Source organism: Thermobia domestica, chromosome 4, assembly GCF_964235325.1.
Source record: "Thermobia domestica chromosome 4, izTheDome1.hap1.1, whole genome shotgun sequence".
Classification (NCBI taxonomy): Eukaryota; Metazoa; Arthropoda; class Insecta; order Zygentoma; family Lepismatidae; genus Thermobia; species Thermobia domestica.
The window spans coordinates 319,060,815-319,179,363 of record NC_137457.1 but is presented as its reverse complement, the minus strand read 5'-3'; the positions used below and the strand labels follow the sequence as shown (position 1 = coordinate 319,179,363).

The following is a 118,549-nucleotide window of genomic DNA, read 5'->3' as shown; positions in this document are numbered from 1 at the left end:
TTATAAAACACTTACCTAGGTTATTATTAAATATAGCTTATATTTCAGTAGCTGCATATTTTTGGTACTAGCGCTGATTTTGTTCAAAGCATTTGCATAAAACCTATCCCTCTATTTTGCAGTTGCTTAAAAAAGTATGTTCTTAAATATTAGTATTCATCCTTTTGTTTATTTATTTTTGCAGTATTTTGAAGAACAAGATGCCTAAGTCGCAACATTATAGCAGTCTTAATAATAAAGTTAGTGCATTAAGCAATAGACGGAAAGGATAGATCGATATAATTGACAAATCATTTATTTCTGGCAAGTTTCATTATTATATTCATTCATTCATTCATTGTTTATTCATCCATGTCGTACATTATTGGTCAGAGACCAGTACATAGGACTTGTCAAATAATAATAAGACATTTCAATATAATTGATTTACATTATTTTACAAACTATCACCCAAGTATTCATTAATATGATAATACATTTTGTTACACAAAAAAATAAATAGTTCACTTTTGAAATTTCGTATGTTTTTGATATCCTTCAAATAACTTGGGAGCTTATTAAACAACTTAGCGGACATAGGAAGAACACTTCTTTTGGTGCACGCATAATTTTGGTATGCTGTGAATGTGTTATTCTTTTGTCGTGTGTTGTATGAATGTACATCGTCATCATGAAGAAAACTACTTTCATTTCTCTTTACATATATGATACTTTTGTATATGTACAGACAAGGCACAGTTAAAATTTTATTTGACTGAAAGGCCCTTTTGTATGAGGACCTTGGTGATAGATTAAAAATATATCTTATTGCCTTTTTCTGTAGACGAAAAGTAGTAACACTGGAATAGGAGGCTCCCCAGAAAATTATTCCGTAATTTAACAAGGATTGAAACTTACCATTGTACAATAACAGCAAAGTTTCTTTTGAAACTGAACCACGTAGTCTATAAATGACAAAACAGATACGGCTTAATTTGCTGTTTAGCTCAGTAATATGTGCATCCCATGTAAGCCTATTGCTTATTGTTACACCTAAAAATTTAGTGGACTTTGAATAGTCTACATCAGTTGAATTTATCACAATGGGTGGTACTGTTCGAGGTGTACATGAGTAATGAAAATTTAATGCTTTTGTTTTCTTTGCATTTATCAGCAGTTGATTCTGAGATGTCCATTTTATCAAACGCTCCACAGTTTGTTTTAATTTACTTTCTAGTTCAACTGTATTGTCCGCTGGTACAAGGACATTTACATCGTCAGCATATAGTACAATATATTGGGGATACATATATTGAACAAGATCATTTACGTAAAATAAAAAAAGAATTGGCCCAAGAATTGAGCCTTGAGGAACACCAGCAGAGATAGTAGCAGTTCTGGATGAAAATGTGACTTGCTTATTGTTAATTATTTTTTGTATTTTTACTACTTGTTTTCTTTTGTCAGGTACGAGCGAAACCATTCATGTACTACACCCCTAATACCATATTTCTGGAGTTTTGCCAGTAGAAGAGAATGTTGAACACTGTCGAATGCCTTGGAGAAATCAACAAATAAACCTACTGCATATTTTCCCTTATCAAGTACTGTAGAAACCTCTTTAATAAAGTTAAACAAAGCTGTATCAATTGATTTGTTTTTTTGGAAACCATGTTGAGAAGACGAGATTAGGTTATGGCAGGATATAAAATTTCTCAAGCGCGATGTAGGTAGAATACAGGATTTTTAACAATCATGTCCAGAACGAATCGTTTCATTCCCGTTTCGCCTAAAGACCCTCCAGCACTTCGTAGAAAATATTTGAAATTATCTAATTCCCGTTCTGCCTGATCTTTGTCGACAGGGAATTTTATGCGAGAAGAATTTTTTAAGGGAAATACAGCATCAAAATGCTTGACTCCTAACGTGTTTTTATACAGATCGGAACTCACGCAGGTATATAATAGCTGTAGTAAAGAGGACAAGGACAAAACCCAAAAATTCTGACTAGGCAGTCAAGATCCAAGGAAAATTTTGACGAGGCAGATAAAATGTAAGGGACAGAATCATAGGAGTATATATTTGATGTACTAGTGCGCCCGTGTGTGATTATTCTTTCCCCTTCAATTGTCATATTTGTGAAATGTTATCTCTAGTTTTTCGATTTACTAAAATAACATTTCTTTTCTTTCAAAATGCTGAGAACCCAATAAAAAGTAAAGATGTTATAATAAAAGGGCAGATTGGTTTTACTTGAGTCATGCAGTTCCAAAGCTGCTCTTGTCGATTTATATAAAATCCTAGAAAACTGACAAAAGCTGTAGGATCGAACCGTTTTGTAGAACTGGAAATATTTCAGAATGTTCAAGGTTTCCACATGAACACACTGAACTATTCCCAGTTCTACAAAATATGCAGATCATAAATTTTCTTCTAAGTTTTCTGGTATTTGCTGTAAATGGACAAGAGCCTTTTGAAACTGGACTTCTGAATTACTTTCACACACTCATACGAAAAGTTTTAGGTTATACAATTTATTATATATTTAATACATTTGAAATACGTTCAGCACATTACTGTAACACAGGAGCGTCATTTTAGATTTTGCTTGAGGGGGGGGGGCAAGATCCCTTGATTTAAGTAAAATTTCTCGTTTTTCACTGATTTACTACTATTCTTTTCATAAAATCTAAATAAATCTCAAACTCAGGTGGGCAATTGCTCCTTCCTGCCCCTCCTAAATGACGCCCCTGCTGTAACAGCATTCTTTTTAATTACGAAAAGTAACTGTGATCTTTGATTTTTGAAAACGAAAAAAAAAATGTTCATCTTATTAGGTAGCATATATAGTGCAGTCAAAATAAGGTTTGTGGTAGACATTCAGTATAGAAAGATGGGACTTTCTAGAATTTGCTCGTGATTTGTTCCTCATTAAACTACAGAAAATCCCAGAAAATCCAGTTGAGAGTTCTCCGCCATTTTGAATAAATAGTCTGCCATATTGGATTTCTCACATGCACTTAGTTTATGCCACATAAATTCTAAACTAATTAACGTAAAAGGATCGTTCTCTCTTTATTATACTTATAATATTATAAACAATGTAACAAGTTATTGTCACTTTTCCCCGAACTTTATATTTTTGCATAATTGTTTTGCGTAACTAACTCCCCATTTTTGCATAACTTTAGGATAAAGTGAAAAATTGAAATCTGTATTAGGGAACATATTCTTTTCATTGCCTCATACAACTTAACAGAGTAGAAATATTAAAAAAGTGCTCGAACAAAAGTTGTTGGAAATTTCATAAGCTTTAAAATGATGTATATATTGTCACTATATACAATGTCAGAGATACGCAATGAAACTTCAAACGTCATCGGACTGCTCACAATTTCTGTAGAAGCATATGAATGAATCATTTAACATGAAGAAAAAGAGAGACTATTTAGTGATTTGAGACGGCTTTTCATTGCAATTTCCGGTGAGTATCAACAGGTTTGGAAGTCCGACTAGTTTAATAAAGAGTTCGTAAACAGTGGCGTTAGCAGGGGATGTTCAAGAACCCTGAAAGTAGACTTTCGCACTATCTTTTTGTATGTAAGCCTATGTGTCCATTGAAATTAGAGTTTGAGACAAACTTTTCAAAAAGAAGATAAAATCTATTGAAATATGTTTGATTAATGTTGTTATCCCGCAAAAAAAAAAAAAAAAAAAAAAAAAACTGGTTGCAGGTTTTCCACCTTTTTGATACAATAGCGCTGGTCCAGTGCAATTACGACAAAAATCGATCAAACTTAAAGATTAAAAGAAAAAATAAACCTGTTAGAAAATGTTATATATATTGATATTATATTAAAACAGTCCCAAAACTCTAGTTGCTGGTTTCCCGGCATTTTAAATCAGCAGTACGACACCTTGAGATTACCCCAGCACGTAGTTTTTGCCTTATCTCTCTTAAGCCAATAAACGTAAAAGTATCATTCTTTCTTTATTATACTTCTAATATTATAGGATATATAATAAGTGATCACTTTGTCCGCGTTGGCGTTACCAAAAGTTCAGTGTACGTTAAAGTGTTATCTATTAGTGCTTGAAAATATGAATTTAGGAAAAAATAAAAATGGTGATTTAAACAAGGGATTAATTATTAAAAATGAAGAAAAATATACTTACCGGAACTATTTGAGATGCATTTTGTATCCGATTTATAGCATATACGTCATATCCTGTTTCATGATTTTCACTATTTTAATGTACGTACTAGTTTTTACCTATAATTGTGCTTAGATTTTTCTGCGCATCTATTAAACTTCTAAACTTAAAAGTGTTGTAGTTATAAAAAGGAAGACAGTATACACTGATCACCAGTTGAATTATATACACCTACCTAATAGCGTGTAACACCACCTTTGGCTTTGTTAACGGAAGCTAACCGCCGCGGGATGGACTTCACGAGGTGCCTGAAGTGTTGTTGTGGAATTTCAATCCATATCTGCTGCAAAGTCTCCCACAGAGCTTGCAGGTTAGTTGGAGGAAGGTCTATAGCCGAAGGCGTCATTTCATGGCGTCTCAAATGTGTTAAATCGGATTGAGGTCCAATGACCGTGTTGCCAGTTCAGAGAAGTGCTCATAAAACCAGTTTGCTGCTATCCTAGAGCGGTGGGCCGGCATAATATCCTGCTGCAAGATGATGTCACCACCTGGATGTACCAGCCGTGCAAATGACATGGCATGGTCGTCCAGAATATCGTGGTATCGTTTACCTCTGAGGGATTGTGTTACAACACGTGTTAGGGAACACATTTCAGTAAACATAAACATGCCCCAGATCAGAATACCACCACTACCGGACCGCACAGTTCCCTGCTGTCACGATGGATCCATTTCCTGTTGCGGTTGGCGACGCATCCTGACCGGTCCATCGGCATTTACCAATGTGAAACTGTGCAGGCAACCTTTTCCCACATTTCCACGGTCCAGAGGCAGTGTTCCTTTGCCCATGCTAGAAGTTGTTTCCTGTGTTATGCTGTTAAAAGGGATACTCGCGTGGGTCGATGGCTTCTGTACCCCATGGCAAGCAGGTGGTTGAGAATTGTGCGGCTGCTGACGCGGCGTTGTTGTCTTGCATTGATCCACTCCGCGATTTGACGCATGTGGCCCGTCTATCGGCTGTTACGATGTAGGCCACTTGGCGCCTACTCTGGTCGTCGACACGTACCTGACAGCGGCAGTTTGCCCGTGTGGGTGCGGTTTTACCGGAAGCCAGGTACTTACGATGTCCCTTGACACAGTTGCCTTTGAATATACGAGTGTCGCAGCCGCCTCCAAAATCGAACCACCCACTCTTCTGTTCCGTATGATTTGACCACGGTCAGGTGCACTCAGGTCCTTCGTCTTGCCCATTACACACTGCACTGACAGATACCGAGAGAGGAAGTACATTACAGAAGTACCTTCGCGATGCATTTCATTCACATGCACTAGTGTAGCATCTGCAGGGCGGTTTCTGCAACTGTCCTGCTGTCTAATTCAACTGATGATTAGTGTATATGACACCGTAACAAGCCTTACGATGATAAATGAACTTAAACGATAGTTCTAAATATACCAGTGTACTTTGAGACTTACTTTTCTCGATGTCACCTTGCAGTTGAATGACCATAGTTTTCGTTAACGTCATTCTCCAAGAAGTTGGTTTTCATCATCACTTCCTTCATCTGTACCTTCAACTACAGTAGTGTTATTAATACATCCGTATCCATTACTCTGCCCACAAAATGATGTACAATCTAGCTCTCTCTCTTTTTTTTTTTTTTTTTTTTTTTGCACCCACAATTGTTCCCACAATTCTCCTTTCAGTGGATGCTATACATTTTAACAAATCTTCTGGAATAAATTGCTCAAATGCTACAGAAAGAGAGCAATCACTACAAATTGTCCAGCCCCATTCAGTTGGAGTCGTCTCTTGATTTTTCCACTGCTGAACTTGATAGAACACATGGAGACTATGCTACTTTGCAGCAGCTGTTCTTGGAAATAGTACTGCTAAGTTGAAAGTGTCACTAATGCGTTGTTTGGATACACTCTTTTTGTACATGCAGAATCTTGTGCAATCCAGATTTTCTTCCTCTGTATATCTATATAACGCTAAGAACATTTTTTCCTCAGCAGCTGCCACATCATAAGCAGATGATGTTGGGTTGTTCAAAACATCAATTTGTCATGTAGTTCCTCATTTTATCCCAGTATTTTGTACGTAACTTTTGTTCCCTTTACTATGTAGAGCAGAAGTTTTATGAGAACCATTGAAGGCATGCAGAAATAAAATGCAATTCACCATATCTCCCAGCGTCTTCCGAAGTTTGGTACTGTTCTATATCTTATGTGTTGGCTTAGAGCCAGGAATAAACACACAAGTCTCAGCTGTTGCGAGTGCTACCATCAGAACCAAAATATCTGAGTCTTCTCCCACTGTTACTGACGACCCAGATTTTGTAAGATTTGTTGCGATTAACACAACTAATGTGTTTGCATCTCCAGGTGATTGATGTACGGTACAACCAGATCTCTCGAGACACTTCGTCAGAAGTGATATCAATTCGGATTTGTTCTTTGTGTTAGAAAGAAATTCCTGTTGAGATAAACAAATAACGTGGATGTTATCCTCAAGGATTAAGCGTATTCATGGTTTCTTTGTTTATGTCCAGTGTTTTATATCCTTTACGCTAGGTCCACTATCATAACCATCAAATATAATACATTATTTACCATAGTGTTTTGTGACAAACTTCACATATTGCTCATATAATAGGCCGCAAAAATTATGAAAACCAACAACTAGAGTTTTGGGACTGTTTTAACATAATATCAATATATATAACATTTTATAACAGGTTTACTCTTTTTTAAAAAATATCTTTAAGTTAGATCAATTTTTGTCGTAATTGCACTGGACCAGGTCTATTTATTCAAAAAGACGGAAAACCCGCAACTTAATTTTTTTTTTTTTGCGAAATAACAAATCAGTCAAACATATTTCAATAGATTTTATCTTCTTTATGAAAAGTTTATCTCAAACACTAAATTCAATGGACACATAGGCTTACATACAAAAAATATAGTGCGAAATTCTATTTTTAGGGTTATTGTACACCCCTTGCCAACGCTACTGTTTACGAACTATTTATTAAACTTGTCGGACTTCCAAACCTGTTGATACTTACCGGAAATTGCAATGAAAAACCGTCTCAAATCACTAAATAGTCTCTCTTTTTCTTCATGTTAAATGATTCATTCATGTTTCTAAAGAAATTGTGAGCAATCCGATGACGTTTGAAGCTTCATTGCGCATCCCTGACATTGTATATAGTGACAATGTATACATCATTTTAAATCTTATGAAAATTCCAACAACTTTTCTTCGAGCACTTCTTTTATATTTCTACTCTGTTAAGTTGTATGAGGCAATGAAGAGAATATGTAACCTAACACATATCTCAATTTTCCAATTTATCCTAAAGTTATGCCAAAATAGTTATTAGGAGAAAAGTGATAATAACTTGTTATCTTGTCTATAATATTAAAAGCATAATAAAGAAAGAATGATTCTTGTATGCTAATTAGTTTTGAAGTTATGTGACATAAACTAAGTGCATGTGAGAAATCCACCATGACAGACTATTTATTCAAAATGGCAGAAAACCCAACTGGATTTTCTGGAGGCTAATGAGAAAGAACTAACGAACAAATAACAGAAGGTTCCATCTTTTTATTCTAAATGTCTAGGTTTGACCCATTTTTGATGTAATTTGACTGGACTATATAGCAGTCTTAATAATAAAGTTAGTACATAGAAACAATACGCGAGAAGGATAGATCGATATAATTGAAAAATCATTTATTTCTGGCACGTTTTATTATTATAATGTAGGTAGAATATAGGATTTTTGACAATCATATCCAGAACAAATCGATTCATTCCCGTTCTGCCTAAAGACCGTCCAGCACTTTGTAGAAAATATTTGAAATTATCTTATCTTTAGGCAGAACGGGAATTTCCATTCTGCCTAATTCCCGTTCTGCCTGATCTTTGTCGACAGGGAATTTTATGCGAGAAGGAATTTTTAAGGGAAATACAGCACCAAAATGCTTGACTCCTAACGTGTTTTTATACAGATTGGAACTCATGTAGGTATATAATAGCTGTAGTAAAGAGGACGTCCATTTCAGTCTTCGTAAACATGCCCCAGATGAGAATACCACCACTACCGGCCTGCACAATTCCTTGCTGTCATGATGGATCCATTTCCTTCTGCGGTTAGCGACGCACACTTACCGGTTCATCGGCATGTAGCAATGTGAAACTATTCAGTCAACCTTTTTCCACATTTGCACGATACAGAGGCAGTATTCCTTTGCTGACAACCCCACCATGACCTGTCACAAACCCGTGCTGAGGATAGGACCCCCACTGTTCCGCACCGGAAGCACGTAATGTGGCAACCGGTTTGCACTGGTGGGAGGATAGGTTCGGGTGGAGGTTGGAAACAGGCTTCTATATCGACTGTCGAGATCCCTGGGTCTGCTAATTTATTGAGCTGTATAGGACAACAAGCTATCGGCAGAAGTAAGGCTTGCCGTCCTCTGAAATGGGCGACTAATTCGTGTCATTGGATCCCGGAGAGTACGTGTGACTTCGTCACGTCCTCAGTGAGGTAGGTAGTCTTTGACTGCCGCCCCTACCGGCGGAGGTGAGGCTTTGGCTATCCTCCGAAATGGGCAACTAGGCCGTGCCCTTGGGTTCGGGAAATAAGGCTACGTGGTACCCCAACACGTATGAAAGAGTAAGTAGTTGCTGTGTCCAAAGTGGCCAGATCTAATGCCCTACTGGGAGGGCGAGTTGCTTCCCTCAAAGAACGTGTTGTGCGTGCTCTTGGGTCTAGGATGGGATACCTAGTAATCATTACAGGACTTATAAGTGCTTGTTCTAAGTTTTGCTGAACGTTGTGGAATGCGGCACCTGGTCTGCTCGAGTTACACAGAGTTATTGCTTAGTCCGGGTTATTAAAATTTTACGGTCGATTGGTCTCTCCATTATGATTAATGGGGTTAGCCACAACCTAGGAGAAAATTTCTTGCAAAGCAAGCATCCTACAGTTTGTCTCGACCAGATTAGAAGGCAAATCATTTTGACTCAGTTGAATGCTCTCAATCTGAGTCTTTTCATCACTCAGAGTCGCATCTACGTACCGCCCAGTCTCGTTGTCCTTGCGTAATGCATGGCTTTCGTTGAAATTTGTTTCGCACACTCCCAAATTTTGCACAAAGATTCTCGAAATTTCTGTGCCTCATTCTTTTGTTCTAATGGGGAATTCTTACAAGTAGCTGAACTAAAATATGGTGTACCTCAGGGCTCTGTTTTAGGAACTTTAATTTTCATTCTTATGATAAATGATCTACCATTAAGTATTGAAGCTGATTTTATCCTGTACGCCGATAATACAAATTTTCTGAACGTAGCTAATAACTTGACTGACCTACACGAGCAAGGTAGGGTTACACTGGTGCAAGACACAGAATGGTTTGGAAATAATGTTTTTCTATTAAATAAAAATAAGACTAAACAGATAAGATTTACACTTAAAGATTACACTAATATTAGTATGAACAACATAAAATTTCTTGGCATTATATTAGATAGTAAGTTGTCCTGGGAACCACATAACAACATATGTGTCGTAAATTATCAAGAACAATATGGTTGTTGCGATCCTTATCAACTACAGTGCCTAACAGTTATCTACAAACTGCATATTTTGCATTTTTCCAAAGCATAATCACATATGGTTTAATATTTTTGGGTAACAGCAGTTGTATGAATGATGTGTAACTATTACAAAAGAAGGCTGTTAGAATAATTAGTGGTATATCCTTCAATGAACATTGTAAGCCACTATTTGTTCAACTAAAGATAATGACAGTAATTAATCTTTACATTTATCTAGTGCTGATCTACACAAAACAGAATGTTTCATCTATATTATATAGACAAGATGTTCATACCTATAGTACAAGATCGAGCAAACTAATTGATACACCGTATGGTAGATTATCTAAAATTAAAGAGAGTTATATTATTGCTGGTATAAAATTTATGGATATGTTACCGAGTTATATGCATTATTTGCGTATTGAGACGTTTAAAGCTAAGGTGTATAAAGGTATGGGGGCTTTGCCGTTTTATAATATTAATGTATTTTTTGAAGCGCAAAAATTTGTTTGTCCACTGGTGATATTTTTGAATGTGAAATTTATTGTACGGTAGATACTAGCAAATCTAGTTTCTATATACAACAAACAATGAATATCCATAGTCTCTAAACGGCACATAGGTGCTATTAAAAACTGACCAAAAAGCACATAAATTAAAACAACCACATAAATAAACCTAACCAAATATTTCAAACATAAGTGGACAGAGGTTAACTAAAGAGTATCCTAAATACACAAATAGTAACGTAATTATCGGAAAACTCATATAGGCTATAGCGTGGTAAATCCTGCCTTGTACAAACAAAATAAACAATTGAATTACGATTCATGTAAAGACTAAAGGAAATAATTGTATTAATATTTAGACGAGTTTAGGGATAATACTTTACTATGGAAAACATACACACAAATAAAATAAAGTAAATATCTACAACACATGCAAACTTCTATACCTGCAAACAGCAGAATACGCAACCGCGAGCGCAGGAAACTTGATTTAATATTACAGCGAATAACAAGATAATGCTCATAGTAAACCTGCAGTAACCTGTACTGAATACAAAAGAAAACTCCATTGCCGAGTGTATACTAATATTTCTGCATTCGAAAAAAATGATAATTAGGATGCAAACTTCACGATCCATAAAGAAGGTCCATACCTTTTCTTCAGTAAAAATTTTAAGTGCAATGCGTCAAAGATACCGTGCGATGCACCCTTATAATGGAACAAAGAATCATACGCGCACAAATGCGGGCATCAAAACTAATTCGTCGCCCACGTGATTCCATCAACTACTTGCATCACTAAACAAGAAAATAACACGGATATTAGGTCTCATAATCTTTACAAGTGGTCGTTCAACGTACGAGGCCGTTCAACTAGCACATTACCAGGTAACAAGAGGAGCGTCCGTGTCTTTTACCTGCAAAATATCTGAATGATGAAATCTAGGGATGTAAATAGAAACGAAACACTTCTTTCAACATTCAAGAATATATGGGCCAATTATACATTATACAAAAGTTTAAAAAATGATTTTCTGTATAAGGAAATAAATAGTATTCAGCTACTTAGCAATTGCAATGTCTGCAGAGCTGTTAGTTCTCTTCCACTTTACCAGACATTATAATGGCTTCGTATAAGAGTTCAACACTTCTGTCACTTTAAAACAATACACTCTGAACTTGAATTCACAGGGAACGCCAATCCTCACGAAACTGCTAATCTTCCATGGGCCGCCTCCTCCGCTGTTATCAGCCGGAATCGTAACCAAGACGACGAAGAAGAAGGGGAGACATGCTTGCGCTGCATTTTATAGCCGGTGAATAGCACCTAGATAAGAGTGTTGCCAGATCCCTAATCGAGAACGTGTGGTACCAGCTTCTTCCACAAGCTGTCGAAAGCTGGAAACATGAACTATCATACCCCTCAATTGGTGAAAATAAATACATAAATTCTAGCTTTGATATGACTTTAAAGTAGGTATCAATTATTAAAATAAACAAAATTCATTTTCATATAAAAGTTGAGCAGAGTGATAAAATATAGCCTGTCATAATATGGTTGCTTGCGTAAAGTGTTTCTAATATGTCAGCCCTTCACAACACCTTAATATGTCACTAAAGCTGCATAAGATGTCGTCGTCGCTGGTAGTTTGTGTCAAAAATGTTACACACACATTCTCCGAATAAACTTGATGATTGTGGTTTTGTTCTGAGACGGTTTGAACATAAGCCCACCCCCCTTTTCCTTTTCTCTATTAAAGGTAAGAGGTTGAGACATTTGGGAACACCGACAATCACGTTGTCATGACGAAAAATCGAAAGCTCTAGAGGACACAAAACATGTACTCCCATGCGCAAAAAAAAAATTGCGCGTATACTGTAACTCACGATTTTTCTCAATTATTTCATTTTCCTTATGTTTATGGGTAAAATTCAGTTATTAGTATGTGGAGATAATAGAAAGCAATCCATCTAAGGAGATATTTCCAAAAAATATAATAAAATAATAAAAATATAAGCAAAAAAACAAAATTATGTTCGGTTTTGTGTATACTGGCAATAATGTTTTCGAGGGAATTTTTGGAGTAGCACAGCACGATTGTAGAGGGAATTACAGAATTGGTAACAGAACAGGGGGACAGTTGAATCAAGGAACAGGAAACTGGATTAAAATATTGCATTTATTGGCTTAAATCTAGGGTGTAAATTGTCTGCCAAATATAAATTAGTTTCTGTGACCAAGATGTTGTACGGAAATATATAAACAAAGAGAAAAACTGTTGTCTTAAGTTTGGAAGTGACATGCTCTATAGCCATGAGCATTTATTTCTTAAGAAAAAGATAAGCAACAAAAGGAAGTCTGTGTGGTCAAGTGGGTAGAGTGACGGATTAGTAAATCTTATACTGTTTTGACCCCAGATCGAATCCCATCCGGTCCTGTTCAATTTTTTTTCTTTACAAAACATTGTAGAAAGTGTATAATTTTTATGTTAATAAGAACCGAAACAATATAATAATGAAATAACTTTGTTTTACTGATGACGTATTTATTCAGAATTAGCTTACTATTTATTACTAATAGCGATTGTTTTTAGTTTATGGTATGGTATGCTTAATCATTCCCTCTCCTTTTTTTTACACAGCAGAAGTAACTTCAAACTTCAACTCACTGCGAGTGTGTCTGTAAAAAACAAAACAAGCGCGACCTGCAGCTTTACACACAGCGTGACGAACACAATCACAGCCATAGCTCGTTGTCTGTTCTAGTGTTTCTGTGTGTGTGTGTCCCTTTTTAGAGTATTGACTCCCTCTCTCTCCTTTTGTTTCATATCAACAAGTGCAACAAATGCAAGTCTGTGTAAAAAAAGATCAAGAATGCTTTCTTTAAACAAAACTAAATTTTACAGCTCTCTTTGTGAATAACACGAATGCTTCCGACGAATTATACAGTAGCGTGAAAAACTTATAATAAAATGATATAACATGTATAAGCTTCTTTTTCTAGCGTGACAACACATTAAACATAACAAATTAAATTTTTGGGATTACAAATTATCACATTACGTGTCGGTGTAGGCCTATTCGTTTTCACATTCGAGCGACGAAAGAAGAAAGTGTGGTTATAGTTATAAAAACCGAATACCAGATTTCAATGAATTCAAGTTACATGGCTCCTACATATCGAAAAAATGATTTTTCGATGTCTGTCCATCTATTCGTCTCTCGGTTTGTCACGCTTTTACACGCACTCAAATAGAGGCCATACTATTCAACGTATCTGGACCGAATTCTAGACATAACGTTTTAATAACATACTATCTTTCGAATTTTATGTCCTTCGACATCTAAAAGTAAGGGTAATTTATTGAAGGATTAAAATTTAAAACAATGCAATTTTCTCAAGTAAAAAAAAGCTGTGACGATTTTATTTACTTTTTATAAATATATATTTTATTAACGAATCTCCACCGCATATGAATAATTTTTCTGAAAAAATATATATGGTGTAATTTACTGTATGGTATGCGTTCTTTTTGCAGAATTTTCTCAACCACATTTCATAAATAAACGTATCATTAATAACCTAACAAACAACACGTTCGAAGGAGTAGCTTAATCTTAGGGTGAGCTTTACCCCGATAGTTTTCCCATTAACTCCTCAGGCAATTTTGTTCATATTTCATAAAGAAATGTTTCATTAATAAACTAACATACAGCATAATTCGTTTATTCCGATAACATACAGAAGAAGTGGTTTTCTCAAGGGTTGAATTTTCTTGGACAATTTTCTCAGTAATAACTGCTCAAATTTGTTCTAATTTCAGTAAAATATTTTCTGTAAAAATCTTACAATATGGTATAACTCGCTTGTTCCGAAAAGAAAAATCCAAAAGAGATACTTTGACAGTGAATTTTTTCCCGACGATTTGCTTAAAAATTATTCGATATACTGTCAAAATTACAGATAGAAGAGTTTACCTTTGGGGGTAAGCTTTTCCCGATGACCTTCCTAAAAAACACTCAGGAGATGTTTGTTGTTCATATTTTATAAAAACATGTGACATAAATAACCTAGCTATATGGTATAATTCCCTCATCCGGAAAAACTAGAAATGGTATATTACTTTTGACAGTAAGTTTTACCCTGCGATTTTCTCAAGAACGACTCAGGCGATTGTGTTCGTATTTCATAAATAAATGTTTTACGAAAACACTAACAATATAGCATGGCTCGTTTGTCCTGAAAAGATCCACAAGGGATAATTTATTCTTGGGGGTGACTTTTTTCATGATTTTCTCAGAAATTACTCAGACGCTTTTACTTATAGTTCACATACAATTATATCCTTAATAATTCTAATATATGGATCAAGTTATTTCTAACGAAAATATGACCAATGGGTACTTTGCTTTTGGGCCTGAAGTTTCTTCTAGCAAAGTTTTCCAAAACATTATTTTTTAGCAATTTCCCAAATAAAAGTTTCAATAATAGTTACAGCCTAACATAAGACAGTGTAAAAAATTCGAGCGAGAAAGTACAGTGCGTTTGCTCCATATCCTTTCTTAAATATATTTTTTAATGTTACACCTAATCACAATTTTCCGAACAAAATCGAAACTTTTTTTTAAATGTGCCTTGTTGTGGTCAAATGGTTCAAGTGCATTGGTTCTGGATTTGATTTCCAGTGAGAGCTAGTGTATTTTCATCCAAGAGATGTGACACGTCGGTGCAAAGAAAAAAGTGTTTAAATAAGCCTAACCAAGCTAATCAACAAAAGAAATAATACAATTTACGAAATTATCGTAAAAATGTTGTTAATATTATGTAGGTGCGACTGAAATGTCGAAACGATTATTGTCAATTCCGAAGGCCTTTGTTTTCGTCCGGCGGGAGCTCATGTGGTTCGGATTCTACGTTAATCAGTAGGCCCACGTCTCATATAACCTCGCTGCTGAAAGGGACGTTAAACTCAAAATCACATCACACATCTTTGTTTTCGCCTTTGTTTTAAATGTCTCTGTTCATGAGCTCCTTAGTGGCTAAGCGGTTAGCGTACGCGCCTTTGGCATGGAAGACCCGGCTTCGATTCCCGGCGAGAGCTCACGTGCTTCGGAGTCCACGTTAATCAGTAGGCCGACGTCTCATATAGCTTCGTTGCTGAGCGAGACGTTAAACTCAAAATCAATGTCTTTGTGTATGGTTTTGCATATACGTGGCATGGACATTAAATTTTGATTTCTACGCCATATGTATCTAATTACATACACAGCTATAGAACGAACACAACGAACTTGGAATATCTACATTGTTTGCGTATGGAAAATAATCACGCTCTACTGCACAGGAGAGCCGTGTGTATGGAATTCCATACACATTGCAATCAACGTAATAAGAAATGTATAATAATAAGAATTAATAATAATAATAATAATAATAATAATAATAATAATAATAATAATAAATAACAGAAGCTCGACAAATATTCTTGCAAATAATAGGAAAAAGTTTGCGTCACACAGTTCACTTTGCTGGACACACTAGTGTGTCCGATTGTGGCACACTGGAATATAGGGTATGTTTTTTTTTTTTTTCAACTATTCCAATTGCTTCAATTGAAATGGATCTATAATAATAAGAGAGTGAATTTAGTCTTCTTACCCTTCGATTTAGAAATAAGGTTCGCGAGAATTTCATAAAAGAATAATATACTCAGAATTGTATATAGTAGTTTGTTTTATTCGAAATTACATACTTCCTACAACTGTTTTTTGATTGAAATGATTTGAAATGAAATTTTTAAGTTTTACGTCCCACGATTATGCCGGATAGGCTAAAGGAGACAGTGATGATAAGAAATGAATGAAATGATCGAGTGAAGAAAGGGGGATAAAACGAGAGAACCTCGAGAAAACCCACGCACAGTGTTTGTCCAGCACAAGGTTCACTTGGCGCGAGCATAGATCGAACCAAGGACTCCATGCACCAGAGGTGAAAGCTCTACCACTGAAACACCGTGGGCTCTGAAATTACTTAAAGGGGAAAGGGACTACTTTATGAAAACTTGATGACGAACACATTTGTTAAAAAAAAATACCAGCTTTTCGTGAAATATTGCTTATAGACAGGGGTGGATTAAGGCTTTTGGGGACCTAGAACCGACTGTTTTAAGGGGGCCCTATGTTAAAAATAGTTCCAGTGCATAAATTTTCTTTTCTGCCTTCCACAGCCTCATAGGCATATGGAACTACCGAGAACTATGCTGTAATATTTGAATGTGCTCCAAGTTTAGAATAATTAGTTTAGTTTAATTCATTATTAACAATTAAATAATTGCATTCATTATTAACAGGTAAATGCTGCTGATAGAAAGTCTTAAATCTAGCGATACCGCGAGCGTAACGAGCGGGGAAAACAAATAGAATCGGTCTGAAGCCTATAATATAATAAGTTGATTACTATATTTTAGTATTAAACAGAGGGATTTTAAAGGGCCCCCTGAGCTTGGGGCCCCGAAGCCTGGGCTCCATTGGCTCCGCCCTTAATCCGCTAATGCCTATAGATTATAAATTAAAGGGGACGGGCCGGGTCCGTTCTAAAAATTCCGGCCCGTGCAGACCTCTAGCCCCTGTGTATATGCTATCTTTGAAAATACAGTAGAGTTTCGCTTATCCGACATGAAACAGGCAGGCAGAACGCCGGATAATATGGATGTATTAAGGAAAGACCTATTAAAAGTCAAACTATGATATAATTTTACATATTACGCATCTAATTATCATGTTTTGCAAGAAACAAATACAATGCATTGACTCAGTGACGTATCCAGCGTGAGGTCCCTTACCAAACCTCAAGCACTTTTTAATAAACCTACTTTTTCCATTTTGAGGTTCTTTTATGTCAGATTACTTTGAGTCAGTGTCCAAACTGTGGACAATGCGTTGTTGTTATAATTCTAACAAGTAACACTCCGATTTTGATAAAATTTGGCAGGTAGATACTACACATAAAATAAACAAATAAGTGCTTCTTTATTTTTTGCTGAAAAACGGTTTTAGGGGGCAAAAGCCCTCACCCAAAATTTTGAAAGTTGACGCCCGAAAGGCAAAAACAAGTGGACCAAAGTGAACGAAATTGTGAACAGATATTCCGGACATAAAATTAGGAAATACGTGATTTGTATTTTCCTGGAAAAAACGATTAGGTGGGGCACAGACCCCTTCAAACCTTTGATCATGAAATATCAAAAGTGCTACTAACAGTATGCCAGAAGTGCCTAAATTTACACGAAGAATTGGAACAAAACTTTGTGTTAGTACAATAAGCAAAAAATAAACAAATACGGCTTTCTTATTTCCTGTGAAAAAACGGTTTTAGGGGACAAAAGGTCCCACCCAGAATTTTGAAATTGGACGCAAGAAAGACAAGAAGAAATGGACCAAACTGAATGAAATTGTTCACAAATGTTGTAGAGGTAAGATGAGGGAATACGTGCTTCGTATTTTCCTGAAAAGAAAAAAAAACTGTTGAGTGGACCGAGGCGTTGAGTGTCGGAAGGAGAGGACCGAAGCGAATGAAATTGTCTGTAGATATTGGATATGAAAAATAAAGCCTCTCGTGTTTCACAAGCGTCTCCATCAGATTTCTTCAAATTTGGCAGATCAACAACAAGCACAAACAGTTAGCGTATTTTGTAGTATATCACAAGGCAACTTTAACCCTTATAATGTTTTTCCGCATAACAAAAACACGTGCCGATTAATTTCCTGTTTGTTGTTGATGTGCCAAAATTGATAGGGACATCTTAAAAACACGAAAGTCCTTATTTTACATACAGTCTATACAATATCTACACACAATTCCATTTGCTTCGGTCCATTCCTTCCTGCACTTTTACGGTAATATTTACTTTTTTTTTGGAGGGGCTCTAGGCCCCAACACTGTTTTGTCGTACAAATTAAAACGCATTTCTTTATTGTTTTGCAAATTGTTCCTATACGAAGTTTCGTTGCAATTCTCCATACTCTTTAGGAACTTCTGACGTATACTTATTTGCACTTTTAATTTCGTAATCAAAAGCTTAGAAGGTCCGTTCCCCACTCAACCGCTTTTTTCCAGGAAAATACGAAACACAATTACCTCAATTTACGTCTAGAATATCTATGCACGATTTCAAAATTTCGGGTGGGGAATTCTGCCCCCTAAAACAATTTTTTCGCAGAAAATAAACCCGTATTCGTTTGTTTTTTGCGTATTGTCCCTACACAATGTGTCGTTCAAATTCTTCATGTCCTTTAAGCACTTCTGACATACTATTATTAGCACTTTTGATATTTCACGATCAAAGATTTGGAGGGGTCTGTGTCCCACCCAAACGTTTTTCTTTTTCTTTTTTTTTTCAGGAAAATACGGAACCCGTATTCCCTCATTTTTCGTCTGCAATATCTTTGCATAATTTCATTCATTTCGGTTCACTTCTTCTTGCCTTTCGGGCGTCAACTTTCAACATTTTGGATGGGGTCCTTTTGTCCCCTAAAACCATTTTTCCGCAGAAAATAAAAGAACAGGTATTCGTTTAGTTTTTGCGTATTGTCCATACACAAAGTGTCGTTGGAATTCTTCGTCCTTTAAACACATCCGACATATTGTTACTAGCACTTTTGATATTTCATGATCAAAGGTTTGGAGGGGTCTGTGCCCCACCTAACCGTTTTTCCAGGAAAATACAAAACACATATTCCTTCATTTTACGTCTGCCATATCTGTGCACAATTTCGTTCACTTTGGTCCACTTTTTTTATCTTTCGGGCATTAACTTTCAAAATTTTGGGTGAGGGCTTTTGCCCCCTAAAACCGTTTTTCCGCAGAAAATTAAAAAAACATGTATTCGTTTATTTTATGTGTAGTATCTGCCTGTCAAATTTTATCAAAATCGGAGTGTTACACTTGGGAAGTGTTACTTGTAAGAATATACCGTAATGCCATTGATACCAGGTGTAATTAAAGAACACTTTTAAATGGGATTACAATTTCGTTTCCGTTCTGTTTATAACATTACTGTATTAGAACAATACACCCATTGCCATTTGCTATTTTTGTTATTTTTGTTATGTGATATACGTAGCAGACAGTTTTCCTTACATGTCTCTAGAAAATATCTTTTTGATTTCGTTTGTGTTAGAATGCAGTTTTTCCGGTTCATAAATAAAAAGTAAGAAATGTTTAAGAGAAAGACAGAACTGTTGCATTATTATTATTATTATTATTATTATTATTATTATTATTATTATTATTATTATTATTATTATTATTATTATTATTATTATTATTATTATTGAAACATTAGAATTACGTGCTTACGAGCTTTCGTGTCGGGCCCCCTCCGAAAAGTAAAGCTGGATATGTGCTTGCAGTGAATGATAGACGTATGAGTCAAGGTATAGACGGGCGTGCTAGGCGATCGAGTCCGGAGCATCAAAAACAGACTAAGACCACAACTTGCAGTTTTTCTTGCCGATTGATGCTGCTTTTTACCTGCTATGATATGTCGGATAATAATGTGAAATAAACGAAGGTCAAGACCATGGCGTATTGGTGTTTCATGCACGTAGGCCTGTAAAATATTTGTGCCGGAAACATCTTTCACCCACTAGCTAAATTTGTGGGTATGATCGCACATCTTGCCTTATAAAGAATGTATATAGCATGCAAAAAACCTAAAGCCCAAATTCAATGATTTTCTATAGTTTTCTTTTTTAATAACGGGAAACTTGTTTATTTCATCACGATAAATCACGTTTGATACTAAGATGTCTGTTTCTGTCTATATATATTTTTTATACTTTGTTGGAGACAAATTTGTTTTTTTGTTTTTTTTTCAAGAAAATAGAATGATAAAAGAAGCTATATAACAGCATAAACTGAAACCAATGGTTATTACTAATAGTACACTAATTCTAAATAAATACGTCATGAGAGGAAACAAAAAGTTATTTCTTTATTGTATTGTTTCAGTTTTTATTAACATACAAATTATGCACTTCTATAATGTTTCGTAAAAAAAAACTTGAACAGGATCGGATGAGATTCGATCTGGGGTCAAAACAGTATAAGAATTACTAATCTGTCACTCTACTCACTTGACCACACAGACTTTCTTTTGTTGCTTATCTTTTTCTTAAGAAATAAATGCTCATGGCTATAGAGCATGTCACTTCCAAACTTAAGACAACAGTTTTTCTCTTTGTTTATATATTTCCGTACAACATCTTGGTCACAGAAACTAATTTATATTTGGCAGACAATTTACACCCTAGATTTAAGCCAATAAATGCAATATTTTAATCCAGTTTCCTGTTCCTTGATTCAACTGTCCCCCTGTTCTGTTACCAATTCTGTAATTCCCTCTACAATCGTGCTGTGCTACTCCAAAAATTCCCTCGAAAACATTATTGCCAGTATACACAAAACCGAACATAATTTTGTTTTTTTGCTTATATTTTTATTATTTTATTATATTTTTTTGGAAATATCTCCTTAGATGAATTGCTTTCTATTATCTCCACACACTAATAACTGAATTTTACCCATAAACATAAGGAAAATGAAATAATTGAGAAAAATCGTGAGTTACAGTACGCGCATTTTTTTTTCTGCGCATGGGAGTACCTCCAAGGTTGAGTACTTCAAGCATTGACCACCGGCGACCTCACTTGAGGCATAATTGTCCAACGTGAAATTCCCAATTCAGCTGATTAAAGTAAGAAGACGGATTTTGTATGAAAATAATGTTTGTGTAGACGGACTTACAACGCATCATTCTGTAGAAAGGATTAACTGACAGGTTTTTCAATATCAAATATTGGGTTTAATAATCCAATCAAGTGTATACAAGATGCTTCTGAAAAGCTTCAGGCAACATAAAATTTAGTTCTTTACAAAAAAAAAAACTCTTGAGGAAAAAAAAGTTTTTTTCGTAAACAACAGCGACTGAAATCGAACTCGACACCTTCTGGGGCACACCTCTCATCACACAACACAAACTTTCATCTGAACCACCTCCTTAATGTTGAATTTTGCTTTCCATTTTCCTCTTTTAACTTACACAGTGCGAAAAGTGCGGCTGAGGTTCATCTTTCAGCTTGGAATGTCACATTTCGACATCTGTTATCGATGATGGTTCACACTTGGACACGGCTGTAGGTGGTAACTCACATAATGCTCTTCGCGGTTGAATATGCTGATCATTCATGTTCATATGCTGAGCTTGACTTTCTTGGTCCTTACTGATTGAAACGCTTAGATCGGAAACAACTGGGCTTGTATAAACTCACTACCTTCTATAATAGATTTGACTTCATCTTTCAAAATCTGTTAAGAAATTATTGGGCATTGAAGCTCGTAATTTTGCAGCAAGTGGATGAACATACTCATGATGATGACGAATCTTGGTTATATAAACTCGGCCGCAAGTTTATTGTATATTTAAAATAATTTCCCTCTTTAACTTGAAGTGAAGACGCATCGCAAATTAAAGATTTTGACGTATTGCAGTGTTGAGTAACGCTTTTTTTTTTGTCTTTTCCTTTATGACCTACGAGATTTTGCATGATACAATCTCCATCTGCGATAGTTAGTAAATCAAACGCGGGCTTAATTTCACTTTGTGCGGCATAGATTTTAATATGGTGACCTGTAGCTATACAGTTTTATCTGTAATACTCTTTTAAATGTTTTAAGTTAATCCGTTACAAGCTGACTACATATTTTTGTGCACGTGGCTTGCAAACAGACGTATACTAAGGAATATTTTTATTTTTCAAATTTCTGTAGTGCTCAATAACATGACCAAAAGTAAATACAATCATACCAGAGCCGAAAGAGTGCATTCTTGAATTTAGGATTTCAGATAGTTCACACTTTTCCCGATTTCTTAGTACAATTTTTAGCAATCGGAAAATTTCTGAAAAAATGATAATTTTGAAAGTTTAAACAAAAATGTGATAATTATTACTTATATATGTGAGAAGCAGGAGAAAACTAATCGAATCACATAAAAGAATAGGAAATAAATACTGAAGTAGTTATATAAGTTGAAATAGTCTAAACTAGTACTGAAAGACAAACTACGGGACGTAATATTTGACTAGCTAGAGATCAACGGAGAGATCCATAATTGTGCTGTTCGGAAAGAGTAAGTTTTCTGTGCAAATATTTTAAATGAATCGCATAAAATATTTACCTTCACATAAGTTTGCAAAAGTACGTCCTATGTACATGATACATTAGGAATCAACTAGTAAGAAGAATTCCTAGTCTCTAAGAGTATAGCCTGAATACCGTAAGAAAGTGGCAATTTATAAAGCATCCAGCAAAATTAGCATAAACCCAAAACCAAGTGGGTAAGTCAAATGTGAAAGCAGTATCATAAGCGTTTATTCCAGAATAATCGACAAGCCAAGACTGTTTGCTGTGTAGAAAAATACTGTCAGCATATATGGTTCAAAACATACAGGTAAATATACTTCTATTTAAAACAGAGCTTTAAAGGAAACAATAAGAATTCTCGAAGTCACATACTTTAGAAACCACTGCTTAAATAACATTATTGTGCAATTCTTAGCGGAGGTAGTAGAATTACTCCCTTAATCAATTCGATCCGCACAAATAATTCAACTTAAGCATCCCTGTTAGGAAGTCTATACAGTGAGATTTCTCAGAAAATCTGTTCACAAATTATTATAACAGAGCTTCCTCACCTGTATGTCCTAACACGTATCCAGGTAAAAGTGATCGTTGGCTGAACCCTTTCCAACATTCGTCACAGGTGAGAGTATTTCACCTGTATGCAATAGCTTCTGTTCAAACGAACTCTATTTTTCACTAACCCTTTTTCCACATTGATTAAATGAATCAAGTTTTCTACCTGCATGTACTAACATATGTCTAACCAAATCTGATTTTTCACCAAATCCCTTCTCACATACGTCACAAAAGTAATATTTTTCACCAGTATGTACTAACATGTGTCTAACTAAATGAGATTTTTGACTAAATCCTTTCCCACATATGCCACAAAAATAATGTTTCTCACCCGTATGTACTAACATATGTCTAACTAAATGTAATTTTTGTTTAAATCCTTTCCCACATATGTCACAAAAATAATGTTTCTCACCATTGTGCACTAGCATGTGGTTAACCAACCTACATTTTCCAATAAACCTGCTACCACATTCCTTACAACTATAAATATTTTCACCTGTATGTCTTAATATGTGACTATTCAAATTAGATCTTTGAGTAAATTCGATCCCACATTGATTACAAGAGTAGGGTTTCTGACACTTATGTACTAACTTACGTTCAGCCAACATAGATTTATCTGTAAATTCTCTTTCACATTCAATACATGTATGATGTTTTTCTCCTGTATGTGTTAAAATGTGTCTAGCCAAATTTGATCTATCACTAAATTCCTTCTTACATTCATTACAAATATAGGGTTTCTCACCCGTATGTAGTAACGTATGTCTAGCCAAATCTGATTTCTGATTAAATCCTTTCTCACATACATCACAAAAATAATGTTTTTTACCTGTGTGACGTAACATATGTCTAGTCAGCTCTGATACATGACTAAAGCCTTTTCCACATATGTCACAAAATTGATGTTTCTCACCTGTATGCACTAACCTGTGCCATAGCAATTGTGATCTAAAAATGAATCCCTTACCACATTCGTTACATGTATGAGATTTTTCACTCATATGTCTTAAGATGTGTCTAGCTAAACTAGATTTTTCACTAAACCCCTTCCCACATTCATTACATTTATGAGGTTCCTGATATGTATGTGCTAATATGTGTCGAACTAGAACTGATCTTCGACTAAATTGTTTCCTACATTCGTCACAGAAATAAGGTTTCTTACCATTATATACGAACAACTGCCTTGTCAAGTTTGATATTGGACTAGCTTCCTTCTCACATTCCTCAATTATGTTAGTTTTTTCAAATGTATGTCCTAACATGTGGAACTTCAAACTTGATAGAAGTTTAAATCCCTTCTGACAAATCTGACAAGTATGAAGTTCCTCATCATTACGTGTATGTACGTCAGTCGACATCTGTGATCTTTCCACTAATCCATTGCGAGATGTATCGGAAGCAAACACATTCTCAACTGGACGAGAATACATTGGCTTTCGTGAAGTAAGGGTATTCCGTTTTGTACAAAAGGTATTTCGGTGGCTCCTGAAACAAATTTATTTAACAATAAAATGTAAATTGAAATAAACAAAATATTCGAAAGAAGAATATAAATGCATCTATGTAACTTAAGGCAAAATAGCCTTGTTTAAGGGTACAGTCATTATCCCAACTTAGAAGTAAGTCACTTATACGTTATGTATTTTGAAATACACTGAAGGATGGAACTATAAAATTATTAGGCAAAATATTCAGTAATGTCATAATTAATACAAATTCCCATATAATTTCTGTTCTGGAAATAGAGAAAACCATTTAGTGATATTTATTTTTACCTTTTGTCTACATTACAATACAAACATGTCAATTTCAGACTGTTTTAAATTTTATATATATATATATATATATATATATATATATATATATATATATATATATATATAGATAGATAGATAGATAGATAGATAGATATAGAATGTTTGAAAAGAACAACACCGACAACGTTTGGAGGATGATTCCTGACACCAAGAAAAGACAAAAAGTATAGGCCAACCTGGTTGCATAAAATGCTTCCTTTCGGAGTTATAGGTTGCAGAAAACTTGAAAAAAATGAACTTTAAAGATCCATAGCTCCAAAACTATGGGGTCTACCGTAGTCGGGTCGAGACTTTACTAAGGAACTAATATGCGCTCTATCCAACAATAAATGCTTCAGAATCCTACAGTACTTCCGCAACAATTTTTATAGAGGTAGTTAGTGAGTACTTCAGATTGTATGCCAGTAACCAAACTTCCTGTACAAGAATTGTTGCGTGAGTAGCTTAGTAAACATTGTGTAATAAAGTAAACGAAATAAAGGAAAAATGGAACGCAAATGCAGACTTCGATATTTCAAATTCAATTCCATGAATTTGCTACGTTTACTTAAAAAATAATTAAAACGTCTCTCGTATTTCAGAAAAAATGTATTGCAGAAATTTTGAAATTTCAACAATCTACGAAAACTTGAAGGGTTGAATGCAACAACCAGGTAGCTCCACTTTTTTTTAAAATTTGAGATTTTCACGTCCCAGTAGGAAAACATCACTCTACATTGTGTGCAAGAATCATGTGGATTCAATTATTATATTCAGTGTTGTAATGTAAAGGAGGTACTTACACACAATGTTCATTGTGAAGTTAGAGCAAGAAATAGGCAGCTCTTGATTAAAATCTAAAAGTGGACTTACCTGGTTCTTGCATCGAATCCTTCATTTGGAGTTGAATTTAAGAAATGGATTGAAAGGAAAATAATAACTAAAATTCTATACATATAACCAGTAACGTAGCGTGAAGTTTTGAAATGGGTAGGCTCAAATTAGATTCGTAGCTAGAGGGTGGGTAGGAGGGGCCCAATTTCCTGAAATTTGCAATTTTTCTTTTATGTATATATGAGTAAAGCGAATTTAAGTTACCCCCCAAAAAATTATCCCGCCCTTATTTAAACGACCACGTCTTAGTGTTCTGACTACGCTGTAATGCTTGAAAGAAAAATGCTAAGCAATATATTTTTCATGCAATATATTTTTCATACAATGCAAGAAAAAGTATAAGAGTGGTTCTGCTTCATATTTCCCTTACACATACGGTTTCCTTACATATGCGATACTCGCATATCACACATACACTGTATTACTGTTTCAAAGAAACAAATAAAAACGGATAACTATAGGCCGATCTTAAGTGTAACTTCCCCAAATCATAGACAAACTTAAGCACTTCACCCACAACAACACATATCAGCATACTAATAGAAAACAGTGGAGCAGTAGTGCACAGTCGATGATTTCTTTTACAGAAAAAGTTTTTTTTAGATTGAAAGTATAAAGAAAGAAAAAAATATACCTCATTTGAGGTCTCCTTCAGTATCAATCTTCGAAAAACTTGCGGATAGCAACGCAACTCAAAAAATACAAACAATTATAACTGCTCTGTCAATTATCGAAAACTAAAATGTAAATTTTACGCTGTGATAACGCGAACCAGTACGCAATAAGGTCCCTGATGTATTAATACTATTCATAATAACATAACATTTTTATTCTCTCTTTTTTTATTTGGACAATACTAGTTACTGAATGTGAGCTTCTAAATTTTTCATATTCTCTGTTCTATACGCTTCTTAGTTATAGCATGTAGGGCCACTTTGGGGCCCCGCATTTCGGAAATTTCTCCGTATGGGCCCAAATGCCAAAATACGTGTATCCTACTTTGGTCTCCCGTAACACATATCCAGACCTCAGCCAAATCGGTTGTTTACACTTGGGACAGTTTCGTCGTTTTTATGCGACAGGGAATTTAAAGAGAAATTCCATCAGAAAAGTAATTTACAAGAGTTCTATAGGAATTTCCCTTGATGTCGATTTCCGCGACTGCATAGAAATGCTGCCAATATTATGTCAATGTTTGGTTCTACGTATGTGTGTGAGCAATTATTTTCAAAAATGCGACTGACGAAATCAAACCAGAGAAGTTCGTTGTCCATCACCTCGTCGGAATGTTTGTTACGTCTAAGCTGTGTGCAAACAATATCACCTCGTATAGAGATACTTACGAAGAAATTGTGCGGTACATCTGCCTCAGAGAACAAGGCTTGAAGTAAAACACTTGCTAGTTACTAGTGTTTTAGTGTATTTTCTATTTTCTGTGTTTCTAACTTCATACATTCGATCTCTTTTTGCGTTTTCGTGTTTTGTTGGTTTGAATTTTGATTTGCTACTGTCAGACATTTGTCTCTTGTGGCGTTAAGATACTTGAGTACGCTTCGGCAAATGTGATTGCATTTTTCGAACTTTTGGGAATGTGCAACAAGTGTTTTTCTTTTGGGACCATGTCTACGATCTCGGATTTCTGTGGTAAGTTCTAAAAGCTATTACAATGTTTATATTTTGTAGCTACGGAAATCTAATAAGTATAGACTATTTGCATGATTTCTAATTTGAGAATAATATATGAGAATAATGCATGAGAATAATATATTTTCGAATAAAATCTACTCAAATAATCTGATTTTTCGAATTGTTCCTCATCTCTGTTTCTTTGCCTACATTAGAATCCAGGTGCAATTTACGGCAGAACTCAAGCAGGTATTTTGCATATTTCGAACACGATTATCTTATTATTATTATTATTATTATTATTATTATTATTATTATTATTATTATTATTATTATTATTATTATTATTATTATTATTTTCAACCTCCCGTCGTTCTGTTAACAATCTAGCAACGAAAGGCGTTTACAACTTTGCAAGCGTGAAACGAGTGACAAGTTACAGACCGAGTGCCAATGTAATACAACGTCACGAATTGTGTAAGCAAGCTAAAAAGGTCTGAAACAATTCGTTTCCGATTTTTGCAGTCGTTTTTACGTCTGTAAGCCTACATGTTTAATATTAGTTTCTTTCTTTCTTTCTTCCTAGTTCATTTGTTAGTTACTTCAACGCTAACTGTAACCTCTATCATGCGTCTTCCTCGACCAAAAAACGTACCAATTTTATTTCCTGTAGTGTTTTCGCGTCACTGCTTTCGAAATGGGGAGGGGAAGAGCATACCTGCACATTTCACGCTTGCGTCTGCTCAATGCTTCAACTTCGTGCGAATTTCTACCCAGGCTTGGCCGTAGGTTTTTTGCCATCATGTGTGGTTGGCAACACTTATCGGATGCAGTGGAAGAGGCGAAGCTACCAGCACCTGTGATCACCTGTTCTTGTCTCCGCTTGTGCTCGCTCACGTTTCGCCTCCGGGAGTCAATTCATGGACAGGCCTGGTGTATAATAATTCTTCCCACAAAATCCACAATTGTTTTCACCCATACCTTCGGTTGTTTTTGAGGAGACAGTTTGAAACAAACTGCGTTTCGTGATACTTAATCTTTTAGCAACGCCTGACCTTAGGGATGTGGGTTTGCGAGAAGCAACAGCAGGAAAAGATAGTAACTGTTTAACTGAGTGCTCTGAAGGCGATTGAGACGTGTTTTTGGATGAGTCTGACGACACAGAAGACGAATTGTTTGCACCTGCTGGCGGATCATGTTCACTCGACAAAAGAAATTCATGTTCCGGAATTTGTTGCGGATCAAATGGGGATATAACAAATGATGTAACCATTCAGTAGTGTAGAATTTCTTAGCAGCTTATGATAAACATTTTGTAATTTAGTTGTGTTGGTAGATCCTAAGATAATTTTATAGTTTTTTCTGGTGATCTCTCGGAGTCCATTTATGGCAAAAGCGAATAGACGCTAGAAATAAGCAATAGACTTCACGTACTATTTCACACTCATAAAGTGAAAAGCGAGAGAAGAGAGGGTGTTCTGAATCCCCTTAGTTCGTTAATTAGTGTCCTGATTCACCTTAACGTAATAAAAGTGTCCGAATTCACCCTTCCCGAAACGTCCGGATTCTCCCGTTTTGAGCACTGTAAACTTGTTCACGCGTTGAGCAGGCACGTGCAAAGTAATAGAATTCTTCCAATATGCAACGAGTCAAGTAAGGTCTTCGCTTCGATATATGCCTTACTTAACCATCTACTGACAACCACTTCTGTGTAAAACCTTAACATATCCCACTGAAAAGTTACATCAGGTTAAAAACGTGCACGAACTGACCTTTTCCTTCTTCTTTCTCCCACCGTCGAAACTACGTATAACACTGTTTGCACTTCCTACTAAGCACTGAACTGTAGGAAGGTACGGTGCTTCAAATAGGTATCACAAGAAGTCTCCATATTACATATGCGAAGATCAGTATTATCATAAGCTTAGGATGTCCGGATTCAGCGACTGTCCGGAATCATCCCATCTTAATATATATATAAAGTATTCTTTAGCTGTCTATTCGAAATAATTTTACGTAAGTTGAAACTTAGTTAAAAATAAATGTTAAAAAGCGATTCATGTGTAATATTTATTTCAAAGATAGCTTTTTTTCTAAATTTTTGCTGCGGTTGACGTTTTGGCAAGCCCAGCAGTAGTAGGGGTCCCGTTATATCGAGCCGAGTCAGCAAAAATTTTCTCGATTCTGATTGGCTGAGAGAGGTCACGTGACGTTAGGCCCCGCCCACGCGGGAAATTCAAATTTTCAGGTCACGTGGTATGACGTCATGAGTCACCCTGTGGGGAAATCCCTCACTAATTTGTTCCCTTTTACGGGTAAGATGTGTGATTCTGATTGGTTGACAGCTGTCACGTGATTTTAGACCCTGCGATATTTGAAATTCGTTCCCTTTTACGGGTAAGATGAATCCTGTACCTTGAATTTGATTGGTTGATAGCGGTCACATGATCTTAGACCCTGGGTTTTGAAATTTGGGTATCCTCTTTGATGAGTACTTTGGTACTACGATACATGATCTTAGACCCGCTACACGCTGAACAGGTCACATGGTATGACGTCATGTTTTACCCTTGCGGGGAAATCCATTACTAATTCGTTTCCTTTTACGGGTAAGATGAGTGCTTTGGTACCACGATGATAGAGATCACGTGATTTTAGGTCCTAGGATTTTTGAAATTAGGGTGTCCTTTCTGATGTATACTTTGGTATCTCGATTCTGATTGGTTGATAGAGGTCACGTGATCTTAAGCCCTGGGATTTTTAAAATTCGTTCCCTTTTTTTTACGAGTAAGATGAGTGTTTTGGTACCTCGATGCTGATTGGCCGACAGAGGTCACATGATCTTAGACCCGCCACACACCCCATGAGTGAAATATAGAGCGATATGTCGGTGATCCTGGATTTTAGAATTTTGTTCCCTTTTATGGTTATCCTTAAAGTTCCCATGGAGGGCTCAACCTCCTCCTTAAATAACCCTTTTTTTTTGGTATCATGATATTGTACTGAAGTTTACATTAAATATTATCGTTCTCTCTTTGACAGATAAGATGATTACCAGCTTTTTTTACCTTGATGGAGATCCTGTCCTTGAATTAGTAGCCTATGTCTCTGGAAGTAACAATGGTGAAAGAGAGGTGTTGCTTGTAGATTTCTTATAACACATTGTTGTGAGTTTAAGCGATTTATTGCTCAGTAAGCGCTTCATTAATGGAAACAGTGTTGCCAGATTTTTTCTACCTAAACTGCTCCGATTCTTTTCGAAACGATTCCGCAGAGTACAAGAAATTTTAAACTAAAAAATTTTTCGAACTAAAAAAAAATTTTGTAACTAAAAAATTTTCAAACAAAAAATTTTCGAACTAAAAAATTTTGAAACAAAAAAGTTTCAAACAAAAAATTTTCGAACTAAAAATTTTGAAACAAAAAAGTTTCAAACAAAAAATTTTCGAACCCAAAAAAAAATTTCGAACTAAAAAAAATTGAAACAAAATTTTGTCGAACTAAAACATTTTTAAAAACAAAAGTTTCGAACTAAAGATGTAAATCACATCTAAAAATTTTCAAATCAAACTTTTTATCGAACTAAACTTTTAAAATTTTCGAACTAGAAATTTAAACCAAGTTTAAGAAAAAATCCTAAGAAATGTTTCTCCAGGAATCGAACTCAGGTCTTTCAAACCAAAGATGTGTATGCTAACCGCTTAAATGAATTCGGTTTTAATCGATCTTGGTGGGTTTCGAACCATGGTCCTTGAAAAGGATACACATATACTTTAAGAAAATAAATCTGACAGTGTAACACTTCTCAAATCAAACTTTTTTTATCGAACTAAACTTTTAAAATTTTCGAACTAGAAATTTAAACCAAGTTTTAGAAAAATCCTAAGAAATGTTTCTCCAGGAATCGAACTCAGGTCTTTCAAACCAAAGATGTGAATCCTAACCGCTTAGCTATGAATGAATTCGGATTTAATCGTGCTTGGTGGGTTTCGAACCATGGTTCTTGAAAAGGATACACATACACTTTAAGAAAATAAATATGACAGTGTAACGTGGATTAAAATAAAATGCTGATAGACTTCTTTGTGTGACGACATAGAAGTACATATGATTGAAAAAATGCAAACGTCAGCGGATCGCATTACTTTAGTTTTACTACGAACGTGTCAGCATGATTCATGCAAAAAAAAGCAAACATTGACATTCTCGTATGGAATATGAGGAAAATGAAATGTCGTCACAGTTACGACAAGTAGTGACATGATCCTGACAGAAAGCATTTTGGGATCAGAACTGTGATACTAGATGTTGTAACTATTGAGAAACTTGAATGACGTCACGATCGATTGTTACACATCGTTTTGGTTCGTGATTCATGACGAAAAGCAGCGAGCGTTTTGATTGGTTCGTTGTGATGTCATTTTATAAATTTCCTCGTTTCTGATTGGCTGACGGTGACGTCGTTTTCACAGCGACCTAAATAAAAATCTAAATTTCATTTTTCAAATCCTACATCGCTCTCAACTATCGTGTGAAGAAGATCTGTTCTTGAAAAGTGTCTTCATTTAAGAAGCTTTACTACACCGACTTTTTGTTCATTGAATTTGAGGTAAGTTCAGTGAGTCACCCAAGATTCCAAAATCATTTTTATTTTATATTTGTGGGCGGATCACGAATACACTGTTTTACTTTTAGTACGAAATATTTAGACTATGAAGAAATTAGTGGAATGGGAAAGTGGAAGTACGAATCAGGAACCCCCACACATTAAAACTAAGCACGATAAATGATATGGTTTAGCGTCCCTTCAGCGAGCACCCGTCGGGAATTGAACCATGGCCAGAAAAATGTGTGCGCTTAGTTTTGAAAAGAATGCATTACAAAATTTCAGAAACTATGTCTGAGAATAATATGGTTCGATTCCCTTTAAAAGCATTAGCGGCCCCTTCAGCTTAACGTGATATTCGAGCAACCGCCCGGGATTGAACATGGGCCAGAGGCGTGTACGTCAACCATTTAGCTTAGTTTTGAAAAGAATGTATGATAACGCATGAGAATATTAAATTTCAGAAAAGACTTGACAGCGATCCGATGTGGGAAAGCAAACCCACCGAGGCTTGAACCAGGACCTTCCACGTCCGAACCATGTACGCTAACCGCTTAGTCACAATAATAATAATAAAAAAAAATACGCTATACAGATTTTGTTTCGACAATTACGTATGTGTATCGTTAATGTTCGATGAGTCTCTTCAACTTGCAAACGCATCATTTAAAGGTCGTTGTGAGTGGGAAAAAAAATGCTTACGCGTGCTTTATCACATCTCAGTACTGTTGAAACATTCATTCATGCATTCTTTTTATCACTATAGAATGGTAGGTCAGTTACATGCTGATGTAATGGTTTCGAGTTTGACAACAATAAAACACTCATTTCAGTAACATAATTATTTAAAAAAACTTTGATTTCTAGTACACGTGCTTTCATAATGAGATTCTGAACGTCACCGCCAGGGAATCAAACTCAGGACCTTTACATGAATTGCTTAGTTAAGAATTTATCATGAATGTTATGATTTCCCGGGCTAAGCGGTTAGCATACGTACCTTTGGCGTGGGAGACCCGGGTTCGATTCCCGGCGGGAGCTCATGTGGTTCGGATTCCACGTTAATCAGTAGGTCCACGTCTCATATAGCCTCGCTGCTGAAAGGGACGCTAAACTAAAAATCAAAAAATCAACTCAAATTCACGCTGCTCAATTCCTTTTTTCCCATTACATATTTGTTTTTACCGTACCTGTTTGTTTGTTTTCATTTTTTAATCATGGTCCAATCGGGTTTTACTGTTCGCAATGAAATCACTCGTCAGTATAGACGATTTATGTACGTTTATGTATTATGAGGTGTGCACGTCAACCATTTAGCTTAGTTTTGAAAAGAATGTATGATAACGCGTGAGAATATTAAATTACAGAATAGGCTTGACATGCCCCGACGTGGAAAGCAAACCCACCGAGGCTTGAACCAGGGACTTCCACGTCCGAACCATGTACGCTAACCGCTTAGTCACAATAATAATAATAAAAAAAAAATACACTATACAGATTTTGTTTCGACAATTACGTATGTGTTACGCTAATGCTTGATGAATCTCTTCAACTTGCAAACGCATCATTTAAAGGTCGTTGTGAGTAGAAAAAATGCTTACGCGTACTTTGTCACATCTCAGCACTGATGAAACATTCATTCATTTCATGCATTCTTTTTATCACTATAGAATGATAGGTCAGTTACATGCTGATGTAATGCTCTCGAGTTTGACAGCAATAAAACACTCATTTCAGTAACATAATTATTTTTTAAAAAAACTTTGATTTCTAGTACATGTGCTTTCATAATGAGATTCTGAACGGCACCGACAGGGAATCAAACTCAGGACCTTTACATGAATTGCTTAGTTAAGAATTTATCATGAATGTTATCAGGTGATTAAGATTTTTCTTTCTTCTTTTCTTTTGTAGTAAATTCACGCTGCTCAATTCCTTTTTTTCCCACATTACATATTTGTTTTACCGTAATTGTACCTGTTTGTTTGTTTTCTCCTTTTATTAACATGGCCGAATCGGGTTTTACTGTTCGCAATGAAATCACGCGTCATTATAGACGATTTAACATTGAGGGCAGAATGCTCGAAATTCAATTCAACGCACCGCCCGTAGGAACCGATATCATACAGTATGTACACAACAGTTTCCAAGCAATGCTAGACCATTTGTTAGCCAATGTCGACGATGAGGCGATGGTTGGTTTATCGGTAATATCGCCACGGAATACGAATAAACCGTTTTGGGTGAGTTTTCGCCAAGCACGAAACTTGACACTGGAAACGATGTGGGCCTCGTTCGAAAGAGTGTTACAAAGTAACAATGCATTTCTCCTGCACGAACCATTCACGGTTCATTTTCATCGTGTGGATATTCCACGTGGCTACGGATATGGAGATCGTTTAGCACAAGGAATACTACAAAACGAAGAATTGTTACGTTGCAAGCGAGGGATTGTACGTGTAAAAAATCAAGATTCAAGGTGCCTGGCGTACGCCCTTGTTATTGCTATTGGCCTGAAAAAATACAAGAATGTAGATGTGAAACGACATAAGCAGTATCAAGATCAATCAAAATGTGTTGTGGACGATGAAGTGAATGCGTTATGTTCAAATGCAGGAGTCACTTTGGATCATGGTGCCAGTGTAAATGAAATTCGACAATTCCAGGCATACCTCAAAGAATATAAAATTACAGTGTATACTAGTTTCACAGGCCGTGACATCATGTACGAGGGACCGAACGACGAAAATCGCACTCCCATAAATTTAATTTGTTTGGCTGGCCATTTTGACATCATCCAATCTTTAACTGCTTGTTTTGCAACCAAGTTCTACTGTGAAGCGTGCCATAAAAAATACAGTGAGCGTAACAGACATGTGAAAAATTGTCCTGTAACATGCTCCAAATGTCTACAGAGACCTCTATGCGACAAGAATCAAACGCTGATATTATGCAACGACTGCAATCGTCAATTTTATGGCGAACAATGTTTTAACAATCATCGTAATATTGTATATCATCGTGGGGAACCTATATGCAAAATGGTGCAGCAATGTACTAGATGTTACAGAGTATATTCTTTTGTACGAAGTGGACAACGACTTCATGATTGCAATGAGATCTTTTGCAATGTTTGTAAGAAGATTGTTCCAGGATCCCATCAATGTTTTATGCTTCCTGATCGACAATGTTTGAAACCTGGTGTTCCTTCACTCATGCACGCAAAGAAAGCCTTGTTGATATTCTATGATATAGAATCTATGCAGGACACGAATATTGGCGATAATACGTATGTACACATTCCAAATTTATTGGTTGCAGAACAAGTATGTTATGCATGTGTTGAAAACAATAATATCCAGCAGTCTTGCAGTACGTGTGGTCAGCGCCAGCATATTTTCCAAGGAGAGGATCCAGTTTATGATTTTCTCCAGTACTTGCGGGAACGGCGTCCCAATATAAATAGGATTTTCTGTGTCGCGCACAACGCTAAGGGCTACGATGGACATTTTATCCTAAAGACCATGGTAGAACAATGCCAATGGAGACCTGACGTCATATTAAATGGAACCAAGATACTGAGTTTAACCTTGAATAATCTGACGTTCATTGACTCGTTGAACTTCTTGCCTATGGCATTAAGTAAATTGTCAAAAGCGTTCAATTTACCCGCAACCAAAGGCTACTTCCCGCATTTCTTCAACACCAAGGAGAATCAATCGTATATTGGACCACTTCCAGAAACGAAGTATTATGGTGCAGATGAAATGGCCGTCGAAGACAGAAACAAGTTCATGCAGTGGTACAACGATCATCGTAATGACACGTTTGATTTCCAGAAAGAAATTCTCAAGTATTGTATTCAAGATGTCAATGTACTGCGACAAGCATGCGTTTCGTTTATGACGTCATTTGAAACAGAAACCAAAGTGAATCCCTTCTTGGAGACGATCACGATTGCCAGTGCTTCCAATCTAGTATTTCGCCGGAATTTCCTTAAACCCAACACCATAGGAATTCTACCGGCACATGGCTATCGATGGAGAAGTACCCAATCGATCGCTGCAATGCAATGGCTGGCCTACATTGAAAAAACCGAAGAAAAACAAATCTTACATGCGGCCCGACAAAAAGAAGTGTTTATTGCGGGATTCCATGTTGATGGTTACTACCAAGATCCTGAGACGTTAGAGGAGCACGTCTACGAGCATGCCGGCTGCTTTTACCACGGGTGTAAAGTATGTTTTACTACAGGCCGTAATCAGCCCATCTACAGCAATCCAGAAGACACCATGGAATTCCGTTATGAACGAACACAACGCAAAAATGCAAGACTGCGTGAATTGGGGTATATTGTACATGAAATGTGGGAGTGCGAATTTAATCAGTTCTTAAAACAAAATCCTGCAATGGCGACGTATCTGAAGAATCACCCGTACATGAACCGCAGACCATTAAATCCAAGAGATAGCTTTTTTGGAGGAAGGACCAATTGCGTGAAATTGTACCACCAAGTCGACGAAAAAGCGGGGGAAGTAATAAAATATTACGATATTGTCTCGCTTTATCCTTATGTAAATAAGTGTGGTAAATACCCTGTAGGCCATCCACGAATTTATCTACAGGGTGATGAAAATATACCACCAATAAATAAAGTCAATGGTCTAATCAAAATGACGATATTACCAAGTCGCCATCTTTATCATGGTCTCCTGCCTTACCGATGTAACAAGAAACTACTCTTTCCACTGTGTGCTGCGTGTGCCGAAGAAATGAACCCAGACCCTACAGCAACGTGTACGCACAACGACCAGGAGCGATGCCTCACTGGAACATGGGTATCATATGAAATCCAGAAAGCAGTAGAATTAGGATATCAACCAGTGGAAATTTTTGAAATTTGGGATTATGACATTGAACAATATGATCCCATCACGAAAACAGGTGGCTTGTTCACGGAATATATCAATACGTTTTTAAAATCAAAAATGGAAGCGTCTGGCTGGCCCAGTTCCTGTGTGACCGAAGAAGACAAATCAAAATTCATACAAACCGTCCTGGAGCGTGAAGGTATTGCATTGGATCCGTCCAAAATTGAAAATAATCCTACACGAAGAAGTTTATCTAAGCTTTGTCTTAATGCTCTTTGGGGAAAACTTTCGCAAAGATCAAACTTTAGCCAGACCACAATTATTGATCGGCCGGAAGAATTTTATGAAAAACTCACTTCCCCCGACATTAAACTCCATCAAATTGTACCCATCAATGATACGATGTTGTATGCGTTCTGGGAGTACAATGAACATGTGCCTGTTCAAAACCGAAACACCAATGTCGTGTTAGGTGCATTTACAACATGTCAGGCACGTCTGGAACTGTACAAGTACCTGGAAATGTTGCAGGAACGTGTTTTATATTTCGACACGGATTCTGTGATATTTACGGAGAAGCCCGGGGAGCCAACCATTGAACCTTCAACGTACTTGGGATGCTTATCGGACGAGATGGAGTCTTACGGACCACGAGCATACATCAAGACATTTGTCAGTGGAGGACCAAAAAATTACAGCCTAGAAATATACAATCCGGATACCAACGTCACCAGTTACATATGCAAAATTAGAGGATTTACATTAAATTACAATGCAGGACAACAATTAAATTTCAACATGCTAAAAGAAATGATTACAAATCAATGCCGTGGACAAGTCACCATCACTATCCCCCATAAGATATGCAGGAACAAAGACCATACCATCGTCACACGCAAAGAAGAAAAAATGTACAGTATCCAGTACACAAAACGTCGATTTAAAGAATTCAATTCTTATGATACGGTTCCGTACGGGTACGTTAAAAAACAGAAGATGGAACTGGAAAAAGAAGATGAAGAAGAAAAAACTGTAAATACCCAATAAGGCCGCCATTTCTTTTCCTTTTCCTTTTCTTCTTTCCCTTCCTTAACCACAAAGCAGCAACACCAAGAAGAAAATGAAGTACCCACAAGAGTTCATAAACCATCAACACAACCATCAGTGGAAGAAAATGCAGTCATCTCGTACCGAAGGAGGAACCTTGACCATAAAGGAGCAACACCAAGAAAAATGCAGTACCCAGAAGAGTTCATAAACATCCATCGGTGAAAAAAAAAATGCAGTGATCCTGTACCCGAGGAGGAAGATGAGCCTAAACAGATCCATCATTTACGAGTAAGTTTTATTTCTCTCTTATCAATATTGACTCATTTTTATTGTTTCAGAAAAAAAAGAAATTCTTAAATTAATCCATCGTTTCTTCTTTTTCTTTCCAGGATACGGCTACAAGATTCGAAGATGATGACGCGTCCAATATATTCATTAACTAGATCCTGTATTTATTATGTTAATAAACATGTATAGGAAGACCACATACCTTTCGTTAAATACAACAAGTTGAAAAAAAAATATGTTTTATTATTTCTTGAAACCCTGAACACTTGTTTTCAAATAAATGGTAATCTTGAAAATTTAAGGTGGAAAATATATCCAAGATTTGGTTTACATGATTTTGTTCGAAAAAATAATTAAAGAATTTTTAGTGTCCAAAATTTGATTTTTTAATTTAGTTCGAAAAATTTTTAATTTGAAAATTTTCAAATGTGGTTTACATCTTTAGTTCGAAACTTGTTTTTAAAATTGGTTCGAATTTTTTTTAAAATTTTTAGTTCGAAAAATTTTGATTTTAAAATTTAGTTCGAAAGTTTTCAGTTTAAAATATTTTTCGAAAAATTTTTAATTTTTTTAGTTCGAATTTTTTTTGGGGTTCGAAAATTTTTTGTTTGAAACTTTTTTGTTTCAAAATTTTTTAGTTCGAAAATTTTTTTTGGGTTCGAAAATTTTTTGTTTGAAAATTTTTGTTTAAAATTTTTTTAGTTCGAAAAATTTTTAGTTTAAAATTTCTTGCACTCTGCGGAATCGTTTCGAAAAGAATCGGAGCAGTTTAGGTAGAAAAAAAATCTGGCAACACTGTTTCCATTAATGAAGCGCTTACTGAGCAATAAATCGCTTAAACTCACAACAATGTGTTATAAGAAATCTACAAGCGACACCTCTCTTTCACCATTGTTACTTCCAGAGACATAGGCTACTAATTCAAGGACAGGATCTCCATCAAGGTAAAAAAAGCTGGTAATCATCTTATCTGTCAAAGAGAGAACGATAATATTTAATGTAAACTTCAGTACAATATCATGATACCAAAAAAAAAGGGTTATTTAAGGAGGAGGTTGAGCCCTCCATGGGAACTTTAAGGATAACCATAAAAGGGAACAAAATTCTAAAATCCAGGATCACCGACATATCGCTCTATATTTCACTCATGGGGTGTGTGGCGGGTCTAAGATCATGTGACCTCTGTCGGCCAATCAGCATCGAGGTACCAAAACACTCATCTTACTCGTAAAAAAAAGGGAACGAATTTTAAAAATCCCAGGGCTTAAGATCACGTGACCTCTATCAACCAATCAGAATCGAGATACCAAAGTATACATCAGAAAGGACACCCTAATTTCAAAAATCCTAGGACCTAAAATTACGTGATCTCTATCATCGTGGTACCAAAGCACTCATCTTACCCGTAAAAGGAAACGAATTAGTAATGGATTTCCCCGCAAGGGTAAAACATGACGTCATACCATGTGACCTGTTCAGCGTGTAGCGGGTCTAAGATCATGTATCGTAGTACCAAAGTACTCATCAAAGAGGATACCCAAATTTCAAAACCCAGGGTCTAAGATCATGTGACCGCTATCAACCAATCAAATTCAAGGTACAGGATTCATCTTACCCGTAAAAGGGAACGAATTTCAAATATCGCAGGGTCTAAAATCACGTGACAGCTGTCAACCAATCAGAATCACACATCTTACCCGTAAAAGGGAACAAATTTCAAAAATCCCGGTCATAAAAGAGAATGAGGGATTTCCCCACAGGGTGACTCATGACGTCATACCACGTGACCTGAAAATTTGAATTTCCCGCGTGGGCGGGGCCTAACGTCACGTGACCTCTCTCAGCCAATCAGAATCGAGAAAATTTTTGCTGACTCGGCTCGATATAACGGGACCCCTACTACTCCAGCACTACGTAATGTCCTCTTACTTATTCAACTTTCTGAGATTAAATTAGCATTATTAAATAAACTAAAAGAACACAGAATATTAGAAGTGCTAAACATATATGAAACGTAACTCTGAAAAAGTGAACATACGTGAACATACCTAAGTTTCTGACTATTGTTACTTATTTCTTGACAACCAATTGCTTGAACGTTTTCTTCGCTCTCATTGTCAATAATGCAAGGCATGTGATTATTTAACTTTTCTGTAGTACCTGTAAAATTACCATGTTTTGCCATAAAATTATTGTTGCCATTTATGTGTAAATTAGGCATTGATATACGCTTGATCAAACAGATTGGTTTTGCAGTTAGCTTCCAATCTCTTATTGCATCATGTTCATTGCCTTCTGAAGCGAATTTCAAATTAGGTCTTCTCTCCTAGCATGGAGAGCTTAATGTCATATTCTTCTTTCTTTCCATTTTCTGTTTCTTGTTTACACTTAAAATATAACATAGAAGATATTGAAAGAGGATCCTCAAGTTCCAAATTATTATCGTCCATATTATATAGCTTAAAATTGTGATCTTCCTTTCGTTGATCTTCTGTCTTCATTTCAATTGAAACAACGTTGCAGTAATCAAGGGCCATTTAGTTAACATAAAAAATGATTATATTGAACATCTGAGTAATCGGCAATTCTGAAAGCACAAAAGATATAAATAATTAATTAACATAAATCCTTATATTCAACGAAACAAGATATAACAGAAACGAAACTAAGATACATCCTCCAAATTACCTTTCGTTATTTAGAATATTACACAAAGGAGCTCGTAAGGCCTAATTCTAAACAGTGCTAACAGTGGCGTATTTACGATTTTGTTTCGGGAGGGCTTTGCTAACTTTCGGGGAGGGGACTTTGCCTGAAAATGTGAAAATTCTGCAAGATATTTCATATACTTTACTATAGAAAGTAAGATTTCGGGGAGGGTTGAGTTGAGTTGATTTTAGTTTAGCGTCCCTTTCAGCAGCGAGGCTGTATGAGACGTGGACCTACTGATTAACGTGGAACCCGAATCACATGAGCTCCCGCCGGGAATCGAACCCGGGTCTCCCACGCCAAAGGCGCGTGCGCTAACTACTTAGCCACGGAGGAGCTCGATTTCGGGGAGGGCTTAAACCCGGAAGTCACCCCACTAAATACGCCACTGAGTCCTAAACTCACATTATTGATATAAAGGACTTCACGATGGAAGATACTGAAGCAAGTATAACTGAATATAGATACAACGAAAGGGACGCAAAACCTAAAAATAATTTTGAAAATTTATCCCATTCTAATACCGAAAGATTCAAAAAGGTTCGCATATCGAAGAAACACATTAATTTAAAATGTACTGATGTAATATCATCCATCCATTGCATAATGACAATGTATCAGTATTAAGAAAGATGTAACCTATCAAGTGGTTATTTGACACTTGAGCAACGTTTTCATTTTCCAAGATTAAAGAACTTTCCATTGTCAGATATGTCGTGACCATGTGCGGAGTTATGGAGGCGGGCATGGGGGAGGCATTGCCCCCAAACTTTTTGACAAAAAAAATTAATAAAAATATCACATATAAGATAATGTCACATATAAATGTCACCTATCAAGACCTGCCAAAATTTGCGAGACTACGATTACTTTGACAGGAATTTCGATTCTTAAAAACAGAACACGCCGAAAATGACTTGTATAAATACAGGTCCGAGACCAACCAAAATGTCTTCAACGCAGCAGACAATTCCTAATTCCGCCCACGGTTGTGACCTATTCTTATGTGCGAAATGAGCTTACGCAGAAATACCCGAATGCGCCAGCGCCATAACACTGGACGAAAAGGGAGGTTAATCACCAATATTGGGCACGCAGTTATGTCACAAACAGGAAGTGATCATTGAGATTGGCTGCGTTAACTGGGGCTAACTAGCAGTAACTGGCAACCTTGTATAGTTCGCCATCAAAATCTTAGAGGGCTGTCAATACAATCAGAGAGGTGGTACGAAAATGTTCAGTTAGCGATGAACTTAAGTCTTTGTGCATATTATGTTTGCAATATGCAGGAACTAAGAGAATCGGACACAGAAAAAAAATTAGCGTAATAAACATGGTTTCATTTATTAAATAAGTACCATGATTTTTTTTTTTTGAAATTTATTTATTTATTTTCTTCAATGAAGAAATGAGGTTCCTCTTAGTTGCAACGTAGAGTTAAACGGCAGTATTCATTCGTCCGAATGACTATACGAGGGTCACTACGAAATGTTTTGATATGTGAAATAACTTAATACTTAAAATCAATTTAACACTTTCATTTTCTCAAAGTATTTACCATTACATTGTACACACTTTTGCATCCTCGAAAACCACTTTTGGAAGCAGTGTTGCCCGTCTTTTTCTTCAAATGTTGAAAGTTTATTCTCGTAAGCCACTACAGCTTCTTCAGAGCTGCAAAATCTCTTCCCACGCATGTGATCTTTGATCCTGGGGAACAGAAAAAATCACACGGGGCCAGGTCAGGGCTATGTGGCGGATGAGTCATAAGTTTGACCTCCGTAGATTCTAAAAACTGAATTGTGATGTTGGCCGTGTGTGCGGACGCGTTGTCATGATGAAGCAGGATCCCACGCAATCCAGTTCTTGGACGCCCTTTCCGAAGCTTCTGGAACACTTTTGTTAGGCAAACAGTGGTGTACCACTGAGCAGTAACAGTCCTTTGTTCTGCAGGTGGAACAGTTGCAACATGGCCACATTTGGAGAAGAAAGTTACGATCATCTTCTTCCCCACACTTCGCGGTCACTTCACTTTCGTGGGTGGATTTTCGTCTGGAAAGATCCAAACTGTAGACTGGCGTTTATTTTCAGGGTTAAATTGATAGATCCAAGTCTCATCACCAGTAACAATGTCAGAGACGCGTCGAGAATTGCCTCCATCAAATCTTGCAAGCATTTCTTCACACCATTCCACATGCATGCGCCTCTGCTGTTCAGTCAAAGTGTGAGGAACCCAACGAGATGAAACCTTCCTGAGCCGAAGAGGATCGTGAAGAATTTTTGCTACTGCTGGCGATCCAATGTTCACTATAGATTCAATGTCCTTGAAAGTTGTTCGAGGATTTTCTCGAATTATTTGTTTCACAGCGGCAATGTTTTCATCAGACACATCTGTTGCCGGACGTCCAGCTCTTTCTTCATCTTTAAGTGATGTCCGGTCTTTTCTGAATTCACCAAACCACCGAAAAATTGTAGCACGGGAAGGAGCAAGGTCCGCAAATGCACCCTGCAAACGGTCAAGGCTTTGTGTCTCGTTCAAACCACTTTTGAAATCGTAAAGGGTAATTGCCCGAAAATGTTCCGTTTCGAGCTCCATTCTAGACAGCCGAATACTGCTCACATCAACAAACAAGTGAAGGCGATACGGCCACGCCGATAAGCGAGGCGAATTGAAACTTGCTTCGCTTCTTCGTTCTGGATACCACTACCGAACGCAATTATTGGAATTCAAATACTGTGCCACAACAATGAGTATCTCAAAACTTTCGTAGTGACCCTCGTATTTGTTACATGGAATATATCTGGGCCTTCTTTTCTATGTAAAATTAGAGTGTTATATTCTACGTATATCGCATCATCGAATCAGGAGCGGGTCCAGGAGAAACTTTTGAAGGGGGGCGGTGGGTTGTAATACTGCTACTTAGAGCTACTTTTAAGATCTCCAAACTCTGGGATGGGTCTTATTTTTATATATACAATAAGAAAGTTTCCTCTTCTGGGAGGAGGCGATGCCCCTGCATCGAATAGTGGTAATCGTTTTCTTTGAACGCATTACAGATATTATTTTGTGTCTTGAAGATGTTGAATGATTTTATTGGGGATTACAAGACGATGCCACATGTCAACTAATGAAAAAATTAAGTCCTTACGCTAATTTTTCTGTAACGGAAACAGGTAATGGTACATTCACGGACATCGTTAGTGCTTCATTAGTGTAGGTGTTACAAATAAAAACCTTCTGGGGAGCAACGCTTAGGCAGCTCCAGCTACTTCTAGCATTAACGAAAAAGTTAGTGTCATTCGTTAGAGCATTCTTAGTGCTTCTTAGTGCACCGTCATCTAACGTTAATGCTTCACTGGTGTACGTGCTACAAGTAAAATACCTTTGGGGGCCAGGGTGCACTTTGCTCCCACTTTTAGCACTAACGAAAAATTAGTGTCATTTGTTAGTGCACCATTAGTGCTTCTAGAAAACACTCATAGTTTTGTTAATGCTTCACTATTAGTGTAGATATGGCCAATTACATGTCACGAAACTCCCATAAGAAATTCAAAGGAATTTTCCATTGAGTCAAATTTCCACCAAAATCAAAAGCACTAATGATTTCTTCTACTGCAAATCGTTAGTGCATCGTGAGCGCTTCTTAGTACACCAGCACCTAACGTTAGTACTTTATTAGTATAGGTGTTACCAACAAAAGACCTTTGAGGACCAGCGTCAACATGGAGTCCCCACTTCAAGCATTAACAAAAAATATTGCCATTTGTTAGTGCATCGTTAGTGCTTCTAGAAAACACTAATAGTTTCGTTAGTGCTTTACTATTAGCGTAGTTATGATCAATTACATGTCACGAATTTCCCGTAAGAAATACAAAGGAAATTTTCAATTGCATCAAATTTTCGCCAATCTCTTCTAGTAAAAACGTTAGTGCATCGTTAGTACTTCTTAGTGCACCAACCCTTAATGTCAGTGCTTCATTAGTGTAGGTACTACAAGTAAAATATCTTCGGGCTCAGCGTGAACTTATCCCCCACTTCAAGCACTAACAAAAAAATAAGTGTCATTCGTTAGTGCATCGTAAGTGCTTCTAGAAACACTAACCGTTTCTGTGGAATTTGATGTTTCTGAAGTTAGCCCCCTCGAAAAATCTTGAATAAGTTCCAAAATACTGTAACATTGATGTTAGTGTTTAGTGCGTTTAAGTGCACTAACGATTCTCTAACGATTGCCGTTAACCTCATGTTTCTACGTCAATTTGTATGGAATTTGTCATTTCTGAAGTTGCCCCCCTCGAAAAATCTTGAATAATTTCCAAATTATGATAACACTGATGTTAGTGTTTAGTGCGTTTAAATGCACTACGATTCTCTAACGATTGTCGTTAACCTCATGTTTCTACATCAATTTGTGTGGAATTTGATATTTCTGTAGTTGGCTCTCAAAAAATCTTGAATATATCCCAAAATATGATAACATTAACATTAGTGCTTAGTGCGTTTTAGTGCACTAATGATGCACTACCGATGAGATAAATTTGGTGAAAATCTGTCTGCATGAAGACGGGTAACGGATCAGACCGGTAGCCAGCCTAAAAATGTTGTGGGGGCCCGGCTGAAGTTAGGGGGTACCCGATCCAACCATATTATAGTTGATCATATTATAGTTCATTTGCAAGCCTACCATGAAAATTTTAGGGGGTCAGCAAAATTTAAGGGGGGCCCGGTACCCCCTAGAGAATCCTGGATACGGGAATGTAACGCATCTGTCTTCGAATCCTGCTTGCGTAAGGATACGAAAGGGAGGAAAATTGTAGGAAATAGGTTGTTTCCAATCTAAAATGCTGTAATTTTTCTAATCACACCAGCCGCTTAGTCTCCACTCCAGAAAAGATCAATACGTTAAATAATAACAACAATATTAATAATAATAATGATAATAATAATAATAATAATAATAATAATAATAATAATAATAATAATAATAATAATAATAATAATAATAATAATAATAATAATAATAATAATAATAATGTTTCAGTTAAGCAGGATGTCTGAACGAACCGTAAGAGCACATAAAAATGAAACGGATTCAGCAGGATGTTTGAACGGAACGTAAGGACAGGCAAAAATGAAACGGATTCAGCAGTGTGTTTGAACCGAACATAAGAGCACGTAAAAGTGAAACGGATTCAGCAGGATGTTCGAACGGAACGTAAGGGCATGCGAAAATGAAACAGGTTCAGCAGGGTGTTCGAACGGAACGTAAGGACACGAAAAAATGAAACGGATTCAGCAGTGTGTTCTTCGAACGGAACATAAGAGCACGTAAAAGTGAAACGGATTCAGCAGGATGTTCGAACGGAACATACGCACACGCAAAAGTGAAACGGGTTCAGCAGAATGTTCGAACGGAACGTAAAGGCGCTCAGAAATGAAACGGGAACGTGCGCATTGTGAAATCAGAGATCCTAGTACATCTCAGATATCTTTCCCAATAATGTAGTAAGGTTGGTGTGGTGAAGGCTAGAAATAACAGCCTGATCAATTAACAATGTTGTTTCCTCATTTAACATAGGGTACCTTACAAGTGCGGAATCTAAATGGATTTTGTGATTAGAAAAAATTTGCTATTTTAGACTAAAAGAACATATTTTCACTTACTTTGCTCGCTTTTTATTTATTTTTTTTCGTATTTTACTCGTAACGGAAATGGCAAATCCAGAACTTTTACTTTTCAAATTCAGAAAGTAAAATTATAAAATTCTGGAATTTATAAAAAAAAATCCCGGAATTCAAAAAGAAAAAAATGAAATGAAATCGTTTAGTTTTACATCCAACGTTTATGCCTGTCAGGCTAAAACAGACGATAATGATTAGAAATGAATGAAATGATGCAATGAAGAGAGTGGGAGGAAACGGAAGAACCCCGAGAAAACCAACGAGCACGGTGCTTGTCCACCACAAAGTCCACAAGCTGGGATCGAACCAGGGACCCCAAGCACCGGAGGTGGATTCTCTACCACTGCGTCCTCTACTACTGCACGCTCTACTACGTCAATTCGATGTGACGTACTACCTACGGTGTTCATATACACCACATTCTACCAAACTGTGGTGTCAAATTTTATATGTAAGTCAAATTGTAATATCATTAACTTTGTGGGCGCCATTTCGGGTTGTGATCACATGTCTTCGGTCACGTTCGGAACTTCTTGGCCTCAAATGTAGTAAAGCATGTCATTGTCTTTCATTTGGTGCCAAAATTATATAAATCCTTCGACTCTAGCCGGAGTTAAGCACATTTAAAACCAACGACTACTAAATGTGAACGAAGTCAAGTGATCAAAACACAAAATGGCGTGTAAAAATTAGGGATATCACAATTTGTTGTGACATACTACCTAAGGTGTTTATGTATAACCCATTCTACCAAACTGTGGTATCAAACCTTAGATGTAGTGTGGGTTGTGCCACTTTCGCTTTTGGAAGCCTTTCAGATATATTGCTCCTTGACTAAATGTATGTACTATTTGTTGTCTATGTTAGTTATATTAAATAATATATACACGTTCCTCTGCAGGTTTTGTAACCTTATTTTCCGATCATCCCTCGTACAGACATTACTTTCGTATTGCAGATGTAATATTCATTCCATATTATTTAGAACACACAAACTAATTCTTATTAGATACAAACTAAGTGTTATTTATAAGATAGAAACTAATTATTAGCTAATTAGTACTTAATGCATTAGCAATGCATGCATTAAATCTGTAACAGCTTTTTGTTTCAAAATACGGGTATTGTCTTCAGTCGATAACCTTCAAATGGAACCAAGGTGACTAACATAGACAGTTTTCACACTGCACTACTATAAATCTTGTTGCTTCTGGATTATTTATTAATAATGTACCTCAGTTACCAAGGAAGAAAGTTATCTTCACTTAGAGAAAACGATTTCCCTTCCCGAGCTTCTCATCGAAATTCATCAGTGGGATCTGATCTCGTAAATTATGGATAATTACTATTCATGTACTGTCTATATTGCGGTACAGTAGGCAATTTTGGTTCAACCAAGTGGAAATATTTATCCACTGTTCTGTGAGCAGAGAAGTTAAGATACATTTATCATCTATTGTTTGAACAATGATAATGAATCCTTATTCAAGAGATATTTCGACCTCAAGTGCACGGATTAACAAACAAAATAGGTATTTAAGATAACATATTGAAGGAATTATTTTCGTTCAATTTCACAAGATTTGAGCATTAATTTACAGTAACAAAAACCACTAAATCTATTTTAAGCAATTGAACTGATACAGGAAATAAAATAAATCGTGAATCATTCAGCATGATCTAGTTCAGTTGAATCATTCAGCATGACCTAATTTAGGTGAATTATTCAGCATGATCTAATTCAGGTGAATCATTCAGCATGATCGAATTCAAATGAATTATTCAGTATGATCAAATTCAGATGAATCATTCAGCATGATCAAATTCAGATGAATCATTCAACATGATCTAATTGAGGCGAATCATTCAGCATTATGTAAAAAATGAAATGTAATGAAATCTTTGATTTTTACGTTCCACGTTCATGTCGGCTAGGCTAAAGGAGACGGTGATGATAAGAAATCAATGAAATGATGGAATGAGGAAAGTGGGACGAAATTGGAGAACCCCGAGGAAACACACACGCATGGTGTTTGTCTAACACAAAGTTCACTTGGCGGGGACTGGTATCTAACCAGGGGCCCGAAGCACCAGAGGTGAACGCTCTACCACTGAGCTATCGCGGCCCACTCAGCATGCTGTATTTCAGGTGAATCATTTAGCATGATTTCATTCAGATGAATCATTTAGCATGATCTAATTCTGCTGAACGACTTGTCTTCAGAAGTACGTGAGTTAATTTCTCCAAACGAACTACATAAATACCTGTGGTTATCGTGATTATTGCAGCCACAAAAACTGCCATAATAATGAAATGCTCAGTTACTACAAAGTTTGGAAAGTGAGCTGCACATATCAACGAATGATGGAATGGGCTATAAACTTAGTAGCCAGGTTAGTAGCCAGTAACCTGTAGCATCATTTAAGCTTTTGCCAGAGGTGCGGAACAAGTCTGTTTACTAACAGGAGTTTAACATTCTTTTATTAGTGTATTGATATATAATTTATTAAATCATATGTTTTTCAATCTCAATGGAGGTTATTGTTCCCAGCTCTCCTCAAATTACGCACCTGCCCGTAACTCAGAAGCAGTCAGACCCGGTAATTTGCAATAATCCAGACTTTGAAGTAATTCTGCCTAACTCTAACAGACCTGGTAAGTAGTAATAACCGGAATGAGCAGAAATTCTAACTCTAACGGACCCGAGATCGCGCCAAGTGAACTTTGTGGTGGACAAACACCGTGTGCGTGGGTTTTCTCGGCGTTCTCCTGTTTGCTCCTACTTTATTTATTCCACCATTTTATTCATTTCTCATCATCATCAACTTATTTAGCCTACCGACGTAATCGTGGGACAAAAAACTCAAAGTTTTCATGTCATTTCTAACAGACCCGGTAACTTGTAATAACTCGGGTTGAGCGGTAACTCTAGCAGTCCCGTTAAGTTGTAATAACTCGGGCCGAGCAGTAACTCTAACTCGAACAGACCCGGTTAATTGTAATAACCCAGACTGAGCAGTAGTCCTGTCTAACTCGAACAGACCCGTTACCACGTTTCGTAACTTGCTCCAAAAGCTAGAGCAGACAATTGTAAGTCCTATACTGATTATCACAAATTGAAACGCAAATTTTGAGTTGCGTTTATACAGACTCTAATGGAATGAAATCGCTCAGAGATTATGAAACTTGCTCGGGTTTGTTAACGTAAATAGAACCTGTATTTATCTCTTCTTATAAAATCTATCTGACTTTATTGCTAATTGTTTGGATGTGTGTCAAAGCACTACATTAAAAATTAATTACCTAGGTACACAAAGGCTATTAGAGTATAGATCAGAAATGATGGTTAGCAAAAAACTAAAAATTAACACAGATCAGTGATCCCACAATAACTGTCGAAACTAAGGATGTAGTGTTTTGGTTAACACAGTTCTGGTGTTACCGATTTGGCACCAATATGGTGTTGAATGGTGTGAAAGCACGAGAGAGACGTGTCTCCGTGCACTATCCGTCACCTATTTTTGCCTCTGGGTACGCCAGAACACCACAATGTGTGTCAACCACGGATTAAAAGGAGAGGTTCTTCCTTCTTTCTCAGCATGGGCTTGGGGCCGGCCATATGACGAGAGGTGTATTACGCTATGTTTAATTTACTTATGTTTTAAATCTAAAAGAAATCAATGAATTTATCTTGCCACATGATCCGTATTGTTATAAATTAAAATATAAAAATAATTATAAGTAATAATAAGTTGTAATGATTAGAATAAAATGGAATATTTAGCTTAAAAACTCACCAAATATCTTTTAAAAAACGTTGATTACTTTTATATCTGTTAAAAGTGTTCTATGTAACACTCAAGGCAAAGTATCACTAATCTTATCAAGAGGACTGTTGCCTGGTAACGCCTATATAGCTGAACTGATAAGATAGAAGTTAATTGCTTATCAGGAATTCTATTGGTTATTGTTTAATTTCGTTCTGGACGTGATAAATGTTAAAATATCCGTTATTCAAATTACAATAGCAATACAAATTATATTACAATATAATAATAATAATAATAATAATAATAATAATAATAATAATAATAATAATAATAATATAAAACGTAACAAAAATAAACGATTTTTCTATTATGTCGATCTTTCGTTTCCGTGTTATTAAATGCATTAACTTTATTATTAAGACTAGCCTTTGGCAATTCAGCAATGTTGATAATGATATGTATGCGTTTCCAATGTAAATAACTCTCACCACTACACTCATGTGAACCCAGTTCTCATTCTTGAGATCTGAACATTTGAGATTAAGAAATAAACGTTTATACCTTGTGAGAGATCATGGGGATTATGGAAAGTCGTTTTGACGTATGATTAGCGTCATACTAAAGATCTCACTTCAGTAAGAAAGATGTTAGTCGAACTCTTTAGTATGGCACTAATAACACGTCAAAAGGATTCTGCGTGAGGTGACATCCCTGTGGCTCTAAGAATTTCTAAAAGGAAAGATAGCTAAACAAAAATTTACTGTTCCTGGATATAACTGGGTAGGGTTTACTGTTATGTCTGAGTATATGAAATGGTTCTGCGAACTCAAAATATTTTAAAAACCGGTTCTAGTGGACTGGTTGAATAGCACCATTGGCTATTGAGATGCCTTAATGAAGAATATTGGTGGACGTTTAACGTTAATTGTTAGCAAATTTATTACTTGAAACAAATATCTTAATATTTTTAAAGATCAATCACAGCAGCAATATTTAACATCATTATACATAATTTAAAACACTTTACTATTATCAATTTCGTGATAAACAAATATTACAAACGTTATATTCTCACAACGTAGGTATTAATGCTGGACTGTTACAAATTTTTAATAAATTAATAACTGTTGTTGTTATGTTTAATTGAATTGAAATATTAATTTATTAGATACAAAAATATTGTGAAAATTGAAAATTTGTCAATACGTGCTTCTCTATCACAGTAATATATTTTTTTAAAACAAGATGTAAAACTAGCTGCGCTTTCAAGCATTATAAGAGACAAGGTTTATATACAGTATGTGCCCTTTCATAACAGAGGAAACAGGATATTATATTGTCAAACCACAAGGCTATCTGCCTCAAAAACATTTATCAAAACTGAGCAAAAAACTGCTAAATAGTATTAAGAGTATAAAGATGAATATTCGTATTACGGAAAGCAACTCTTGAAACAGATGCACTTATACAAGTAGTTTGTATGTTCTTATATTATCCTTCAATACTATTATTTTAATAAATCCAACATAGAGGTGTGTCATCACAATAAAAATCATTAAAAAATGGCAGGAAGGACCACGTAGGTTTTCATCCATCTCAAAGGGCTTTTATGATTGCTTAATGGACAGATTTAAACAATTACAGAGGCAAATTCTAATAACAATGGATCAATCCTGACAGCAGTGATCTCACACGAATTGAGAGCTTCAAGAGTGAGTAATGGAAGCCTCACCACAAGCAACAAAGTTACCTCGAATACAAATAAGTACATTTCGTACCGATAAACAACAAACACATGCAGTAGTGTCCCGATTATCCGAGCTAAAATGGACCTTATCTAACTCGGATAAGCAAAAACTCGGTTAACACGGACGGATACATAGAAAATTTCGTTCATCCTTTATTATTATTGTTTATTGATTATTTCTCTTTTACATACGGTACATTACATATAATTATACATACCTACATAGATACATACATAAAGAATTAACACTAATATAGTAAATGAAATGCAGTTTGATATTGATACGTATGAAAGTAAAACCAATTACAAAACACAATGCAAATAAGGTACTGTTTAGAATAAACATTAAAAAGCTTTCATAGTCTTCTGCTTCATTAAGGTGTTTCGTTTTTGGTCCTTATATTGCACAGGCGTAGTAATATCATAATGTCTGCTGGTGCCGTGTTACCTTGCTATTCGACGTAGAACAGTGCCTTCTCAAACTGAAACTCAAGACGTGCAACAATTAAATCTCTTTCGTGTAATTGTGGCAACGTCGGTCGGAGTCGTTTTCTTTACGTCAGATTTCTTTGCTTTCTTGCTGAAACAAAAGTCTGGAAACTGCTTATTGTTGTAATCGGATTAGTTTTTAAATTTTGGTTTTTGTTTGGATTAAGCTCGGATAACACGGAACCCCTGTTAATCCAAACTCGGATAATAAGGACTCCACTGTAGTTCGATGTAAACGTTTTCTTCGAGGCTCGAAAAACGCTTTTAGACCATTTGTTTTTAGGATTCTTACAAAACGAAAATAAAAATTGTGTTTCTAATGCTCTCACATAACGCGTTATCAGGCTTCAGAAAACGCCAATAGCTTTAAAAATAGATCATGTATTCGACCTCAGGTACTTACATGTAGCTAACAGGAAGATGAATTGTACTTTTAGCAACACCATTGAGACAATTAAAGCTTGAAGTTCATCACCCCTATTTTCAAATAATTCTCAGGCTACAAAAAGATGGAATTTACTCTTGTGTGGAAGAACTGTTGGATTCCGTCAAGACAGTGTTTCCATTATACATTAAATACTATCATGAAACTATAAGTACCAATTCTAATCGATGAAACTTGTAGACAAATTACCACAATTAGTCTTTCTGTTTTAATTGTTCTTCGAAAAGTTTAAATTAATCGAATTGGCAACATTTATTTTAACCGTAAATTTTAATATCAAAAAGATATGACAAGGTTTCAAACCTAAATGTAAACACTTTAACGCACATTCGAACGGTTAGTTCCAGAATTCGTTTGCTATTAAAACTGAACCAGGTATTTTAAAAGTCATTTCGCGACAGTAGGTATGAATTCTTAGGGTGGTCCTTATTCTTCAACCTTGGATTTTCTTTTTCGTATATCAATTCAAGTAAACAAAAATGGGCTGAATTGAAAAATATTAAATAGTGCCTCAAGCGATCTAAATTTTTAATTCATTTGCAGTATAACACTATAGGTCAAGAACTTCAATATATCCATGTGAATTGGGAACTGCTTGACGGAGTGAAACTATATCTTGGAAAGGGGTAACAGGAGTTGAACCAGATCTACTACTTTGTAATAGCTTCATGGCATCCAGGGCCACGGTAGCTCAGTGGTAGATCGCTCACCTCTGGTGCATTTTGTCCTTGGTTCGATCCTAGCTCGCGCCAAGTGAGCTTTATGGTGGACAAGTACCATGTGCGTGGGTTTTCCCGTTTCCTCCCACTTTCTTCATTCCACCATATCATTCGTTTCTTATCATTACCGTCTCCTTTAGTATAGCCGGCATAACCGTTGGACGTAAAACTTAGGGATTGAATCATTAGAGATATATGAAAAGAAATCTCAGATTAGTGTTTGTGGTAAAATCTACTTCAAAACAATATGTTACATGATCCCCTTCCTTATTAGAAAATTTAGACCTGAATTCAAGAAGGCAGACTTCACGATGACCGCCATGAAGGTATTACACAGTAGTTGATGGATTTCTATATGCAATACCAGTATCTAAGATATGGAGTCACTTCCTCCAACCATTTCCAACTTAAGAAGGTTCTATTATATGCCTTTGACTCATATTATATACTCTAAATGTGTTAAAATTTTAGGTCAGTTGCGGCGCCATTTAAAATTTTACAATTAAGCTAATTTTACTCACGCGCTACTTTGGAGATTAAATGAAACCTGGAAGTCGAAAAAAAGCAGCCTAATATGTCGTATTACATAATAATTAGTACTTATTTAGGAAATCCATACAAGCATACTTTGGACAGGACGACCACAAATCCAATTGTACTCTCGGGGTATTTTTAGACAAATCCACTTAGTAGAGCAACAGAATATTAGGGAGTAATTGGCGGGAGGTATTTCAAGTTACTAAGTCTTAAAATTCCTTAAAGAATTGCTTGTTTGCTTGTTCTTCAAGCATAATGGTTAACTCATCAGGACGGTACGCAGAAAATCCCGGGTTCGAGTTGTGGTCCAGTCGTGCACTTTTCCACTCTGTGTACAACTGAATTCACACCTGTAGGAGAGTTTATATCTTAAACATTGATCGTTGCCTCCAGTCGTTTATATAACAGTACAACTGTCAAAGGTGTTCTGAATAACATTTGATTGTCCAAAGTTGTAATATAAACCATGTGGTCTGGGTGAAAGAACACTGACTTCAAGAGTGAGAGACTGTATGGCTGCTCCGGGAACTTACTAGGTAGCGTAGTTGTTAACGCATCGTTACTATACACCGGAGATCTCGGGTTTGTGTCCTGGTACAGTTATGCACTTTTTCACCTTTTGTGTATCATTGAGTAGTAATAGTCACTAAGTGAAAGGATGAAGTGCATGTTTATAAACAGTAACTAAGAATTCTCACAGGTTAACAGATTGAAAATTACAAAATCTGTGGACGGTTTCAAACTACTCCTCAACTCTTCTTCAATGTATCTGTCGAAACATACAAGTATTTCCCAAGAACTTTTCATTACCCATATTAGGATGAAAATGAATTCTTAGTATCGAGCTACATATTTAGGAAATGGTAAATGAACATGATCTCTGCTATCAGTAAAAGTTTAGCTATTTTAATTTGTTCCGAGTATTGAAAGTACGAAATCACATAATACATATTTATGCTAAGAAGTTTGTCTTACGTAACTTAAATTAACATCAAAGAAGAGGAGTCTCATGCCACACTACCATAAATGAACCTTTTGTGTCTTTCTTATCCCTTTAAATTGTTCCTGATGGTATTGTAAGGCAGCAAGCACTATTGTTCTTTCCCCTATTTCAATGAACTTTGTCTCGAGACGTTGGTATTTTACAGAGATAATTCCTACGTTTTCTCTGCGAGGAAGGACGTGGTTTTATCTGAGGCCATGTGAGCTTATGATAGATAACACCGTGTACGTGTTTTATTAGAGATTTTCCATTTCCTCCCTTATTCTTATAATAAAAATTCATTTATATTCACTCGCTCTCCTTAATCACCAATCTCCTTTAGCGTAAGGGGCAGAACCATGTTTCTTAAAACTTAAATGTTTCTTTGTATTTTTCACATCTTTTTTTGTATTAGTGCATATTCTGCAGACTTACCTTTACCTTCTTCCATATTTTTGCATGCTAAAGAATATTCTTAAGTTTATTCTCTGTATTCCTACAGAGAAATAAAATATATTCTTTCCAAGTCCAGAAAATCACATGCCCTGTTTCTCTGCTGATTTTTCAATCACTTTAATTTCCACCTTTTTAAAACGGAAAATTTCAAGATTCCTTAATTTTCCCATTATATTTGAATAATGTTTAATATGTTATATCCAAATAATAGAATAAACGCATTATTTAGCATGTATAAACCTTTTTTTATTTCAGAGATTGAGGAGCTCTTTCTGCAGTGGAAATTGTGAAAAATGGCGTCCTCACCGCGAGGTCGTAAGTATAATTATGTACCGTTTCTATATACGACACCAAAATTGAATCGAATATATTGTGTTTTTAATTTGACAGGTCTGTTCTTACAATTATTGTTATCTTTTGCCACTCCGATTAATATAGTTTCAATTGTTTTTGAGTCGCTTCTTTTTATTTTCAGTGAAGGAACAGTTTAAGATTGAGTAACATATTTTTTTTTTTATCAATACATTTTACCAAAATGGCCAGCAATATCGTGTGATATTGTACACTGTGTTATTTCCTCATGAGGGTTTGTGAAAGTTTGTGATATGACAAATCTACGCCAGCACACATCACATTCTTTTCGAGGTGAACCTAGAAATTATAAGCTCGATTGACGGTATTGGGACAAACATCTCCAGAAAGGTTTTCAACTTGTTTGTCGAGTATATAAATACGTACATAATCAGTAGGAGTGTATATATGCTTTACTTTGTACTTGTTGCGTAAATGGGAGATATTACGAATTACATGTATAAAGTATAACCGTTATCATGAAAACCTTATTAAAAATTTCAAATTCTGTATCCTATACTCGGGTACATAAGGTCCATTAACACTTTAACGTTAAGCCTATCCCAGTATTTACAATTCCAAATAATGTTCCTAACGACTAAAGTGGTTTATAACTAACTAACTGACTAACTCTATGTCCTATGGAACCCAGAGATTCAATGCTGCGTTCACAAAAGCTCTCGACTAAATTGTATCCTTAGCTAGCTGGATCCAGTTTCTATATTGTATTCTTATTTCTGCGAGATTCATCTTAATATTGCCTCCCAGTTACGCCTATGTTTTCCTAATGGTCCTCTTCCAATTGGTCTTCCAGTTAAGACTTCGAAAGCGTTCTACTTTCTTACATTTTGCCTACTTGACCTACCCACCTGAACCTCCTACACTTGATGACCCTAACAATGTTTTGTAAACGGTATAAATTATGCAGTTCCTTGTTATGAAGTTCCCGCTATTCCCCATTCCCGTTTCTCTTGGGTTCGAACATTCGTCTTAGGATCTTGTTTTCAAACACTTCCAGTCCACGTTCTCCCCTCAAAGTAAGCGACCATGTTTCGCAACTATATAGCACAACAGGCATGATCATCCTTTTATATATTTTAAGCTTCAAATTCCTGGACAGAATTTGCTTTGAATAATACCATGAATTCCCTGCTTTTATTCAATATTTCTTCTTCAATATGGTTCTCGTCTGTTAATATTGATCCTAGTATTCATTGAAAGTATCCATTTTATCGAAGGTATTATTTGATATTTTAATACATCCATAATTTGCCTTTGCCATATTACGATCCCGACGAATTTGCTATGTAGTTAGTTTTCTCTGCATTTACTTCTAAACCAATATCCCTGCAAGTGTTTAATAAGACCTGCGCATTTTTTTCTATTGTTCTCCTGTTATCCCCTTAATTTACATTATCAGCAGTCGCCATAATCTGGTGAATACCATTCAACTCTAGGCCATGGTTGCTATCTTTGGTTTTCCTTATAGCGTATTCCAGGACGAAGTTGAATAATACTGGCTCCTTGTTTTAAGATATATTTCGACGTGAAGGCTCGTTTTCAACAATTTTCCTACTCATACTTTACTTTACATTAAAACATATCTTAATTAATCTAATTAGCTTTGTCGGTATTCCAAATTCTGTAAGAATGTTGTACAATGTTTCTCTTCTAACCGAATCGTAAGCAATAAGTAGTTGATGTACCGGGGTATTGTATTCCCTCTTCTTTTCGAGTATATAAATATTTGGTCGATAGTTGATTGATTTCGTCTAAATCCACACCAATAGTTCCCAATAATTTCATTTGGGTTTGGCAGTGGCGTTTTTAGGATTTGGTTTCGGGGGGACTATGTACAACATGTTAACAAATACATATATTTTTCCGTACAAATGGTAAGAAGGATTATTGCTGTACCTGGATTTTCGGGGAAGGGAGACTTGGGTCAGATAGTTAGCCTCCTAAATACGTCATGGGGGTATGGGGTCAATTTAACTAATAGAATTAAAGTATTTTTATATGATTTATTTTATAATGTGTCTTTAAACACGAGTCAAATGAAAGTCGCTTTTCAAATTTAAGTCGGTGGAAAAAGAATTGCTTTTAGGCTCCAACTTTAATATATATATATAAAAAAAAGAAGAATGAGGTGAAAAGAAAGAAACTTTCGAACATAAGCAGCAAAATATATTAACAGATATGAGTACTTCAAGTGTTGGTTTACCTTCTGTTCTATGATGTTCTAACAAATGTAATATTACTCTGTCGTAAAGTACTGACATTGTAAAGAGATGTGATCTTACTTTGTTCTTTGAGATATTCAACCCTTGTAGAGTCGAAAACCGCTTTCTATTATCAACTTCCTATGAAAAACATGGAAAGGATGATATACACATTTCTAGAAAATACCATTTTCTTTGTTTTAACCTACTAGTTTTGGTTGTCTTTTGGTAAAAGTTACTCTTTGGTTCTTTTTCTCCGACGAAGGTAACCGGGCAAGGACATAGCATGATGACACTTGAATTGATAGCGCAACAATTAACAAATCCCGTAAAGCATATGTTCAACCATTGTTGTGTATTTGTGGTTATGATATTGCTCCTACTTACATTTCCTCTTTTTAATTGATCTACATTAAAAATATAAATTACGTATCAAATTTGCGTCTTAAAATCATCATATTTTTCTGTATGATATTTGTGTTTTGACCGTCAACCAAATTACAATATGCAATAGATATATTATTCTTTAATTTCCACCCCTGTCTCTGGCATAAAAGCAGAAAAATGAGTGAAACCTAAGAGAATTCCTATGAATCTAGGATAAATTCTTTGGACTTAGTCACTGGAGGGCAGTCTTAGTTTTTGTGAACAGAAGTGTACCATTAAAAGAAGAAACTAAACTGTAAAATTATTAATCTAAAATGGTTTATACGTATTATAATAACTTCCTCTTGCATTGATCTAGGGTTACCGTTGGTAAACCTGGTATCCCATAATATATGCCCCTGAAATACGTCAGGATTTCTAGAAAACGTCATTGTAACAGTCAAAAATAGCTGTTCCTTTTGTATCAGTTAGTTTCAATTGCCCTATACATAATTTACAATTTTGTATAGTTCTGAGTAAAACTGAATTTATACATCCAACATGTTTTTTGTCAATAACCTTGGAACGATATTGATGCAACTTTGTTTGATGTAAACTTAATCTAATTCTCTATGTATTCCACTGGTTCAATTAATTCGGAAGTTAGTGACATAGAGTCTACAGGTTGTAGCAGGGTCGCCCACAGGGGGGATGTATGGCGCAAGCTGCGCCATTGAGAAAAATTTTGGGGGGGATTTTACTCTACTTTCGAACTAGCAATTTTACTGTCGGAATAGCATTAAAATACGATTTTGAGAAGCTAATTTTCAAAAATTTTCCGGGGGGAACCCCCGCAGTGACGACGCCAGAGGGGGGCAAGGGGGCAAGTGCCCCCCTAGTAGCTACTTCTGCTCCCCTGACTGCCACCTAGACTGCCCCCCCCAGACTCCTACAATCTTTAAACATTCTACATGTAGTGTTTCATATCAGTATCATAACCAATCTAATTGTCAAATTGTATTCTACTTTCCATTTATTTACTACGTGGCAGATTAGTCCTCAAGCTTTCTTCTTTGAGCGTATGGGTATGCACATATATTTCTGTTTTTTAATTTAGCGCCTTTTGAGGTAAATTTTAGTTATACTTCTTTCTTATGATTTAATTATTGTGCCTAGCGAACAATAGTAGATTTTGTCGACTTGTTTTATTCTCATTGGATCAACTTCGATTGGAAACAAAAGAGAGGTAAAACCAGTTACGTAACTTGTTTGTATTTATCCAGGTTTGAAGTTTTCAGTTTCGTATTTTGTTTTATTTAAAGGTTCTATACTTGTTTTTTCTGAAACATTATTCTCGGCTTTCAATATTCAGAGGATGTGCTTATAACAGCTTCGTTTGCAACTACCACGGCTTAATTTTTTGAAGGGGATAAAAAGAGTTGTGTTTTCCCTTCCTGCAAATGATGATAATAAATTTATGAAATTAAATTGATTCCCAATAAAACGTATTGTCAGAGTCTGATCTTTCGTTAGTAATTGGTATATACTAGTGCTCCCTTACTTATTTTGTTTCAAAGTACTGGCGTGACGTCTACCATATTAACTAGGAACTGTTGAAAAATTCGTAGCCCAACCCAGAAGGAGTGCACGTGGAATGGTGAAGTTTTACTTCTTCTACACTTCCCCCGGAGTCAATATACTACCTTGTACAGTGCTCCAGTTTTTGCAGAAAAGTTTTAAAATCTGAAGATTTCCTCGCACCACTGTTCGTAACACTATCCCTATCAGATCTAAAATGGCGTCCTTTCAAGTGTTATTTAAGTTTGGGAAATAAGTACACGTAATAGTTAGACGGAGCTAAATCTGCGGAATAAGAATTATCTAGACATTGAAATCCTAGATTATGCAATGTCAGTTGTGTTCGCAGGGGCTTGATGGACAGTTGTATTCTCCTGAAGGAACAGAATTCCTTTCTTTCCATTTTCTGCGGCGTTGAACTTTGAATTTTTCTTTCAGTTTTGTAAGTAATGTAGAAATTCCTTATTAAATATCTGACCATTGCGGAGGTAGTCTATGAGTACGACTCCATACTTATCCCAGAAGAATATTACAAACAGTTTCTCAACCTACTTCTGTGTCTTGAACTTCTTGGGACGAGGGAGAAATGAGTGCTACTACTCCATTAACTGTTGTTTCGTTTCAGGATCATAGCGACACAACCATATTTCGTTCATGGTTACTATTCGTGAGCGAAATTGATCAGCATTACGGTCAAATTGGAAGAAGACTTCTCTTAATGCCGTCACTCTTTTATTCTCCTGATAGATTTTTTGGAAACCCATTATGCCGAGAACTTGCGCATACAGAAACCATTCTGAATTATGCTACGGACGAGTTCCAAAGAAATACTAAGAATCTCTGACACAAGGTTTGCTGAGAAGGTAAAAACTGAGAAAGCGGGGTGCAGTCAGACCTCAGACTATAATAAGTATATCGTGAGTTTACTATACATTTTAAAAACTATATAAATAATAGCTTAAATTATTTTTGTCACTTAAAAACTGGGGTGTCCTAGGCCCTCCGGCCCCGGGCTGTATCCACCACTGGCTGAAATGCTGCAATTTTCAAGAATAATGTCACAAATTGCATCCATGATTTTGGGAAGAGTCATTGCTTTTAATCATCCTGGATGTAAAGCATAATTTGTTGAGAAATTGTCACGTTTATACTAAATCACTTACTTTTTCACCACTGTATATAACGGAGGAGAGTCCCGTGGTGTTTCACTGATTTCCTAATTAATTTACTTCGATGACTTTCCTTGATGCAACAAAAATGTTATAACATTTAGGATCTGGATGTTCGTGAAATTCGCTGTTTGGGCACACAATCACTTCAGAGGCCTGAGAAACAATAAGAATTTCATTATTAATATGAAAATTTGTATTTGTACATACAGAGATATGTTTGTTTTTCTAAACTACGGTTTCATTTTGTACCTAGTACCTACACCCCTTCTGGATTGGACTACGACATTTTCAGCAATTCCTTGTAAATTCTCTCTCTCTCTCTCTCTCTCTCTATATATATATATATATATATATATAAAGAGAGAGAGAGATACGTAGCATATAGCACCACACGAATGTGTTACTTGTAGCATACGCGAAAGTAATTCAATTTATGTTTACGCTGCAAAAGTTTCATTGAAAAATACTTCATGTGCAGACGTTACTTATTTGTTAGTTACAAATTTTACTTGAAATAAGTTTAATTAATAATCATATTAGGTAGGTCTAATATGAAAACAGCAACGAAATACACAATGTAATGTAAAATAAGTCAGACATAATAAATATGTCATTTTTGGTATGGCAAATAGCCGCCCCCTCGAAAATGTATCTGCCCCTCCTTTGCCCCCCTAAGAACTTAAAGCTGGCGTCGTCACTGAACCCCCGTACCCCTGCTTCGATACTCGATGAATGAAGTACCGCGCAAGTAGCAGTATGAAAGGAAAGGTTGGTTCGTTTTAAGAGAGAAGGGCCGCCCACAGGAGGGATGATTGGTGCAAGTTGTGCCATGGAGAAAAAAATTGAGGGGAATAAAAAAATTGGGGAAGAATTGTAATCTAATGTCGAATAAGTAATTTTGCTCTCGTCAGAATAACATTGGAACACGATGCGATTTTTTTTTTAAGTCTCGAGAATGAATACCCCTACCCCCTGCTTAGAAACTCTATGAATGAAGTACCGCGCAAGTTGCTATATGAAAGGATGGGCTGGTCAGTTTATCGCTTTGTGGATACATCTGGATCAGTCTGGATCAGTGGGTGAAGAAAGGATTCATTAGGCCTTACAGGTGTTTGTTGAATATGTCTGGTTTTCCATACCTAACAATATTATACCAGATACTTCTGTCATTACCAGCAACGAGTTGCTCAGCAAAGAGGATTATGAGTAAAGTAAAGATTGTAAAAAATAGACTAAGAAGCAGCATGGGAGATGTATGGCTCTCCGACATGCTTGTCCTTTCTTCCGAAAAAGACATTTTAGAATGCATTCCCAACAGCGATATTATAGACAAATTTGCTTTGTCGAGTGAGCAAAGAAAAAAATTATTACTCTATAAAGGACATCAAGGGTAGTTTAATGTCACCACCACGACCAGTAATAATTTAATCCGACAAAATCATTCCTGTAAAAAAAAAAAAAAAAAAAAAAGTATGAGCGGCCTTAAAAAGAAGTGAAATCACAAAAATGAGCGCCAAGTTCTGGTGAACAACAGTTACAAGCACTCAAGGAATCACTTTCAAATTTAGATTTGAAACTTGCCTATGTTCGGTTGAAAATTATAAAGTAGTTTGACATAATTGTGAGCTAGTGGTAACCATACAGACAACAGCCAAGTTGCAAATCTAAATTTGAAGTGAGCCAGTGAGTGTTTGTAACTGTTGTCCACCAGAACTTGGCGCCTATTTTTAAGGCTACTCATACTTGGCTCTTTTACAGGAATGTTTTTTTTTTTTTTTTTTTTATGGATATCACTTCTTTTTGTAGGCTAATTTAGAGGATAACATTTTCTTTTGGTATCAAACTCAATAACTTGTAACTTGCGTCTTACTTTTCATGTAAAAGGGAATTATATCAATATTTTGTAAAGAAAAAGTACTACTAATTGTAAAAAAAGAATACCTGTGCCATACACAGTGTGTAGAAGTTTTTATACCCTTCAAATGAAATATTTGAGTTTTACGTCCCACGCTTATGCCGATTAGGCTAAAGGAGACGGTGATGATGAGAGATGAGTGAAAAGGTGGAATGAAGAAAGTGGGAGGAAACGGGAGAACCCCGAGAAAACCCACGAGCACGGTGTTTGTCCACCACAAAGTTCACTTGGCGGGGGCTGGGATCGAACCCGGGACCCCAAGCACCAGAGGTGAACGCTCTACCACTGAGCCACCGCGCCCCCTGTTTTTATACCCTTCAATATCCTTATAGAACATACTTAGTATTGTACACTACCAAGACTACTAATAAAAGTAATGCCATTTTTATAATCACTACTGCCCCTACTACTACTACAAGCATTCTATAATACTACTACAGGAAATAAAAGCAACAAAAAAATAACAATTACTAGTACTATAAAAACTACTGCTACACTGGGCAATTGTTTTTAGAGGACTTGAGTTTTGAGGAGGGAAGAGATTATTAGTTTTGGGGGGAGTGCGCCATCAGCTTTGGGGGGGATGGGCACCCCTGGGTTGTAGGGTGGTTTACTCACGACTGTACCACGTTTCTGGAGACGTATTAGAGAAATGGTGGTGTACTATTCTTGATACATTTAAAATAAAAACATAACGACTAATTTTATCTTTCTTTTCAGCTGGTAATAGTCCACCACCAACACACCGAAGACATTCTCCAGAACTTCCAGCCGGTTACCGACCACCTATTTAACCAGGGATCATCGGCACCACCTCCAGGGAGAGTAATGTTCGAACTGACAGGTACGTATTACATACATATGCATGTATGTACATTGTACACGCCAACTAGTTCAATTGACTCTTTATTGAATTGAGTTTATAAAGGCAATTAGAATGATATTGTTGATCTAGTTTTAAATATTCTGTGCCCTAGTCTAAATACTAGCTCATACCTTTGGTGTAAGAAGTCCTGGGTTTGAGCTCAGGTAAGAAAGGATCGAACACCCAACGGTGGTTTAGCTCTTTCCTTAAACTGTAAACTTGGTAATATAGCCCCAGGCCCGTATCCCCGGGGGGGGGCAAGAGGGGGCCGGGCCCCCCTAAGTTTTGGCTGGCCCCCATAAAATTTCACGGTAGGCTTGCAAATGAACTATAATATGGTGATGAAGTATAATATGGTTGGGTCGCCCCCCCCCCCTAAATTTTGGGGCTGGCTACGGGCCTGTATAGTCCCTAATTTTAGAGGTAAAGTTTCTAATATAGCTCCTATTCTTTATTTTCTGATAATTGATTTTTTAAAATTTCTTGAACGAGACTTTATACTAATTTTAACTATAACATTTCATATACCAAATATTAAAATTCAAAACAGTCTAAACAGGTTAAAAAAAGTGGTTTTAAAAATTGAAATCAAGTCATATTGTAGTGGGAAAAAAAATATAGAATTGTATTGGTAATACCGTATAAGCCCCTTCTAGAAATAAATAAAATAACTATTTTAGAAATATGCATGATAAGTTTATTTATACAAGTAATATTTTATTCATAACAAACCATTAAAAATATTATAATGGGAAAACCATCAAAAAGTTCATTACAGAGCCATTGAAAATTCATTGTACCAATGAAGGGAAAGATACATTAAAATATATTGAAAGTGTCACTATGAACTATTTTTTTAAATCAGTTTTCTGTGTAATGAATATTTTCAAATATTACAAATGTAAACATTCTTCGAGCTTCCAGTGCAGTTGTTGTGTGCCCACATTTCGCAGATAACACATAGCTCCAATATTTCGCCTCAGTTATTTCCCAAACATAAGACTGTCTGATCGACATTTTAGCCTATATTCTATCTGCATAGTAATTCTTTTAATATACTTAGCTTGCAGGATATCAATCATATTGTTGGCTGCCTCTTTAATAAAGCAATTTGCTCTAGAAAACGAGCTCGTAGCAAGTTTCAAAACAGATAAAAAAATTCCTATGATGAGTTATGAAGTTATCAAATTCTACCACCAAATCTCTCTTCCGTGATGAGTGATTATTCCCATACCTTTGCAACAGTATGTTACGATCTTTTAGCAAATTCAACGTTGAAGTGCGCGTAATTGTGATAGGAATTATTATAAAATGATATTTATATCTTAGTCTCTTAAGGCTAGGGACATGATATGTGTGTCGGTGATTTTTGATATCTGACCTAGATAAGAACAAAAACGGAGTTAGTTTGGTTCTTTAAGATATCAATACCGTATGTGGCGTTCTCATCAGGACGAATGAAAAATTTTGTCGACAGTAATACGTGAGGGGTATTTGGTAATATGAAATAATGTCTATAAAAGTTTCGCCAATTTCTTAATTGTTATGTCACATGTCGAACGTAAGCGGAGAACTGGCTTGGCCAACAGCAGAAAGGCTTACCATTACTGATGTATTTGCGCTCTGACCAGCTGCGCGAAGAAGCCTCTGTCATGATTCAGAGACCTTCCTGTTGCATACGAAGGCAAATTCAAAAACTCACACTCAAATTTAAACACAGCAAAGACCAAAACACTTCTAATTTGTACTTGGTGATAGAATTCAAGGAGCATGATATTTTATATATTTTCTCCTAATTTTCATACAAAAAAAACGTGTTAATTTTTATAGCTTGAATAAAGATCCTTTGTTACCGTTATCTCCTCATTAATTTTGTAAAGTTAATTGTGTTACATTGTTTGAACTTTTGGACCTCTCAGTATTGATAATGCAGAAACTGTTTATTACGTTTGTTTGTTTTATTTTGCAGGCGGAGGTTGGATGCCTCCTCCGCATGTAATCCCCAATTGTCCATCGGGATGGGAATACCTTACAACGATTGATCATTTCCTAATTCATCAGGAAGTAAACATTATAGAAGGTATTTTTAATCTCTTGTTTACACGAACATTTAAAACTACTGGAATGTGAAAGTAAAGCTCCATACTGGGCCTATTTCACCATTGAACTTCGCAACTTTTCACTTTGCGCTTTGCAATTTGCAATAAGATTTATGTTCGACGAAAAAATATTTCTGCAAAGCGAAAAGTGAAAAGCGCAAAGACAAAAGTTGCAAAGAATTTGCATAAATATCTGACTTTTGTTCCATCATCATCTTAAAACTGAAAAGTGTAAAGGAAGAGTTTGCAAGTTGTGTCGTATTTTGCAAAGAGAAGTTTCGCTTTGCCTGAATGATTGACTAAGAGCCATTGTCGTTTGAAAATGTTTCAGAGGTTATTATGTTCATCAAGTGATGAATCAAGTGAGGATGCGACTCCTAAGAAAGTGTATAAAAGCACAACCAACTTCCATGGCATGAATTTACTTCAGTATAAGAATTCTGTCGTATGACACGTGAGCGAGTAAAATTCGTATTGGAGCACATTGGGGAACATAAACGAAGTAGCACTATAATTACTCACAGGCAGATGCACACTTGGCAAACACACAAGGGAAAACACTCTTCAGGTGTATAGCACAGGACAAATGTACCAAAACTCATATTGAGATAACATATTCCTATTTTTAATTAACTGATTTATATTGTGTATATTTTACTATACAACAATAATTGTCGCTGAGACCCAACTAAATTCATAATTTATTAGGTTTGTTGGAAGACACAATACCAACTACGGAAGTGTAAATAAATAGTCTTATATAAAATGCATTCAGTAAACATACCCTTTTTAAGTTATTCTGCAGTTGTTCATAATAAACTAACTTGTGCGTCATGAAAGCGATTGCGAAATACCTACTTGCAGAAACATTTGCTTAAGAACAAATATGACTCAAATAACATTTATGAAACCGGTACTTCAGCATTTCATGGTAAGAATTATCACTAACTTGTTAAATACTAGAAGGACTCAGTCTAAATGAAATAATAGGAACACACTTACTTCACTGGAACACATGAATTAACTCAATTAATAATTACTAGTTTACAACAGAAACGTTACTTATTCATTACTCAAGGATTTTAACATTTTTGTCTTGTATGTCGTTCATAGAAAGTCTAGTCATACTCTAGAATAAAATTCCCAGTATGCACTGTAATTTGTGACTCTACATATTGTTCTTCACCTTTCAATTACAATCATATCTCGGAACTCTTTCTGTTCATGAATGGAAATTTTTCAAGGACTTTGCAACTTTCCAGTTGCAGAACATCAAATTGCAAAGTTCTTCAAAAATACCGGCAATAGTGGAACTCAAACACTCTTCACTTTAGAAATTTTGCAAAGTGGAAAGTTGCAAAGTTCAACAGTGAAATAGGCCTTTGGTGTCTCATTTCGTTCTACTTTGCGCCAAAGTAATATGCGTTTCAGTTATCGATACTAATATAACCGTTACAATGGTTTCCAGATTTTGCATTGCGTAGCAGTCTGCTTAATGGCAGTAGCGTATACTGGTTTGATGACTTACGACTCGCTCGGGAGAGTAATACTTCGGGAAGTACGTCTTTTCGCACGCTATCTTAGCAGCTGTTTTAAGTTGGCCCCAAAAATTTATATCAAGGTGGAACAAAACGAGCACTGCGGGGATTCTAACCCGTTCCTACTCCTCCTACTACTAGTTGTACTAGTACTACTTATCTGCACAAAAGTAAGTAAACCACTTTTTTGAGTATTATTTTCATCTTATTTTAATGAAAAATGTGTAATGAAATTTTTTTGAAAAATAAGAACTTTCCTTGGGCTGGGTTTGAACCCACGCCAAAAGCAATTTCAGTTACTAGCACGTAGCGCTAGCACACAGCCAGAAGGACCGACAGCAGCAGACCTTCGATTTCTGCTATATGAATGGTACGTGGCATGAAATGGATAACCCCAACCAATTAGAAACGTGTATTTCGTTCCTACTTCCGGGAGCATTACTCTTCCGAGCTAGTCCTAATGACTTGGGCTACCACTAACCTTTATAACATTTGTACACTATTATTATTATTATTGTAGTTCAGTTTCCACGTTATTGTACTGTCTTCAAAATAAAAAAAACGTTGCAACACACTTTCCTTTTAGTAAGTAGATAAATACGATTTTCTCTCCACTAGCAAGACATATATTAACTTATTAGTACTACGGAACAACGATCGCACATTTCTACCTATTCTCTTCCTTGAAGTAACCATATATTTTGCTTTGGACAGGGGTAATCCTAAACACCAGAGAAAATGGAAGCTAAAAGAGTAATAAAGAACACTGAAATAAGCAATTATCCAACAATGAATTCTCAGTCTGTAAAAGGCTTGACAACGAAACGCAAATAATGAAACACACATTTATAACGGTTATACAAACTATCGCAAAATTCTGTAAAACACAAAAGTTTTGTTGCGTTGGCGCAAGCCGCTAATGAACAAGGCTCAAAAGATGTCCTAGACAATTCCCAGAGATTTCCAAAATGCCTCGTCATTCCTCGTGTAATTTCCCTTTACTCTTCGCTCACGCCATAGAAACCGATTTCTCCAGAGGAAACTGCTGTTACCTGGCAGCCCGTTCGTACACTGTGGGCGGAGATGGAGTGAAGGGAAATGTGACATAACGATTTTTGCTATTATACCTAGAGAGCGGCAACTTCTGCGTTGTCGTGTCGAAACTCTCTAATGACAGCGAGACAGACTGCATGCGAGGAAAATACTTGATCGTTCTCAGTACGTAGATTTATCAGAAACTTGTATCATTGAAAGAAAATACTAAAGCTTAAATTTATCAATATAATTTAGTTTATATTAGAATAACTTTATTTTGAAATATCCCAGGGCTACCACCGGTAGGCCCGTTAGCTCACAAAATACGCTACTGCTTAATGACCCCTGCCTCAGGACCCATAGATCCTGGTCCGGGATCAGTGACCTACTTGTACCTAGGATCACACCCTCTAAATTTGGCAGGGGTACATTGACACATCCTAAATTTCGGGAGGAATACCTTGGACTAACCCCTTTAAATTTTGAAATTTGGTAAGTTTTGAAATTTAGTATGGTAGCAAAGGACTGGAATATGTACCTCTGTAAGTTTCGGAAGTCCATGTGATTCCGATCTATTGTAGAAAATTGCCAGAAATGAAAATTTCTAAGGTTTTTAACCTATATTATCCTTTTGGGTAGTACAGTCAATAAGTAAATTAAGCCGAAAAAATCATAAGCTGAAAGTTCGCATATACCTTTGGTAAGGTGTATATAACAACATACTAAAAGTCCTGAAATATCCGGTTACGCGCTTGGCCGCCAAAGTGTGCTTTTTCTAAATAATAACTGGTTCTGACTTCAATAGCTATAATTCACGTTGTATTTGTACTATTGCTGTTATTTTTACTTCATTCGAATAAAAAGGGCTACGCTTACACATCAGGTATTACGCTTACTAGTTTGCTTCACATGCGGGAAGTAACGGAGGAATTTTCTTTTAAACATTCTCAAAATTTCCCTTCCTCCAATTAGTTTTCTTATATATTAGCCCAGAAAAAAATCATAACAAGCTGAAATTTTGCACATACACTTTGAGAAGGTGTTCATACCATCATACTAAACGTTCTGAAATATCTTTTGCCGGGTTTGGGCGCCATATTGGAAAATGGCCGCCAAGCCGTGTTTTTTTTAAAGGTATTAACTTGTTCTCACTTTAATAGCTATAACTCACGTTATATCTGCACTATAGATATTATTTTTATTTAATCCGAATAACAAAGGATTAGGTTTGCAGACCATGCATCACACTTACCACTTTACTGCACATGTAGGAAGTAAGGGAGAGATTTCTTTTTAAAAATCACCAAAATTCCCCTTGATCCGATTAGTTTTCTTATACATTAACCCAGAAAAAAAAAAACATAATAACCTGAAATTTTACAGATACCTTGGAAAAGGTGTATATAACAAATATTAAAAGTCCTGAAATATCCGGTGACGGGTTTGGCGTCCATATTGGAAAATGGCTGCCAAACCGTTGTTTTAAAGGCAATAACTGGTTCTCACTTCAATAGCTATAACTCACGTTGAATTTGCACTATTGATTTTATTTTTACTTCACTTGAATAACAAAGAACCAGCGGCGTAGCGTAACGGAACGCCAGTATTCCCGGCATCCCCTGTTAATAAGAAAAAGTATGTATTTCATTATATATAAATTGTTTGCTTGTAATTATCACAATTATTTCCACTGCATTCTTCTGGAAGCGCTCTCTCGCCTTACTTTCACAAGCAGAACCTACGCATGCGCGTCACTCAGATGCACATTTTCTGTCTTTCCTCTTGTCGTATGCGATGTTCCGTGGGCTTCCAGGAATATTGCAAGCATCAGGGTTTTCGTTTGCTTTCTGTCGACTGCGAATGCCCAACTACTTGCTTTCTCACACCTCTTCATCACTTGCAACTCTACATTTTGCTTTAGATATAAACTGGTGTATTCTCAAATATTTCCAAAACTCTATATATTTTGGACTAATCTATAGTTTTTGTACAGAACGTACGAGCGCTAACATCAAGGAGATAGAACAAAACAGAAATGGTTAGTTCAATGCCTTTTTGAAGCATGTAGGTTATGTAAATAATAGTATAAAAATAGTTATGCTTTAATCGTAGGTAATGCATCGTAATTGTAATCGTAATTAAAAGCAAACTATTAATCTTCATCATAAATACGTAGTATGTCCAGTGGTGTAGCCAGAAACTCTTTGAGGGTGCTCACACACACAAGCATATATATATAAACCATTCTATAGAATCACGGTCACCGACCTGGTAGGCCAAGAGAGCCAGCACTCCCTGCCCCTCGCAAAGATTGCTTGGCCCTTCAGTTACTGGCAGAAATCACGGGTGGATGAGGGGAATATGCTCCCTCCAATCATGGAACAGGGGGGACTGTCTCCCACAATAATCCGATTTGAAATTGTCATGATTTGTATCCGTATTTCATTCATTCATTTCTCATAATCACCGTCTCCTTTAGCCTAACCGGCATAACCGTGGGACGTAAAACTCAAAGATTTCATTTCATTTTCATAAATTTTAATGTGGATCATTGTGGATGCGTAAGTAGGAACATACCAATTATAAATATGCATCTATTCTGATTTCAGAATGTATTCACGGCACTGATTTGTAATACTAATATGTACCACTACTTCATCTACATGGCCTGATATACAACAGGTTTACCTCAGAAATCAGATTCATCTACCGTAATATCAGTCTCATCTTTCCACACCTTGCAGAATAAGGCTCAAATCTGCCCGACTCCCAATGTTGAAGACAACTCTGCACCCCTGAACCACCACAGCATTGTTTTTCAACTTCATAAATATTTTGAACTCAGCTAATATCTATCTATCTATCTATCTATATATATATATATATATATATATATATATATATATATATATATATATATATATTATGGGAACGATCTTACTCGTCCCCCGATTGCTGAAGACACATTTACGCCACTGACTTCAGTATCTGGATATCTGACAACGAAATACATACGGTAACATGGGGGAAATAAAACGAAGATGAAAACAAATATGATTTTAAACCATTAAAAAACTGTCATTGAACACCAACTCAGTGTTTAATCTTTGATTTTCCTTTAATCTTCTTCCCTGTTATTGAACCTGATAAGTCTGTTATATTCAATGTGGTGAATGATTAAGTTTTTGACTCCCGAGAAATAATGCCCAGCTCTAACCATCTTCAGAGAAACGATGCAATAACCTACTCTCAGGGACGCAAGACAAAGACGACATACATAACAGCACAGGCCAAGTATATTACTTTACATTATTCAGTTATAAAACTTGGACATATTAATGATTTCCGTTACGCACCCTTCTCTGATAAGAGCGTGAAACACTACGTATGGAAAAAGAATTATTTTGATAAATGAAAACGTAATTTTCTCTACGATACTGTAAAGTGATACGAAATATGTATCTTGGTAAACATAAAGCTAAGTATTCCGTGTTAACTGATTCATTTGTTCTGGTGGTTCATTTCGGATATAATACTTTCAAACACTGAAGATATGAGAAACATGGCTACAGCTTAGGCTGAGCTCTCTACCAACTAACTTACTAACTTAATGGCATATAACCCGGAGGTTCAATGTTGCGTTCACTGATTTCTATCTTTAGCCAATTGGATCCAGTTTCTACTTTGTATTCCTATCACTGTGAGATCCATCTTAATATTGTCCTCCCATCTGTGCCAAAATCTTCCGATTAGACGTTCTCCTATTGCTCTTCCACTCAAGACTTTGAAAGCGTTTCTACTTTCTTCCATTCTAGCTACATAGCTGCCCACCTACGTCTAGACTTGACGACCTAACAATATTGGGTAAACCGTATAAATTATGTAGTTCCTCGTTATGAAGTTTTCCCCATTCCCGTTCCTCTTGGGTCCGAATATTCGTCTCAGGATCTTGTTCTTAGATACTTTCAGTCTATGTTCTTCGCTCAGAGTAAGTGACCATGTTTCGCAACCATACAGAACAACAGGCATGATTATCGTTTTATTTATTTTAACCTTCAAATTTCTCGACAATTCGCGACAAGAGATTTTGAACCGAATAATAACACGAATTTCCTGCTTTTAGTCGACATTTAATTTCTTCGTGAATAAAATTTTCGTCTGTTAATATTGATCCTAGATATTTGAAAGTATCCACTTTATCAAAAGTATTATTTAATATTTTAACGGAACCATAATTTGCCATATTACGGTCCCGACGCACTTCCATATATTTAGTTTTCTCTGCATTTACTTCTAAACCCATCTCCCTGCAAGCGTGTAATAAGACCTGTGCATTTCTTTCTATTGTTCTCCTATCATCCCCGGTTAAATTTACATCATCAGAATATGCCATAACCTGGTGAATACCGTTCAACTGTAGGCCCTGGTTACAATCTTTGATTTTCCTTATAGCGTATTCCAGCATAAAGTTGAATATTAATGGCGGCAACGCATCTCCTTGTTTCAGGCCATTTTCTACGTGAAAGCTCGTGGACATAAATTCTCCTACCCGGATTTTACTTTCGGATTCATTTAAACCCATCGTAATTAATCCAATTAGCTTTCTCAGTATTCCAAGTTGTGTAAGAATGTTGTATAATGTTTCTTTCCTAACCGAGACGTACGCCTTTCAAAAATCAATATATAATCGATGTACCGGGGTATTGTATTCCTAATTTCTCGAGTATGTGGCGAACGGTAAATATTTGATCAATAGTTGATCGATTTCGTCTAAATCCGCACTGATAATCTTCAATAATTTCATCTGCATATGGGGTCAATCTTGCTAATAGAAGATTTTATAGAATTTTGACAGAAGAGAAATGCCTCGATAATTATTACAGTCAGTTTTGTCGTCTTTATTGGGAATTGGAACAATCATTGATTCCTTCCACTCTTGTGACAATTTTTCCTTGTTCCAGATAAGGAAAATGAGTTTATGTATCTTGTTCCACAATTTTTCGCCTCCAGTTAAAATTAACTCAGCCGGAATTTCATCTATACCCGGAATTTGTGTTTCTTTAATTTCTTTATAGCGGTTTCTACTTCTATTCAGTTGAGTTCTGGAATATACGGTTCTGCGGTGTGTATCTACTTTTCTCCACGGAAATTAGTTTTCGGTACGTGTTCAGCAAATCGTCAAAGAAATCTTTCTATGTATTTTAGATGTTATTCGTATCAGTGAGAACTATACCGTCAGATTTCTTTAATATATAAGCACGAGGTTGATAGCTTTTCTTAAAATCGCTGATCCCCTTATACAGGTCCCGAATATTTTTATTTTTATTGTTATCTTCAAGTTCCTTAATCTTGATTTTGAAAACATCGCGTTTCTTTGTTCTAAAAATTTGGAAAGTTTCTCGCCTGATATCTGCGAAATTTTGTGTAGTTATTTTGTTGGCAGTGTAATTTTGTCTGTTTTCTCTTCTTTGCTAGTTTAATGCTTTCCTGGTCGAACCATGGTTTGTTCCTACGTATTTCAGCGTGACCCAATTTTTTTATTGCTGAAGTTTTAATGCTATCTCTAATTTCAATCCAAGTATTCTCAACACTATTGCACTCCGAATCTTCTAAAACCGAGAATCTATTCGAAACTTCAATCTGCTATTTCTTTCTTACCTGGCTCTCTTCCAATTTGTTTCAAATAAATCTCTCCGTTTTCGGACGTTGAATATTACCTTTATTCAGCGATAATCTCTCGTATTATCGCTACTACCAGGTAGTGATCAGTGTCACAATTAGCCCCTCTAAACGACCGGACACTAGTTATTCTAGATTGCCTTCTTCTATGTACTAAAACGTGATCAATTTGATTATGAGTTTTACCGTCTGGTAATGTCCAAGTGTATTTATGAACGACGCGATGTGGGAATTCCTTTTTTATTTCCTTCCCCGTAAAAGAACGTAAAGTTTCTAGAATTCACAGATCCATTTCCTTCCCGTCTAACTTCCTGAACTCCTACTAGGTCCATCCTGTATTTCTCTAACTCACTCGTTACGGATTTTAACGCGCCTGGCCTATAAATACTTCTAATATATGTTCCAAATCTCATGTCCATTTTCTTTTGCTGAGGTCGTGCCAAGTTATCAGTCCTTGTCCGAGGCTTTTTTGAATGTTTCTGAACAAGTGCCTTTTTTTTACAGGATGAGGTTGTTAGCCTTACCCGCAACTTTGCAACATCCAAAAACCTAATCGTGAAAAGTACAAAATTCCCAAATCGCGTCGTTCATAAATACACTTGGACATTACCAGACGGAAAAACATAATCAAATTGATCACGTTTTAGTAGATAGAAGAAGGCAATCTAGAATAACTAATGTGTGGTCGTTTAGAAGGGCTGATTGTGACACTGATCACTACCTGGTAGTAGCGATAATACGAGAGAGATTATCGCTGAATAAAGGTAATATTCAACGTCCGAAAACGGAGAGATTTATTTGAAACTAATTGGAAGAGAGCCAGGTAAGAAAGAAATAGCAGATTGAAGTTTCGAATAGATTCTCGGTTTTAGAAAATTCAGAGTGCAATAGTGTTGAGAATACTTGGATTGAAATTAGAGATAGCATTAAAATTTTAGCAATAGAAAAATTGGGTCACGCGGAAATACGTAGGAACAAACCATGGTTCGACCAGGAAAGCATTAAACTAGCAAAGAAGAGAAAACAGACAAAATTACACTGCCAACAAAATAACTTCACAAAATTTCGCAGATATCAGGCGAGAAACTTTCCAAATTTTTAGAACAAAGAAACGCGATGTTTTCAAAATCAAGATTAAGGAACTTGAAGATAACAATAAAAATAAAAATATTCGGGACCTGTATAAGGGGATCAGCGATTTTAAGAAAGGCTATCGACCTCGTGCTTATATATTAAAGAAATCTGACGGTACAGTTCTCACTGATACGAATAACATCTGAAATACATAGAAAGATTTCTTTGACGATTTGCTGAACACGAAACCGAAAACTAATTTGTGTGGAGAAAAGTAGGTACACACCGCAGAACCGTATATTCCAGAACTCAACTGAGTAGAAGTAGAAACCGCTATAAAGAAATTAAAGAAACACAAATTCCGGGTGTAGATGAAATTCCGGCTGAGTTAATTTTAACTGGAGGCGAAAAATTGTGGAACAAGATACATAAACTCATTTTCCTTATCTGGAACAAGGAAAAATTGTCGCAAGAGTGGAAGGAATCAATGATTGTTCCAATTCGCAACAAAGACGACAAAACTGACTGTAATAATTATCGAGGCATTTCTCTTCTGTCAAAATTCTATAAAATCCTTTCAAATATTCTATTAGCAAAATTGACCCCACATGCAGATGAAATTATTGAAGATTATCAGTGCGGATTTAGACGAAATCGATCAACTATTGATCAAACATTTACAGTTCGCCACATACTCGAAAAACTAGGAATATAATACCCCGGTACATCGATTATATATTGATTTTTGAAAGGTGTACGTCTCGGTTAGGAGAGAAACATTATACAACATTCCTACACAACTTGGAATACTGAGAAAGCTAATTGGATTAATTACGATGGGTTTAAATGAATCCGAAAGTAAAATCCGGGTAGGAGAATTTATGTCCACGAGCTTTCACGTAGAAAATGGCCTGAAACAAGGAGATGCGTTGCCGCCATTAATATTTAACTTTATGCTGGAATACGCTATAAGGAAAATCAAAGATTGTAACCAGGGCCTACAGTTGAACGGTATTCACCAGGTTATGGCATATTCTGATGATGTAAATTTAACCGGGGATGATAGGAGAACAATAGAAAGAAATGCACAGGTCTTATTACACGCTTGCAGGGAGATGGGTTTAGAAGTAAATGCAGAGAAAACTAAATATATGGAAGTGCGTCGGGACCGTAATATGGCAAATTATGGTTCCGTTAAAATATTAAATAATACTTTTGATAAAGTGGATACTTTCAAATATCTAGGATCAATATTAACAGACGAAAATTTTATTCACGAAGAAATTAAATGTCGACTAAAAGCAGGAAATTCGTGTTATTATTCGGTTCAAAATCTCTTGTCGCGAATTGTCGAGAAATTTGAAGGTTCAAATAAAACGATAATCATGCCTGTTGTTCTGTATGGTTGCGAAACATGGTCACTTACTCTGAGGGAAGAACATAGACTGAAAGTATCTAAGAACAAGATCCTGAGACAAATATTCGGACCCAAGAGGAACGGGAATGGGGGAAACTTCATAACGAGGAACTACATAATTTATACGGTTTACGCAACATTGTTAGGGTCGTCAAGTCTAGACTTAGGTGGGCAGGTAAGACTTAGGTGGACAGGTATGTAGCTAGAATGGAAGAAAGTAGAAACGCTTTCAAAGTCTTGACTGGAAGACCAATAGGAAAACCAAAATCGGAAGATTTTGGCACAGATGGGAGGACAATATTAAGATGGATCTCGCAGAGATAGGAATACAAAGTAGAAACTGGATCCAATTGGCTAAAGATAGAAGTCAGTGGGGAGCTTTTGTGAACGCAACATTGAATCTCCGGGTTATATGCCATTAAGTTAGTAAGTTAGTTGGTAGAGAGCTCAGCCTAAGCTGTAGGCATATGTTTCTCATATCTTCAGTGTTTGAAAGTATTATATCCGAAATGAACCACCAGAACAAATGAATCAGTTAACACGGAATACTTAGCTTTATGTTTACAAAGATACATATTTCGTATCACTTTGCAGTATCGTAGAGAAAATTACGTTTTCATTTATCAAAATAATTCTTTTGCCATACTTTTTTTTTGTGCTTCGTTTTTATTTCCAAAGTATTCAACGCCACTGAGAAATGAAGCCCGAGCACTAAATTCCAACAACTGTAAACGAAATATCTTCTCAAATCGTGGAAAAAAGGCATACCTATTATTAATGTTCTCTTTTAAGTGAACTTTTTTAAAAATTGCATATCAGAAATAAAGAGTAATATTTGAAGGACTTTTAGAATTAAGATTTCTGAGCTTCTATGGAACATGTTTGCCTGTCACGTATGAAGGATAACATTCCCTCGGCGAGCAACCTGTCCGGGAAAAAGGAAAGAAAGAAGCCGTTCTACATCTGTTAAAATTATTTTTTGAAAGAAAAAAGCAGTTTCCACCTTCACTGGTAAGAAACTTGTTTGTGACGAAGAAAGAACTAGTTTTCATACCAAAACTATCATAAATAACCAAAAGGAAAAAGTGATGGCTGCTGTTCGAGATTTGAGTTCTTGTATTTGACAACAATCAAGCAATTCAAGATGCGATATGTTTGACCATTTGCTTCAGCAGTGTTCATGTTTCCTCAAGCTAATACGACCTAAACTTAATTTGTGAATGTAGTAATTAAATACATCAGGTTAGTAAATTTAACTACGATCATCATGAAATCTACTTATTTTAAATAACATAGTTACGGAATACTTATAACGAAACTTACTTCAATCGCACTAAAGAAATAAGATAGTTTTCTAAATATAGTTTGATAATTAAATGTCTTCAAGAGGAAATTAAATTATTTCCTATTTCTATGAATTACTGGGTTTTCTGAACTTCTTCCAAACATTTTGCATCAGTTTCACCTGTATCCATTGATACACGGATCTTTAAAACTATATCCTAAGGTATGTCTTGACTAGTGATGGGCAGTGGGAATATTCTCGTGTTTCTCCCCTGGCATATAAATTTCCGTGAAGGAATTTATTTGCATTTGTTTACTTTCTTTTCCAAATTATAAGAACCATATGACTATTTTTTTTACATATATTCTCATTTACTTCAATTTTTTAAATTAATTTGGAGATTAAAACAATTGAATTTTTGTTGACTGTAGTTTATGTAACTAATTAATATGATTTTTTTCATTTCCATTTCCATTTGCACTAGGAAGTAACAAAGTACTAATGTATAAATGTACAGACGAATTTTGTACAGACGAAGTACTCCGAACCACCATCAATAATAGGTTTCGGTTTGCCTGCTGTCTCATTCGAATTTCGCTCTCTGAGAAAGAATAAGATATTAAATAAAGAAATCTCTGTAGTCGTAAATACATATACTCTTAAAATGTAATGTTTACACATCAAAATTAGGGTTGCTACTGGGGATGTTTCGTTAGTAACGGCGTTTATAGACTTGCGTTAATTAGGATTTGTTTGCCTCCTTTATCATGTGTATTAATATACCAAGATTTGTGTCCGAATTTTTGTAACACCGTGTATATTGCTCGAGATAACCTATCTTAAATTAGAGATTTAGTACTACAAAGTAATACACTAACAAAGCATAGTGTATCTAACATCAACATTCTATATATATGTAATCCCACAAACTGGCAGCCTTACGAAATTTTCAACAGACTATGTATGTTTTCAGGAAGTCACCAAACTAATTTGTTTATAACGTTTAAAAATTCAATAATTCTAGTAGTAGGGTCAAGTTTAGAAAACCCACTTACATATAAATTTACTGTTAGCGGTGTAAAGGACTTCCTATTGCCAGTGTTTTTCGTATATATGTACTAAATAAAATATATTGTAAGTAAATATACACTCATACATAGGCCGTGTCCAAAAGATACAAGTGCACATTTGAAGTACGCTTATTTCCGGAAGTGACGTCACCTAGTGTGCGTCAAAAGGTCCAAGTTCACAAGTGTGCGAGTGCGTAGTGTGCGAGGATGTACACTACGTTAGTATACTTGTGTGCTTAATATGGCGATTTCTCGTAGAATGACCTAATAAAATTTTAATAGGCATATTCTTAATATTTTTGTTTAAGTAAATATATTTGTGGACTGATTTTATAATAATTTACTTGATAAACATACAAGTTAGTGGTTTTACAAGTCGAATATAAAAATATTACGCAAATAACAAATGTATTTACGTTATGTTCTTTGAGTATGCAATAGAATTTAAAATAGTATAGGGAAAACAAACAAATAGTTTCTTTAATAATGCTATAAAGACATTTGTGCTTAAATATTACATGGTTTATGTAGCTTAATTGAAATAGTTGCACTATCGGTAATGCGGCTATTTGCACGTAAATTACAAATTTTAATGGTGTATGAATATATTAAGTTCTAGCATAGTATACATAGATTATTCATTTCTCTATAGCTACAGCTACAGCCGCAGCCGCAAATGTTAATTCATAGACACATAAGCCTAATTTTATAGTTTTGATTCTAAACGAATTCCTTTCAACGATACCATATTTACTTGCACTTGAGAGAGACTGTAATATACCAATTACCGTACATTGTGTATTTTTGACAGGTACCGAAAAGTGAAATACAGATCAAAAATTCCTTTCTCCACATTTATCAAAGATTTCACAAATTACTCCTGGTAAGTCTTTACTATGGCCATTTCATTTTTTTTTATTCTTCGATTTAGCGATTTGATCTCTCGGTTCCGGTTTTAAGAACTTGCCTCTTCACCCATATACTGTATATAAGGTAGTAGCTAGGTTGGTTCCTTTTTGTACCAAAGTATAATATTTAATTCACATAATATTGACGAGCGAGTGTTAGCGAGTGAAGGCTGGTTGGAACCCCGCAGAGCACTTTCTTTTCCGTCTTCGTTACGAATCGGTTCATTGAACGATTCATTGAAAGAAATGTCCAAAGTAAAGACTTGCCTTCCTCTTAATTCATATAATCCCATTACTGTACCCAGTATTAAAAGATTATGAACAAATAATTTCGTCCGTATAGTTGAACAATGAGAGCCATTACATTACATACTGTATTTTTTCATAAAACCGTCTCTTAGTTTTCATAAAATTCTTATTATATTTTTAGTAGTTTATTTTACGTTTATATTTGGAGCAGGGGATTTGTTTCGTTACTGAATAACCATTTTCGCAGTGGGAAGCATGTAGGAGAGTATATTTCAAGAGAGATGTAGGGCGCCGAAAGCGTAGTAAAATGCACGTAAATGTTGAAGTGTATACAATATACAGAACTCCATTCAAGCAGGCTTATAAGATAGTAATCTCACTTTTTTTTTTTGTTATTTTTACCATACTACTTTAATTAGGGTTATCCGCCCTGAGTATGCATTATCCTTATAAATTGGTATTTCATAGCGACATAATAGCTTTTTCCTGTAATTTTGGTCCTCATGTTGTTCAACTTTACCATTTCTTTCCTTGTCATCCTTCTATGTGTTAACTTTTGCTGTAGATTAAGAATACGGAGACACTATTTCGATGATTTCCAGGTAAAATCAATAAATTCACAGAGAAAGAATAACATCTAAGGAACTTCAATATTAGCGCAATATGGTAGAAAGAGTTCAATCAGTATGCCTGAACTGAAAGAATACAGAAGAACTACAACAATTATACTGTCATTGTTGTGTAATCTACCGTACAGGAAGCAATTATACTCAGTATCAACCCTCTCCCAAAGTAGTTTTGTGCCACATTATTGTAAATACCGCTCCCCTCGGTGTCCTAACGCTCTTGTACGTTGCCTATTTTCAGTTGCAATAAAATTCCTAAACTAATTCGCAAAAGTGTCTTCAGCGCCCTAATCACCAGTGCTACTCTTCTTTCGGGAGATTATTAAATATTCCCTCCGCAAGCATGCCTAATAAAGTAGAATATCGCCAATAGTTTAGTGTTTTTTATGCTGTTACGAGTTTATTGTGCACATAAGACAACGCACACATATATTATATATGTATTGCATTTATGCTCCGCTCTTGTTAATCTGCGCGTGAAATACCCAAAATGACAAATATTTGCAGGCATGGCAAAGCTGAAGCTGTTGGCATACATGAAAAAAACTCTTAAATCATTGTATGGTTACCCCATATAGTCAATCTGTACGGTTTATTTATCTTTAATATAACTGGAAAGTCATTCATTTAAAGAAAAAACGCATGCTAATTTTTTCTAGTACGCGAAATTCTCCCTTCTTTTGTCATCAATGTTCCATATTCCACCACAACGAGGCGCTGTAACCAAGTGCTGATCAAAAGCTAATTTTACGAAGTGTACACTATTTAGTGTGCACTCCATTTGTAGACTTCGAGTGTGCATCCTCGAAGTGTGTACTATGCACTTTTGGACACGGCCATAGTCTCTAAACAGAACAAAATAACCTATAAAATAACATTAACACCGTTCAGAATATACATTTTAAAGAATTCTCTGGAGACAACAGTAATAAGTATACTATGATAAAAACGAATTTTGGTTTGAAATCACAATATAATAATAGAATGCAACTTTTTTTTGTGTTTGTACATAAATTCCCGGAATATCCCATTTTTGGGAATATTCCCAGGGAATATTCTCGGAAAATATTTTCCCGGGAATTTACTCATTACTAGCCTTCACTCGCTTTTTGGTAATAGTCTCACCTCGAACTGGTGACGAGCAAATTCTCCTTCGGTGTATACGGACTTGGGTTTGATTCCCGGTGAGAAAGCCTAGGAAAATTTGAAGGATGCTAAACTACAACAAATTTCAGTTGTGCAGTTGATGGATTGATTGATTTGGAGTTTTACGTCCCGTTCAGCAGCGAGGCTATATGAGACGTGGACCTACTGATTAACGTGGAATCCGAACCACATGAGCTCCCGCCGGGAATCGAACCCGGGTCCCCCACGCCAAAGATTCAGTTGTGCAGTATTTCGAATGTATTAATAATTTAAGTACTCTGCCTCCTTTAATTGAGTGCTTCGTCTTGGGCTCTAGCAAAATTATTTTTTCGTCTTTTTACCTGCAAAGGTGGAATTACAAAATATTAGATAAGATTTTTTTTCTACGCATATTGCCAGGATTGCTGTCACCTGTATAAGTATATACAGACTTTCCAAAATGAGACTTTCGATTTAAAATATTATCACAAATCCAAGAGTATTGTCTGTTAGCTGCATTACTTGATTCGTAGATTTTCATGTTATTCGCCTATGATATAAATAATTGGAAGTAAAACACATTCATTCGTTTAGTTTAAAAGAGTGCCAATTGGGATGTTAATTCTATTGGACAGAAATGTGAATATTCTTGTTTCCAGACTAAAACGAGCTCAAACAAAATTGTGGAAGAATGAATTTAGACAAGTTGCGTGTAAATGATGGATTGGTCCAGGTAAGTTTAAAGGTTAATTACAAACAAACACAATTCGATGTTCTAATAAAAATAAGAACAGCAAATGTCAGTATGGTAAACATCACTAAGCCTTTATCTTCCACTGTTAACTTGAACACAGTTACCTAGTTGGTTTTTTTAAGTTCTATTGTAGTTGTGATTGGAATAGGAACTTCTATGAGTAAATCATAATCAGATAATAATATCGAAGAATAAAGGAAGAATGTATTATAGCAACAAATGTTGAAGTCACCGAATAGAACTATTTATAATTAACCAATCCTAATACATCACACTCAATTATAGCTAATATTGTACTAATGAAATGATTTTTACATTAATATCGTAATGAAATTGTAAATCTGATCTGAGATCAGACTCGTTAACAATACTCACGTTGTTTTGACAGTTCAAACAAAAATTTTTGACTTAAAATATTAGAGAAAATCTTACTCTGTTGTTAGTGCACCGCAGCGCAATTCTTCTACATCTCTTGTTACAAAATATATTTGGAAACATTACACACTTTGAAAAGTCCAAAATAAAACAAGGCAGGAAACTGAAATGCACATTATGAGAAAAGAGTTCCACAGTAAGTGAAGCAAAAGTATAGAATAAAAAATCTAAGTAAATAGATTTCCACACAAAATAACTAAAAAACCCAAACTCTGCTCTAACGGAAAACTTACACTGGGAGATTATGAAAGACAACACACGCAACAGAAAAAACGTAACACCGAATTGCGTAAATTTGAAATTAAATCTTTGAGTTTTACGTCCCATGTTATGTCGGTTGGGCTAAAGGAGAAATGAAGAAAGATGAAACGGGAGAACCCCAAGAAAACCCACGAGCACGTTGTTTGTTCACCACAGAGTCCACACGGCTCGAGCTGGGATCGAACCAGGGACCCGAAGCACCGAAGGTGAACGCTCTACCAGTGAGCCACCGCGCCCCCATATGCGTAAATTTGATTGTATGTGGAAACTTTAGCTTCTAATACAATGTTCGCCGATATTAGTAAAGCATTACATACACTCCATGAAATATAAACTAAGAAAGTATTGTACATACACATTTTGGCCATTAGAAGTTTCAAAATCCTACATAAAATTATTATGATGCTTTAAACGGCATGGAAATATAGATTCCTGATAACAAAAGAAAAGAGCGTTTGAAAGATATACCGACCTAATTACGTGCAGGACTACCCACTATAAAAAAACTAAACACAAAAGATTTCTGCACCAACAGTACTACACAAAATTAGGTCAGAATTAAAACTCAAAATATTAACCTACTCTATGCATAATACCCAAAATGGATAGATTGATATGTGTATTTTGAAGTGCTGTTTCGCAACCTATCAGTATTCTCGTCGAAAAAGGTTGTGTGCAACTCTTAATTTTTACGTACAAATTTCAGGACAATATTCAGAGTACGACTTAAATGAGCTGTGGAAAATTCATCGACCTTTAAATATATCTTAACTATTCACCTCCACAGTTGTAAATACGGCTATTCGTATAGGAAATTTCATGAATAACTTGCGATACGTGAACCTATTTTTTTATTTATTTATTATTTTTTTTACATTTGCATGTAAATCGTAGCTAATTCTGTAGAAAGTTACATAGCAACATAATGGGCATCATTGTAAAGATTGCGTAGAAATCTCGCGGCTTTCTATGGTGGAGAAAAAGCCTAGAATCACCCTTAGCAGATGTTTTATATTTCACCTGCATACTTTCTTCTCTATGTGATACTTTAGACCTCCCTTATACATAAACCCCTTTTTACATTTGTCACAGTAGTAAAATTTCTCACCTGTATGTGTGAGTAAGTGTTCTGTCAAGGTATATTTCCGTATGAACCCCTTTCCACACACACGACAATAATGATGTTTCTCACCAGTATGAATCATCAAGTGTTTACTTAAAGTATCTTTAAAGCCGAAACCTTTATTGCATTTTTCACAGTAATATAGCTTCTCACCAGTGTGAACGAACATGTGTCTACTTAAAGCAGTTCTATTGGTGAAAGCCTTACCACATTCCTGGCAAGAATAACGCTTCTCACTTTTGTGAAGCAGTAAGTGCCTATTAAATTCATATTTAACTCGGAACCCCTTGTTACATTCCTGGCAACAGAAAGGTTTCTCACGATTATGATTTAATATGTGAGAACTCAAAGTACATTTATAATCAAATCTTTTTCCACACTCGTGACAACAATAAAGTTTTCCATTTGTATGAGTATACGAGTGACTTGTTAAATCTACTTTATATCTGAAAGTTTTATCACACTCCAAACAACGAAAAACTTTCTCACGAGTATGACACATCCTGTGATTTGATAAATTAGATTTGGAAGAAAATATTTTTCGTCGCTCTTTCCGAGGATTAAATTTATCATTTGAATGAACAACTACGTGTCTACTTGAATTATTAATATTACTAAAATCTTTGAGAAATTTCAGGCACTGGTGTTTCGAAATACATGTATTTTCCCAATCTTTTGGATGAGGTCTCTCTCCTGGATGATCTGGAATGTCCACCTTCGCAACAGATTCATCCAAATACTGGGAATTGCACAGAACACTAGAATTTTCTCTTACGAGATATAACTTTTTAGTATGCGTTCTGCCATCTTCGCAGCTATAATTTCTATTTAGACGACGACGCTTCATATTGTGCCTTGTCACTCTAGAGTTATCGTCAAGAGCCCTGGGACAAGCATTGGAAGATAAAGTGGTAGCCCTAAAAAAACACATTTCAAACCATTAGATAATCTCACAAGACATTTCAAATAAAAGCAATTATTCAATTTAAACAACATATTTAACCTTCCTCCCTATGTTTCGTTGTAAAACGTTATCTCCAGAATTCCTACTAATGTACTCTAGAGATTGATTATAATTCCTGAAGTTTAAACTCATAAAAAATGTTATCCCTGAAATGCGAAATCCTGACAGACAGTCATTCAAATTGCACAACTTGTGTCTTAAATCGTTCAGTGATGCGCTGGGCCTTTACTTAACATCAAAAAGAAACAATGTTTGCTATTCTTTCGGTTTAAGGTATTTAAAAGGTATGTACTACAGACTCTTACTAATTACGAATGTAATGTTTCTGGATGACATACAATACTTATATAGAAAATGACAGGAACTTAAAACTTAATACCAAGTTGATGATTTTGCATAGTGATGGGTATGTTCCTGGGAAGATATTTTTCGGGAATATTCCCGGGAAGATTCCCAAAATGGAAATTTTTCCTGGAATTTATCTACAATCACAAGAAAATTGCATTTTGGTACTATATTATGATTTCGAAGTTAAATTCGTCATTTTTTTATCACAGTGTATTATCACAGTTGTCTCCAGAGGATTGTATAAAATATAAATTCTCAACGGTACTATCTTTATTAATATTTTATTATATTTAGATAATACGCATAAATGTATATTTACTTACAATATGTTATATGAAAGTAAATATGTGGAAAAAAAGGTATAGTAAGTCCACATATTTTTACACCGTTAAACAGTTTAAATTTACAAGTAACTGGATTTTCTAAAATTGACTCTACTACTGATATTATAAACAAATTAAAATTTTAAATGTTATAAACAAATTAGATTGGGTAACTGCCCTAAGATACATGTCTTACCAGTTTACCAACATTTGCGCATACATATTTATGTTAACAAAATTTGGAAGATACTGATTTATTTTTATAATTTAGCACGTAATATTGCCACACACGACCTTTCTTCCATTTCTCGAAATTTCTTGCCTTAATTCACATGTAAGAGAAGTCGGAGTACCTCTTCAGAAATCCGAGCCAGAGACAGGAGACAGACCGGCATCTATTGCTAACGGTGCTTTAATGTGTATTAACAGTACTTCATCTTTATTTCTACATAATTTCTACATTACTTTACAAACTGGTTCCTTTTCTTCATTTGTAAATTAGTACTTTCCTACTTTTAGTGCAAATGGAAATGGAACTAACAAATCATATGATTTGTTATATAAAGTACAGTCAACGAATTTTATTTTTTAACCTACAAATTATTTAAAGCCTGGAAGTAAATCATAAAGAATGAAAATAAACTAATTAGTCAAACGGTCCTTATAATTTGGAAAATAAAATAATGGAAAAAATTCTTTCCTGGGAATTTATAACCAGGGAAAAACCCGGGGATATTTCCATTTTTTATTTTCCTTCCCACCGGGAATATTCCCAATGGCCATCAATAATTTTGCATCGTGTCGTTTAGACTTATTCGTAAGTTGCAACGTTAGGATGTTAATTTTCATAATTGAAATAAAAGGACGAAACAAATGTCAACGTATCAATCGTTGAGAAATTCTTAGATCTTAGAAGTCAGAAACACAGAACGTGTGCGTAAAACTGAAGAATTGTTTGGGGTATATAGGTATCATTATTATAATAAGAAAAATAGTTAAGAACAAACTACTTGCTTCAACATAAATATTCAATACTTCTACTACTAGTATACTATGTAAACCGAAACAGAAAGTGAGAAAAGCAATTCCCTTCTATTGAAGCATTTAATTATAAGTTGTCATAATATCTGGAAACAGAGGATCTTTATAAATTCGATCATAAAGAAGCTACAAAAATAAAAAAATGGAAAAAAGCTACTACGAAAGAAATCCTTAATTTCTACAGGAAATGTATGGTTTTGAAAACCAATTTTTCTCAAATAATTTTTTTTTCGTATTTAATATGATGTAAAAAAAACCTTTATTATTAGTCACGTTTATTCGGAACATCATAGCGCGTTGTCATTGGCTGCTTGCTGCAAGAATGGTCGCAGGAAGCAATTCTCATCTTTGCTTCTTTGACGGCAAAATACGAACCATCTTTAATGACAAAGACCACATACAATTTTACAGAAAAATTAGAGTACATCCCCAACCGCTAAATTGTACACTCAGAGGATTTATACGAGTTTCTCGCTCGGATGCAGTGTCAGTTATTTGAGGGAGAATGAAAAACTGAAAGGTAGAACTACGTCAAACCTACAATGTCAAATTATATTGTATACATTTAGATAAGATTTATATTTATTCTTCGAGTTCGAAATGAAATGAAATGACATTTTTGAGTTAAGTCGCACGATTATGCCTTTTAGGCTAAAGGAGACCGTGGTGATGAGAGATGAATGAAATGGTGGAATGAAGAAAGTGGGAGAAAACGGGAGAACCCCGAGAGAACCGACGCACACGGTGTTTGTCCACCTCAAAGTTCACTTGGTGGGAGCAGGGTTTGAACCCGCAACCCCAAGCACCAGAGGTAAACGCTCTACCACTGAGCCACCGCTTCTTAGAGTTCGATTTATTAATAAAGCATTCCTGTAACAATGATTGTTTCAATTACCATCTCCGAACATTTACAACCAGCAAATCTTAAATTGAGGATAAGTTCTTAGAGCTTTGCTCTGTTGTATGTTTTCAAAACATATGCTTATTCTCAGCCAAAGAACTAGGTTTTATTTAATAGGAAATCTCATAAAGAGGACAGATAAGGCACAAATAGGAAATAAGCGAAGTAAATAACTGTGAGAATTTGGCCTGTTAGAATATAAGGATCTTCTACCGGTCGAGCTCCAATTCAAGTTAAAAGAATTACTGTTCTAACTATAATTCAGAATATAATTTGATTAATAGGGTAGAATTGTAGACCTCGTATTTTTCTAGTATGGAAAAAGGGTATAATCATTAAAATGAGGATTGATATTACTAGAGCAATAACTCCCCCGAGTTTATTAGGAATGGAACGAAGAATAGCGTAAGCAAATAGGAAGTATCATTCTGGTTGAATATGCACTGGTGTAACTAGTGGATTAGCTGGAGTGAAGTTTTCAGGATCTCCTAATATGTAGGGATTTCAGAGGGTAAGTAATATTAAGGCTGTTATTATCATTAGAAATCCAATAGTGTCCTTAGTTGAAAAATAAGGGTGGAAGTAGGAAACAAAAGAAGTAGGCACAGCGGCTCAGTTGCAAAAGGATAATCTTCTGTTCTAGCAGAACTTAATTCGATCACAAACTGAGTTAGTACTGGACAATATTGTGTGCGTGAGGTTTCTCACTTCAACCCGTATTTAAATTCTATCACATTTCATACACATCTAATACCGTTAGTCACCAGTCTCTTTGGATTAAAAGCCTTAATGTGAGGTATTAAAAAAAATGTATGAAAGTACAACAAATTATACACAGGAAATAAGTACTTATGTATTTTAATGCAAATGTGAGAGAAAAAAGCGAGACAGGCTCATGCAAATATGGATTAAGCAAAACAATTGAAAGGGAACACGAATGCCCAAAGTCTATAGACAGAATACACTACTAAGAGAAAAAATGATTCAAACGGAACAAAAGGAACAAATTTAAAACGTGAATGACATGCAATATTTTTTTTCAAAAATAGCATTTTCTAAACTTATTTCGAGATCTACCAGACTCAATTCGGCGGTAGACCAGTGCATCGTAACTTGCAGCTTGGCAACAGCAGCACTACGAAGTGTACTCTTACCTATTACACGTTTTGAGATTAAATTAGCATAATTAAAGTAAACTAGAAAAACAGACTGTTATCAGTAAAGGAAACATATAAAACTTAAGTCTAAAACAACGAACATACCTGAATTCCTGAAAATTGCTACTTATTTCTTGACAACCAATTTCTTCAAAATTTCCTTCGCTCTCATTTTCAATACTTCCAGATTGGTGATTATTTGACTTTTCCCTAAAACTTTTACAATTACCATGTGCTGGGTTAAAATTACTGTTGCCATCTAAGACCAAATCAGGCATTGATAAACGCTTCAACAAACATACTGGTTTTGCAGTTAGCTTACAATCTAATATTTCATCATGTTCATTTTCTTCTGAAGATACTTTTAAATTAGGCTCTAAATTCTCTTCTAGCATGGAGAGCTTAATGTCATCAATTTCTTCCATTTCATTTTCTGTTTCTTGCTTATATTCAAAATATAACATGGAAGATATTGAAAGAGGATCCTTATATTCCAAATCATTGCCTTCAATATTATCTAGCTTACAACTGTGATCTTCCTTATGATCAGTGTCTGTCTTCATTTCGTCTAATTGAAGAAACGATAAAGGAAGGGCTATTCAGTTAGAATAAAAACCGATTACACTGAAATCGTGAGCATTTACGGCCTACTGTTCTAGAGAAGGAACCCACTCTGAAAGCACAAATCATAAATAATTTATTAAAATTAAGCGTTATATACAACGAAGCAAGACAAAACAAATACAAAACTGAGCAACATAGTTTGAAGATACTTTGGGTATTTTGAATATATGTTAATGAGCCCATAGACTGTTTCTAAAAATGATGCTAAACCCACATTATTAATGTAAGCGACACCATGATGAAACGTGTTAAATCAAGTGTGACTTAACACGAACATAATGAACGGGACATAGTGAACGGGACACAAAATAAATTTAAACATAAAATATGCGCATATCAAGGAAACACATTATTTTAAAATATGCTGATGTAATATCATCAATTGCGGGATTGATTGTAAAGGTATTAACAATAATATATCATGTTCTCAAGTGGTTATATGACCCTTCTGATAAGTTCCCATTTTTCAAAGAGTAAAGAATTTCTATTGCTATATATTAGGTCATCACCCGTTCTTATGCATGAGACGATTTTAGTTAGATATTCGAATACGTCAACACTATAATTGTGAAAGATAACGAGATTAATCTAGATTTCAGGACGCAGTTCAGTGGCAAATGGGAAAAGATCTTAGAGACGAACAGTTTTAAGTGGAGCATTTAAGTAGCAAATACTGGGAGTAATGTAGAAACTGAAATGAAATCTTTGAGTTGCACGTCCCACGGTTAAGCTAAAGGAGACGGTGATGATGAGTAATGCATGAAATGGTGGAACAAAGAAAGTGGGAGGGAACGGGAGAACCCCGAGAAAACCCACGCAGACGGTATTTGTCCACCACAAAGTTCACTTGGCGGGGGCTAAGATCGAACCCGGGACCCCAAGCACCAGAGGTGAACGCTCTAACACTGAGCCACCGCGTCCCCAGGAGTTCGCCATGAAAAACGTAGAAGAACGCTATCAGAGACGTGTTACGGAGATAATTTCTAAGAGACAAACTTATGTCTTTTTGCACATTATGTATGTTTCATTCCGCATAGAAAAAGAATATCCATGCCGGAAAGAATTAAAAGAATCGGACAGAAAAAATATTGGCGTTTAGACCATGGTTTCATTCATTTATAGAGAATCTATAGAACGTTTTTTTTTTTATCTTCAATGAGGAAACGAAGTTAGTTTTAACTTAATGAAACGAAGTTAGTTTTAACTTAATGGGATAAGACACAACTACTTGTTCGTCAGAACAACCACGTGTTTTTCATGCGAAATATACTAAGGCATTTTTATAAAACTAGTGTAATATTCTGTATCACGCCGTTGAAAGGTTATCATCATTATCTTCTAACAATTAAATTTCTACGCTAGTATTTATGTAACGGCAGCATTTTCTAGATTCTCGCCTTTACAGCAATTTTTAATGAAAAACGAAATGCTTCAATTTAACGATACACGATTATCGTGGCAAGGCTAAAGGAGACAGTGACGATGAACAATGAATGCCGTGGTGGAATGAACAAAGTGGGAGGAAGCGGAAGACACAAGCACAACGTGTATGTCCACCACAAAGCTCACTTGCCGCAAGCTGGTATCTAATCAGGGACTTCAAGCACCAGAGAAGAACGCTCTACCACTGAGCATCTTCAACTTTTTTCCACTCGATATTTATCTCACATTTTTGTTTAATTGGCGTACGATAATACTGAAATATTTAAAAAGGAAATTAGAACGGAAGTTAATAACATGCATCATAAAGTAGGATCAAACGAATTAAAAAAAGGAAAGAATAGAAACGAAATATCAGAAATGTGGAACTAAGCAATGTTGCCAGTTTTAGTATGAATTCTTTGAGAATGTTTTGATTTTCTATTTCTGTGCAAAGCACGACATAAAGCATTATCAAGTCATAAAGTTTGTCTCTTTATTTCTGCCCATACCAGAAAATTTGCTTGCAAGTTTCTATCTGCTAGATTTTCCAAGTATCTTACAACATTTCAGTCATCTAGCAATTTATATTCGTTTACCTTAATGATAAGTTTGAACATTATTACAAGATGTTGAAGCATACTTACAAAGGCTATTTTATTAAGCGTGTATTATAAGAATAGTGGAAAGTGTTATGTATATAGTACCAGGATAATTTAGGATCCGCAAAACAAACCAGTATAAAAAGATTTTACAAGACTGTCTTCAAATGCTCACGCCAATTAAATAGGCAATGTCCAATAGCGTATGCTTGCTCACATATAATTATTCTTTCTATTCGGTCACCTTTGAATTAAATAGCACTCAGTAATCTGTATAGTCCTTGTTCATCCGGGTCTGATCACGGATGATAATGCCAACGTAAGCATCTAATAGGTCAATTTTTGTATGTATATCTTAAATGATTTGTTCCTTCGTTATAACAACAGTTATTGAGTTTCGTTACGCAGTTAACAGCCGTGTGCGCTGTGAATTTACTTTTGATTATTCCTCAGTAGTAACTTTATAAATCTGCTCATAGTTTACTATTTCATGAAGCCAAAAAGGTTTCATTTTTGCTGCTATTTTTTATGTGAATGCCACAAGTGAAAATTGAGTTCAGATTTCAAGAAACAGTTGACTCTTTCCTGTAGATCTGATTTAAGTAAGTTTTCTTCGGATATCAGGTGGCAGTATTGGTTTTCGAAATTCTGAATGCAGGAATTTATTACCTATGTTATGGAAAGACCGGATATGTACATATTCACATATATTGTGGCTATGCTGAGGCCAAACTATGAGTGACGAAATGTAATTGGTAACGGGAAAAGCCAGCTCCTCCTTCCCTATTATGGTTTCAAGAAGAGTTTGTTATACACCAATTTTGGTCCTATTAGGGTCGCAAGATAAGACTGAGTTCAAACCCATTATCTCTATTGAGACTATTGCTTCCATGTGAGACAGCTATAACTTCCTTTTTATTCTCTCTAAATTATTAGTGCTTTTTTGCAACTATCATAGTATTTGCAAAATTGACCCTTCCCACCTGTATGCCACGCTCGGCTAGTGCTGACTTTTCGGGTCGCTGAAGTCTGATGTAGTTAGAATGAAAAACATCTTGACCCCCAGAAAAGACTCCCTAACGGACCAGCAATGTTTACTAGAGGAATATAGCCACGTTTCCACATTACAAAAGAAAGGTTTGTCTTACAGCTAACAATGTGGCCAAGAAAAGTTACTTACTTCCCAATACACAGTGATCGAAAAAGTCTTGGCGAAAACTTGGAGTATTGTATCCCTTATGAATGTGGTAGATAACATGGATGAAAATGGACGCACTACAGAAAAAATCTATGAAAACAACAAGAGACACACATCATACATTAACAACCCGAACATCAGGACCTGCAGAATATAGCTTACATTCAAAACATTTGGGATATTTTAACGTTAGTACTTCTGGAAAGAAACTTTAGTTATAGTACGCATTTAACAGTCATAAAAATATGATTACGGTGATAATTAACATGCACATGCCAATGTATCTCTGTTGTTACTTAATACAATGTTCACTGCATTTTTACATAAGCACAATATTATGGTTATCCAGCCAACATTTCAGTGGATATCTATGTTATTATGTGAATTAAGTGTTAGCTGGTAAGAGAATTAAGCTCTGTAGATATCAACCCTCCTTTGCAAAACAACGATTTTACCTATATTTGGAACATATTAAACTGCACGGACACTGTCAAATGTGATTCATCAAAGAAAAATAGGCGTGATAAACACTGATTTATGTGCAAAATGGTCGCTAAACGATAATTTTGGATAGTACAGTTACACTTTAGGCAGGCACAGATTTGTAAAATCTACAGAACAAATTTTATTTCGATTTCAGAACAGAATTATATAAGTGACAAGACTATATCGGGAACTTACCTCACACATACCCAATAAGGTAGAAGTACTAAATGTAAAGTCTAGCCTTTACCACATAATATTCCATAAGAAACAAATGCTGACATAAAATACCATGTGGAAGTTCTGTACTAACTGAACATAGAAGCACCGCGTAATTATGCCATACGTAAGATAATTTTCATGCCATATGAGGGGTTTTTCACTGTCCTTATATCTATGTTTGCTCACCGCCGCTGATGAACCTGCTCTCTATGGACTGGCAACCCTGTTGAATTCCTGCCCTAAGTTAAGTAACATTTGTGCTTTTTTGTGGATACTTACCGTGTTGTTTTGTGTATTTAAGTTAGTTCATTCCTAATCCACTACAATTCTTATGCCATACCTAAGCAAGTGATCTTTATACTAAGCCTTCCAAACGTGAATATATACCAATTATTAGAACTTCTTCCTTCCAACTCCTTCTGCTTACTGAAGTTCATGTTACATCAATATAACTACGCTCTCATAAAATGGAATAGCATGATTAATTTGTTAAATATTCCTTTGTGAATATTTATCTTTATATTTTCAACAAAAAAAAAAAAGAAAGAAAGAAAAGATTAACTGAATAATAACAATACATTTTCGACTATATTGTATGTTTTTTACAAGTTAGCTTATGATTTTTGAACTGGCTTCCGGCAGCCCACATACGGAATAAGTAACTTAAAATGCCAAACGTGAATCAATTATGAAATCAATCTTAGTCAAACTTTCACTTTGCCCTTTATCAATTATGACTATAAATGAGTCGGGAGTTCATTCGGTGTTCCGCTGAAAAAATAACAACTGTACTCATCACTCGATAACATTTGCATGATTATTATACATTACTTTCACAAAACATATATTAAAAGTTTCATTAACACATACGTTACTACATATTAAATACGAAGATGATATCATATTAAAGACATGTGTTACAATCAGGGTTGGTAAAAACCATGGTTTTTATTGAAAAAACCAAGAAACCAGGTTTTTTTTTGTTTAAACCCGGTTTTTTTTTATTTAAATAATTTGCTCCATGTCTTTATATCACATATGGACAGAAATTAGCTTGTTTCGCCTTGGTGTTAGTATGCAACAACCGGGTTATGCTGGGAGGGGTCACATAAGCTTAAAGCGGAATCCAAACCGCTTCTCGGCTTACATCCGAGAGAAATTGTCCTCCATTTGAACTCGAAACCGGAACTAATTGGCAACAAATGCGATACATCTGCCGACTCACTCACTCACGACTGATAAAAATACGTTGACTGATCTTTACATATTTGTTAATATATCATCAAAAGTCATTAGGACAAAAATATAAACAATTGCAAAAGTGGAACCATCATACAGAATTACATATGGATAATTTTAAAAGTACTACAGAGTACAGAAGAACTAATTTAGTCCAAATGAGTTCGCTACGAGTTTTATTAGTCCAAGTTAAAGAAGTATAACGACTTACTTTGCATATCAGTAAGAAAAGTGAATAAAGGTAAGAATAATTTGAGTCCACTTTGCCTCTGACCCATTTATACATAAATAGTTACCAAAGATTCTTACCTCAATAAATTCCTTTTGAGCGGTTTGTATGACCCCCTCCCAAAAAAACTACGGCATTTCGATGTATTTTATCAATAGTAAACATTATTAAAATGAAACAATCTTTAGACTTTTCCTTTGGTTGCATAACAATAATAACAAACTATAAAAAATACAAGAGAAACATCCATAAAGTTACATTAAAAAATGCTTTTGTAATATAATCTCTTTGAGTAAAGAATGGGGAATTTAGGTCTGAATATAGTACGAATTACATATGGGAGTGAAACGTGATAACCCACAAATGTGTGTTCATCAAGATTTTGCAAATAGTTACACTTTTACTAACAATTTTCGTTTTTTGTTTAAACCAGTTGTTTTTTTTTTTAAAAAAAAAAACCAGCTGGTTTAAACCACCTTGGTTTAAACCAGCCAACCCTGGTTAAAATCATTTAGTTTAGGTTTGATTTGGTTTCTTTCCCTTACTTAGTACATAGGTTTGGGAGAGCTAGCCACCGAAACCAGACCTGCCAACGTACCATAACTATGATTTACAAATAATATATACATCTACGGTATGGAAGTCCTGTACTATCTACCATATTAATGCGATTAGTTCGCTAAAGTGCCATAATCCAGGGAATGCGACTGTCTAGTTTATCTTTGCTGAAATACTGGAAAATTAACTGATATGGAGTTCTTTTAATATATATATATATATATATATATATATATATATATATATATATATATATATATATATATATGTATTATCAACAGTCAAATGGGCAATAACTATATTAACGTTGGGAACCCAGGTAATCCAGAGTAAGAAGTTCCAACGCTTACAAAGAAGAATTTTCCACGCTGGAAACAGAAGTTAGATGGGAGCAAAAAAAAAAAAAAAACAATATGATCAAAAACCTATTAAAGAACAGTGGTAGAAGCATCGTATGATACACATGCATCATCCTTCATCATCGGAAGAGAATACTTGTGTTTACGTTACAACAAAAAACAAAAGACATTGTAAATCTACTGTCTATTGACCTGATGTCGAATGTCAAAGATGGATGTTTGAATAGTTAGAAGGGGCCACGCCAACATAGTGATATCAAGAAAAACCCAAAGGTATAATAGCCATCCGTTATTATAAGTGAATAATAAGTGTTCAAATATTAAGTGGAAGTTCTGTGTTATATGTCGGCAATAATAGTGTAAAAATGATTGTGTATATGCCGATATTTGTCTATATAAGTAACCATCGATTCGTACCGCTATGTGGCTACGACCATTAGTACGCATACAGAAATCTAAGAATATAAAGATCATCTACCAGCAAAAGTGTAGGATATACAATAATATACCAAGTAAATAACTTGCATTTCTCAGTACCTATATTGTCGTAAAAATAAAAGTCATAATTAATATTAACTCATACAGATTTGCTTAGTTATTTACACACAGAGAATATCGCGGTCTCAAAATATCAGTTGAAGGATTTTTACTAATAACGTCTTTCAGTCACGTGTGTTCTGTTGTTGTTGCTCAGTGATCTGTGTGATATTACAATTAGTAAGTGTAGAAATCTAAACCACACAAATATTATAAAGCCTTTATTAAGTATAGTAGTTGTGTTAGTTAATAAAAATATAAATATCATTACATTATATTATGTTGTTCATATTAAACACATACTAAGGTATCAAGTTAGAAACTTTATCTTCACTTTTGTCAGTTAACATTTTTAGTAAACGCGTGATTACCTCTGTTCATCAAGGCAAGATATTTCTGTTTAATGTGAACCATAAGGCAAGTGATTACTCATAGTGAAGTGGATACACCGTCCTATAAATAGTTGGTCATATACATTATACAGATTATGAGACTCACACAATTAATAATCCATGAAGAAAATGAACTTGTTTAGCTTAATTGGATACCTAGAACGGAAATATATCTGAGAGAATAATAAAAGAGAAAGGAATATTTTACTGGCGATAGCAATTGTGAATAGCTAAGTATGGCATTGGAGCACTGTTGAATACAGCAGGTGGGAAACCTTATTTTCAACGAGAAAGCAAGGACCGTATCCAAAGTTTTATTGAGAAGTGCAACAATATACGCTGTTAAAAAGAATTCGGACAGTAATTTCATGGATAATGAAATTCCCAACCGTGACATAACTCGTCTTGCAGATATAGAAGGATTTAAAGCAAGCATTGATAGATCAGAAAAAGTGGACGTACAGAAAAGGAACCTCACAGGAAAATAAACACATACGTAGATTATCTATCGGAAAAAATAAACACACAGATGGATAACTTAGCAGCAAAAGTGGATACGCAGGAAAGGAACCTCACAGAAAAAAATGAACACGCAGGTAGATAATTTAGAAAAAATAAATTAGCAGAAAAAAGAAATGAATATTCAGGTAAATGTCTCGGTGCAAAAGATAAACCAACAAGAAAAAGAGATGATAGAACAGATAGCAAGTATTACGGAGAGACAAACTGAACAAGTGGATGATATAAAAGGTGAAATGACAACACATATTCAAGAGCTGAAAGCACATGTTCATGGCAGAGAAACTGAGTTAGTGAGAAGGATGAAATGAAATGAAATCTTTAAGTTTTACGTCCCACGTTTATGCCGGTTAGGCTAAAGGAGATGATGATGATGAGAGATGAGTGAAAATGGTGGAATGAAGAAAGTGCGAGGAAGCGGGAGAACACCGAAAAAACCCACAAGTACAGTGTTTGTCCACCACCAAGTCCACACGGCGCGAGCTGGGATCGAACCAGGGGCCCCAAGCACCGGAGGTGAACGCTCTACCACTGAACCACCGCGCCCTCATGTGAGAAGGATAAGTAATACGAACGAACAAGTGTGTCAAATATACCAACAAGTATTCCAACGTATCGATGACACAAGTAGGCATGTCAACGACGTTAACACAAGTTTAAGAAGGCAAGTTGAAGAATTAAAAGTGAGTACAGGTAAGGAAGTTGAACAGATAAGAGAAGTTGTAAACAATAACATGGCAGTTATGCAACAACAAATAACCCAAGTTGAAGCAGATTAAGAAGTGATATCACCGAAAGTACATGAGAACACAAAAAATATAGAAGACCTTGTACTTTGTCGAGATAATGTAAACCCCAGTAACCATAGCAAATCATAATAGGGCGAGCTATAGTGAAGGGAACAGTGCAAGTCATGTTGTAATTCAAGAAGAACACTGCGGTAATTGTACAGTAGACAAAGATAGGAGTGACAGTGTAAATATAGTTTACGACTCTGATCACCGAGTAACCCATTCAAAGAAGTGCCGTTGTGAAACTAGACATTCACAAAGCAGTGACCCAGAGGAAGAACGATGGAAACACCACATTTTCACATACAACACCTTCACTAACACGGAAAATTCATTCTAATATGCTGTGCACTTAAAGCAATTCTTATATTCACTCTCATTTGTTCACAAAAGATGTTTCAAATTGTATTTTACCTATAAATTTTCCATTTCGTAGAACCGCGTGCTCGTGTGAACGCGTTGTATTTTATTCGGAATTTATATTTCAGTGAGACAACAAAAATTCTATCTTCTTGAACCTTACCGTTTTCTCTTTACTTTCCTCGTAAGGTAGCATAGCAAAATGTAGTACAATGTAGAACGTAACGTATCTATTAATTGTCAATTTCCAGATAGTGAAAAATTTTATAGAGCACAATTGAGAAAGAAAACTTCTTTGTATTTAAACTCTGGATAAAGTAATTTTAATTATATCTCGAATTCTGTCAGCGAGTATTTTAGATACTTTTATTACAATGTGTTGCACAATGAAAACTAGTGCACTATATAAGAATGACATAATTTATTTATTTTAGATACTACATCAATACGTGAAGGAAATATCTCTTCCTAATGTCACACACACACAAATCAAATTGCGCTCAAAAATAAGTAGCTTTTAAACTGACAAATAAACATGAGCGGAGATAATATTTCACGTTTGATGTTTTGGACTGTGCCAGGATACTCTACACAATACCACAATCTTGATTCTTTCGCACAACAATTGTCAGGTAATGGATTCGCAGCGTTGATGGGAACTTAATACTTATAAAATGTTGCGCTTAAAATGACGAGATTCTGAAATATAATGTTCCACTGACAATAAACAATTACATTCTCTACTCCAGTTAATCGAAAACAATGAAGTCTCATTATGAAAATACAAAGGTAATTAATTACTTGTGTATCTTCCTTTTTTGGTCACCGGGTGAATTAGCTATAACTAGCTATTAAGAGCCGAGCCTTCTACATCAACAAAATTGTTTTACAAAATGAATAGTGCAAGATGTGCAGAAATTCTCAATTTTTCTGAGAGATCTTTTCTGTGCAGGTTTACTTTTAGCGAAGCACTCAAAATAATTATTCAAAATTACGGCAAGGTTCAAGATTACTGGTCACCATTCACTGGATGCGGGCAGTGATATAAATGATCCAAAAGAGCCGAAGAGCTGTATTATTAGATGACCAGAAGAAAATAATACACTTTCTCGCATCCCCTTCTTCCCCGACAATTACACAATTTCCTATACAAGAATAGCAGAACAACTTTTGACGATTTCAAAGAATATAAAGTATTATTATTTTAGAAAAAGTTAAATACTTCTTCAAAGCATAGGGGTGAAAGCCCCCTAATCTCCCCCCCCCCCCCCCCGACAACAATAAACATTTCTACACATATCTGGCGCAAAACCCTCTAACCCAAAAAACTAACATATTCTTACTTTAAAAATGTAATATATTCTCCAAAAACGGGGTTAAAATATTCTTCAAAAATATAGGGAGGCCAGCCCCCACAATAACAACATATTCATTATATAAGCAAACAAAAAATACTTTAAAAATCACATGACAATGACTTATATACTCAACCAATAAAAATATTACGAACCTACCTAAAACACAATTACCCACAGAAAAACTCAAGACACACCCAACTCATTCACACAATAGTCATTCCTAGTAAAACACTGGATTACATCGAAGATATAACGTCTGTGAACTTTGGGGAAAAATCCGAAACAGATTACAAATGCATAGAGTTCTTCCAAAATATAGAATTAATACCGAGTGCAAATCAAAGTTTCAAACGTGAAAGGTGCGGAAACCTAATAAAAGCTGTAAAAGACAAAACTGTAAAGCTAGGCTACCGATATAAATGCACCAACCGAAAGCATAAACACAATCAAGAAGGGTGCACAAACAATATATCCAACATTAACCTGGCTGTACCACAGGAAACTAAGGGGGAGAAGTGATCAAGAACCTTCTCAAAGTTACAAATCTTTCATTAATTCCTTTCCTATTGTTTTCTAAATGATTTGTGCTAGGCGACCTTAAAATATCTCATTTGGCACAGTTAAATTTCGAGGTAATCAGAAGTATTTGTTGAAAATTTGCGAATATATTACGAGTTGCATATAAATACGAGATCTGGACGTATGTATAAAAACTAGTGCCAAAAACAGAAAAGCACCTGTGCTAGGCGGCCCAACCAAGTCAAGCCAGGTGAATCTTAAGGCCAGAGCGCTTCCGAGTGTGCGCGTTCGAAGTGAGCAGACGCTTCAGCGAAGATGGATAACGCATAATCGAGGATAATGAAAACGAGTGGGTGATACGAGTTTCAATAGCACATGTCACGGTTTCATAATAGTAGCATTCCACTTGTAAACAAAATATAATTTATGTACACTGTCCACAAATACAGTATTAGTGGAAAATACTCTCTAATAATCACCTTTTATATGTACTCCCTTATTTTATCTGTAGTAAAGCATTTTTAAGGATTTTACACTAGACACTCTACACTTGTAAACATAAAATAAAGGTATATTCTTTTCAGGGTTGGCAAAAATCATGGTATTAATTGAAAAAACCAAATAACCAGTTTTTTTGTTTAAACCCGGTTTTTTTTTGTTTAAACCAAGTTTTTTTTGTTTAAATAATTTGCACTACGCATTTATATCACATATGGACAGAACCTTGTTTCGCCTTGGTGTTAGTATGCAACAACCGGGTTATGCTGGAAGGGATCACATAAGCTTAAAGCGGAATCCAAACCGCTTCTCGGCTTACATCCAAGAGAAATTGTCCTCCACTTGAACTAGAAACCGGGACTAATTGGCCACAAATGCGATACATCTGCTGACTCACTCACGAAGGACTTCGGATAAAAATACGTTGACTAATCTTTACATATTTGTTAATATAATCATCAAGAGTCATTAGGACAGAAGGACAAAAAGATAAATAATTGCACAAGTGGAACCATTATACAGACTTACAGATGGACAATTTCAAAGTTATATTATACAATTGGCTGTTAGAAAGACCGTTTTACTCATTACATGAATACTTTACGCAAATTAAATGTGAAAGTTAACATATTGTAATTTTGATGTATATTTTGACGTTGTCTATTGCCATAATTGGTTCAAGGACAATAAAATTATTATTATTATTATTATTATTATTATTATTATTACAGAGCACAGAAGAACTAATTTAGTCCAAGTCATTTCACTACGACTTTTATTAGTCCAAGTTAAAAAAAAATATAACGACTTACTTTGCATATCAGTAAGAAAAGTGAATAAAGTTACGAATTATTTGAGTCCACTTTGGCTCTGATCCATTTATACAAAAATTGTTACCAAAGATTCTTGCTATTTCAATAATTGCCTCCAGTGGGGTTTGTATGACCCCGCTCCCCAAAAAAGTACGGCATTTCGATGTTTTTATCAATAGTAAACATTATTAAAACGAAACAATGTTTAGAATTTTCCTTTGGTTGCATAACAATAATAACAAACTATAAAAAATCACAAAAGAAACATCCATCAAGTTACAAGTTGCTTTTGTTATATAATCTCTTTGAGTAAAGAATGGGAAATTTAGGTCTGAATATAGTACGAATAACATATGGGAATGAAACGTGATAATCCACAAATGTGTGTTCATTAAGATTTTACGAATAGTTACACTTTTAGGAACATTTTTCGTTTTTTGCTTTAAACCAGTTGTTTTTTTAACCTTGGTTTAAACCAACCAACCCTGATTCCTTTCTATATAATACTATCGCTAGAAGAAATTTATTCCTTAGAAATTTGAATTTTCATGCAAACTATTGAATTTTACCTGTAAATCCAAAATGTGGCACTCCAAAAGTACACCAGAGACTTTTAATTGACGTCTACGTAATCTGTACATCTAACCCTCAGAAATATCTTGAATATAATAATTTGGGATATAGTATACGAGAGTGCCTCATCATTTAGCGAAGACTCACGAAGTGCAGTCTTTTAAGGATTATTCATTGAGGATATAGGAACTTGAAAATGAGGTAAAAATGCGACTTTCATTTAATTACTGAGTAATATAAAATAAAATGTACGTCGGTTTGCGTTGCGTTTCATTGTGTTTTATGGTATGCGAAGAATAATAATGTGCCCTTGTACGTAGTGTATGAGTATATGTGGGGGATTTGAAACACATATCGCATGTCACGTGCACGTGGATGCTTCTTACTACTTCTAAATGTAATAAAATCATTTTTATACGTAGTGCAACAGTAGGAAGTATCCACGCGCACAGATCATGAGGCACTGTTGTATACTATTACCATAATTTGAATTCTTAACCATTATATTATAAAATTTTCTAATCTCTTCTTCTCCAAAATCACTACCGGTTATATGAACATCTGTCTTGGACATACATTTCTGTAAGCTAGAAGCGTAAAATTGTTTTCTGTATATTTCACAAGGCGGATTTTTAAAAGTGAAACTGAAGTATCCCTATGTTATACATTACTTGTTCTTATTCTTACCTGGAAACCTACACAGATGTAATTTGGAGTAGATCCGGTGCCGTACTAGCTAAATCCGCTATGGCCATGGAATTGTAAAACGATTTTTTTTTTTTTTTTTTTTTTTATCTCTGCTAAAGGCATTGTATATTGATTCTTGTCTTGTCGTATGACTATTATCAGTCAAATAGATAGGTGCACCAGGTTACTACTCCTGTGTGCTTCAAACGCTAAATTGTCAAATGTGTACCTCAAACAGAGGATTTATGATTCAAAACAAAATAGAATAAAATACAGGACACTATCGGGAAAAAAGGACACAAATCAGGAAAAGAGTCAAAGTCAGGAAAAGGTAAAAATCAGGAAAGAAGTTCAGACAGGGAAAGAGGGCGAAAAGCCAAGATCAACAGGGCGAAAAATTAAGGGTAAGTGGCAACTGTTAAATGGAAAAAAGGAAGCGTATAAAAAAGAAGGGAATGTATATACGTTTAATGTAACAGAAAGTGTAGGTGTATAGTCATCCTCACGGAGCACCACTGGACACGAGACACCAACTACAACAGCTACTGCCAAACTCCATATTGATTCTTGTCATGACTTAAAGCATTATCGGTCAAAAAGGTAGGTTTACCAGTTATATAGTCGCGTGTGCTACATTTGCAAAATTATCTGTGTACCTTACACGGAGGATTTGTGATTCTGGAAGAAAATTTAATAAAATACAGGACACAATTGGGGCGAAAGGACATAATCGAGAAAACGTCAAAATCGGCCAAGAAGTTCAGACAGTGAAAGAGGGCTGAAAGCTAAGTTGAACAGGGCAAAATGTTAGTGGAAAGTGGAAACTGTAAAATGAAAAAAGAAAGAATATAAAAAAGAAGGGATTATGTACGTAGAAATGTAACAGAAATTTTAAGTGAAGTATAGCTGTATAGGAAATCCCACTCCACTTCCTGACAGAGCACCACAACACACGAAGTACTCGCTTTGACGGGCACTGTCGAAATCCTACATTCTATGGTAGATATTCACTTCGATTTCTTCTTCTTCTTATGTTAGTGTCAATAATGAATACGGAATTAAGCAGGGTGCGAATCACCAGGGGGGTTGAGGGGGATTTTCCCCCTCAATCACATTTTGTTCGCCCCAAAGATATCATCTAAAGTATCCCAACCAGGAATGCTCGCTTTCCCCCCAAACTATGCTTAATATAACACTAAATTTCACCGATTTTTGTCATTTCTTGTGTGTTTACTCTGCTATCTGTATTTCAAAATGAGCAATGTAACCTATCCAGATTTTTATATTTCTAATTTCTCCCTATTTTCACCGTTGTTTAGTTGAACTATATTACTATGAGTGCAGCTCTTACTTGGAACCCTATCCTCGTACCTTTGAACTCGTCGTCGTCCGTGAATTTGAATGTACTAATTACGCATACCAAAGTCACATATGGATTTATAAATGCTCTTAGAAGTTCGCTAAGAAGAAGTAAAGAAAGAGCTTCTTCCACTATATTTAGCGAAAGTCGTACATGTCATATTCATCCTCTACATTTGTATTGATTATCATAGTGTTTAAATTTTTATATTTCATTTTCCAGTGTATAATTTTCATTTTCCATAATAATGCATTTATTATTATTCCTTATTGATGTTTACCAAAAGAGTCTTGTTAAAATGGACGAATATTTTGGTGCTTAAATATTATATGTAATCCAAATTTTAAAAGTTTTATAATAAGCCATGTAAAAGCATAGTAAAATATGATAATCATTGTGTAATGTAAAGTTTTGTAGAATAATTGTTAATATACTGTTAAAACAAATTTAGCTTAAATTCATTCTGAAAATGGGAATTTCAAACATTAATTTGATGTATGACACTTAGCTGCTTTGTATTTATTTACTTCATTTTCTCCTGGACGTACCCACATACAATGTAAGATTTTATGAAAATCATATTGAAGATTGTTCGAAAATAATTACTACACTGTAAAAAATTTCATAAGTAAATTACCAAAAAACGGTGGCAATTTGTTTGCCAAGCATCTATTTAAATTAATTTACACCTATAAAGTAAAATTACTAACATGAAATGTTGTAAAATGTCATTTTTATCAATATAAATATCATATTTTCATATAAATTTACTGTAAATTTGTAAAAAAAAAAAATTGTAAATTTAATCTAACAGAATGTATATTAACTTACAAAATAAAGGAGAAATGATTTTTACACTGATATTTGGCAATTAAACTACTTTTTTTTTTTTTTTTGCAGCGTAATAGACACTAAGGGCTACATTTATTGTGACAAAGAAACATTATTGGAAGTGAAATAAAATGTGGAACACCAAAAACTGTTAGAAGAGCAAACTTTTTTTTTCTTTTTTTTTTTGCGGATGTGGTGTGGTGTGTGTAAGTCACACAATATATAGCCTACAGTTGTTGTCTGTGGATTTATTGAATTAATAAATCTCTTATTTATTACAGATGTCATATCATAATTATGAGTGTATGGGGGAGGGGGTAAAAGGCATTATTGTCTCATTTTGAATTATTTCCCCTTCAGACTCTACGTCCTGTTGGACTAATTTTATCCCCTCAATATAAATAATCTAATTCGCACCAAGCCTGTATCATGGGGGGCTAGGGGGCCGGGCCCCTCCTGAACTTTGGGTGGCCCCCTTAAAGTTTCACGGTAGGCTTGCAAATGAACTGTAATATGGTGATGAAATATTATATGATTGGGTCGGGGCATCTCTACCTTCTACCACCCCCCCTAAATTTTTGGGCTGGCTATGGGCCTGATTCGCAAACTGGTATTAAGCATTGTCTTCAATGAGAACTATCGCCTATTGACTGAGGTAACAACAAGATGCAATGAAAATCAAATTGGGTAGAAGATAAACTCCCCGTGGATACGGGCCTGTGTCCGACATGAAGGCGAAGATGGAGTGATAAATGGATTTGAAATGTAAAGTTGGAGGTGAAAAAATCAAGAAGGGGAAGTAAGAGGGGGAAGGATGGTGCCAGTAGCTAGAAGCTGTAGGGCTTTGAGAGTTATAATGTTCCCAACTCTCTAAATGACGGCAGAAATGTGGGCGGTAAGCAGAAGGAGAAAGTTTGAGAGAAACTGAGTAACTATATAAACTGACGACACGTGCAACTCGGTATCCTGACTCATTCCCAATAACACCCACATGAGGCTTCACTATCAAAAAGGAAGCAAAAAAAGCCATGAAAAGTACGTTATGCTATCAATGATTTAATCTCGAAAATATTACGATCAGTTTCGGAAGTCCAAGGGTATGATTGTAATAGGAAAGAAGGGATTTGGAATCTGTAACGAGACAAACTATAACCAGAGATGTCAACCCGTGAGAAAAATCCCATTTTGTGGGATTTTTTGACATTAATTATTCGAAATGGGATAAAGCAATTTTTCATCGAAATTGGAAACATATATCGGATTTTCAAAATACGTATAAATCATGCCAACAATATTCTCTACGACCGGAAAGTAGACAATGAATGATCAATAATGTGCCAGTGTTGTCAACCTTGCCTAAAGTCCTTTCTTTGCTATCGGCAAAGACCATGCTAAAGAGGAGTTGTTTAACCGAATATGATTCCTAAAAGTCAAGTAATAAGAAATCAAATTATTCTTTGGTATCTGAACAAAGAGGAAAACAAAACAATGAACAAATGAAAGAATGTAAAATAACGAAAGAAAGTAAAATAACAAACGAGAAACAACCCATTTCCAAACGTTCCACATGATATCTGTAGAGAACAAGCTTTTCTTTGTCGTTCGGCATGTAATGATAGGATTTAGGATTGAGATTTCCGGGCTTTTGACATCTACGGCCATGATGACTCGTTACGTCTGAAGGATTACGTCATTCGGCGAGCGCACTATCCGAAGAAAGGGAAGGAAGGAAGGAAGCGGCTTCATTCCTAAATTTCCGCGGCAATTGCCTGGTATGAATGAGGAAAACCCAGGAAGACCTCATTCAGGTTGGCTGTCTGAAAAGCGTTTTACACTGTTTCGACCGAATATCCCCAACGGGAATCGATCGGCTCAGTATAAGGTGATGGTAGTAAGACATGCACGGTACTTCTGACAATATGAAAAAAATGTTGTTCTCGTTATTCTCAAATCATTTTATAATTGTGGAAGATCGAAATTTATTGATAATTAACCTAGAAATTGAAAAAAGTAACACACGACATAAAAAATTTCATTTTCGTATATTATTATTATTATTATTATTATTATTATTATTATTATTATATTATATGCTAGTAGTAGTAGTAGTAGTAGTAGTAGTAGTAGTAGTAGTAGTAGTAGTAGTAGTAGTAGTACAACTTGGGAAACCAAGTTGCAAAATGGGATTTTTTGTCTCTCGAAACGGATTTTATACCGTTTCTGGTTGGCATCACTGACTTTAACATAAGAATGTTGAAGAGAATGACAGAGGGCAGCAGCTACAGAGTAAGCTTCTGCTTAAAAGATGGAAGGTCAATTTGTAACTAAAATAATAATTGAGAAAGGAATCATGGAAACCAGAGCCGACACAGTCGCGGGATTTAAAAGCATCGGTATATAAAATAGTGTGAGTTGGAGGGGAAGTGAGAAAGCCAAGAGTGGAAAAGAGGAACATAGATACTGGGACGGTGAAGACCGAACGAGTAGGAGGGTATAGGGGGAGTTCAAAATTGAGATCTAAGGACGAAACAGGGCCTGATTTAGGAGGGGAGAAAAGGTGCACCTGCACCCCCTTCGTTGTTAGTATATACTACCTTAAGTGAGAATCTTGCAGTGAGTTTTGCAAAATCAATAGTTTAAGTCAATTTTCTGAAGGTTGAAGGAAAAGAATTCATCGAGAGCAGACACTTAGCATTTCCAAAGGATTCCCTGATTCACATCACAAATGTCTAAAGGCCTTTAGAAAACTCAAATTTAATTCAAATGTATTCGCAGTCATAAGTGCACTCCCCCTCAGAGAATCCTGGATCCGGCCCTGGGTGGCAAGAAAATAATTTTACAAATAAGCGAAGGGAGTATGAGTAGGAGAAAGGAGACGAAGTATATTGTTGATGGTAGTATAACTATAATAGAGAAAGGGAAGGGAGGAAGTATAGGAACGAATTATGTAGGTAAGACAACAATTGAAGTTTGGGTAGGAAAACAGTGGAGGTACTTGGGAAGCGAGATAGAGAAAAGGTATCACTGAGGAACTGAATATAAATTTGAAGCGGTTGAACTCGTCCTTTCGTAAAAAGTGCTCTGGCAGCGATAGTGGGAGGAAGTAACAGTGTACGACCAAGGGTGCGGTTTTGAAGAGATTGAATTTTAGTAATACGTTCTACGGGTTTCTGGGAAAAGAGGAAAAGCCCATAGGTAATCATGGAGAGGTAAACTTGACGGAATAAGGTAAAAAGATTAATGTCAGCACTCCAATGGGTGCTACTGATTGTACGGAGAAGATGGAGATAGCGGTCAGTTTTAATTTGAAGGGATCAAGAGTGACGCGTCCAACACAAAGAGGAAACCAGGAACACGCTTAGATATTTAACAGATGAGATTTGAGGTATGGTGGCATCACGGATGACCAGACGGAGAGAAGAGGAAGAACGTTTCCGAGTAATAACACAAGATGTGTTTTGGTTCAGTTAACTGAAAAACTATATTTATCACATCAAAGTGTGAAAGATGAGAGCAGTAGTAAAAAAAAATTTGAAGCTATGGAAGGGGAAGAGGCAGGGGTGTGCATGACAATATCGTTAGAAAAGCACAAAAACGAACAATGTTAAAAAGATGAAGGATTTGGTGAGCGAGATATAAATTAAATCAAAGTGCAGGTGAGATGGAACTTTGGGAAAGCCTTGGGAAGTGAGTTTAGGAGAAGTATACTGTGACCAATGCGAATGTAGACAGTACGATTCATGAGTGAATTATGGATGACACGAAGAGGAAGATCAACTTGCCACAGTTCGACTAAAACGTAATGGAAAGAAACTGTGTCATAGACTCGTTCAATATCCAGAAACAATGCATATAGAGATTTACGTTGAATAAAGGCCAACCATACAGTGGCGGATCCAGGATATGATCTAGGGAGGGGCTAAACCATGGTTTGGAGCTTTATCCAGTATAAAGCAGGATTGAAGCTCATTTTATCCAGTGTATACTTCAGCATCAAGGCGGGACTATAGCCCCTATGGCCCCCTCTTTGATTTGCACGTGCAACCATATATCAGAAACCAAAGTACTAAACCAGTCATAAGTACACCTCCCCACACGAAAACCAAATTGATGTGAAGACAGAAGATTATGATGTTCCACAAACCATTGTATACGACTTTCTAAGAAGATGCTCAAAGATTTTCAAAAAGCAGGAAGAGAGGGCAATAGGGCGGTAATGATTTGCTACCTCAGGGGTTTTTACTAAGTTTCAAGATAGGAGGAACAACATATTCTTTCCAAAGGGTTCAGTAGACCAGACGGTGTTGTATTGGTGTAAAAGCTCCAATATAAGGGAAAGAGGCAAGTGTTGAAGGTGGCTAATCAAGACGTCTTTACCAAGAGATGTAGATTTGGGATTAGAGAGGGCCATGGTTAATTACGGAAAGGAAGAGGAAAACCAAATCGGAGGTAACATAGTCGTAGTCTGGGCTAATTCGGCATGGAATTGAAAAAAAAAACATGTAGAAGAAATATGTATCCCAGAAGTAAGTGAATGAACCGGATAATTAACGGAGTGGTAAAAGGACCGAAGTTTGGAAGGTAAAGGTCGTTAATGTATAGACAGAATAAGAAAGGGCCAAGGACATATAATTGAGGGAAGCTGTGAGTGGGAGACTGCAGTGCAGAAGAAGTATCGGCTACGGTTACAAATTGCTTCCGTCCCTGTAGATAATTTTTGACCCATTTCACAGCACCATTGGAGAAATTAAATTTCGTCGCCAATTTATGGAAGAGAATCTTATGTATAATTGATTGAAATGCTTTAGAGAAATAACAAGAACAGTTACTTGCTTTCTATCCATTGCTAGTATAATGTCGTCAGTGACATAAGTAACAGCTGTAGCAGAACTTTGGTACTTTCTGCAGCCTGATTGAAACGAATCTAAAACACTGTATTTCATTAGATGGGTTCGAATTTGATCACTAACAATGTATTCTAATGCCTTAGAGAGAGCAGGTAAAATACTAATTGGCCGAAAATCATTAATACTTGTGATATTACTTGTTTTGGGGAACGCCAGGACTTCAGCTGTTTTCCGAGCAGAGGGAAAAGTGCCGCTCATAAGAGAACGGTGGAAAATATTAGTGATGGGATTTAGTATAAAAGGCATTTTTATAGATAAATTTAATACTAACTTGGTCAGCTCCAGTAGCATTTGATTTTATTCAATTGATGGCCTTAATGACTATTCGAGGACTGACACATTCAAAGGAAAAAACGTTTTCTGTATATTCTGGATTCTCATCATATGTAATTTTAGACTGTGTATTACTTAAAATCTTAATGTCACAAAAATTAAGATCATCTGCAGTAAATTTATTATTAGCCGTATTTCGTTTCCTACTGCTCATGATCCTTAATATATTTACCTTTTTCCACAAAATTTTTGAGTTACCAGTGCTGTTCGCTAGGTTCGAAGCAAATTTCATTTTGGCTTTCCTAATTAAGTGTGTACATCTATTTAGAAAGATTTTATATTTTTTGGAACAGTAGTCAGCCTGTACTGGATTATATTTACAATATTTCGTGTATTGTCTATAAGAGGTTTTTTAGTTACCCACGGGGAAAACGTTCGCCATACTTTGCGTTTAACTCTTTGTGAAACGGGGGCCAACTTTATTTTGTACCCCTTGCTGTACGAAAATAATTCTTTTGATTTTTTTTTAATTTTCCTGAAAATTATACATGTAGACAATTTCAAACACACGAAACAAATTTTAATTTTTCAGTTAATAGTTGGACAAAAAAATGAATATCAAAGATGGTAAGCACAACTTCCCACCGTGCCTCAAAGAGTTAATGAGTGGAGCATGCTTATCAAGTAGTGTTAATATCGCGGTATTAAAGAAATTAAGTTGTTCGTCTATAGACGAAGAGTTGTAGATTTTCCGCCAAGGAATATTTGCCGCATCCAAGGAAGGAGCAGCTTCATTAATTTTATTCAAGTTTCTGTACGTAATATATTTTGACACTAGATAGTAGTACGATATAGCTGGAATTGGTAATTGCCCATAGTGAAGAATTTTTTTGCGGATAATTAGTTAAGTTGGGATCGAGTAGTGAATGTGATGTAGCAGTATGGAAAGTGGGATTTAGAGCGCACAGTGTCAGGTTAAGGCCAGATAAAACATCACGAAAAGTTTCACTCTCACTGTTCGACTTCAGCATGTTAAAATTAAAATCACAGAGAACTAAACAATTTTCATAAAAGGGCAAGCGTTGCAACATTTCATCAACAAAATTTTTAAAATTTCCTTTTGGCTGTCTGTACGCCGAAAAGATTAGAACTTTTTTATTACTCCAGAAACTACATTCAATGATAATGTACTCAGTACAGAAGCTGTATTCCTGTGGTGACAATGTACTCTGTACAGAATTTTCGTATCAACGTCATCCCTCATATAGATACCAACTCCACCAGCGCCTTTTTGCGTTGTCATTTCTTATGAACTGATAACCCAGTAATTCATACAGGCTACTATTCAAACTTGACTTTGCCCACGTTTCGGATACCAAAACCAGGTGCACTCTATTTTGTGTGAGAACAATAGTTTGAAATTCATCGAAAGAATTTAGAAGGGACTGTGCGTTGAGGTGAATGACATTTAGGGTCGTCCCCGCTGCTGGTTAACCCAGTTCTGTTTGCAATAAATGTGCCTTCAGGGACAAAGGGGGAACAAAGGGAGGGGAGAGAGAGGGTGGGTAGAAAGTAATCTTTAGTCCCAAGAGGAAGAGTAAGTACGAAATATTTTTGTAGGAGTTGAAGTCGTGATTGCTATTTCTGGCAGTTTTTCTCTTTGAAAAATATTTAAGTTATACGTCCCACATGTATGCCGGTTAGGCTAAAGGAGACGGTGGTGATGAGAGATGAATGGTGGAATGAAGAAAATGGGAGGAAACGGGAGAACCCCGAGAAAACCCACGAGCACGGTGTTTGTCCACCACAAAGTACACACGGAGCGAGCTGGGATCGAACCAGGGACCTCAAGCGCACCAGAGGTGAACGCTCTACCACTGAGCAGCCGAGCCCCCATTTCCTTTTTGAGGCATGCTAAAATTTAAGTATTGTTAACAGTCAAGTAAAAAGAAGACACACACATACACATATTATATATATATATATAAACCTCATCATGTAGGCTACGCAAGAATGAAGAAACATAAAAGAGACTTACCAAAAACTGGGTGATTAAAAGAGCTGATTTGCGACAACTAGTTACACAAGAAAAAGTTTCTAGTACAAAAATTACACACACGAAACACACACATCACGCGCAAGGAAATTACATGCATTAACTCAACACAAAAAAAATAATACACTAATATGGTTAAGCAACTGCCGCTCAGATGTGACACAATACTTCTGGCTCTCCAGAGCAAAGACAATCTTGCCATCTGATGTCCAAGTATCGCGGACCCCAAAGGCTTGCCTAGCTTAGCGAAATAAGGCCAGTCGTTTTGTGGTAAGAGATTCGGTAGTAAGAAATTTGCTGCCTTTCAATTTATTTTTGGCTTTCCGCACCACTTTCCTGTAACGATATGGCACAAATTTCACAATTAAAGGCCTGTGTCCTTCAACCACCACATCTGCAACAGTCTCGTTTTTGCGTTTCATTCCGAAACGGTGTGACCTGCCCAAATGTTCTATGCTTACATCAATGTCCAATTTATTTTTATAAAATCGATTGCTACATAGGTAATATCTTCGCAAGGCTTCTCAGGAATTCCATGTAATATTAGGCAGTTTCTCCGGCTATATTGTTCAATGCTGTCCAGTAGATCATCGGGAGCCACTACTCTCTTTTAATAGCTCCACTTGAGATTTTAAGTCTTTCACTTGTTTTTTAAATTCTGCAAGTTCTTGCAGAGTCACAGACACATCACTATTTTCATTACTTGCAGACGTCGATGACGGCTTCTCACCTGACTTAGTTTGGGCATCTAAAAGGCGACTTACTTTCTCTTGCATGCTATTAATGGCCTCCTCCATTAACTCACACCTGCTATTGAGAGTTTTCTTTGGACTTACTTGGCATTTTTCTGTATGATGATGGCAACACTGACTATATATAACAGTAAATCTGAATGAGATTAATATATAGGGTTGCACAATAAAATAGCGCGGAATCGTAAGTGAACTTACAAGCACCCTTATTCCGGTTAATGCCACACTAGAGATTGTTTTGTTAAAATCGTATAAAACCGAGGAAAGAGATAGTAACAGACGAATTACTAACTATTGTCTTCTACGATCGCCATCTTGCGAAATGGTTACGAATGTTAGTGCCATTCGATAAAATAACACTTTATATTAGTTGGCAGCACTGTTAATATTGTGGTTTCACAGAGTATGTTAAACAATTTTCTCCTATCATGTTTGCATGGTACTAAAGCTCAGTATTGTTTGTCAATTAGTGTAACTGCCATAAGTGCATCTCAAAATAAATGGTTCACTCTGTACGTAAAGTCTGATTGAAACTATATCTCTCTGGTAGAATGGTAAAAATTAAAATATACAATTACAAAGTGCACATGAATTAGTAGAAAATAAATGTATTCACTTTTAGTATGAATTGCGTACATGTAAACTAACAAGTAAATAACAATAATTACACCTTTCAAAAATACCTTTGTAAAGATATAATATTAGCTTAACTCATTCGAAATGATTTGTTTTTTTTTTTTTTTGTTGTTTTTTTCTTGCAGAAAAAAAAATCAAATTTAAGTATACTGACGGAACCAAACTATATATATATATATATATATATATATATATATATATATATATATATATATAGGGTGTCTCAAAACAATAGCGACAACGTTTGGGAGAAGATTCCTGACACCAAGATAGACCTATCTGGATGCACAATGTTTCCTTTCGGAGTTGTAGGCTGCCAGAAACGTGAAAAAATGAACTTTAAAGCTCCGTAGCTCCAAAATTATGGAACCTACCATAGTCAGGTCTAAACTTCACTTGGGAACTAGTATGTACCCTATCCAAATATCCATGTTTCAGAATCCTGTGCTACTTCCGCAATAATTTCTATACAGGTACTTCGTAAGATTTGAAATTATAAGCCTGTAGCCAAAATCTTTCTATAATTATTGTTGCGTGAGTACCTAAGGATTTTGAAACATGCTTTTTTGGATAGGGTGCATTTTAAGGTAGATTTTTTGCACTTTTGTTGGAAATCCGATGACAGCTAGTGCGGAAAAGGTGCCATTAGTGGCACCAACCTTACTGATTTTTTAAATTATTTTTCTGAACAAACCCTTACCCTGCCCCAACGGACTTAAAGTTTTTAAGTGTTTGATTAGGAAACACGCACAACACCAATGACAGAAAAGCTACTTGTGGTCGTTTTTAGAGTTACCTGATGGCTATAATACACTTATTTTATTAAAAGAAACTTGTAGCAATGCCAGTAAATAATTTTAAAATGTTTATGAGTCAGAGTACAGCCATATTAGCTCAGTTGTTGGAATTAATATCTAGATTTTGTTTGGAATGCCACGTTAACGATAGTAAATGGAACCAATCTCTATACCAAGTAAAAATAGAGATTGATTCCAAACAAACACAATTGGAGATCCAAATTAAAATAATCACAGTAAATATAGATATCGTAAACCTCACTAAGCTCCTGTGCTAACCGTTACCTAATTAGTTTATTTGAGTACTATTGTAACTGCGACCGTAACAGGAACTTATATAAGTAAATGATAATCAGTAAGAAAGGTCGAATAATAACGGAAGTATGTGCTATAGCAACACATTTTAAAGCTATATTTTTGACAGAATAAAACTATTTGTAATAAGCCGATCCTAATATCACACTCTAAAACGTTAATATCGTATTAATGAATTTAAATTTAGATTATTATCCTATTGAAATTACAAATCTGATCTCAGGTTAGGCGGTAAATGCTCACGGTGATCTTACAAGTTCAGACAAAAGTCATACATTTAAGAAAATATTCATAAATAATATATTCTGAAAAACAAAGCATGATGGATTAAACTTAAAAATTACACAGAATATTTTACTCCGTTGTTAGTGCACTGCAGAGCCCTTCTTCAGCATCTCTTAAATTACAATATATATTTGGGAAAATTACGTGCGATAAATAATCCAAAATAAAATAGGACAGTAAACTGAATTAAATATTATTACGAGGAAAGCTTCGCATAGTAAGCTAAGCAAACATATAAGATGGAAATATAAGTAAAAGCACTTCTACATAAAATAACTAAGCCGAAACCCTACAATAAAGGAAAAGGACTCAGAGTTGAGTTGAGTTGACTTTGAGTTTAACGTCCCGTTCAGCAGCGAGGCTATATGAGACGTGGATCTACTGATTAACGTGGAATCCGAACCACATGAGCTCCCGCCGGGAATCGAACCGCGGTCTCCCACGCCGAAGGCGCGTACGCTAACCGCTTAACCATGGAGGAGCTCAGCACTCAGAGAATGTGTACGACATCATAAAAAAGACAGAGAAAAATGTCACCTATTGGATAAATTGGAATTGATTCTAAAAATATAGCTCATATTACGAAGTACAGCACACCGATATAAGTAAAGCACTAAATATGCATTGCAATAAGCTAACAAAATATTATGTACGCACATTTGTGGTATCTATAGTTTTGAAATTCTACTTAAAATTATTAAAGTTGTTGACACTAGATCGACCCAAAGTTTAATGGCAACAAAGGAAAAATGAAATTTTGCAGATATGTTCACGTAACTACGAAAATGATTATCTAATGTTAACAAACTGTACACAAATTTATTTTGTACAAATAGCATTACGTAAATTGTCAGAATTTAAACACAGAACATTAACCACAAAAACACATAAAAAACTACACTATATACAAAAAATTATATCCAGTATGGACAGATATTGCTATTGTCAAACGTGATTTACCAAATTTTTGGTATAGTTCTGAAAGAATTTCATGAACTGCTCTTTAGATTTCACGCAAAAATCTCAGTACAATATTGACAGCACAACTTAATTGAGCTCTAAGAAATATATTTAGCTTCAAATACACCTGAAGTTCTTTTCTCTGTACAATAGAAAATGCGGCTTGTTAAAAAAATATACTCATTTCTGATTCCTACAACTAACATTTTTCCCCATCTCCAGGGAAATCAAAACGAAATGTTAAAAAATTAGAAATATTATGGCTCTTTTTGTAAAGATCACGGACAAGTTTCGTGGTTTTCCATGGTGAGGGAAAACCTAGGTTCACCCTTGGCGGCTGTGCAATATTTCACCTGCATACTTTCTTCTCTACGTGATACCTTAAACCTCCTTTATACATGAATCCCTTCTTACATTTGCCACAGTGGTAAAATTTCTCACCTGTATGAGTGAGCATATGATATGTCAAACGATATTTCTGAAAAAACTTCTTTCCACACATATGACAACGATGATCTTTCTTACCATCGTGAATCAGCAAGTGTCTGTTTAAATTATATTTTGCGTAGAACCCTTTATTGCATTTTTGACAATAATATAGTTTCTCGCCAGTGTGAGTAAATATGTGTCTAGTTAGTTTAGACCTAGTGCTGAAAGCCTTATCACATTCCTGGCAATAATAACGCCTGTTACCCTTGTGAGTCAGTAAGTGCCTATTAAGTGCATATTTATCCCGGAATCCCTTGTCACATTCTTCGCAATAGAAACGTCTGTCACGAACATGAATTGATAAGTGAGAAGTCAAATTAAATTTATAATCAAACTTTTTCCCACACTCGTGACAAGAATAAAGTTTTCCATTTGTATGAGTATACAAATGACTTTTCAAATCTAATTTATATTTGAAAGTTTTTCCACAGTCCAAGCAAAGATAAGGTTTTCCACCTGTATGACTCAACCTGTGTTTTGTTAAATTAGATTCGGAACAAAATGTTTTTCCACACTCCTTGCAAGAATGAAAATTATCAGTTGAAAGAAATACAATGTCTCTACTTAAATTATTATTTCCGAAATCTTTGACAATTTTGAAGCACTGATATTTTTCAATGCCTATGTTGTCCAAACTTTCTGGATGCGCTCTCTCTCCTGGATGATCAGGAATGTCCACATTCGCATGAGATACATCAGGATACAGTGGATTCCACACAGTAGACTTTTTTGCTGTGGCATGTAAATTTTTACTGGGTGTTTTGTCATGCTCGCAGCTACAATTTCTCTTCACAGGACGACGCCTCATATTGTACCTTGTCACTCTAGAGTATTCGTCAAAAGCTTTGGAACAGGCATTGGAAGATAAACTAGTAGCCCTAGAAAACACGTTTCAAAACATATCAGCTTAGAAGACATTTCAAATTTAAGCAATCATCCCATTTAAAAATTATATTTAACCTTCTTTAAGAAATTCAAAGGTTTTCGAAGTCAGAAATACTAATAAGTCCCTAGAAAAAAAAGAATTATTCGGGATATATTTTAAGAGGCAATATTATTAAGATAAATAAGACAAGTAATACAATACAAACAAGCCGGTTCAACACAAACATTTAATTTATGAACTAGTATACTACGTAAAATGAAACAAAAAGGGAAAACAATACAGTACTATTGAATTATTTAATTACAAGTTGGCACAACATTGGAAACAGATCACCTTCAGAAATTTGATAATAGCGTGCTACTAAAATAGAAAAGTTACGGAAAAAACCTTACTATGACAGAAATTCTGTAACTTGTACAGTATAGGTATGGTTGGCATACACTCTTT

The 118,549-nt window shown here is 35.6% G+C and overlaps 2 protein-coding genes across 8 annotated transcripts in view; both read right to left on the bottom strand.

The window, feature by feature from the left end:
- Positions 1-20,268: 20,268 nt before the first annotated feature.
- LOC145684361 (uncharacterized) lies at positions 20,269-104,103 on the bottom strand. Of its 6 annotated transcripts, XM_081756597.1 has the most exons (4): positions 103,556-104,103; positions 93,402-93,509; positions 89,682-90,249; positions 82,511-85,759 (listed from the first exon to the last, which is right to left on the bottom strand). In XM_081756597.1, the coding sequence occupies exons 3-4, from the start codon at positions 90,137-90,139 to the stop codon at positions 84,736-84,738; spliced, it is 1,482 nt and encodes a 493-aa protein (XP_081612723.1). In that variant the 5' UTR covers positions 90,140-90,249; positions 93,402-93,509; positions 103,556-104,103; the 3' UTR covers positions 82,511-84,735. The 6 variants fall into 6 exon arrangements, with proteins under 6 accessions (XP_081612720.1, XP_081612721.1, XP_081612723.1 ...); XM_081756594.1 differs by lacking the exons at positions 82,511-85,759; positions 93,402-93,509; positions 103,556-104,103 and adding exons at positions 20,269-24,514; positions 40,209-40,747 and having other exon boundaries at positions 89,682-89,821; XM_081756595.1 differs by lacking the exons at positions 82,511-85,759; positions 89,682-90,249; positions 93,402-93,509; positions 103,556-104,103 and adding exons at positions 20,269-24,514; positions 40,209-40,747; positions 50,348-50,413.
- A 12,430-nt stretch (positions 104,104-116,533) lies between these two features.
- The window catches only part of LOC145684362 (uncharacterized), a 14,970-nt gene continuing 12,954 nt past the window's right edge, over positions 116,534-118,549 (bottom strand). For both annotated transcript variants that reach the window (XM_081756601.1, XM_081756602.1), the window contains exon 3: positions 116,534-118,094. In XM_081756601.1, the coding sequence (XP_081612727.1) occupies positions 117,077-118,094 (1,018 nt within the window). In that variant the 3' untranslated portion in view covers positions 116,534-117,076. The remainder of the gene's footprint in view (positions 118,095-118,549) is intronic.

What these genes read in the sequence shown, in the direction of transcription:
- LOC145684361 (XM_081756594.1), bottom strand. Translation starts at nt 40,381, where the DNA reads ATGCCTAATTTACACATAAATGGCAACAATAATTTTATGGCAAAACAT. An exon ending in AACAATAGTCAGAAACTTAG is followed by an intron (nt 24,515 to 40,208) that starts GTATGTTCACGT and finishes AATTTGTTTCAG; the next exon opens with GAGCCACCGAAATACCTTTT.